The following is a 144,179-nucleotide window of genomic DNA, read 5'->3' as shown; positions in this document are numbered from 1 at the left end:
TTTTATTAAATATTTTTATTTATATAGTTATTTTATGATACATAAAGTGAATTAGTTAAATTTTTATTTATATACATGATACATAAAGTGAATTAGTTAAATTTATTTATATAGAGTAAAATGGTATAACATGATAAAATAACTATAAATAGCAACAATAAAAAAACATAAAATGTCATTGCTTCATTAATTACTTTGTGCATTTCACTTAACATTTCACTTTCATGTTATCATTTTAATGATTACCATAATGTGATGAGATACATTCAGTGTTCTCATTTTTGAAAAAGGGAGTCAATGGGGCGCCTGGGTGGCTCAGTCAGTTAAGCAGCCGACTTTGGCTCAGGTCATGATCTCACGGTCCATGAGTTCGAGCCCTGCATCAGGCTATGTGCTGACAGCTCAGAGCCTGGAGCCTGTTTCGGATTCTGTGTCTCCCTCTCTTTGCCCCTCCCCCATTCATGCTCTGTCTCTCTCTTCTCAAAAATAAAAATAAAATAAAATAAAACGTTAAAAAATCCTTCAGCTTTAAAAAAAAAAAGGAGTCAAGCATATTGGTGTAAAATTCATTGTTCAGCTTCACACAGATATGAATTCAGTTATCTGATATTCAACAGGTTGCAGTTAGGAAAGGGTAGTTGTGAAAGTAGGGTGAACATCCCCTAGTACACACACAACACAGAAACCCATGTGACTTAACTAACCTTTCCCTTCCTAAAGAGAGAGATGTTACCAAAGGAAGCCCCTGTGTTGGGTTAAATAGGTAAAAATTTGTGGGGAATGGTGTATACTAGAATGTGAGTTCTGACACCAGAACTTCAGGACTTGGACACTTGGTTAAGCCAGAAAACTTGGGCATGTTGTCTACCCTCTGTGGGAACCATACAGATCTTCAATGATAAATAAGAAGGGTAAGATGCTAAAAAAGGCTAGATACTTAAAATAGTGTCTGTCATTAAAAAATTATCATTAATGTATAACTGTCATAATAACTATGTATAAGGCAGAGGCATCTGGGTGGTTCAGTTGGTTAAGCATCCAACACTTGATTTTGGCTCAGGTCATGATCTCATGGGTCATGAGATTGAGCCCCAGGTCTGTGCATCAACATAGGGCCCAGTTCTTATTCTCTCTCTCCCTCCCTCTCTGCCCCTCTCTCCCTGCTGTGCACTCTGTCTCTACCAAAATAAATAAATGACAAAAATTTAATAACTATGTACAAGACAAGTAAGTGTTTTTGTTAGGTTTACTTTCATATTTAATTTATTTCATGATCATTTAGTTGACTTATGAAACTATCGAAAATAAACATAATTACTTAGCTAAAACAAATCCATATTTTAATGTACTTCTCTTAGTAGGCTGTCTGTTTCATAAGTAGATTCATTCATGGACTCCACAAACACCTAAGAGACTCTTAATGTTGCAGCAAGTAAGGTTGGCCTTGTGGCCTTTCCTGGAACTTTTATCTAATGTAAGAGGCCATACACCGCTCTTTTAATAGACAGTGGGCTCTCAGGCACTGAACAATAGGAAGAAAATATGCTAAGAGGGAGGGTAAAATGAGGAAGGCTTAATAACGGTAGTATTTTTTTCCTTTAACAAATGCTTCATCTCACTTTTAATCAATCTGAAACAGACCATCTCCCTTCTCCCTGTGACACCAGTATTCTGCTGCTGTTCCTTGAGGAATGCTTGTCTGTCCAGTGCTTCCTTCTCACTGAACAAAAATTATTTCCTCATGTTCCCATCACCTCCCTCCCCAGTTGTCTCCTGTAGACACAGCAATTCATGTCACCTATCAAAGGGTGGCTATCTTCTCCTTCAGAAGCTACATGACATAGGACTTCAAGGTTGTAGATGACCTCCCTGATTTCCATTGTTCCTCCCAAACTACTTATTCCACTTGTCCTTGCAAACTCTCAGTTGTTTTCAAGAAAATCCTGGATTGGGGCATAACTTCCTGCCTTTCAGTAAGTTTGGAAGAAGTGACATTAAAGCAGAAACCTGAATGTTATGAGCAATGGTTAGGCACTAATGAGGAGGGACTTGTTGGAAGCATCTGGGGACCGAGTAACCTCAGTGTATTGGATGTGAAAGAACTCATCAACAATGCTCTTTCCTGGGTGCAGTGACATTGGTGACATTTAATAAAGAGAGAATAGGGACCTGGGGAAATATTAGGGACTAGTTCAGGAAAGGATGAATAGGTCACCTTCAGGGTGCAATGAGCAAACATAAACTCAGACAGTGAAGCTATAGATCAAATGGGATGCACTGAATTAGCTCTCCAGTTCTAAGCAAGAAAGAGAAACAAGGAATAATGGTCTAAAGAGAACAATGAAGTCTCCACAGAAGGATATTTTTACATGAAACCTTAGAGATTGGAAGACTTCAAAGATTTTAGAAATGGTGGGAAAGACTGTTTATGGGGAAGAAAGAATATGGATGTGGCAGAGATGCAAGAAAGACATTGTCATGTAAATATAAATACTTTAGTTTCTATGGAAATGGGGACCAGAGGTAGGGAGATTTTATGTTTTTGCTTGTTGGTTTGATTGGTTGATTGGTTGGTTATTTTTTTTTAATATAAATGGAATGGAATGTTCATGGATTGTTACCTAGCAGATTATCTGCATGGTCAACACGGTGTTCTAGAAAGAATAACATAAACTACACAAAAAGTATATTTGTAGGAGGATAAATTGGAGTTAAATTGATTAACTTTAATCAGTTGCACACCAGCGTGTGGTAGGATGGAGACTAACTGCTGTGTAGAGAATAATCCAAGCAGAACTAAATGTTTTAGTTGTGTGTGTGTGTGTGTGTGTGTGTGTGTTTTAGATTTTATACAAACAATAAGAATTACATTAAAATAGATTTTAGCAGACAGCTTAATGAAAATAGTTTCAGAGGCATTTTTTATAATACAATTTGACTAATTTGGTATACATATTATATAAATGTCTGCTTTTCAATTTGATGACTTGATAGGAGAAACTGGAATTATTTGCACATGTGCACATGCTTGTGAGTGTGTGAGAGAGAAAGAGAGGGAGAGAGATACAGAGATAGAGAGACAGAGAGACAGAGAGGAAGAGAGAGAGAATATTGAATTGTATATAAAGAACTTCGATGCCATGTAAAGAAAAAGATACTTTATTTTGGATAAGAGTTGCACAGATTTAGAAGTGTTTACCACATATGTAGCATGGGTTTTCTTCACTTTTTAACTTAGTGTTATGAAACTCACATTGGAGCGTATATTTTGGGATTCAAGAATAGATTTTATTCAACATTCTGGCATAGAAAATATCATTTTATCCATCATTCTAGCATTATGGGAATATATTACAAATGCCTGATTGACTGTGTAAGGTAAAATTCATAAAAGATGGCTTTAGAAATTTCAGGTGCCTCTTGGAACTGGAAACAAAGTAGTAGAAGTAAAATGATGAAGTAGTTAAGAAATTTATTATGAAGTGCTTTCAATATCTAAAGACAAAATATGGGAATTATTTTGGAGGCAACACAAAGTCTCTAAAAATGTAAATATAATCAGTGCATTGTTGAAAACTTTTGATATCAGAGGCCATAGTTAGTAATTCCTTTAACAAGCGTTCACTGAGAACCTACAATAGGCCAGGGACTGCTAAGTAATGGGGACTCTGTAGTAAACAGACATTACCTATACTTCTTAACACTAGGATGCCATTTCAATTTTTGAATGAGGATGAGTATAACAAAGGAAAACATTAAGGTTAAAGGAAAATCACAAGAGCAAAATTATTCCTTGCAGTAGGAAAAAGTCAACAACTTCAGATAACGATATATTAAATTTGAATTGTCAGTAATATTCATAGATTTAGAGATTTATTTATGATCAGACAATTCATAGGAAGAATTGCTGACCTCAATTCTGAATCTATATCTATACAAAATTTTACTGAGCTGCAGATCAAACCAGTCAAAACAGCAAGAACTATTTAAACGTGTATGTCTGTAAACCTCATTTAAATGATAATCTGTTAAAATGCTTAAGGTTATAGCTGAACGGTGTTAATATTCTGGGGCATTTCAAGTAGTTTTGATAGGTTTATTTCATATTGAAGAATCTCAATATTCACTAAATTAAAAAACAGAAAAATACAAATTTTTTACATATTATCAAGGACATATTTCTACATTCCCTTTTCAAAAGTGAAAAGCAAAGCTCATTTTATTCAAAGTTGCAACTAATTATTAAATATGGCAAATATTTTTATATTTGCATTTATTTTTAATGATCTTACCACTAACTGATGATTAGAAGCATGGATTAGTGTTTTTTTATGAATTGTACCCACTATATATGTAAGTCTTTGTTTATGTAAGTACGTATGTGTGTATTTATTTATATTGAGGGATAGATCATCCATACTGAGTTTCTATGCATAAAAAAAAATGAACAGTAAATAGACCCTATCCATATATAAATAATATCATTAAGTTCCTGCAATTACCTATATAAAAATTAATAAAATATAATTCAATTTTTATAAGTTGATAAAACTGGCCAAAGTAAAATATATTTTTTAATTGACTGAATAAAGTTTTTATTTTTTTACATTTAAATAGAGGTAACATTTCAAATTATAAATATATATTAAGTTAGCTTTTAAGAGCACTTTTTACATATTTTGGAAAGATTTAGAAACAGCTTTTCCCAAATAAAAAAAAATGAGAGAGAAAATTGAGTTCGATGGATCATTCATTTATTTATGTACTTAGCAAATATTATTGAGCAACTTACTATGGACCAGGCATTGCTCTAGCCATTCAGTTTCTACAAGGGATATAACAAGATTTCCAATTGGGAAAGTTAAATTCTGGTGGGTTATAATGACAATAAACTAATTACAGTTCATAAATTTATCATTTAAATACTAAAACATGAAAAGCCATTTGCAAGAAAAATTAAAAGAATGCACAACAAGAAAGATTAAGGAAGTTACAGTGTAAGTGAGGATATTGAGACTTTAAGTATATTATTAAAGAGTAGGCTTCTTGGGAAAAAGTGACATTTGAGAAAAGACTGAACTTCATTAAAAATAGGGAATTAAGATTCTGAGACTAAATGGACTTAAGAGCTCACTCAATATACCCAATATCATCACTTGATTTAAATAGATTTCCATATTAAAAACAAGACCACTTCAAAATCTGGTTGAGAATCCATTGATTTCAATTGCAAAATATGCATTACTAACTCTCATTTTACTATGCTTCTAATGAAAATGTGTCTGAAATTTACTACATTTTAGCTCTATTTTTTTCTATTTTAAGAAAAAAAGGGGGGGAATTCATGATGGGACATGAAACTCTTTTTTTCCAGTGATTTTATTCTTTGGGGACTTTTCATCGAGTCTAGTTTTCTTCTCTTTTATATTCATCATTTTTATTATGACTGTAAGAGAAAATACAATCATGATCCTCCCTATCCTCGGAGACTCAAGACTCCATACTCCCATCTATTTCCACTCAGCCATCGGTTTTTTTATGGACATCTTACATATTTCCAACATTGTTCCCAAAATGGTCACTGAATTCCTGTCAGGTAGCAGAACTATTTAATTTGTAGGTTGTGGCTTCTGGATATTTCTATCTCTCAGCCTCCTTTGTGGTAACTGCCTTCTCCTGCCAGCAATGTATTATGATTGCTGTGTAGCCATCTGCCATCCACTGCACTATCCCATTCTTATGAATGACTATGTCTGCATTGTCATGGCTGGAGGGTCCAGGATTGTTGGGACTGTCAACTCCATAGTCCACACAGCTTATGCATTCTTCTTTCCCTTCTGTAGTTCACAAACCATTTTCTGTGAAGTCACAGACATGTTGAAGTTGTCTGGTGTGGGCACAACACCCTTTGAATTAGAAGTTTATATGTAAGTGGCATAACTTGTCTGCCTCTTTCTCCCTCATCTTTGCCTCTTACATCCAAATTTTCCTTACTGTCTTTCAAATGAAATCAGAAGCACAAAAAAAAAAGTCACTTTCTACCTGTTCCTTCCACATGATTGTGATCACAATGTACTATGGGCCATTTATTTTCACATATATGAGACATAAATCATAACACATTATAGACCAGAATAAGTTTTTGGCTATATTCTATACCATTCTCACACTCACACTCAACCCTATCATCTACAGCTTTAGGAACAACGATGCTCTGGAGGCAATGAAAACTGTGTTCCAAACTAACTGTCCACATAAAAATTATATGAAATATGCTTGAAGTGTGTGCTTTTTTTTTCTAGTTTGCATACCCAATACTTAAAGGATAGCCATTATTAATATTTCTGGAAAGAGATTTAAAGTTTATATCTCTTCAAGCATGAAAAGAAGTGGATATATCCAAAATCTTGGTGATAATAAATAAAATTTTCAGAGGTATTTGTTTCATAACTCATACATGTAAATATGTATTCCCTCCCCCTAAAATATAAAAAATATATTTTAGTACAATCATACTATATGGGATGTGTATCTGTATCTCCATATAATTTATGGTTTTTTTTATAAACCAGTAAAATAACAATTCAAATGTTATTCTGTCATCAAAAATTTATAAAAGTTCATAGGTCAAATGGGTGCAGGTGGTGAAAAGGCATAAACTTCTAGTTATAAGATATAGGAGATGGGTGGGTTTTTTATGGTTTCTATTTAGTGTCATGTGAATAATGTGACGCTCCTCCCTCTTCCAGAAAATAATAAAACAAAACAACCAATTTATTTTATATAGTACCTATATAGTTTACTATGCAAATTTTGGTATTTAACACATTTTGGGTTAATTTGTGAATTTGGTGTAAGTGTAGAATCTATTTTTTTTTAATTGGCTCTACGATTGCTCTGGTTATGCATGTAGATAACACATTGTTACTACTAATTTTTGTAACACTCCTTTCTTTTATACCAAATTTATTTATGTTATTTCCATGGCTTACCTTTCTGATTCTCTGTTCCACTTGTTTATTTCTTACATGAGGACTATACTTTTTCATTCAGAGCAGTTTTATAGTGTATTTTGGTAACTAACAGTAAGTACATAAAGATGGTTTTCCTCTTATACTACTTGTAATAATTTTCAGACAATATGAGGACAAAGTATGATGCTCTTCAACAACATGGATATGAAACCTGCAAAATCTAGAGTACAAATGACTCAGTTTCTTCAAAAAATAGTAACGATAACTTTAAAAATGAGTAAGATAAGATAGCCTAAAAGAGACTTAAAAACGTATTTAATAGAACTCTTATGAATTCTGATTTTTACATATATGTGTATAATAATCATTGAAATTTTAATATTGAATATTGTAAGATTAAAGAATAGTAATTGTTTTAGACTTTATCATTGTGTAATAATTAGTTGTAAAGCATCCCATATTGTCAAAGATGTGTTCTGAAGGATTTATAGATGCAAAGATGTGATGTGAGACTTATTTTAAAATGTGTAGTGGGTAATAAATCGTGGGAGTATACCGAGCAATATTTTCCTTAGTAGATAATTGTTGAGAATGTGTTGTTGATACATGAAGATTCATTGTGATATCTCTGCACTTCATGTTCCAATTAACACCCCAAAAGGAATCCTAAAAATTGGGATGTGAATCAGAATTCTACAATTTTCATAGAATAAACGGTGACGAATTAAAATTGTATATTCTATCCTATACTCTATATTCTACCTTGCCATCTGAAACATAATACATTTACTTTTTTACTCCTACATAAAGTTCAGGGGAATTTTTTCCTTAAATATTGCAAATTTCTTGTTGAATACATATTTAAGAAATACATTCATTTTGTTACAATTGTAATTTTATAAAAATTAGGGGCATTCATTTTTAGATATTAATACAAAATTAATACAGTGTATATTAATTATACTTTCTGAGCATTCATATGGTTTTCTGGTGAATTGAAACATATTCCAGGTTATATGGTCCAATATTATATGCAAACATTGATTTTTGCTTGTTTTCTAAAAGTTAATGTCATTTTTGGTTTCAGGAATATTAACCATAATATACATGGCAACTTTCCAGTAAGATGTTGAACAAAATACATGTTACCTGGTGTTTAATATCCTGGTCATATTCATGAGATGTGTTGATAGTGTTTTATTTTTCATTCATCATATCTATGGAATTTATTATACTACACACATTTTTTCCTGCACTACAAAAATGTTTTGTATGTGCATGTTTTGTATTTAGGGTTTTTCAAGAATTTATGTTCTATTGTTTACTAAAATGTAGTCCTATTTGGTGTGGTGTCATAGCTTTTCTCTAACTTAGAACCATATGTAGAACAGGTTCTATATATGCTAACTTCTCGAACAGCTCCCCCTGCAGACCCTTGGGCTCACCAACACTATCTCTTGCTTTGGTACCGTGATGAACTCCTAACTGCTCTTCCAATTTTTATTTTTTTCTTCTAAAATGCCTCCATGACACATCCAGAGGTATCCTCTAGAAACATTAATCAGGTGATATATTTCTCTGCTCAAATTTCTCCAACAAGTTGTAAATCACTACAACTCATTTCAACTTCCATGATCTGCTATTGGATACATCTCTGATATATCCATAGTATATCTCTCCTTCACTGGATTTCAACTTCATCACATTCAGGTCTCTTTCAAATATCATTAATAAAAGTGGTCTTCCTTACCAAACTCTTTAATATAGCAGTGCCATTACCATTCTATCTTTTGCCTTGTTCTTTTTAAGTTCATAAATGTTAGCAATACTTTGCATTTTAACCTTTATTTATAAATACACTTACTGTATAATCCCCTATTAAGTGCAAGTTTCTTAATGTAATAAACCTATCTTGTTTACTTCTATAATTTTAGACCTAGAACAGGAGCTAACAACAATAGGAACTCAAAACTTTTTAATGAATAATTATTGCATTAGTCCAAATGTTGGAACATTTTTGGAATTCTGTAGTTATAAATGTTTTCTTAAAACAGAGCATTTATTGGGGCACCTGGATGACTCTGTTGGTTAAGTTTCCAACTTTGGCTCAGGTCATGATTTCATGGTTCATGATTCTGAGCCCCACATTAGGCTCTGTTGTTACACCTTGGAGCCTGGAGCCTGCTTTGGATTCTGTGTCTCCTTCTCTGTTTGCTCCTCCCCCACTCATACTCTGTCTTTCAAAAAATAAATAAACATTTAAAATTATTTAAAAATGCACAGCATTTATTTATCTACTGATAGTTTAATTTTCTAATATTTTACTTATGATATTGAATGATATTCATTGGTAACATTTGTTAAATTGTATACATTTATAGTCTTTTTTATTTTTTATTTTATTTTATTTTTAAAGTAGTTATAGAGTCACAGCAAAATTGACAGGGAGATACAGAAATTTTTCACATACCTCCTCCTAATACATTCCTGGTCTCTCTCATTATCGACATTTTCCATCAGTGTGATACATTTGTTACATTTGATAAGCCTACATTGACACATCACAACCACTCACAGTCCATAGTTTACCTTAGGGTTCAGTCTTCATGTTATATATACTGTGTAATTAAAAAACTGTATAATAACCTGTATCCAACATTAAGGTATCATACAGAATAGCTTCACTGTCTTAAAAAATACTGTTTTCTACCTATTTTTCCCTTTCTCCTCCCTCAACCCTATCTCTATATTCTGCTCTTTGTACAAGAATGTTGTATAGTTGGATTATACAGTATGTGGTCTTTTAGATTTGGTTCTTTCATTTACTAATATGCATTTAAGGTTCCTCTATGTCTTTTTATGTCTCAATAGTTGCTTGTTATGTTTGTTTTTTGTTTGTTTTTGTAGAACAATATTCCATTGTCTGGATTCGCCATGATTTATTTATTCATTCACCTACTGGAGGACATGCTGGTTGCTTCCAAGTTTTGCCAATTATAAATAAAGCTGTTATAATATCCACATGCAGTTTTTATGTGGACGTGAGTTTTCAATTCCTTTGGGTAAATGCCAAGTTGTGTGATTGATGGATTGTATGGTGAGAGTATGTTGAATTTTGTGAGAAACTGCTAATCTATCTTTCAAAAAAAGTGGCTTTAACTTTTTTGGAATATTATCCAGAATAAATGGTATATATGGCCATAAAACAAGACTCAAAAGATTTAAAAAAATCAAAGTCATACCATGCACGTTTTCAGACCACGATGCTATGAAAATATAAATCAACCACAATCAAAAATAAGGAGAGAACACAGGTTGAATAATATGATACTAAACGATGAATGGGTCAACTATGAAATCCAAGAAGAAATAAAAATACGTGAAAATAAATGAAAATAAAATGGTCCAAAATTTTGGGATGCAGCAAAATTGGTTCTGAGATGTCAGTTTATATCAATACAGGCCTACCTCAAGAGACAAGAGAAAGCTCAAATAAATAACTTAAACTTAAAACTGAACAATCTAGAAAAAGAAGAAACAAAACTAAAACTCAACAGGAGGGGAGGATACAATAAAGATTAGAGAAAAATAAATGATATATTAAAGAATAGCACAGATCAAAGAAACCAGAATTTGGTTTTTGAAAAAAACGACACAATTGATAAACTTTAGTCATATTCAACAAAATAAAAACAACAAAAATGAGTAAATAAGAGATAACCCAAATAACAAAAACACAAATGAGAAAGGAGAAATAACAACCAACATCATAGAAATAAAAACCATCGTAAGACAATATTGTGGAAATTTTTATGCCACGAATGTGTATAACCCAGAAGGAATTGGTAAATCCCTAGAGACATACTATCAAACTATCGAAACAAACTATCAAAACAAAAGCAGGAAAAATTAGAAAAGTAGACTACACAATGAAATTGGAACATTAATGAAAATAAACTCTCAACAATTGAAAGTACAGAACCAGAAGAACTCACAGGTGAATTCTACCAAACATTTAGAGAATAGTCAATACCAAACTTTCTCAAAGTATTACACAAAAGAGAAGAAGAGATAAAACTTCCAAATTAGTTCTGTGAGGACAGTATTACTCTGATACAAAACCTAGATAAATACTCCAAAGAAAAATAGAACTACAGGCCCAAATCACTGATGAAAATAGTAGCAAAAATCTTCAGCAAAATACTAGTAAACAGAATCCAACAATTCGTTTAAAAAATTATTTACTGTGATCAAGTGCAATTTATTTATGGAATGCAGGGATGATACAATATTTGCAAAACAATGAATATGATACATCACATCAATAATGAAAATATTAAAAATTATATATTTTCAACACATGCAGAAAAAAGCATTCATGAAATAAAAAATTCAGAAAAGAAAAAGAACAAAAAGCATTCATGAAAAAAATCAACAAAAGAGGTATAAAGAGAACATACCTCGTTAATAAATGCCATGTATGAAAATCCCATGGAAAACATCATACTTAATGGATACACAGTGAAAACTTTTCAGCTAAGCTTAAAAACAAGCCAAGGATGTCTACATTCACCACTTTCATTCAACATAATACTGGAAGCCCTAGCCACAGCAAATAGACAAGGAAAAGAAATAATGGCATTCAAATTGGTAACGAAAATGTAAATTTCACTAATTGCAGATGGCATAATATTCTATACAGAAAACCCTAAAGACCCCACCAAAAAACTATTAGAACTATGTACCATTTCTTCTTTATTGATTTCATCAGAAAATGGAAACTTGGACTGTTTTCACAACTTGGCTATCATAGATAATATTTCTATAAACATTGGGGCACATATATCTCTTGGATTTAGTTTTTTTGTAAAATTTGGGTAAATACCCAGTAGTGCAATTGCTGGATAACAGGCTAGTTCTATTTTTAAGTTTTGAAGGATCACAGTATTGTTTTCTGGAGTGGTTACACCAATTACATTCCGAAAAAGTGTGCAAAAGAGTTCCCCTGTCTCCACATCCTTGCCAACACTTGTTCTTTCTCATGTTGCTGATTTTAGCCAATCCATTATGACAGATGTGAGGAGATATCTCACTGTAGTTTTAATTAGCATTCCCTAAAGATTATTGATATTAAGCATCTTTTCATGTGTCTGTTGTCTTTCTGTGTGTCTTCTTTCGAAAGATGTCTGTTCACGTCTTATGCCCATTTTTATTTATCTTTTATTTTTTAATAGAAAGTAGGGGGAAGGGAAAGAGATAGAAGGAGAGAGAGCAGACCCACGCTCAGCACAGGGCCTGACATGGGGCTTTACCTCACAATCATCCCCTCAATTGAAATCCAGAGTTGGATGCTTAACTGACTGAGCCACCCAGGTGATCTTTCTTCCCATTTTTAAATTGAATTATTAAATATTCTTGGTATTGAGTCTGTAAGTTCTTTATAGATTTTAAATACTAACACTTTATCGGATATGGCATTTGCAAATACCTTCTCCCATTCCATAAGTTGACTTCTCATATTTTTTTTCCAATATATGAAGTTTATTGTCAAATTGGTTTCCATACAACACCCGGTGCTCATCCCAAAAGGTGTCCTCCTCAATACCCATCACCCACCCTCTCCTCCCTCCCACCCCCCATCAACCCTCAGTTTCTTCTCAGTTTTTAAGAGTCTCTTATGCTTTGGCTCCCTTCCAAACCTCTTTTGGCTCTCTTCTAACCTCTTTTTTTTTTCCTTCCCCTCCCCCATGGGTTTCTGTTAAGTTTCTCTGGATCCACTAAGAGTGAAACCATATGGTATCTGTCTTTCTCTGTATGGCTTATTTCACTTAGAATCACACTCTCCAGTTCCACCCATGTTGCTACAAAGGGCCATATTTCATTCTTTCTCATTGCCACGTAGTACTCCATTGTGTTTATAACCCACAATTTCTTTATCCATTCATCAGTTGATGGACATTTAGGCTCTTTCCATAATTTGGCTATTGTTGAGAGTGCTGCTATAAACATTGGGGTACAAGTGCCCCTATACTTCAGTACTCCTGTATCCCTTGAGTAAATTCCTAGCAGTGCTATTCCTGAGTCATAGGGTAGGTCTATTTTTAATTTTCTGAGGAACCTCCACACTGCTTTCCAGAGTGGCTGCACCAATTTGCATTCCCACCAACAGTGCAAGAGGGTTCCCGTTTCTCCACATCCTCGCCAGCATCTATCGTCTCCTGATTTGTTCATTTTGGCCACTCTGACTGGCATAAGGTTATATCTGAGTGTGGTTTTGATTTGTATTTCCCTGATGAGGAGCGACGTTGAGTATCTTTTCATGTGCCTGTTGGCCATCCGGAAGTCTTCTTTAGAGAAGTGTCTATTCATGTTTTCTGCCCATTTCTTCACTGGGTTATTTGTTTTTCTGGTGTGGAGTTTGATGAGCTCTTTATAGATTTTGGATACTAGCCCTTTGTCCGATATGTCATTTGCAAATATCTTTTCCCATTCCGTTGGTTGCCTTTTAGTTTTGTTGGTTGTTTCCTTTGCTGTGCAGAAGCTTTTTATCTTCATAAGGTCCCAGTAATTCATTTTTGCTTTTAACTCCCTTGCCTTTGGGGATGTGTCAAGTAAGACATTGCTACAGCTGAGGTCAGAGAGGTCTTTTCCTGCTTTCTCCTCTAAGGTTTTGATGGTTTCCTGTCTCACATCCAGGTCCTTTATCCATTTTGAGTTTATTTTTGTGAATGGTGTGAGAACGTGGTCTAGTTTCTCCCAGGACCATTTGTTAAAGAGACTATCTTTTTTCCATTGGATATTCTTTCCTGCTTTGTAAAAGATTAGTTGGCCATACGTTTGTGGGTCTAGTTCTGGGGTTTCTATTCTATCCCATTGGTCTATGTGTCTGTTTTGTGCCAATACCATGCTGTTTTGTGCCAATACCATACTACAAAGCCAATACAGCTTTGTAGTAGAGGCTAAAGTCTGGGATTGTGATGCCTCCTGCTTTGGTCTTCTTCTTCAAAATTACTTTGGCTATTAGGGGCCTTTTGTGGTTCTATATGAATTTTAGGATTGCTTGTTCTAGTTTTGAGAAGAATGCTGGTGCAATTTTGATTGGGATTGCATTGAATGTGTAGATAGCTTTGGGTAGTATTGACATTTTAGCAATATTTATTCTTCCAACCCATGAGCAGGGAATGTTTTTCCATTTCTTTATATCTTCTTCAATTTCCTTCATAAGCTTTCTATAGTTTTCAGCATACAGATCTTTTACATCTTTGGTTAGATTTATTCCTAGGTATTTTATGCTTCTTAGTGCAATTGTGAATGGGATCAGTTCCTTTATTTCTTTTTCTGTTGCTTCATTGTTAGTGTATAAGAATGCAACTGATTTCTGTACATTGATTTTTTATCCTGCAACTTTGCTAAATTCATGTATCAGTTCTAGCAGACTTCTGGTGGAGTCTATCGGATTTTCCATGTATATTATCATGTCATCTGCAAAAAGTGAAGGCTTAACTTCATCTTTGCCAATTTTTGATGCCTTTGATTTCCTTTTGTTGTCTGATTGCTGATGCTAGCACTTCCAACACTATGTTAAATAACAGCGGTGAGAGTGGACATCCCTGTCATGTTCCTGATCTCAGGGACAAAGCTCTCAGTTTTTCCCCGTTGAGGATGATGTTAGCTGTGGGCTTTTCATAAATGGCTTTTATGATCTTTAAGTATGTTCCTTCTATCCCAACTTTCTCAAGGGTTTTTATTAAGAAACGTTGCTGAATTTTGTCAAAGGCCTTTACTGCATCGATTGACAGGATCATATGGTTCTTATCTTTTCCTTTATTAATGTGATGTAACACATTGATTGATTTGCAAATGTTGAACCAGGCTTGCTTCCCAGGAATGAATCCCACTTGACGTGGTGAATGATTCTTTTTATAAGCTGTTGAATTTGATTTGCTAGTATCTTATGGAGAATTTTTGCATCCATATTCATCAGGGATATTGGCCTGTAGTTCTCTTTTTTTTACTGGGACTCTGTCTGGTTTAGGAATCAAAGTAATACTGGCTTCATAGAATGAGTCTGGAAGTTTTCCTTCCCTTTCTATTTCTTGGAATAGCTTGAGAAGGATAGATCTTATCTCTGCTTTAAACGTCTGGTAGAACTCCCCTGGGAAGCCATCTGGTCCTGGACTCTGATTTGTTGGGAGATTTTTGATGACTAATTCAATTTCTTCGCTGGTTATGGGTCTGTTCAAGCTTTCTATTTCCTCCTGATTGCGTTTTGGAAGCATGTCGGTGTTTAGGAATTTGTCCATTTCTTCCAGGTTGTCCAGTTTGTTGGCATATAATTTTTCATAGTATTCCCTGATAATTGCTTGTATCTCTGAGGGATTGGTTGTAATAATCCCATTTTCATTCATGATTTTATCTATTTGGGTCATCTCCCTTTTCTTTTTGAGAAGCCTGGCTAGGGGGTTATCAATTTTGTTTATTAAAAACAAAACAAAACAAAACAAACAAAAAAAAAACTCTTGGTTTCGTTGATCTGCTCTACAGTTTTTTAGATTCTATATTGTTTGTTTCTGCTCTGATCTTTATTATTTCTCTTCTTCTGCTGGATTTAGGCTGTCTTTGCTGTTCTGCTTCTATTTCCTTTAGGTGTGCTGTTAGATTTTGTATTTGGGACTTTTCTTGTTTCTTGAGATAGACCTGGATTGCAATGTATTTTCCTCTCAGGACTGCCTTTGCTGCATCCCAAAGCGTTTGGATTGTTGCCATTTCATTTTCATTTGTTTCTGTATATTTTGAAATTTCTTCTGTAATTGCCTGGTTGACCCATTCATTCATTTGTAGGGTGTTCTTTAACCTCCATGCTTTTGGAGGTTTTCCAGACTTTTTCCTGTGATTGATTTCAAGCTTCATAGCATTGTGGTCTGAAAGTATGCATGGTATGATTTCAATTCTTGTATACTTGTGAAGGGCTGTTTTGTGACCCAGTATGTGATCTATCTTGGAGAATGTTCCATATGCACTCGGGAAGAAAGTATATTCTGTTGCTTTGGGATGCAGTGTTCTCAATATCTGTCAAGTCCATCTGATCGAATGTATCATTCGGGGCCCTTGTTTCTTTATTGACCGTGTGTCTAGATCTATCCATTTCTGTAAGTGGAGTGTTAAAGTCCCCTGCAATTACCACATTCTTATCAATAAGGTTGCTTATGTTTGTGAGTAATTGTTTTATATATTTGGGGTCCTGTATTCGGCACATAGACATTTATAATTGTTAGCTCTTCCTGATGGATAGACCCTGTGATTATTACATAATGTCCTTCTTCATCTCTTGTTACAGCCTTTAATTTAAAGTCTAGTTTGTCTGATATAAGTATGGCTACTCCAGCTTTCTTTTGGCTTCCAGTGGCATGATAAACAGGTCTCCATCCCCTCACTCTCAATCTGAAGGTGTCCTCAGGTCTCAAATGAGTCTCTTGTAGACAGCAACCGATGGGTCTTGTTTTTTTATCCATTCTGATACCCTATGTCTTTTGGTTGGCGCATTTAGTCCATTTACATTCAGTGTTATTATAGAAAGATATGGGTTTAGAGTCATTGTGATGTCTGTAGGTTTCATGCTTGTAGCGATGTCTCTGGTACTTTGTCTCACAGGATCCCCCTTAGGATCTCTTGTAGGGCTGGTTTAGTGGTGAAGAATTCCTTCAGTTTTTGTTTGTTTAGGGAGACCTTGATCTCTCCTTCTATTCTAAATGACAGACTTGCTGGATAAAGAATTTTCGGCTGCATATTTTTCCTGTTCATCACATTCAAGATCTCCTGCCATTCCTTTCTGGCCTGCCAAGTTTCAGTAGAGAGATGGGTCACGAGTCTTATAGGTCTCCCTTTATATGTTAGGGCACGTTTATCTCTAGCTGCTTTCAGAATTTTCTCTTTATCCTAGTATTTTGCCAGTTTCACTATGATATGCCGTGCAGAAGATCGATTCAAGTTACGTCTGAAGGGAGTTCTCTGTGCCTCTTGGATTTCAATGCCTTTTTCCTTCCCCAGATCCGGGAAGTTCTCAGCTATTATTTCTTCAAGTACACCTTCAGCACCTTCCCTCTCTCTTTCTCCTCTGGAATACCAATTATGCATATATTATTTCTCTTTAGTGCATCACTTAGTTCTCTAATTTTCTCCTCATACTCCTGGATTTTTTTATCTCTCTTTTTCTCAGCTTCCTCTTTTTCCATAGTTTTATCTTCTAATTCACCTATTCTCTCCTCTGTCGCTTCAATCTGAGCTATGGTCGCCTCCATTTTATTTTGCACCTTGTATCGCATTTTTAAGCTCCCCTGACTATTTCTTAGTCCTTGATCTCTGTAGCAAGAGATTCTCTGCTGTCCTTTATACTGTTTTCAAGCCCAGTGATTAATTTTATGACTATTATTCTAAATTCACTTTGTGTTATATTGTTTAAATCATTTTTGATCAGTTCGTTAGCTGTCGTTATTTCCTGGACATTTTTCTGAGGTGAATTCTTCCGTTTTGTCATTTTGGATAGTCCCTGGAGTGGTGCAAGACTGAGGGGCACTTCCCCTGTGCTGTCTTGAATAACTTGTGTTGGTGGGCGGGGCCACAGTCTAACCTGATGTCTGCCCCCAGCCCACCGCTGGGACCACAGTCAGACTGGTGTGTGCCTTCTCTTCCCCTCTCCTAGGGGCGGGATTCACTGTGGGGTGGCGTGGCCCATCTGGGCTACTTGCACACTGCCAGTCTTGTGGTGCTGGGGATCTGGTGTATTAGCTGGGGTGGCTCGCAAGGTGCACAGGAGCGGGAGGGGCAGGCTCAGTTCTCTTTTCCTTCTGAGTTCCCCTTAGGGAGGGGCCCTGGGCCACTGGGATGGAGTCAGACCCACCAGAGGGATGGATCCGCAGAAGCATAGCTTTGGGTGTTTTGGAGATGCAAGCAAGTTTCCTGGAAGGAGCTGGTTCCCTTTGGGATTTTGGCTGGGGGATGGGCGAGGAAGATGGCACTGGCGAGCGCCTTTGTTCCCTGCCAAGCTGAGCTCTGTCATCCGGGGCTCAACAACTCTCCCTCCCGTTGTCCTGCAGCCCTCCCGTTCTCCAAGCAGAGCTGTTAGCTTATAACCTTCCAGATGTCAAGTCCTGCTTGCTGTCGGAACATACTCCGTCCGGCCCCTCTGGTTTTTCAAGCCAGACTTGGGGGCTCTGCTTGGCTGGCAGGCCGCCCCTCAGCCCCGGCTCCCTCCTGCCAGTCCGTGTAGTGCGCACCGCCTCTCTGCCCTTCCTACCCTCTTCCGTGAGCCTCTTGTCTGTGCTTGGCTCTGGAGACTCTGTTCTGCTAGTCTTCTGGTGGTTTTCTGGGTTATATAGGCAGGTGTAGGTGGAATCTAAGTGATCAGCAGGACGCGCGGTGAGCCCAGCGTCCTCCTATGGCACCATCTTCCGGTGTCACTTATTCTGATTTCTCATGTTTTTGATTGATTCCTTTGCTGTGCAGAAGCTTTTTAAATTTGAATGTAGTCGTAATAGTTTATTTTTTATTTTGTTTCCCTTGCTTTCGGAGACATCTAATAGGAAGTTGCTAGGGCTGATTTTAAAGAAGTTAATACCTGTATTCCCTTTTAGGAGATTTATGTTTTCAGGTCTCACAATTAGGTATTTAATCCATTTTTAATTTATTTTTGTGTATGGTGTATGAATGTGGTCCAGTTTCATTCTTCTGCATGTCACTGTCCAGTTTTTCCAACGCAATTTGTTGAAGACACAGTATTTTTTTTCCATAGGATATTCTTCCATGCTTTCTATAGTTTATTGACCATATATTTCCGGGCCCATCTCTCAGTTTTTTATCCTGTTCCATTGATCTATCTATTTTTGTGCCAGTACTATACTGTTTTGATCACCTCAGATCTGTAATGTAACTTGAAGTCAGCAATTGAGATGTGTCCAAATTTGCTTTTCTTTTCCAAGGTTGCTTTGGCTATTCTGGGTCATTTGTGGCTTTATACAAGTTTTAAGATTGTTTGTTCTGGATTTCTGAAATATGTTATTGGTATTTTCATAGAGATTGCATTAATGTGTAGACTACCTTGGGTAGTGTAGACATTTTAACAATATTTGTTATTGCATTCCATTAGTATGAGATGTCTTTTAATTTCCTTGCATCAACTTCAATTTCTTTCATCAGTGTTTTATGGTTTACAGAGTATGGTCCTTTCACCTCCTTGATTAGGTTTATTCCTAGGTGTCTTACTGTTTTTGTTGCAATTCAAAACGGGACTGATTCCTTGATTTATCTTTCTGCTGTTTCATTATCGGTGTATGGAAATTCAACTAAAGTACTTACATTGATTATGTAACCTGTGACTGCTGAATTCATGAATCGGTTCAACAGTTTTTTTGGTGGAGTCTTTCGAGTGCCAATTTGGATGACTTTTATTTCTTTTTGTTGTCTGATTGCAATTGCTAGGACTTCCAGTACTATGTTGAGTAAAATCGGTGAGACTGGACATCCTTGTCTTGTTCCTGACCATAGAGGAAAAGCCCTCAGTATTTCCCCATTGAGGATGATATTAGCTATGGGTTTTTCATATATGGCCTTTATTATATTGAGGTATGTTTCTCCTAACCCTAATTTGTTGAGTGTTGTTTCATGAATGAGTGGTGTACTTTATCATATGCTTTTTTCTGCATCTATTGCAATGATCATTGGATTCTTTTCCTTACTTTTAATAATGTTTTCTATCTCATTGATTGATTTGTGAATATTGACCCACTATTACAAGCCAAGAATAAATCCCTCCAAATAATGGTTAATGATTTTTTAATGTATTTCTGGAATTTGTTTCTTAGCATTTTATTGATAACATTTGTATTTATGTTCATTGGGGATATTGGTCTGTAGTTCTCTTTTTAGTGGTATACTTACATGACTTGGTATCAGGGTAATGCTGACCTCATAGAATTAATTTGGAAGTTTGACTTCCTTTTGTAATTTTTGGAATAATTTGAAAATAATGAGTATTAACTCTTCTTTAAAGGTTTGGTAGGATTTGCCCGAGAAGCCACCTGATCCTGGATTATGTTTGGGAGTTTTTTCATTACTTATTCAGTTGCATTCCTTATCATTGGTCTGTTCACATTTTCTATTTCTTCTTGTTCTATGTTTGGTAGTTTGTATATTTCTAGGAATTTTCTTCCAGGTTGTCCAATTTGTTGGCATATCATTTTTTCATAATATCCTCTTATAGTTGTTTGAATTTCTGTATGTTGGTTGTTATTTGTCCTCTTTCATTTGTGATTCTATTTATTTGGGTCTGTTTTTTTAAATGTTTATTTATTTATTGATTTGTTTGTTTATTTTTCTTTTTTAATATGAAATTTATTGTCAAATTGGTTTCCATACAACACCCAGTGCTCATACCAACAGGTGCCCTCCTCAATGCCCATCACCCCTTTTCCCCTCCCCCCCACCCCCCATCAACCCTCAGTTTATTCTCGGTTTTTAAGAGTCTCTTATGGTTTGGCTCCCTCCCTCTCTATTTTTTTTTCTTCCTCTCCCCCCATGGTCTTCTGTTAAGTTTCTCAGGATCCACATAAGAGTGTAAACATATGGTATCTGTCTTTCTCTGTATGACTTGTTTTCACTTAGCATAACACTCTCCAGTTCCATCCATGTTGCTACAAAAGGCCATATTTCATTCTTTCTCATTGCCATATAGTATTCCATTGTGCATATAAACCACAATTTCATTATTCATTCATCAGTTGATGGACATTTAGGTTCTTTCCATAGTTTGGCTATTGTTGAAAGTGCTGCTATAAACATTGGGGTACAAGTGCCCCTATGCATCAGCACTCCTGTATCCCTTGGGTAAATTCCTCATCAGAGAAATACAAATCAAAACCACACTGAGATATCACCTCACACCAGTCAGAGTGGCTAAAATGAACAAATCAGGAGATTATAGATGCTGGAGAGGATGTGGAGAAACGGGAACCCTCTTGCACTGCTGATGGATATTTATTTATTTTGAGAGAGAGAAAGAGAGCAGGGGAGGGGCAGAGAGAGAGAAAAGAGAGAATCCCAAGCAGACTCTGCGTTCAGTGTGCAGTGCCTGATGCAGGGCTCTAGGTCAACCATGCAATCATGATCTGAGCTGAAACTAAGAGTCAGACAACCTGTTTTGAGTATTTGCTCTTTTCTTTTTGATAAGTATGGCTAGAGGTGTATCTATTTTATTAATTTTTTTTTTCAAAGAGCCATCTCCTGGTCTCATTATCCTATTCTATTGTTTTTGTTGTTTATATATCATTTATTTCTCCTCTAACCTTCATTGTCTCCTTCCTTCTGCTATCTTTAGGTTTCATTTGTTGGTTTTGTATTGCTTCTTTAGATGTAAGTTTTGGTTGTTTGAGATTTTTCTTGCTTCTTGTTGTAGGACAGTATTGCTATATTAATTCCCTAAAGGGATCACTTTTGGTGCATCCCAAAGGTTTTTGACCATTGTGATTTCATTTTCATTTTTATATATATATATATATATATATATATATATATACACACACACACACACATATATATACAACATATATACAAGATATATATACAAAAATATATATACATACAATATACATATATATATGTATTTACTATATATACATACAAATATATACAAATGCATATATGCATGTGTGTATATATCTATATCTATATCTATTTATATCTATATCCATATCTATCTATATCTATATACATAATTTCTTCTTTGATTTCCTGGCTAGCCATTTTATTGTTTATTAACATGTTGTTTAAGCCCTATGTATTAGTGGTCTTTACATATTTTATTTTTCTTATGGTTTATTTCAAATTTCACAGCTTTGTGGTAAGAAAATTTTATGGCATGACTTCAATTGTTTTACATTTGTTGAATCCTGATTTGTGACCTAATATGTGATCTATTCTGGAGAATCTTGTATTCATATTTGAAAATAATGTGCAATCTGCTGTTTTAGGTTGGAATATTTGGAATATATCTGCTAAATCCATCTGGTCCAGTGTGTCTTTAAAGCCAATGTTTCACTGTTGACTTTCTGTTTAGATGATCTTTCCTTTGATGTAAGTTGGGTATGAAAGCCACCTACTATTATTGCATTATTATTAATTAGATCCTTTATATTAGTTATTTTATATATTTTTCGGTCCCATGTTTGGGGAATAAATATTTACAATTATTCAATTTTATTCTTTTATTGTCCACGTTAGTATTATATAGTGTCCTTCTTTATCTCTGTTATAGTCTTTGTTGTAAAGTATAGTTTTTCCAATATAAGTTTGTTTCTCTTGCTTGCTTGTTTCAGGGAGTATGGCCGGAGTCACAAAAGATGATTCCACAAAGTACAGTTAAGTGAAAGTCTTCATACTAAAGTCGGAATGAGGCCCTGACTCCAGAATGAAGCTTCTTTTTATTAGGATAATTGCTAAAGACTACATGCATAAAGTCAGCTAAGCAAGTGTGTTAATCAATCTAATGGTTTAGCTTTTCAAGGTTGAATTTTGAGTTAATTGGTTTCTATAACACTAAGAAGAGTCAGGTGTGAAGGAGGATCCAGCCCTGGACAATGTTAATGGCTCTAGGCATTTCTTACTAGCCACAGCCGTGTTCAGCTATGTAAACATGTCCTAAGGCCTTGCACCTTCTCCAGCCCTTCCCTTTTGAAGTCTTTTCTCTTGATGCTTCTCTCCTGCCTCTCCCACACTTGCTTTGACATCCATTTGCAGGATAAATATTTCTCCATTCCCTCTTTCAACCTGCAGATTTCTTTAGGTCTAATATGAGTCTCTTGCAGGCAGCATATAGGTGGGTCCTATTTTTCTTCCATTCTGACAACCTTTGTTTTTTGGTTGGTGCATTTTGTCTATTTATATTCAAAGTAAGTATTGAGAGATATATATTCATTGCCATTTTATTTCTTGTTCTATTGTTTCTGGTGATTTTTCTCTGATCCTTTTTTGACTTTGTCACTTTTGTTCTCTTCTTTGCATCCAAAGATTTTCCTTTAATATTTTGGTCAGGGCTGGTTTGGTGGTCATGATCTCCTTTATTATTGTTTGTATGGGAAACTTTTTATGTATTCTTCTATTCTTAATGATAATGTTGCTGGATAGAGTATTCTCGATTGCATTTTTTTTCCTATTCAGCACTTTGAATATATCATGCCACTCCCTTCTGGCCTGCCAAGTCTCTGTTGGAAAATCTCAAGCTAGACTTACAGGTTTTCCCATGTAATTTAAGGATTTCTTTGTTTTTGCTCTAAGATTTTGTTCTTTATCATTATCTTGTGCAAATTTAATTACAATATGTCTTTATTTGGGCATGCTTTTGTTGATTTTCATGGGATTCTTCTTTCCCTTCTGCAACTGGATGTCTATTTCCTTACCCAAATTAGGGAAGTTTTCAACTATTATGTCTTCTAATAAATATTCTCCCCCTTTCTCTCTTCTTTTTCTGTTATGTCTGTAATATGAATGTTATTATGTTTCTTTTCTCATATTGCATAATTCTCCTTTCTCTCTTTTCTTCAGGTTCATTTATTTCCATTACTTTGTCTTCAGGTCATTAATGTGTTCCTCTGCTTTTTCCAGTTTTCTGTTCATTGCACCAAGGGTGTTTCTAATCTCATTTATCATAGACTTCATCTCTGATTGATTCTTTTTAAATTATTTCATCTTTATGTTAAGGGTCTCCCTGATATCTCCCATTCTTTTCTCAACCCCTAGTTAATATCTTTATGATTGTTGCTTTAAATTTTCCATAAGTCATGGTACTTTATGTATTTTTCACTTAGGTCTCAGGCTATGGTTTTACCTTGTTCTTTCATTGAGGATGAATTCCTCCACTTATGCAGTTTTTTAAGTCTCTGCCATCTTCTTTGTGTTAAAAAGCCAGTTATGTACCCTGCTCCTGAAAAAAAAATGGACTTATTAAGAAGGGGTCATGTGGTGCCCAGGGCCTGGCACTTCAAGGAGTGTCTCCAGTGTTTGCTGTGTGCACTCTGCTTTTGTATTTTGGCTGTTCTGTCCTTCAGGCCACTTGTCTGTAGAGGCTATCCTTTCCTGTTGAGGGCAGTGTTTGGTCGCTGGCCTGAATGTTATGACTCTTAACTAGGTGCCCGTTGTCTGCTTGTGAAATAAGATCTCTTACTCCCTCCACCCAAACTTATACCCTGCAGAACTTTCTGACTGGAAGACATGATGTGGGCAAGGGTTTCTGCTGCTCCCCTAGGGGAGAAGCCTGCTGCACTGAGACTGAGGCAAATGTGACTGAGAAGGGCACCTCCACCAGTGAGCAGGAGGATGGGGCCTGGTTAGTCAGCCAGTGCCAGAATTGTGCTGCTTTTGGTGGGTGGCTCTGTGTTTATGCTGAGGGACAGAGGAGGGAAATGGCACTGACCAGTTTCTTTGTTCCCAAAGAGGTGACCGCATTAAAGTTGCCTTTCAGGAAGCTCATAGAAGAGTGAATAATCTCCCCACTGTGTGCTCCAAGCATTCTTCAGATCAGTGTTTCTATGCTATCTGCCCCTGTGTTGTTTGCTTGCCTTCTGTCTAGGATCAGGGTGTTGCCCTCTGGGACCTATCCCAGGCAAGCTCAGTGACCTTTAAAATTGCAGGCTTTAAGCCCCTCTGGTTGTAAGAATTCATAAAATTCAGCCACTCATTTTCCATTTCATTGCATTTAGGGAAATCTTTTCCTTGTGCATTCCCCTGCGTGCTCCTTTTTGGCCCTCTCTGTGACCATGGTTTCATCCCCTCTACAGCACTTATGATCTATTTCTTCCTGAAACCCTTTCTTCACACTTCCTACCTTCTTTGATGTTTCCTCTTCTTCCCATTAGTTGTGAAGTTTCTTCTGTCAGTTTTCAGGTAGATTTCTGGGGGTATTTAAGATGATTTGACAGTTTTCTTGTTGTAGTTGTGGGATGGGGCAGCAGGGAGTCCTCCTACTCTTCTACTCTCTCCCCACAAAAGTGCAACTACTAATAGGTTTAATCATGTTAGATTTCTATGAATGAATAAATAGAAATGTTATAAATATCCATTTTAGAGTTTGTAGTAATTACAGAAACAGACAGACATTTGATACGTAGTAGTGCAATTGCTGGATTGTAGGGTAGTTCTATTTCTAACTTTTTGAGAAACCTCCACTATATTTTCCACAGTAGCTGCATCAGTTTGAATTCCCACCAATAATGCAGGAATGTTCCCCTTTCTCCACATCCTGACCAACAACTGTTGTTTCTCATGTTGTTTATTTTAGCCATTCTGACAAGTGTGAGGTTGTATCTCATTATAGTTTGGGTTTGTATTTCCTTGATGATAAGTGATGCTGGGCATCTTTTCATGTGTCTGTTGGCTCTGGTTAGTAAAAAAAATATATAGAAGGCTTATCAGAGTCAACATTCAAACAACAAATGATCCAATTAAAAATGGGCAGAGGATATGAATAGACATTTTTCCAAAGGGACACACACTTCTTAATTTAAAAACTAACAATAAGAGCTACGGTAATTAAATGTAAATTACAAAAAGACCAGTTGGATAGAATAAATATCGTGTATAAGTTCTCACATGGGAAATCAAATTATTTTCAAGAAAGTTGTCTGAAACATTCAATGAGGAAATAACAGTATTTCAAAAAGGGGTACTCAGAAAACTTGGTATCTATACACAAAGCAATAAAATGAAACTATTCCCACCTAATATACAAAAAGAACTTGAAGTTTATTAAAGCCTAAACATAAGCACTGAAACTATAACATTTTTGGACAAAATAAGAGAAAATGTTAATTACATTGTTTAACAATGATTTCTTAGATGTGACACCAAAGTACATGCAACCAAAGAAACAAAAAACAGAAAATTTGGATCTCTTAAATATTAAAAAGAAAAAAATACTGTACATCAAAGAAAACTTATTTTTTTAAGTTTTTATTTATATTACAGCTAGTTAACATACAGTGTAATATATTATTTCATGTGTAAAATATGGCGATTCAACTCTTCCATAGAACACTCATTGCTCATCACAAATGAAGTCCTTAATTCACATCACCTATTTAACCTTCCTCCCACCCCACCCACCTCCCCTCTGGTAATCATCTTTTAATAAAGTGAAAATAAAGCTCATTAAATTGAAGGAAATATATCATATAAAAATAAATATCTAGAATACATAAATAACTCATAAACCTCAACAACAAACGTTACTAAAATATGGGTAAAGTATTTAATCACGCATGTCTCCAACAAATATATACAAATGCCTGATAAGCAATTGACAAAACAGTCAACATTACTAGGTGTTAGAGAAATGAAAATAAAAACCACAATGAAATATTCCTTTTACCCATTGTGTAAGCTATTGTTAAACAATAAATAATAATAACAACAAATGTTGGCAAGAATATGGAGAAATTGGAAACTTAGCACATTTTTGATGGGAATGTAGAATGGTCACATGCTTTGAAAACCAGTATGGCAATTCTCTGAAAGTTCACCATTAACTTATATGATTTAGTAATTATGCTTCTAAATATATAACAAACTGAGGGTTGATGGGGGGTGGATGGGAGGGGAAGGTAGGTGATGGGTATTGAAGAGGTCATCTTTTGGGATTAGCACTGGGTGTTGTATGGAAACCAATTTGACAATAAATTCCATATATTAAAAAATAAATAAAATAAAAAAATATAATTCATGTGTAAAAAAATAAAAAATAAAAAGTAATTGAAAGCAGGAATTCTAGCAGATATGTGTACACTTGTGTTTAGCAGCATAATTCACAATAGGGAGAAAGGTAAATGCTTACTGGAAGAGGAATGCATTAAAAACGTGATATATACACATAATGGATTATTTACACTTAAAAATGAATGAAATTCTAATACATCCTACAATATAGATGAATCTTGAGAACATTTGTCTAAGTGAAATAAGCCAAACAGAAAAGGAAACTATTATATGTTTCCACTTTTATGAATTAGCTAAAATAGGCAAAATTGAGACAGAAAGAATTGTTAGCGGGATATAGGATGGGGGACTGGGGAAGTATTGTTTATACGATGAGAAGCTTCAGTTTGGGCTGGTGAAAATATTGTAGACATGGATAGTGATGATGATTGAATAAAAATGTGAATGCATGTATGTCACTCAATTGTACAAAGATGGTTTGAATTGTACAGTCAAAGATGGTTAAAATTGTCAAATATGTTATATATATATAACAAATTCTAATACTATATATATATATAACAAATTCCAATACTATATATATATATATATAACAAATTCCAATACTAAATATATATATATATGTATATATATATATATACGTATATATATACGTATATATATGTATATATATATATACATATATATACGTATATATATATATACATATATATATACGTATATATATATATATTTAGTGTATATATATATATATATATATACATATATATATAATTAAAAAGTTTGGGAAAAACACTTAAATTAGACTAGTGGTACCCCTTCCCAAGAGAAATGTATCACTGATGCATATACTGGAGGCTATAGAAAACCTAAGAACATTTAAGGTGTTATCTGCAATAAAAAATGCATTATTGAATATTATCTAAATAATAGTCTACCAAGGAGAATGGTATTAAAATTTAAAACATGTTTTATAATTTAATGGCAATTTCTAACTTAATGAGAATAATTCATAATAAATATCTACACTAAATTAAAGTTTATAGGCAAATTTTAAACATTTTAAGAATTTAAAGAATTTTACAAATTTCTGCCTGTGTTTATATAAAATTTATCATATTCCATTATAATGTACCTAATTTTAAGGCATTTTTTTACAAATTGCCAAATAATATGTTTTCACATTATATTTTTTAAGGTTTATTTATTTATTTATTTATAGAGAGAAAAAGACTGAACACACACGCAGGGAGTACCCAGAGAGAAAGGGAGAGGGAGAGCTCCACACTGACAGCAGGAGCTTGATGAGGGGCTTGAACCAAAAACTGTGAGATCATGACCTGAACTAAAATTTAGAGTCTGACATTCCGTGGACTGAGCCACCCAGGTGCCCCTGTTTATACATTATTCTTATGCAATTGATGAATACCAATATATAAATTTTGTGACTTCATAAAACTTTAGAGATATAACAATGTTGGAAAAATATAAATAAATATATTTGTTTCTCGACTGAATAGACCCTTGACACATCTTTGAAAAGATCTAAATAAATTATAAGAACTTTCCAATCTTGGCCTGAGGCCATATTGAGTTATTAGTGACTTAAACTACATTATTCAAATCTCCATGGACATTCCCAAGTGAACACACACATACACACAAAATAAGTCTTGTCTTTAATTTCTAGGTAAATAAGAGCTGGAATCATGGTTGCTGCTGAGTCTTACTAAAATTATCTAAGATGTCAAGTGCAGGGATAAGAGCTGAATATATACATTTGTTTGAAAAGTATTCATGGAAGTCTTTTCAGAAAAGAGATATTCATATGATGACTGTAGAACCACTCTCGCCTATTCGATCCAGTGATATTTTAAAATTGGGAGATAACAGGGGCACCTGGGTGGCTCATCCAATTAAGTGTCCACTTCAGCTCAGATCATGATCTCACCATTCCTGAGTTTGAGCCCCATGTTGGGATCCGTGTTGACAGCTCAGAGCCTGGAGCCTGTTTCAGATTGTGTCTCCCTCTCTGTCTCTGCCCTTCCCCCCCGCCCCCGCTCTCTCTCTCTCTCTCTCAAAAATAAACATTACAAAAAAATTTAAATTGGAAGATAACAAAAGGTACATGTCCTAATTGTATTTTTATTTTAATTTATTACATAAGCAACAAGACTCCTCTACAAGTACCTAAAGCAATTTGATTATAATTAATTAAGAATTGCTGTTTTTAAACTATTAAAATAAACAATTGTAACATTAAGTTATCTTATAAGCAGGAGATTTCAAAAAGCAAACTTCATTTAGTTGAAATAGGTTTGAAAGGTCATGTGTGTGTGTGTGTGCACAATTAAAATATTAATCAATTTCTGAAACGTGTGTATTTAAAAATGTACCTGTCTTTATTTTTTTAAAAATATTTATTTTATTATTTTTGAGAAAGAGAGAGATACAGAGCCTGAGTGGGGGAGGGGCAGAGAGAGAGAGAGATAGACACAGAATCTGAAATAGGCTCCAGGCTCTGAGCTGTCAACACAGAGCCGGATGTGGCGTTATTCTGGAACAGTGAGATTATGACATGAGCCAAAGCCAAATGCTTAACCAACTGAGCCACCCAGGCGCCCCTAACCTCTGCTTAAACCTAAAACATAAGTCATTATAGAATCCTGGAAAGAATTGGCATTTCTCCTAAAAATCTATTGTAAACTAGCAGTAAAACAGAGTAAAATTCATAATATAGTCAATGGTTGATATTATCTATGAATTTATTTTCTGGATATTTGCTGAATAACACCATGGTCTATACTAAATGATGACATGTTCATGAAAATATGGAAACTTTAAAAATAATAATTCTGTGTCACAAAATGTATGCTAAATATTTATATGATGCAAAATACACTTCAAATGTGAAAAGAATGTATTTGTCCCATAATTAAACCAATACATTTTCTGAAACAGTTATATTTGATATATAAATCATACTTTTCAAGGAAGGGAAGATGCATTGCACCCAGAGCCTGTAATGAATCTTTTGGAGATGGAAAAAAATTGTAGCTAAGTGAATACTTTAGTATGATATGTGAAAAATGAATTCTATTCATCAGAAGTAGAGCTATTTTCATGCCAGAATATTATGTGCTCATTTAAATGTTGATTCCATTGCATTAATCCTTCTGGCACTTTGTATTAAAATCATTATAATTTTAAGGTGATCAATTTAAGAAATTAGTAACTTATTCTATGTAAGAGTTAGTTGAGTCCAAAATTAGAATATTTTAAGTAAAGTTGGAGTGGCAGAAATTTTACAACACAAAATGATTCTGGAATTAGTTCATAAATATGCTGCCTGAATGGAAAGGAATGAAGGTATTCATAAAATATAAGATAAGTCATATTGTCATAGATTTTAGATGGCTCGCATAAAATTTGATGAAAAAAACTAACATGTAAGAGTCCAAATCCTAAATAACAATAGTAGAAAGTAGAATTCCCTTGTTCTTACTTGGATTTTTGTGTGTTTTGTTTGTTTGTTTACATTTTTATTTGTGTATGGTTGACATACAGTGTTGTATTAGTTTCAGGTGTACAACATAGAGATTGGACAAGTTTATACATACTCTACACTCACCATAAGTGTAGCTACTACATGTTAAATCACAACACTATCACAATATCATTGACTATATTTTCGTGCTGTGTCTTTTTTCCTGTGATTTATTCATTTCATAACTGAAAGCACATATCTCCTTCTGTTCTCTCTAATGAATTTTTGCTAATGAGTATAGTGGCTATGGGGTTGCCAGGGCAAATTTATTATTACTTATACACTGTCTTAATTTAAATGAATATGTTATTTCTAATTAAATGATACCTTGTCTCAATTTTATTCAAAACATAAAATTGAAATTATAATAAAGGCAAAAAAGATTAAAAGCAAAATCTGTCTGTTTCTGGGACAATTGTAGATTATCCAAATTTAAAGGACATCTAGAAATAATTGAAGTATTCACAGAAATAGAGGATGTATTAGTTATAAATTTCTTTTTCCAAACACAGATTGTGACTAATTTTACTTTCTCTATTTAACTTTTGTAGTTTATCTTTTAACTTCCTGTATGTATAATTGAACTTCAAGTGAAATAATAATATCTCCATTAGAAATTAAGGATACTTTGGGAAAATCAGATGGAACTGGTACACAGAAATAATTTGGAAACTATATTGATGATAAATCTAGGCATATCTGGTGTATTTATGAAAATAATTTGATGGTAATTTTCTTGATGTTGCTGGATCATTATCATAAAGATGGTAAATATCACACCTATTTTTCTGTGAAGTCTGAAATTGTGATGCTTTCAAGTTTGCTTTTCTTTTTCAAGTTCTTTTTGGCTATTCTGGGTCTTCTGGGTTCCATTAAAAATTTTAGGATTGTTTGTTCTAGCTCTGTGAAAACTTCTGTTAATATTTTGATAGGAAATTCATTAAATGTGTATATTGCTTTGGGTAGTATAGACATTTTAACAATATTTTTTCTTCCAATCCATGAGCACGGAATATCTTTCTATTTCTCTTTGTCCTCTTCAAATTTTTTCATCAGTGTTTTAAAGTTTTCACAGTACAGTTTTTTTACTACGCTGGTTAAGTTTATTCTTAGGTATCTTACTGCTTTGGGTGCAATTGTAAATAAGATTAATTTCTTACTTTCTCTTCATGCTGCTTCGCTTTTTGTGTACAGAATGCAACAGATTTCTGTTCTTTGATTTTGTATCTTGAAACTTTACTGAATTCTTTTTCAGTTTTAGCAATTTTTGGGTGAAGTCTTTTGTGTTTAATATATATTCCACACTTTCTCTATTCATTCATTTGTTTATGAAAACTTAGTTTGTTTACCTATCTTAGCTATTAGAAATAATGGTGCAATAATTATAGGACTGCAGATGTTGCTTCAAGATATAGATTTTTACTTCCCAGAAGGAGGATTGTGGGATCATATGGTATATCTATTTTTAATTATTTGAAGAACACCTAATTTACAGTCCCATGAACTGTACACAAATATCCCTTTTTCTCTCCATCCTGGTCAATACTTCTTATAATTTTGATAATAGCCATTTTAACAGGTGTGATATCATATCTCATTCTGGTTTTGGTTTGCTTACCTTAAATAACATTCATAGAGTTAAATTTAGTAATCCAAACTTTTCTATTTCTAAGTTGCAATACTAGAACTAGATCTAGTTTGGACTCCAAACTATCTGTCACATTCTTGTGCAATAAAACAGAACAAACCCATCTTCATTCTGAATCCAAACTCAAAGTACTTCCAGTAGTAATTATTTTCTTTTCATCTCTCAAAATATGTCTACCTATTTTCATATTTATCTAGCTATTAATCGTAATTCATTACATGAAATTTCATAAAAGCATGTAATATAAAGGTATAAAAATATCTGCATTACAAATACTGTGTATTCTATACCTCTTTAACATAATTATGCATCTGAAACTGTATACCCTTTTAAAAAAATAAGTCACATGTTTCTTGGAGTGCCTGGGTGGCTCAGTTGGTTAAGCATCCGACTTTTGGTTTCAGCTCAGGTCATGAGCTCATGGTTTCATGAGTTTGAGCCCTATGTAGGGCTCTGCGCTGACCGTTGGGAGACTGCTTGGGATTCTCTTTCTCTCTCCCTCTCTCTATACCCCTCCCCCACTCATGCAGTCTTTGTCTCTCTCTAAATAAATAAATAAATTTTAAAAAATAAATCACATTTTTCTTAAATATGTAATAACTCATTCTAAGTACCTACAATACACAAAGTATATACTCTGTCTGTTTTTAGTAGAATCTATAGTGGAAACACCTGAAGGGATGTGTAATCTTATGTGAGATTTCATGAAAGGATATTGTGTAGAACTATGCTTGCTAAGACCCCAGAGGACACTCTTTTGGGGTTATGATTTGAAAACATTGAAAGCCATCTCACAATGCTGTAAATTCTAGATGACTTAAGGCAATACAAAATAATTATTATATAGGGATGTCTAAATACAAGCATGATGAAACATTTCAAGGAACCAAGGTAGACTTTAGGAAACCAATGGGCTTCAAAATTCTCTGGGAAATCTGACCTGGTAGCTCTTTCATAGAATTCCTCCCTTACTGGTAGATAAAAACATTCCCTTTTGGTAAAGTGAAGCACTTTAGACTATTTCAAGAATCTTGAGAGTGTCTGACCCTAAATTGATGTGAAATCTTCTGGAGAGTTTTTACAATAACATATATATAATGAATATATAAATATAATATATATAAATATAATAATAAATATAAATATAATAATATATAAAGAATATATATATAATGGATATTGAATTCATGTGATGGCAATTTGCCCATCACCTTGAAACTTGACAGCAGTTGGAAAATTTTCTTCATCATGATATAAGAATAAACTGAATATATCTTGAATATACATATTTACAACTTGATTTACAGAGGAGATAATACGAATGTTTTTTGTAAACAAAATTACTGGGGGACACTTTGGTATTGGGGCAAGGCGTGAATTGCAGTTAATTTGGAGAATCTGGAAATTATATCTGCATTCTCTACAACTTCATTAGAGTTGTATATGTGCAGGGAACAAGTGACAGTGTGGTAATCATCGAAGAAGAGGAAACATAGGAAGAAGATCTTAAAACGAGAAAAATTAAACACTAGACCAATTCATTTGGGCATAAAGGAACTTGCTTATTCATGATGGGTTTGGGGTTTCTTTTCTGTTATGCTTCTAGTTCCTTTAGATATGCTGCTAGATTTGTATTTGGGATTTTTCTTGTTTCTTGAAATGGGCCTGGATTGCAATGTATTTTGCAAAAGACTGCCTTTGCTGCATCCCAAAGACTTTGGATTGTTGTGGTTTTATTTTCATTCATTTCTGTATATTTTTAAATTTCTTCTTTAATTGTCTGGTTGACACATTCATTCTTTAGTAGGATGTTCTTTAACCTCCATTCATTTGGAGGCTTTCCAGACTTTTTCCTGTGGTTTATTTCAAGTTTCATAGCATTGGATCTGAAAGTGTGCATGGTATGGTTTCAATTGTTTTGTATTTATTGATGGCTGTTTTGTGACCCAATATGTGATTTATCTTGGACAATGTTCCATGTGCACTCGAGAAGAATGCATATTCTGCCTCTTTAGGATGAAAGTTCTAAATATATCTGTCAAGTCCATCTGGTCCAATGTGTCATTCAGAGTCATTGTTTCTTTATTGGTTTTCTGTCTAGATGATCTGTCCATTACTGTAAGTGGAGTATTAAAATCCCTTCAATTACCACATTCTTACCATTAACGTTGCTTATATTTGTGATTAATCATTTTGCATATTTGGGTGTTTCTGAATTTGGTACATATACATTTATAACAGTTAGTTCTTCTTGATGGCTAGACCCCATGATTATTATATAATGTCCTTCTTCATTCTTCTTACAGTTTAAGTTTAAAATCTAGTTTGTATGGGGTGCCTGGGTGGCTCAGTCAGTTGAGTGTCCGACTTCAGCTATGGTCATGATCTCGCGGTCCATGAGTTTGAGTCCCACATCAGGCTTCATGCTCACAGCTTGGAGCCCAGAGCCTGATTTGGATTCTGTGTCTCCCTCTCTCTCTGCTCCTCCCCTGCTTGCACTCTGTCTCTGTCTCTTTCTCAAAAATAAATAAACATTAAAATCTAGTTTGTCTGATATAAGTATGACTACTTTAGCTTCTTTTGACTCCCAGTAGCATGACAGATGATTCTGCATCACCTCACTTTCAAGCTGAAGTTGTCCTCAGGCCTAAAATGGGTCTCTTGTAGACAATAAATAGATGGGTTTTGTTTTCTTTTATCCATTGTGATACCCTATGTCTTTTGATTGGAATATTTAGTCCATTTACATCCAGTTTTATTATTGAAAGATATGAATTTAGAGTCATTGTGTTATCTGTAGATTTCATGCTTGAAGTGATGTCTCTGGTACTTTGTGGTCCTTGAAACATTTCACTCACAGGTTCCCCATTAGGATCACTTGTAGGGCTGGTTTAGTAGTGTTGAGTTCATTCAATTTTTGTTTGGGAAAACTTTTAAGTCTCATTCTATTCTCAATGACAGACTTGCTGAATAAAGAATTCTTGGCTGAATATTTTTCCTATTCATCACACTGAAAATTTCCTGTGTTTCCTTTCTGGTCTGCAAAGTTACAGTGGTTAGGTCTGCTAATATCCTTGTGTGTCTACCCTTGTAGATTAAGGCCCTTTTATCCCTAGCTGCTTTCAGAATTCTCTATCTTTGTATTTTGCCAGTTTCACTATGATATATTGTGCAGAAGATCAATTCAAGTCATGTCGGAGGGAGTTTTCTGTGCCTCATGCATTTCAACGTCTGCTTCCTTCCCCAGATTGGAGGAGTTGTCAGCTATAAGATGTTGAAGCACAACCTCGGCCCCTCTCTCTCTTCTCCTTCTGGAACTCCTATAATACAGTTATTGTTCCATTTCAATGGATCACTTAGTTCTCTAATTCTGCCCTTGTGATTCAGATTTTTTTATCTCTCTTTTTCTCAGATTTCTCTTTTTCCATAATTTTATCTTCTATTTCACCTATTCTCCCCTTTGCTTCTTCAATTCTCGCTGTCACCACCTCTAGTCTATTTTGCAGCTCATTTACAACATTTTTTAATTCATCATGGCTATTTTTTAGTTCCTTGATTTCTTCAGCAATAGATTTTCTTTTCTATATTTTTTTTTCAAGTGCAGCAGTTAATCTTATGACTATTATTCGAAATTATTCTTCAGTTATAGTGTTTATATCTGTTTTGAGCAATTCTTTAGCTGTCACTTCTTCCTGTAATTTCTTTTGAGGAGAATTCTCCTGTTTCATTATTTTGACTAGTTTTCTGTCCTTTATGTGTTTTAAAAACTTGTTATGTGCCCTGCACCTGTGAACACTCCTATATTAAAGAGGGCTTATACACTTCCCAAAGCCTATCACTTCAGGAGGTGTTTTTGGAGAGTGTTACTTGCTCTCTGTTGTTGTGACTTTGGTTATTTTATCTCCCTACTCATAGTGATGTTTTGAACCCTCCACTAGATGTGCTTTGATTTGTTCATTGAAGCAGCCCTGGAAAGGAAAACAAGCAAACAAAAAACCAAGCAGAGAGCAAAAACACACAAACACACAAACAAAACCCAAAAACAAAAAAAAAAAAACCCAGAAACACCAGCTACAAATAAACAACAGGGTGGAGGTGGTGCTGATGGAAGACACCTTATCCCATAAAAAGACAGAAATGACAGGGGCAGGGAAAAATAAAAAATAAAAATTGACCATCCAGGGAAACTATATGGCTTAATCCAGAGAGAGAGAAAGGAAAATAAAGAAGGAGGTGTGGAACATTTATCAAGAGAATGGAGTAAATATGTCTGCTTAAACAAACCAACAACCCAGTAGAGGAGGGAAAAGATAAGAAGGAGAAAAGGAAGGAAGATATATTTATAAGAATTGTTGGAAAATTAAACCAGGCAATGAAACGGTGCTGGTCTGGAGGAGGCGCTGTCTGTTTCATCAGTGTCAACCCTCCTCCAGTAGGTAAGCAGTTACCAGGCGGAGGGGGGTGGTTTAGTGTAGGCTGATCCCGCCTCTACTGTGGGCCTGCTCTCCAATACCTGAAGCCCCACCTTGGTGGTGATGGGGAGAAAAATGGCAACACCTCAATCTTTCCTCCAAGAACCAGGTGTCCCAAACCACTGTATTCAAGCAGTCCTCACTGTGGTGTGGCAGTAAACCAGGCCGTTTGTCCTGCTCAGCCTACTCCAGTGCTCTGGTGCTTGGCCTGGATTCAAACTCCACTCTGTGCACCCAGGTATTGGAGGAGTGCCTCTCCATGCCACCTGATATATGGTCCTTGGCTGGTGGACTCAGGCAGGCTTTGTCCCGTCCCAAACCACTCTGGGGAGGGGATAACTTTCTCCTACTTCAGAATGTGTCCCCGACCTATCCACCAAACCCAGGGCTGGCTCCCCTCCTCCCCAGGTGCGTGATATGGGTAGCTGGCCCCAGTCCAGAGAAAGCCCCTCAGTTAGAGATTGGATCTTTCTCTGTCCTGGTCAGTGGTTTTTCTTTTTTCCAGATACAGTCCTATGTTTTCCCAGTCTCTCTTTCTCTTCCCTTTTTCTCTCCACAGAAGTGATCCTTCACCTCCTTTCATTTTATCTCTTCCAGTTCACAATCACTCACCTATGGCCCCCGTCATGTTGTGCCAGTGGGTCCCTGGAAGTGGCTGTCTCTTTGTGTCCTGGACTCTCAGAGTTAAAAATCCTTTAGCTTCAACACTGCTTTGTTTTAGAGATGAGGGAAATTCAAATCCCCCTACTTCTCTGCCATGTTGGCCCCCTCCCTGTTTATCAATTTAAATCCAATATTAACATGTAAATACCTGTGCCTTTTCATCTAGAAACTAAATTACTAGCAGGGGAATCAGGGAAAGTCGCTTACCCTGAATCTTGGTATATCATCTATAATACGCTGAAGTTACCTCAAGCTCAAGAGCCATTGATCAGGATTAAATAAAATTAAATTCTGGTACAAATCTTGACAGAAGTCAGATTAAAGCCAGTGAATATAGCCAACAAAAGTTGATAGCTCTGTATTCTCCTTCATGTATAGACCTTATTCACAGACAAGACTTGTTTCTCCAACTCAATAAAAACTTGATTGTTCACCTGTGTATATTTGTAGCATAAAAAAAAAATCAAGGTGGTGAAAATCTGTAAATGGTCTGTAAATAGATCGCTGACTTATTTAATTGGACTAAATCAAAATGAAAGGGGAAATATCTAACTAATTTTGTAAATGAAAACATATTATTACTTTAGACCTTGAAACCGGTATTTGGACATCTGAGTGGCTCAATTGGTTAAGCAGCCACACCTTGATTTCTGCTCAGGTCATGATCTCATGGTTTGTGAATTTGAGCCCCAGATTGGACTCTGTGCCTACAGCATGGAGCCTGCTTCAGGTCCTCTGTCTCTCTCTTTCTGTCCCTCCTCCTTTCACTTTCACTCTCTCTTTCTCAAAAATAATTAAATGTTAAAAAAAGAACATATATTCAATGGCTGAGGTTGCTCAGATGCAATATTTCCTTAAGTTATATCACTTATAGTTTATTAATCTTAAACCATAATTTGTAAATTGGGCCACTGTGAATGAGACTCTGCTCCCTTTCTACGTCATCACTCATTCTTTCTGTCCTCTTATGCTCTCATCACAGTTACATACCACTTTATGTTTGGTAACATGAGTTGATGGTATTGTTTCATCTTCTATAAATTAATGGTTTTATATAGAAATATAACATTATTGAAAACTTTATACAATTTTATTGGTTATTGCTAAATACATGTCTTCTACTTAATCACTGTAATTCTCTAAAGAAATTTAAGGTTATAACTTTTTGGATGATATTAAGAATTATCAAGAAATTGTCCACAAGAAGATGGAATTTTCCAAGAAATCCTTTAATGCATCATTTATCCTTTATTCTTCTGTGTTCTTTGCATTGTATTTAAGTATTATACCTCATATATAACAATTCTGTGAATTTTGTTTATGATATTCACTCCTCAGTTATTATGTCATATGCATTTTTAGGAAAATCCATATGCATAAGTTGAATTCTATTAATTCTTAATTATCTTATATTTTATTTTAATTTCAAACTATTATATTTTGTTTCTGTTTTTGTTTTCTTTCTGGTCAATTTTCTCCAACTTATCTTTTGAAAATTTTAATAAATCTATTGTATTAATTATTATATTTTTAATTTCAAGAAGTCCTTTATTGTTATCTGACACTTTTTTTATATGTAATACATAATATTTCTACTGGAGATTTAACAACTTCTAATAGTATTCTGAGTTCCTTGCTAATAGTATTCCATCTTGAAGAGAATGTCTCCATGCATTCCAACTAAGAAGACTCTCAGGACGACATTTCTCCTTCTCTTTTAAAATGAAAAGTCCTGAACTCTTATGGCAATTTATAAGGGTTAGAAAAACATCTAAGTCCTATTAATTTAATGTGTAAATATTTTCTATTATAATTTTATGCAGATTTTGAAAATATTTACAAGAAAATGTTTATCACCTGAATCTTGCATTTTGGGGACATGGAATGTGATTTCTTTTTCTTTTTACCATTTTTACTATATTATTACTGAAGTGTACTTGACACACTATGTTACATTAGTTTCAAGTGTACAACATAGTGATTTGGAAAATCTATGTTATGTTAACTCACAACACGTGTAACTACCATTTGTCAACATGCAATTCTATTACAATACCACTGACTCTATTCTCTATGCTATACCTTTCATCACTGTGACTTATTTACTCCATAATTGAAAGCCACTTCCTCCCACTCCCCTTCACTCCTTTTTACCCATCCTCCACTCACCTTCTTTCTAGCAACAACCAGGATTTTTTCCGTATTTGTGGGTCTCTTTCTGTTTTTTTTTCTTTGTTTTGTTTCTAGATTTCACATATAAGTGAAACTATATGGTATTTTTTTCTTTTACTGTCTGATTTATTTCGCTTAGCATAATATCCTCTAAGTCTATTAATATTGTTTCAAATGACAAAATATCATCCTTTTTATGGCTAAGTAATGTCTCATTGTATCTATATACCATATCTTCTTTATCCATTTATTTATTGATGGACACTTACATTGCTTCAAATCTTGGTATTATAAATAATGCTGTAACAAACATAGGACAAGGGGTGTACATAGTTTTTTGAATTAACAGTTTTGTTTACATTGGGTGAATACACAGTAGTGGAATTACTGTATCACATGTTATCTTTATTCTTAACGTTTTGAGAAACTTCCATACTTTTCCACAGTAGCTGTACCAGCTTACCTACCCACGAGAAGTGAACAAAATCCCTATTTCTTCTAATTCTCACCAACACTGGTTATCTCCTGTCTTCTCGATTATTGCCATTCTGACAGGTTTAAGGTAGTATCTCATTACGATTTTTATTTGCATGTCATTGATGATTAGTGATGTTGAGAAGCTTTTCATGTGTTAGCCATCTGTATATTTCTTTGGAAAAAAATGGCTATTCAGGTTCTCAGCTTAATTGTAATTAGATTCTTTCTTTTAGTGTTGAGTTTTATAGCTTCTTACAAATTTTATATACTAACCTCTTACTGTATATATTATTTGTAAATATCTTCTCCCATTCTGTAGGCTGACTTTTAGTTTCATTGATGGTTTATTTGATGTGCAAAAGCTTTTTATTTCAGTGTAGTCCCAATATTTTATTTTTGTTTCTGTTTCCCTTGCCTGAAAAGACATCCTAGAAAAATGTTGTGAAGGTTGATGTTAGAGATCTTAAAGAAATTTAAGATCTTAGAGATGATCTTAGAAATTTAAGATGTTAGAGATTACTGCCTATATTTTCTTATAATAATATTATGAATTCAGGTCTAAAGTTTGTGCATTTGAGCCATTTTTAGTTAAGTTTTGGGGCACCTGGGTGGCTCAGTCAGTTGTGCATCTGACTTCAGCTCAGGTCATGACCTCACAGTCATGATCTCACAGTGGGTTTGGGCCCTGCATCGGGCTCTGTGCTGACAGCTCAGAGCCTGAAGTCTGCTTTGGATTCTGTGTCTCCCTCTCTCTATGCCCCTCCCCTGTTCATGCTCTGTCTTTCTCTGTCTCAAAAATAAATAAAAACATTAAAATATTTAAAAAATTTGTGTACAATATAAGAAAATGGTCAAGTTACATTATTTTTCATGTAGCTGTCCAGTATTTCTACAACCATTTATTGAAGAAACTGTCATATTTTTATTACTTTTATTTTTTAACATTTATTTATTTATGAGTGATAGAGACAGCATGAGCAGAGGGAGGGAAGAGAGAGAGGAAGACACAGAATCCAAAGCAGTCTCTGAGTGGTCAGCACAGAGCCTGATGCAGGGTTCAAACTCACAAACCAGGAGATCATGACCTGAGCCAAAGTCGGGCACTCAACCTACTGAGCCACCAAGGGGCCCCTTGAAGATATTTTCTTTACCCCATTGTATATTCTTGCTTACTTTTTCATATATTAATTGAACATATTTTCATGGGTTTATTTCTGGACTGTCCTTTTCTGCTCAATTAATCTATATGTCCATTTTTGTGTCAGGAATTTACTGTTTTGATTATTATAACTTTGTGGTATATCATGAAATCTGAGATTATAATACCTCACACTTATTCTTCTTTCTCAAGATTTCTTTGTATATTCAAACCACTCTTTGTATGAGTGGTTCCATACAAATTTTGAAATTATTTCTTATGGTACTGTGAAATGTTATCGGTGCTTTCATAAGAATTACATTGAATCTATAGATTGCATTGAATAGCATGGGCATTTTAACAATACACAATTTTCTAATCCGTTAGGATGGAATATTATTCCACTTGTTTGTGTTATCTTTAATTTCTTTCATCAATATTTTATAGTTTTGAGAATATACTTCTTTCACCTCCTTGGTTCAGTTTTTTCCTAGATATTATATTCTTGGTGCAGTTGTACATTAAACAGTTTTCTTAAATTCTCTTTTTGCTACTTCTTTATTAGTGTCTAGAACCTAACTTATTTCTGTTCATTAACCATATATCTTCCAAATTTACTGATATATATATATATATATATATACACACACATATATATATGTGTGTACACATATACACACATATATATACACACACATATATATACACATATACCTTTAAAAGGTTTAAAAGAGACTATTGTTCATAGTGTATTCCCAATCCTACTTATGTACCTGTTGATAAATGTATGTTGTTTCCACTTACCTTCCTTTGCTCACATTTTTCCTTTTCTTTTTTGTCTTAAGCTCATGCTTGATTGATTGGTCATGTGTTATTTTTTTTCCTTTTTTCCTCTTCTCCCCCCATGCTGTTTAACGTATTTTTTTTTTATGTTTTTAAGGTTTATTTATTTTTGAGACGAGAGAGAGACAGAGTGCAATTGGGGTAGGGGCAGAGACAGAGGGAGACACAGAATCCAAAGCATGCTGCAGGCTCCGAGCTGTCAACACAGAGCTCGATGTGGGGCTGAAACCCACAAACCGTGAGATCATGCTCATGAGGCTGAAGGTGGATGCTGAACTGACTGTGCCACATACGTGTTCCCCGCACCAGGCTCGTTTTTAATGGTTTACCCCTACCCTAATTTGTCCTTGCAGAAACTATTTCTTTAGTGTCTGTCCTTTTAGTACATCATTTCTGTCAACTCCATTGTCAACATATTGGTTATGGAATTCTACTGTGTGTGGTTTCCATCCATGACTCATCGCCCCACAAGGTTTATTATTCTTTTTTTCTCTTTCTTGGAAGGAGCTGAGCTAAATGTTTTTGTAATGTTTGTATTTCTCTTGGAAAGGGAGGGAGAGAGAAAGAATGAGCAAGTGCTAGTTGTTGTGATCTGAAAATATGCAAGGTATGATCTCAGTCCTTTTATATCTGTGGAGGGCTGTTTCGTGACCCAGGATGTCACTTATATTGGAGAATGTTCTATGTGCACTTAAGAAGTATGTGCATTCTACTGCAGTTGGATGAAAAGATCTCAAGATATCGGTGTTGATACTCATGTATATAAATGTATATATTAGGCCAATATATATCTATGTATATCTGAATACATCTGGTCCAATGACACATTGGATCTGTGTGTCCTTACTGATTTTCTGCCTTGACGATCCACCTATTGCCATGAGTGGAGTCTTAAATTCGTCTACAATCATGGTATTTTAGTGTATACATTTAATCATGTTTGTGATTAATCGATTCATATGTGTGGGCATTTCACTTTGGGGGCATAAACATTTGCAATTGTTAGCTCCTCTTGATGGATAGACCCCTTAATTATGATCCAATGCCCTTCTGAATCTGTTACTACAGCCTTTGGTTTAAAATCTAGTCTTTCTGGTGGAAGTGTGGCAACTCCAGCTTTCTTTTGACTTCTAGTAGCATGGTAGGTGGTTCCCCATACCTTCCCTTTGAATCTGGAAGTGTCCTGGGGTCTAAAATCAGTGTCTTGTTGATGACATATAGATGGATCTTGTTCTTTGGTTTTGTTTTTGTGTTTTATCCATTGTGATTCCCTGTGTCTTTTGATTGGGGCATTGAGTCCATTCACATTCAGAGTGATTAAAGATATGGATTTAGTGTCATTGTGTTATCTGAAGGTTTCATGCTTTTGGTGAGGCCTCTGGTCCTTTGTAGTGTCTGCTGCTTTCCACTCATAGAGTCGCCCCATAGGATCTCCTGCAGGGCTGCTTTACTGGTCATGAGCTCCATTAGGTTTTGTTTGTCTTGGAAAGCCTTTCTCTCTCTTTCTATTCTAAATGGTAGCCTTGCTGGGGAAAGGATTCTTTGCTGCATATGTTCCCATTCAGCACATTGACCATTTCCTACCCTTCCCTTCTGCCCTGCCAAGTTTCTTTGGACAGGTCTGCTGCTACCCTTATGTGTCTTCCCTTGTTGATTAAGACCCGTTTGTCCCTAGATGCTTTCAGAATTCTCTCTTTATCTTTGTATTTTTCCGGTTTTGCTATGACATGTCACTGTGTTGACCTGGTTTTGGTGACTTGGAAGGGAATTCTGTGTGCTGCCAGGACTTGGATGCCTGTTGCCTTCCCCAGATGAGAGCATCTCTCAGCTATAAGTTGTTCAAATAAACCTTCTGCCCCTTTCCCTCACTCTTCTTCTTCTGGGACTCCTAGGATGTGGCTAATATTTCATCTCACCGAATCACTTAGGTCTCTAATACCTGCCTCGTGGTCTAGTAATTTCTTTCTTTCCTTTCTCTGCTTCATCTTTGTCCACAATTGTATCTTCCGTTTCACTGATTCTGTCTGCTGCTTCTCCCATCCTTGCTGTCACTGCATCTAGTTTATTTTGTATCTCGTTTACACCATTTCATTTTCAGCATTCATCTTGACGATTCCTTAGGTCCTTGATCTCCGAAGCAGTAGATTGTCTTCTGTCTTCTATGCTTGATTTCATGCGCAACTATGCGTCTTATGAGTGTTATTCCAAAAACGTGCTCAGATATATTTTTCTGTCTCTTTTGAGCACTTCTCTGGCTGTCCTTTCTTCCCGGAATTCTTTTTGAGGAGAATTCTTCCATTCGTCGCTTTGGCTAGATTCCTGCCCTTTATGTGTGTGTGTGTGTGTGTGTGTGTGTGTGTGTGTTTATAATATTTTCTTTTTTTTTAATTTTTTTAAAGTTTATTTATTTTTGAGACAGAGAGAGACAGAGCATGAACAGGGGAGGGGCAGAGAGAGAGGGAGACACAGAATCTGAAACAGGCTCCAGGCTCTGAGCGGTCAGCACAGAGCCCGACGCAGGGCTTGAACTCACGGACCGTGAGATCATGACCTGAGCTGAAGTCGGCCACTTAACCAACTGAGCCACCCAGGCACCCCTACCCTTTATGTGTTTTAATAGCTTGTTCTGTGTGCCACACCTGTGAGTACTACTATATTAAAAAGAGCTCCAACACTGTCCAGGGCCTGGCAGTTGAACAAATGGTTTTGGAATGTGTTGTGTGCACTCCTTTGGTGCATCTTTGGCTGCTTTTCTGGCTACTTGGAGTGGTCCTTTGGGTCTTCCACCAGGTGTGCTTTGATTTGTTTGTTGAAGTAATCTTGGAAAAAAGGAGAAGAGGGTGGTGAAGAATCCTTAGCCCAAACAAAGAGAGAAATGACTGGAGTTCAAAAAAAGACCAGGCAGTGACTCAAAGGAGCTATAGGGATTAATCCAGAAACAGAGGGAAGAAAATGAAGAAGGACATCTGGAAAAGTATAGAGAAAATGCCCGATCCAACAAACAAACAAACAACCATACCAGAAGAACAAAGTGAAAATATAAATATATATAAATAGCTTTGATTCACAGTCCAACCGAGACTACTAGGCTGATTCCAAAGGGAGAAGAGGAAAGAGGAGAGTAGAAAGAGAAAAAAGGGAAAAGAGAAGAAAGAGAAAGCAAAGGAAAGAAAAGATGGGCGCCTGGGTGGCTCAGTTGGTGAAGCGTCCAACTCTTGAATTTGGCTCAGGTCATGTTTCGCTGTAAGTGGGTTTGTAACCCCCATCAGGCTCTGCAGTGAGAGTGTGGATCTTGCTCGGATTCTTTCTCTCTCCCTCTCTCTGCACCTCTCCTGCTTGATCACTCACTTTCTCAAAACGAAGAAATAAACATTAAAAAAGAGAAGAAACGATAAAAATAATAATAATTCAAATGAAAACAAACAAAGATAGAAAAGCAGAGGAGAGTTGTCTACTGGTGCGTGGGACAGGTGGTTGTGCTGGTCTAGGGGAGGGGCTGTCTGGTCCCATCAGTGTCAGTCTCACTCCCATAGAGAAGCAGTTACGAGGCACAGAGAGCCAGGGTTCGGTGTAATGGGCCTGCCTCCACTGAGGCTCACTGTCCATTCCCTGAAGCCCCACGATGTTGGTCATGGGGAGAGAAATGGCAACACCCCAATCTCTCCTGCCCACACGAGGTGTCTCAAAACTCACTGTTTACACCGTCCTCACAGAATATCCTGGGTGGCCGGCTTGCCTTGCTGCACAGTCTCCCGTGCTCCCAGAGCACTGAGCTGGGATTCAAAACCCTATAGGTTCCCACTTTTCTCAGACATGGTTTTGGAGTAGCACCACTCTGCCCAGTTGACAAAGGGCCTCTGGCTCGTGCCTGCAGGATCTTTTTCCCTTGGGCCGGGCAATATCTCCCCTTTCCAACATACTCTAGGTGTTCTCTCCCAGTGTTGACCTGAGAGCCTAGGGGCGGCTCCCTCCCCACCAGGCATGGGAGGTGGCAGCTCTTTTCTAGAGAAAGTCTGGAAACCTTGAAAATTCTGTTTTTTAGCTTCTAAGGCTGTTTTGCAAAGTAGAATTGGCTCTCTGGTCCTCTCCTTGGTGTGTGGTCTGGACAGGTTTTCTCATATCCAAATGCACTTCCCACAGCCTCTCTCTCTATCTTCCTTTCATTTCTCCACCAAAGGGATTCCCCCACTCCATGTCTGTGGGGACCATTTTACTTCTCCCAATCTGCATACACACCTCTGTCCCCCCAAGCTGTGTCTTTGCACCTGTGGAGATTTTTCTGTCCCTCTACAGCCTGTATTCCTGGTATTCCAAGTGTTGTGACCTCAATACTTCTGTGTTTGAGGGTCAAGGGAAATTCTGATCCCTCTCCTCTGCCATCTTTACTCCTCCCGCCTCCTTTTACTTTCCTTTTCACAATTTCACACTTCTCTGTAGGTTTGCATTATTATATCAGTTTAATATGTTTTATAGATATTTATGATGGTCTTTTCTTACATGAAGTGTATTGATCTGAATTTTCTGTCTTTTTCTTTTTTAAAGTTTATTCATGTATTAATTGGAGAGAGAGACAAAGAGAGCACAAGTGGAGAGGGGCACAGAGACAGAGGGAGAGAGAGAAATTCCCAAGCAGACCCTGCACTGTCAGCGCAGAACCAGATGAGGGGTTTGAACCCATGAACTGCGAGATCATGACCTGTTCCAAAATCAAGAGTCAGGTGCTAACTGAAAGAGGCATTTAGGCGGCTCTAACATTTTCTTTGGTAGTCCCCTGGGTACTTTCAATTTAATATGCCTTAGTTTAAAGACATTGTTTCTGACCCTTTCCCTTTCCTCTTCCCTGACTCTTTGTAATCTGCTCTGTCATTCGTGTTCCCTAGCCTAATAAATAGCAGCCCTGGAACAGGAAACGTCCTGGACTCCGAACTTCCCTGAAATCACCGCATCCAGTCACTCACCACATTCGATATTTTGTACCTGCTTACCATTTTTCATATGTTATTCCTGTAATTCACTCGCTCACCTATAATTTTGCAGTACTCTTCTGCTTTTGCTTCCTTTACGTTCATCCTACATTGCTGCCAGAGTGACCTTTCTAAAATATACTTGTGATGATGTCACTCCTCTGCTTATTCATGCTTATTCAATGGATCCCCATTAACTGAAGGTGTAAATTCAGGTTCTAGCATAACACTGCTCTATTTTTTTTTTTTTTGTTTCGTCCTGATGTTCCAGTAAATCTCTCTATCTATCCCATTCCCAATAACTCTGTTCCAGTTTTGCCATATTGCATAGGTCTTGTCACTTACAATATTATTTCATACTTGATCCTTTAGCCATTATATAATGCCCTTCACACCCTCCCTGTGCACTTTGTCTGTCTTTTAAGATACAGCCCTATCTTCCCAACGTTTGCTCAGCTTCCCAAATGTAAGTGTTTTCTCCTTTGTGCGTTCACTGTACGTTATTCACTTCCCTTGCAGAACTAGTGGATGCTATTTTTTATGCCCTTACCTGTTTTCATGCATGTCTACTGATACTAGCATATAGAACAGACTCAGTCTTTTACTTATATTTCCAGCTCTTTCCCGAATCGTGGCTGTGACTTGACAGATACAGTATGTGCTTGTCTTTCTGAGTGGGTGAGTGCGTGACCAAATGAATTAATGTGATATTTTTCTGAAGTTGGTTTTTTGTTTTGTGCTGTTTTTCTAGGAAGGAACAGCAAAGTCAGCAATGGAAGCAAAGGAAGATGGTGTTGGTATTATTGAAAATGTGCCACCCGAGCAAACAGTTAATGACAGTTTGACTTCTGCTGGTGGAGTGCATTAAAATTACAGAAGTGGTAAGCTAGTGAATCTCTGTGAGTTGTTTTCCTATGACTAAATGATAGTATTAAAAAAATCTGGAAGTATGTAGATTCAAATATATTATCTTTTTATCATGAAGATATTTTTCTGTTGCTATCTCTCTTTAGAAGTATCCCAAGTACTACCTCTTTTTACTTATGGAAAATCTTGAACCCCCTGAACATCTTTTCTGCTATTTCTTTTATTTTATTGAAATATTCATGAATGGAGATAGACTTGTGTGTGTGTTTAAAATTCATAGTAACATGTTTTCATTAATTTATCTGTGACCCTGTTCTGTAGATATCATGTCAGCATTAGAATTAGAAGAGGAAGATGTAGAATCACCTTCTCTTCCTGAGGTACTGTCTTCTTCTTATTTTTAAGTATAAGCATGGAGTGATGCTAAAACATCCAAGAGATGCTTCGACTTTGACCTTTGAATGATTAAAATAACATCGCAGTCATACTTGTAGTAATATAAGTAAAGTAATGATGACCTATTCTAAGGTGACAACTCGGGAAGGAGGTAAAAAAAGTCCTGATCTCTTAGGCCCAGGCAGCTGATGCATAATGCTACAAGCACTGTATTTATAATCAAAGACATGCTAGCATCTTGGTTCCATCACTTCCTAGCTGTGGGATCTTGGAAAAACTTGTTTGAAGGTCAAAGACATCGTTCCTAAAAATGGCACCAATACCCACCTCTTGGTTATGCGTAATGAACAAATGTGGCAACGTTTTGTAATCTGTAAAGGGTGCTATAGAAATAGAAGACAATATGATCACAGTGGCTTTTAGTGACTTACTAAATATTGACCATAGTTTTTTTTGGTGAATGTTTGTTTATTGTTCAGAGGGGGGTGGGGGCACAGAGGATCCGAAGCAGGCTCTGCACTGAGAGCAAGGAGCCCAATGCAGGGCTTGAACTCATGAACTGTGAGAACATGAGCTGAGCCAAAGTTGGGTGCCTAATCAACTAAATTACCCAGGCCCCCCAAGAATATTTGTTTTAAATGTGAAGATGTCTGAAGGCCAATAAAATGGTCGTAGTGTCCAGAAAAGAATGGGAAAGTAGGAATGGGTTTTTGATTTTCTAATTTGGCGCTATGTTAACTTCCGGTAATCTCTTAGTGGAGACATCATATAGGTATACAGTTGACCCTTGAACCAGGTGGGTTTGGACTGTGGGAGTCCACTTACACACAGATATTTTTCAATAAATAGAGTACCATCATGTAAATGTATTTTCTGTTAATTATGGTTTCTTTTTCTTTTAATTCTTTCTTTTGAGAGAGGGAGTGAGGACAGAGCAGGTGGGTAGGTGAGGGCAGGGTGAGAGAGAGAATCTTATGCTGATTCACACTGCCAGCATATTTCTTTCTCTTTGATATTGATTGATTTGGCTGCTAATAATTTAAAGTTTTCCAATTGTCTAGTTATTAATCTTTAAAAAGTACTCAAATGCACTGTAGTGCTCGTTATAAGAGATCGTAAGCTAAATAGTTTTTAAGGTTTGTAACATTAAAAATCATCTAACTTATTTTTTGGTCGATTTAACATGTAATGAATTGTTTAGTTCCAAAAACTGACAAGCTTAAGTTTATGAGTTCATATTTTCCTCTGTCTTAGGCTAAGGCAAGTTAGTTTTCACTTCTTACAAGAAGTTACAATCCAGTGACTTGGGAACAGCTAAACATAGATGAAGAAAGTTAACAGTAAATTTGTAATTATTTTCTCATTTTTGTTTGTCCATACTTGATTACTTAAGGATAAGGTGTTTTTACAAACATGTATCCTGCCCGAAAAGACATGTGAAAATCAAAACAAGGAAATTAACCATCCGTTTTTGCAACTGCAGAGAATGACTCAAGGACCAGTAATGAATAAGGAATGTGATAGGGAGTATGATATATGTCTATATGTAATACATCCTTCTATGCAAAACTTTGGAGGAAATGTGTATCAAATAAGGCATATTAGACTGGAAAAATAGCTTAAAACTCATCACCAGTGAGTGAAAGCTGAAGTTTGGTGAAATTTGTTAACAATACAGCATTCCTACTCATCTTGAAGAAGAACCACCATGGGGTCACTCTCAGGAGGAACCAACCGAAAGGAAATACCTTCGAATTGGACAAATACTGTACTTGATTGTGAGGAAGAAGATGCATTTGGAGTGTCTGTCTCGGTAGTATTTCAGGCATTTCCTGAACAAAAAGAGCCTAGTCTTGAAAATGTCATTCTCTCTCATTCTTACTCTGGGTCCCCAGAATATGCTTGCCAGTCATCTTCTAAGCTTTCTTTAAATGAAAGCAAATCATCCGGGACATATAAATCAAAACCACACTGAGATATCATCTCACACCAGTGAGAATGGCTAAATGACCAAATCAGGAGACTATGGATGCTGGGGAGGATGTGGAGAAACAGGAACCCTCTTGCACTGTTGGTGGGAATGCAAACTGATGCAGCCACTCTGGAAAACAGTGTGGAGGTTCCTCAAAAAATGAAAAATAGACCTACCCTATGACCCAGCAGTAGCACTGCTAGGAATTTACCCAAGGGATACTGGAGTGCTGATGCGTAGGGGCACTTGTACCCCAATGTTTATAGCAGCACTTTCAACAATCACCAAATTTATGGAAAGAGTCTAAATGTCTATCACCCGACGAATGGATAAAGAAATTGTGTTTTCTCTCCCTGGTATCTCACCGCTGCATCGGTGCAGTGGCTTTACGATTTCAAGTTTTATGTGAAGATGGCGGCGTAGGAGGACGCGGGGCTCACAGCGCGTCCTGCCGATCACTTAGATTCCACCTACACCTGCCTAAAGAACCCAGAAAACCGCCAGAGGATTAGCAGAAGGGAGTCTCCGGAGTCAAGCGCAGACCAGAGGCCCAAGGAAGAGGGTAGGAAGGGCGGCGAGGCGGTGCGCGCTCCACGGACTGGCGGGAGGGAGCCGGGGCGGAGGGGCGGCTCGCCGGCCAAGCAGAGCCCCCGAGTCGGGCTGGCAAAAGCGGAGGGGCCGGACAGACTGTGTTCTGACAGCAAGCGCGACTTAGCGTCTGGGAGGTCATAAGTTAACAGCTCTGCGCGGAAAGCGGGAAGGCTGGAGGACAAAGGGAGGGAGAGCTGCTGAGCCCCCGGACGGCAGAGCTCAGCTTGGCGGGGAACAAAGGCGCTCGCCAGCGCCATCTCCCCCGCCCATCCCCCAGCCAAAATCCCAAAGGGAACCAGTTCCTGCCAGGGAACTTGCTCGCTCCGCGCCAACACCCAACTCTGTGCTTCTGCGGAGCCAAACCTCCGGCAGCGGATCTGACTCCCTCCCGCTGCCACAGGGCCCCTCCTGAAGTGGATCACCTAAGGAGAAGCGAGCTAAGCCTGCCCCTCCAGCCCCCGTGCACCTTGCCTACCCACCCCAGCTAATACGCCAGATCCCCAGCAACACAAGCCTGGCAGTGTGCAAGTAGCCCAGACGGGACACGCCACCCCACAGTGAATCCCGCCCCTAGGAGAGGGGAAGAGAAGGCACACACCAGTCTGACTGTGGCCCCAGCAGTGGGCTGGGGGCAGACATCGGGTCGGACTGCGGCCCCGCCCACTAACTCCAGTTATACACCACAGCACAGGGGAAGTGCACTGCAGGTCCTCACCACGCCAGGGACTCTCCAAAATGACCAAACGGAAGAATTCCCCTCAGAAGAATCTCCAGGAAATAACAACAGCTAATGAACTGATCAAAAAGGATTTAAATAATATAACAGAAAGTGAATTTAGAATAATAGTCATAAAATTAATCGCTGGGCTTGAAAACAGTATACAGGACAGCAGAGAATCTCTTGCCACAAAGATCGAGGGACTAAGGAACAGTCACGAGGAGTTGAAAAACGCTTTAAACGAATGCAAAACAAAATGGAATCCACGATGGCTCGGCTTGAAGAGGCAGAGGAGAGAATAGGTGAACTAGAAGATAAAGTTATGGAGAAAGAGGAAGCTGAAAGAAAGAGAGATAAAAAAATCCAGGAGTATGAGGGGAAAATTAGAGAACTAAGTGATACACTAAAAAAAAATAATATACGCATAATTGGTATCCCAGAGGAGGAAGAGAGAGGGAAGGGTGCTGAAGGGGTACTTGAAGAAATTATAGCTGAGAACTTCCCTGAACTGGGGAAGGAAAAAGGCATTGAAATCCAAGAGGCACAGAGAACTCCCTTCAGACGTAACTTGAATCGATCTTCTGCACGACATATCATAGTGAAACTGGCAAAATACAAGGATAAAGAGAAAATTCTGAAAGCAGCAAGGGATAAACGTGCCCTCACATATAAAGGGAGACCTATAAGACTCGTGACTGATCTCTCCTTTGAAACTTGGCAGGCCAGAAAGGCTTGGCACGATATCTACAGTGTGCTAAACAGAAAAAATATGCAGCCGAGAATCCTTTATCCAGCAAGTCTGTCATTTAGAATAGAAGGAGAGATAAAGGTCTTCCCAAACAAACAAAAACTGAAGGAATTTGTCACCACGAAACCAGCCCTACAAGAGATCCTAAGGGGGATCCTGTGAGACAAAGTACCAGAGACATCACTACAAGCATAAAACATACAGACATCACAATGACTCTAAACCCATATCTTTCTATAATAACACTGAATGTAAATGGATTAAATGCGCCAACTAAAAGACATAGGGTATCAGAATGGATAAAAAAACAAGACCCATCTATTTGCTGTCTACAAGAGACTCATTTTAGATCTGAGGACACCTTTAGATTGAGAGTGAGGGGATGGAGAACTATTTATCATGCTCCTGGAAGCCAAAAGAAAGCTGGAGTAGCCATACTTATATCGGACAAACTAGACTTTAAATTAAAGGCTGTAACAAGAGATGAAGAAGGGCATTATATAATAATCACAGGGTCTATCCACCAGGAAGAGCTAACTATTATAAATGTCTATGCGCCAAATACCCGAGCCCCCAGATATATAAAACAATTACTCATAAACATAAGCAACCTTATTGATAAGAATGTGGTCATTGCAGGGGACTTTAACACCCCACTTACAGAAATGGATAGATCATCTAGACACACAGTCAATAAAGAAACAAGGGCCCTGAATGATACATTGGATCAGATGGACTTGACAGATATATTTAGAACTCTGCATCCCAAAGCAACAGAATATACTTTCTTCTCGAGTGCACATGGAACATTCTCCAAGATAGATCATATACTGGGTCACAAAACAGCCCTTCATAAGTTTACAAGAATTGAAATTATACCATGCATACTTTCAGACCACAATGCTATGAAGCTTGAAATCAACCACAGGAAAAAGTCTGGAAAACCTCCAAAAGCATGGAGGTTAAAGAACACCCTACTAACGAATGAGTGGGTCAACCAGGCAATTAGAGAAGAAATTAAAACATATATGGAAACAAACGAAAATGAAAATACAACAATCCAAACGCTCTGGGATGCAGCGAAGGCAGTCCTGAGAGGAAAATACATTCCAATCCAGGCCTATCTCAAGAAACAAGAAAAATCCCAAATACAAAATCTAACAGCACACCTAAAGGAAATAGAAGCAGAACAGCAAAGGCAGCCTAAACCCAGCAGAAGAAGAGAAATAATAAAGATCAGAGCAGAAATAAACAATATAGAATCTAAAAAAACTGTAGAGCAGATCAACGAAACCAAGAGTTGGTTTTTTGAAAAAATAAACAAAATTGACAAACCTCTAGCCAGGCTTCTCAAAAAGAAAAGGGAGATGACCCAAATAGATAAAATCATGAATGAAAATGGAATGATTACAACCAATCCCTCAGAGATACAAACAATTATCAGGGAATACTATGAAAAATTATATGCCAGCAAATTGGACAACCTGGAAGAAATGGACAAATTTCTAAACACCCACACTCTTCCAAAACTCAATCAGGAGGAAATAGAAAGCTTGAACAGACCCATAACCAGCGAAGAAATTGAATCGGTTATCAAAAATCTCCCAACAAATAAGAGTCCAGGACCAGAAGGCTTCCCAGGGGAGTTCTACCAGACATTTAAAGCAGAGATAATACCTATCCTTCTCAAGCTATTCCAAGAAATAGAAGGGAAGGAAAACTTCCAGACTCATTCTATGAAGCCAGTATTCCTTTGATTCCTAAACCAGACAGAGACCCAGTAAAAAAAGAGAACTACAGGCCAATATCCCTGATGAATATGGATGCAAAAATTCTTAATAAGATACTAGCAAATCGAATTCAACAGCATATAAAAAGAATTATTCACCATGATCAAGTGGGATTCATTCCTGGGATGCAGGGCTGGTTCAACATTCGCAAATCGATCAACGTGATACATCACATTAACAAAAAAAAAGAGAAGAACCATATGATCCTGTCAATCGATGCAGAAAAGGCCTTTGACAAAATCCAGCACCCTTTCTTAATAAAAACCCTTGAGAAAGTCGGGATAGAAGGAACATACTTAAAGATCATAAAGGCCATATATGAAAAGCCCACAGCTAACATCATCCTCAACGGGGAAAAACTGAGAGCTTTTTCCCTGAGATCAGGAACACGACAGGGATGCCCACTGTCACTGCTGCTGTTTAATATAGTGCTGGAAGTTCTAGCATCAGCAATCAGACAACAAAAGGAAATCAAAGGCATCAAAATTGGCAAAGATGAAGTCAAGCTTTCGCTTTTTGCAGATGACATGATATTATACATGGAAAATCCGATAGACTCCACCAAAAGTCTGCAAGAACTGATACATGAATTCAGCAAAGTTGCAGGATACAAAATCAACGTGCAGAAATCAGTTGCATTCTTATACACTAACAATGAAGCAACAGAAAGACAAATGAAGAAACTGATCCCATTCACAATTGCACCAAGAAGCATAAAATACCTAGGAATAAATCTAACCAAAGATGTAAAAGATCTGTATGCTGAAAACTATAGAAAGCTTATGAAGGTAATTGAAGAAGATATAAAGAAATGGAAAGATATTCCCTGCTCATGGATTGGAAGAATAAATATTGTCAAAATGTCAATACTACCCAAAGCTATCTACACATTCAATGCAATCCCAATCAAAATTGCACCAGCATTCTTCTCGAAACTAGAACAAGCAATCCTAAAATTCATATGGAACCACAAAAGGCCCCGAATAGCCAAAGTCATTTTGAAGAAGAAGACCAAAGCAGGAGGCATCACAATCCCAGACTTTAGCCTCTACTACAAAGCTGTCATCATCAAGACAGCATGGTATTGGCATAAAAACAGACACATAGACCAATGGAATAGAATAGAAACCCCAGAACTAGACCCACAAACGTATGGCCAACTCATCTTTGACAAAGCAGGAAAGAACATCCAATGGAAAAAAGACAGTCTCTTTAACAAATGGTGCTGGGAGAACTGGACAGCAACATGCAGAAGGTTGAAACTAGACCACTTTCTCACACCATTCACAAAAATAAACTCAAAATGGATAAAGGACCTGAATGTGAGACAGGAAACCATCAAAACCTTAGAGGAGAAAGCAGGAAAAGACCTCTCTGACCTCAGCCGTAGCAATCTCTTACTCGGCACATCCCCAAAGGCAAGGGAATTAAAAGCAAAAGTGAATTACTGGGACCTTATGAAGATAAAAAGCTTCTGCACAGCAAAGGAAACAACCAACAAAACTAAAAGGCAACCAACGGAATGGGAAAAGATATTTGCAAATGACACATCGGACAAAGGGCTAGTATCCAAAATCTATAAAGAGCTCATCAAACTCCACACCAGAAAAACAAATAACCCAGTGATGAAATGGGCAGAAAACATGAATAGACACTTCTCTAAAGAAGACATCCGGATGGCCAACAGGCACATGAAAAGATGTTCAACGTCGCTCCTTATCAGGGAAATACAAATCAAAACCACACTCAGATACCACCTCACGCCAGTCAGAGTGGCCAAAATGAAGAAATCAGGAGACTATAGATGCTGGAGAGGATGTGGAGAAACAGGAACCCTCTTGCACTGTTGGTGGGAATGCAAATTGGTGCAGCCGCTCTGGAAAACAGTATGGAGGTTCCTCAGAAAATTAAAAATAGACCTACCCTATGACCCAGCAATAGCACTGCTAGGAATTTATCCAAGGGATACAGGAGTACTGATGCATAGGGGCACCTGTACCCCAATGTTTATAGCGGCACTCTCAACAATAGCCAAATTATGGAAAGAGCCTAAATGTCCATCAACTGATGAATGGATAAAGAAATTGTGGTTTATATACACAATGGAATACTACGTGGCAATGAGAAAAAATGAAATATGGCCTTTTGTAGCAACATGGATGGAACTGGAGAGTGTGATGCTAAGTGAAATAAGCCATACAGAGAAAGACAGATACCATATGGTTTCACTCTTATGTGGATCCTGAGAAACATAACAGAAACCCATGGGGGAGGGGAAGGAAAAAAAAAAAAAAGAGGTTAGAGTGGGAGAGAGCCAAAGCATTAGAGACTGTTAAAAACTGAGAACAAACTGAGGGTTGATGGGGGGTGGGAGGGAGGGCAGGGTGGGAGGGAGGGCAGGGTGGGTGATGGGTATTGAGGAGGGCACCTTTTGGGATGAGCACTGGGTGTTGTATGGAAACCAATTTGACAGTAAATTTCATATATTAAAAAATAAAAATAAATAAATAAATAAATAAATAAATAAATAAATAAACATTTAAAAAATCCTTAAAAAAAAATAAAAAAATAAAACTTTTTTCCTCTTATTGATTTTTCTTAAGGTATTTTAAATAAAAATCATTTCCTTGTTTCATAAAAAAAAAAAAAAAAAGAAATTGTGTTTTATATGCACAATGGAATACTACTTGGCCATGAGAAAGAATGAAATATGGCCTTTTGTAGCAACGTGGATGGAACTGGAGAGTGTGATGTTAAGTGAAATAAGTCATACAGGGAAAGACAGGTACCATATGTTTTCACTCTTTTGTGGATCCTGAGAAACTTAACAAAAGACCATGGGGGAGGGGAAGTGAAAAAAAAAAAAACACCTTAGAGAGGGAGAGAGCCAAAACATAAGAGACTCTTACAAACTGAGAATAAATTGAGGATTGATGGGGGATGGGAGGGAGGGGAGGCTGAGTGATGGGCATTGAGGAGGGCACCTGTTGGGATGAACACTGGGTGTTGTATGGAAACCAATTTGACAATAAATTTCATATTAAAGAAAGAAAGAAAGTAAATCAGACTATGAAAATGAGAACAAACCAGACATTGAGCATCTTTTTAACAACAATGAGGATTTTTAAAATGATATAGAAAATAAAAAAGCAAGGAACCCACTAGTTACATTTAAAGTGAAAGAAGGCCAAGAGTTTGACATGCAAATGGCAAAAAATATGGACCAAAATACCACCGATTGTAAATTAGACCTCAGTCTAGTGATTCAGAGAGCCTTTTTCATTTGTGGCTTGCCTGCTGCGATGTGATGAAGCACATGGTTCAAACAATAAGGCATGATATTTCTGATGTCACAAACACGAGAAAAGACAACCAGTACAAGACTTTTTTTCCAGAAGCCATTATATGCAGAGAATGGCAGTACTCCTAACTATAAAAGTACTGATTCTGAATTAGAAATTGTGAGTTCTTCTTCAGCATCTAGTTTTACAGCATCTGAAGTACATCTAAGTGAAGAATTACATCAAGATATGCAAAGGTTTAAGAATGAGATAGGCATGTCACAAGTAGAGTTCCTGTCTTTGGAAAGAGAGAAAGTTCAACCTCCAAAAGAGAAGGAGGTCTGCCTTGCTGTTACACTTGTTTTTTCTCTTTAGCAATTATCTGATCCATTCTGATTTTCCACTCAAGATAACAAGAGTGTGCATACAACGGAATTGTCTAAATAAGTAATTGTGTCTGGAAATAGATTATTTCTGCTATCTAACTAATAGGAGTTCAGGAAAACATTCTTATGATTTGTTTTCCTGAAAGTTTCTGTGTCAGGCTTCCAAGTAGTATATGAACTGGGAAACTAACTTAGCTATATAAGTACCATGTGACCTCACGAACCAGAATAACCATAAAGAAACTGCTTAAAAAACATAATAATCTCAAGGTTTTTTTTTAATATATTGGCTTAAATATAAATTGCATTTCCATAAACAATAAAATGAGAAAGAAGCAGTAACTAAGAGAAGGAATATAAACACATATTCCCAGCTAAAGCAATCTATTTATTGCTTGAGTATCTGTCTGTAGACTCTGGGTCTAGGGTTCTTGCTTGTCTAGCAAGACAGCAGCGGGATACAGGATTACAATGGGAGAGACAGCTAATGTCCCGGAGAATACACAAGCCTGGATTAAGGGTCCTTGCTCTGTTTTTATTAGGATCAGAAGGCTTCCGAACATGGTGATGGATGTGCACAAAGAGACAATCTGTGAACATGAACTCATGGGCATGAGGGAAAGGGGGTTTCAAGATATAGGGTGTTAGGTGTTAGGGTCAATATAAAACAAAATCCTGGTGCCTGGCAGATGGTTGTTAACAGCTGACCTGAAGCAGCTTCTCTGTTTATCTTAGCTAGTCTAGGGGAGAAGACAGATGCTACCTCAGGATCCACAAGGCACCTCTCTTTTGCTAATTAGCTCCTCTCTGGGCATCTTCACCCTGCAGCCTACAGCCTATAGCCCTATTTACCTGTTTACCTCATTTGGTCCTTCCTTCCTGTGAAAGCAGCTTTCTGCTATAGTACTAAATTGGGGAGTGTGTCCTCCTGAATATCTAATCTTGTTTACCTCTCACACCTTGGTCTTGGAGCTTTTGCCCCACCCTCTCTATACCTAGATACCTAATATTGTTTACCCAAACTTGGGTGTGAGCATCCTATGGCTTTGTAATTTTCTATGCCTGGTTAACCCATCAGTGCAGGCTCAGGGAATTCCTAAGCTTATTGCCCACAAATATAGGCAGTCTTGTCTGCTTTACTCATAATCTTGGAACTTAGAATTTAAACATGACCCCTTTGAGGTATGCTTAATAACAGCTATTTGTGTTATCACCCCTTTTTTTCACATTTTTTAATCTTATTCTCAGATGTTTCTGTTGAGTCAAACCTTCACTTTATGTTCAATAGAGTATGATACCTTTTGGCCTGTATGATTTTTACCATGTAGGTAGCATAAACCTTCAGCAAACCTTCAGTATTTAACTCCAAGGGAGAAAACTGAGTTTTGAGATGTGTGGACTTTAGAAATACACGAAATCTAGAGGTACCCTCCTTTAAAAAAATAAGTAGCTAATCTCCTCGTCCCCTATCAAGGTATTAATTTACTGTGCCAAAGTCACACTTTTCATGCATCTGACTAATTTAATGAATTTGTGGTCATTTCTCTGATTCAGCATTCAAGAATTGTATCGTCTCTTTTGGTGCCACAAAATGCTAGCTAATGCCACTTTAGGAACTTGGGACAAATCATTTAACCTTTTTGAGTTTTACTCACATTATCAGTAGCAAATGGGATTAAAGGTGATCATTACTTTTATACCCTCTCCCTATAAAATTTTATGGTTATTGAATGTGAGATTCGGAGAGCATTACTAATTACCCAGAATTCCACCCTAACGTCCATTTCACTTTGTTCCTTTTGGGTTGTGGCAGACTTTGGTTCATAAATTTTAGGGGACACTGTGACTTATTTTGAGAACCTTAGGATCCAAAAGAAAAGAATTTTAGAAGGCAGTCAGGGAAAGTATAGCTCCGTGCAGAAAGAGGAAAGCTTCCTGGTTTTGTTACTGGAGCACCTCCATGTCACATGTTTTAAATCTGGCAGTTGTGTTAAACCCAGGTGGTAAGGATAGAAAAGGACAAATTTTGTCTCTTGTCTTTTTATTTCTTTGTATCTCTTGGTCAGATGGGGTGGGGGTGGGTGGGGAATTCTCAGTAGCAAAGTGTGGATATGAATAATAGTACAAAATTAAGAAAGCCCTTTTAGAAATTTTGGTAACTTCTGCTTTTTTTTAAATTCCAACAGAAATGAAGCCGAGTTTATAAAAATTACAATTACTTGTAATGATAAAGTAGACACAAAATATTTTCCTCCATTGAATTTATGACAAACTAAGTGTCAACTGATAAAGTTAATGAAAAAAATTTCTTTTTATTGACTAAAGTAACAATTACCTTTAGTATCAAGTTCCATTAAAGGTTGAAGAAAAAAGAAGCACAGAGGAAGTGACATGGAAGTATCAGAAAACATACATGATGCTGCAGCTGCTGGATTAATTCCACAAAGACAGAATGGAAAAACTGATAACCATCAATTGCCTATTACAGAAAATAAAGATTCTGATAGGTAAGCCTATAGCAATATTTAAATAGTAGGTAATTGTTATTTTCCTATGCAACAAACTTTTCTAGTTTGAGTTCATGTTTCAGTTTGAGTTCTAGTTCATGATGAACAAATTTTGTATTTTTCGTGGAGATATTTCATCCTACGTGCTAATGAGAAAAATGTAAATACCAATGAGATACCGTTTTTTGCAGTCATAGTGATAAATATTTTATTTAAAAAAATAACCAAAGTTAGGAAATGTGAGGAAAATGACATTCTTAGACCCTGTGGCTGGATGGAATTGGTAACTCCTTTCTGAAAGGTGATTTAACAGTGTATTTCAAAATTTCAAATATGTCGGGTGGCTCAGTAGGTTAAGCGTCCAACTTCGGCTCAGGTCATGATCTTGCTCTTCATGAGCTTGAGCCTTGCGTCAGGCCCTGTGCTAACAGCTCAGAGCCTGGAGCCTGCTTCAGATTCTGTGTCTCCCTCTTTCTCTGCCCCTCCCCTGCTTGTGCTCTGTCTCTGTCACTGTCAAAAATAAATAATATAATGTGAGAAAAATATTTCGGGTAGGTTATCCCTTTATTCCAATGGTTTCATTGCCAGGACTGAGTCCTTCTGAAATACGTGACTTCTATAAGTAAGCGCGTGCACCTGCACGTGCAAACACACACACACACACACACACACACACACACACACACACACTATAAGGGCATTTATTATATATTATTACATATTCAAAATAGGACAGATATATTAAGGTTACTTATATAAATATGTTACATGTATGTGAATGATATTTATCATAGCATTCTCATAACAAACATTTGGAGATAGTCTAAATGTTTATTGACTTATTTTGAGAGACAGACAGAGAATGTGCACACTCGGGAGCCCAAGCATCGAGGGGGAGCAGAGACAGAGAGGGAGAGAGAGAGAATCCCAAGCAGACTCCACGTTAACAGTGCAGAGGCCAACACAGGGCTCAATCTCATGACCACAAGATCATGACCTGAGCCAACATCAACAGTCAGATGCTCACCAGACTGAGCCACCTAGGTGCCCCAGAGATAGGCTAAATATCCATTCATTAATATGGAACTAAAGTTTCACTTCTATAAAGTAATGGGGCATGTGACCATTTTAAAAAATGAACCTAGGTCTATGTGTACTGATGGTTTAACAAAGTATATTTAAAGCATTTGGTTTGGTTTGATGTCATGTCTTATGCACATTTTGTTAGAATACTTTTAATATCTACTGAATTGCAAACGGAAGTTCCCTGCTACACTGGCAGTCTACCAACAAAATTGCTAGTTATTAGATTTTTGGCTTTGTTTCCCAGTGCATGAGTGCTCCAATGTTGGACCCTCAACTTAATCTGAATATTGTCAAGAGGATTCATGTGGCAACATGTCTCATATTCTATATAAACATTTCATGACCCCTGTGCTATAAACCAAGATGCTGATAATGCAATGAATCGTTTTTATAAAGGTACCTTGCTTGCATGCCATTATCCTGCCTTTGTAGAGAATATATTTCAACATGCACCACACTAAATTTTTCAACAGTGCCTTCATGTTATACCATTTGTGACAATTCAGTTTACAAAGTAGGACTATTTTCTGCATTCCCAACCCCTTTTACTTCTGTGTATAAAATTTTAATATGACTAATTACTTTGGATAGTATAAAATTTCCTAGAGTTGGGTGACTTTTTAAAAATATTTGTTTATTTTGAGAGAGAGAGATAGAGCGAGCATGAACACATGAGTGGGGGAGGAGCAAAGAGAGAGAGAGAGAATCCCAAGGAGGCTCCATGCTGTCAGTGCAGAACTCGATGCTAGAGAACATAGAGATCATGACTTGAGCCTAAATCAAGGGTTGGATGTTTCGTGGACTGGGCCACCCAGGTGCCCTTAGAGTTCAATAATTTTTATCAAGCACGAAATACTGCCCTTGAAACTTAGTTTTTCTGTGGTCTTTCTAAGCATGAGAAAAATGGTAATCAGCTTATATAATATCATATATCTAGAAAAATTTTAAGGAGTCTTCTCAGTGTATAATTTTGTGAGTTATTTAGTACCTTAGTCTGGTATTTCAAAAAAGCAAAAAAAAAAAAAAAAAAACTACTGTTACATATATGCAATTTTTAAGACTTCCAAATATTACAAAAATACTACCTAATCATTATGTAACAATTGAAAACTACAGCAATAATAGAAAATTAGATCAACCATGACCATTCCACTTAGCTATGAAATCCTTCAAGAGCCTTCTTCACTCTTTGATCCTGATTTCCCTACCTCCCATCCACTCTTGAATTCATTGTAGCAATTTTCCCTCTCCTTCAGAATGGTTTTTTCAAGGTTACCACCGATTTTCACTTTAATAAATCTAAACATAATTTCATACATCTCATTTTACTTAACCTTTCAGCAATATTTGACCCAATGGAAAACTCTCTCCTCCAAAATTCTGTCTCCATGTTGCTTGTAGGATATCACTCACTCACCTGATTTTCCCGCTGCCTTTCTAGTCTGTACACCTCAGCCTGATTTGCTTGTTTCTTCTCGTCCCCCACCTTTTAACCCATTGATGTCTTCCAGGAATTTGCGTTTGATTTTCCTTCTCTTGACTTTTACTATCTTGTATATTCTAATGATCCTCAAGTTTATATCTCCAGCCCGGATCTCTCTCCATAATTCCAGGCCCGCATATCAAACTGCCTACTTGATATCTCTTTCTGGATAGCTATTGCAAACTTAACATGTCCCAAATTGAACTCCTGGTATTCTTTCTTAATATTTGCCTTTCATGTCTTTCCTAATTGAGTTAATAACAGTTCTATGAGTTGCTCTGCTAAAAAACTTGGTGTCATCTTTGACTCCTGTCTTTTTTTCGTTTCCTTTCACTTTTTCCTTCTATTTTCTTTTTCTTTTTCATACACATCACATCTCATCTGTCAGCAAGTCTTGTCATGTCTTCCTTCAAATATATCGAGAATCCAAACACATCTTCCATGACCAATAGACTGTCATCTGTTGTTTATATTGGTGTAATAGGTAACTAAATGGTCTTCTTGTTTGTTTGTTTCTTCCTTTTGTTTTTCCTGTTTCCGTTAATTCTAAACACATTGGATCTAGTAAGACATAAGTCGGATTGTGTCCTTCCTCTGCTCCAAGCCTAATTGCCTCCCATTTCACTCAGAGTACATGCCAAAACTCTTCCTAATGCCGACAAGGCCTGTATATGATCAGGTGTCTCCTTCTCTCTCTCTGATTTGAGCTCTTTTCTACCCCTTTCATTCTGTCCAGCCATACTGATTTCTCACTACTCTTTAAGTACTTTGGACATACTTCCGTACTTGCTGTTGACTCTGGAATGCTTTCCCTCAGGTACCTCATGGCTTGATTTTTCCTTTGTTGTTTGTTTTTCCTTTCAGGTTTTTGCTTAAAAGTCACTTTCTCAGCAAGGCCTTTCTTGGCCATCCTGACTAGTACTTCAACTACCCTTTTCCCTATAACACATCAAAATGTGATTTCTCTGCTTTAGCTTTTCTCCTCTAATACTGTATACTTTGCCTGTGTAGCTTATTGTTATTGTATGTTTACTTCACTCATGAGTAGGATTGTTATCTGTTCATTGCCATGTCCTCAATGCCTAGAAAGTGTTCTAGTCTATATAATACTTATTCAATAATGTTTATTGAGTGAACGGAGTTTAACTTGTGTGTAATTTTTTTAACCTAATACTAGTCCCCACTTTGACAAAGTTTGGCGTGGGTTCATTCTGACAACTAAACCTGCTAGTTATATACAGTTTTTGGATTTTGGGGGGCCCAATATTGTGTTTACTTGCTACTTATTCTTTTAGTTGTATTTATGTTAGTTTTCATTATGGTGAAATGTATCAAAGGAATAGCAAACTTCCTTTATATTTATTAAGGAAACTAAAATATGGTGGCAAATTTTTATAGGACTTTAAAAATTCTTGCCAAAGGATTATGAGCCCTCAATATCTGAAATAAAAAGATGAAGTTGGAATTGATCACTTCCAAATAAGAGCGGGCTATGCTGGTTAGGTATAGTCTTTTCTAACAGAGCAGTCTGCTATTCTTATACAGGGTTTGGGGAAGAGTGGAGTTTAAGGATTGGGGGACTTTCAGAAAATTAAATGGTTTGTCATCATCTGAAGCACCATGCTTATTTGGGTGAGACTGTTGTGGATTGGTTGGCACGCTGAAGCATGTGTATTGGAGTGATTTTTGTCCTTTATTCGCTGTCTTTCAGAAGGAAGGAGCTGAAATGGATTGGTTGGTGAGTAGGGCTGGTGCACATTGATTAACACATTTAAAACTGATTCTGGTGGCTTCTTGTTACCATAGCTACGTGTTAGGGTTTCTTTTTGTTTTGTTTTGTTTTTTCTAAGTTTGAGGTGGCTTTCACCAGATGTTTTCTACTTAAAAGTTGCTTCTATTGACTGGGTTCAAAATGAAAGCTATTTCAAATTCTATAATTACAGATTCATTTTTGAAGTTTGAGTCAAGAGGAATTGTTTGATAATTGCTTTCAGAAAGATTCTTCTTTTCTTGGATGTTATTTCCATGAGAAAAGTTATCTGTATAACAGTTTTTTTTTTAAAAAAAAAAACACAATTGTTAGTTTTGTTTTTGTTTTTGGTGCTCTTCGGGTCTCATGTTTAAGTCCTAAATAATCTGTGGGAAATTTCATTATTTTTTGGAAATGTACGTAGCTGTATGGTAATAATATTCTGTTGCAGGCATTTAGTCCATGAAAACAGAATTATAATTTTCTTTTTGGTGAATCCCCCATTTTTTTTCTATCAGGATTAGATATTAGGCTAAAAGTATACAAAAGTTAACAAATCATTTTTTTTATTTTTATTTTTTATTTACTTATTTTTTAAAAATTTTTTTTAATGTTTATTTATTTTTGAGACAGAGAGAGACAGAGCATGAACAGGGGAGGGGCAGAGAGAGAGGGAGACACAGAATCTGAAACAGGCTCCAGGCTCTGAGCTGTTAGCACAGAGCCCGATGCGGGGCTCGAACTCACGGACCGTGAGATCATGACCTGAGCCGAAGTCGGACACTTAACCGACCAAGCCACCCAGGCACCCCCAAATCATTTTTTTAAATTTTTTAATGTTTATTCATTTGGAGAGAGACAAAGTGAGAGTTGGGGAGGGGCAGAGAGAGGGGGAGACAAAGATTCCAAAGCAGGCTCCAGACTCTGGGCTGTCAGCACACAGCCCGATGTGGGTCTCGAAGCCACAAACCCTTAGATCACAAACTGAGCCAAAGTCATACACTTAATGAACTGAGCCATCCAGGTGCCGCAAACCATTTTTTTTTTTAGACAAAAGCATAACTAATCAGATGATTTTTATTTTTGAGCGATAGATAATGACATATGAGTACTTTTGAATTTTTGAAGTTTTTCCAGATTTATGAGATATAAGTAACACACATCTGTGGAACTGTAAGGTGTACCTGTATTAATTTGATACACTTTTATATTGTCAAATGATTACCACAATAGTGTTAATACTTCCATCATCTCACATAAATATCATTTCTTGTTTGTGATGATCTAGTCTTGTAGCAACTTTCAAATGATAGGATACAGTATTGTTCACTGTAATCACCATCCTGCACATTAAATCCCCAGAATTTATTAATCTTGTAACAGGTAGTTTGTACCCTTTGACCAATATCTACCCATTTCTCAAAGCCTCCTAACCCCGGCAACCACCAGTCTGTTCTGTTTTTCGCGCAATTTTTTCTTAATTCCACATATAAGTCAGATCATACAGTGTTTGACTTCCTGTGTCTGACTTATTTTCACTAAGCATAAAGCCCTCAAGTTTCACTCATGCTGCCACAAATGGCAGGATTTCCTTCTTGTTTGTGGCTGAAAATATTCCATTGTAAATGTATACCATATTTTTTAATCCATGGATCCACCGATGGATGCTTAGGTTGTTTCTTGACTATTGTAAATAATGCTGCAATAAACATAGGGCTGCAGATATTTCTCCAAGGTAAGGATGTCATGTCTTTAAGATATGTACCCAGAAATGGGATTATTGGCTCATATGAAGGTTCTATTTTTAGTTTGTTGAGGAGCCACCATACTGTTTTACATAGTGGCTATCCCAATTTACAGTCCTACAGGAGTACAAGGAATTCCTTTCCTGTACATCCTTGCCAACGATATCTCTTGTCTTTTTGACAATAGCCATTTTAATAGGTCAAAGTGATATCTATATACTGCAGTTTTGATTTGCATTTTCCTGATGAATAGTGATATCGAGCACTTTCTTGTGTACCCTTGGCCATTTGAATATGTTTTGAGGAGAGACGTCTTTTAAGGTGCCTTGCCCAGTTTTTAATTATATTTATTTTTAGCTGTTGAATTGTACGAATTCCTTACACATTTTAGATATTGACGTTTTTCATATTTGTAGCTTGCGAATGTTTTCATCCTTTCCATAGGTTGCCTTTCTGTCATGTTGCTTGTTTCTTTTGCTGTGCAGAAACATTGTTGATTGTATTGGTTGGTTTTGCTTTTATTGCTTGTACTTTGGATGTCCTATCCTAAATCATTGGTAAGATCTATGTCAAGGAGCTTTTATCCTATGTTTTCTTCTAGGAGTTTTATGATTTAAGATTTTATATAGAAGTCTTTATTTGCGTTTGGGTTGACTTTTGTGAGTGGTGTAAGGTAGAGGCACAGTTTTATTCTTTTGCATGTTAATATCCAGTTTTCTCACCATCATGTATTGAAGAGATTACCTTTTCTCTTTTGAGTATTCTTGGGTCTCTTAACAAAGAGACTTTATGCACGGGTTTTTAGTTGACTTTATGCATGGGTTTATTTCTGGGTTCTTGATTCTGTTTCATTCATCTTTGTGTTTTGTTTTTTTTTTTGTGTGTGTGTGCAACTTCATACGGTTTTTATTACCATAACTTTGTAATAGTTTGACACCAGCAAGTGTGATGCTTCCAGATTTGTTCTTCTTTCTTAGGATTGTTTTGGCTATTTGGGGTCTTTCTTGTTCCTTGCACATTTGAGGAATGCTTTTCCTATTTCTGTGAAAAACATCATTGGAATTTTGACAAGGATTGCACTGATTCTGTAGGTGGTTTCAGGTAATGTGGATATTTAATGATACTAATTTTTCGAATCCATAAACAACAGGGTATCTTCCCATTTGTTTGTGTCTCTGCTGTTTCTTTTACCAATGTCTTGTAGTTTTTACTGTACCTATCTTTCAGAAAGTCCTTGATTAAATTTATTCCAAAGTATTTTGTTCTTTTTGATGCTTTGGGGAAGGGGATTTTTTCCTTATATTTCTTTTTCAGCTATTTCATTGTTATTGCTTAGAAATGCAACTGATCTCTTGATGCTGATTTTGTAATTTTTTTTTACTAAATATAATCTATTGTCAAATTGGTTTCCATACAACACCCAGTGCTCATCCCAACAGGTGACTTCTCAATGCCCATCACCCACTTTCCCCTCTCCCCCACCTCCTATCAACCCTTAGTTTATGCTCAGTGTTTACGAGTCTCTTATTGTTTGCCTCCCTCCCTCTCTGTAACTTTTTTCCCCTGACCCCCCCACGCATAGTCTCCTGTCAAGTTTCTCAGGATCCACATATAAGTGAAATCATATGGTATCTGTCTTTCTCTGCCTGACTTATTTCACTCTGCATAATACCCTCCAGTTCCATCCACGTTGTTGCAAATGGCCAGATTTCACTCTTTCTCATTGCCAAGTATTATTCCACTGTATATATAAACCACATCTTCTTTCTCCATTCGTTGGGTGATGGACATTTAGGCTCTTTCCATAATTTGGCGATTGTTGAAAGTGCTACTGTATACATTGGGGTACATGTGCCCCTATGCATCAGCACTCCTGTATCCCTTGGGTAAATTCCCAGCAGTGCTATTGCTGGGTCATAGGGTTGTTCTATTTTTAATTAGTTGAGGAAGCTCCACGCTGTTTTCCAGAGTGGCTGCATCAGTTTGCATTCCCACCAACAGTGCAAGAGGGTTCCTGTTTCTCCACATCCTCGCCAGCATCTGTAGTCTCCTGATTTTTTCATTTTAGCCACTCTGACCAGCGTGAGGTGGTATCTCAGTGTGGTTTTGATTTGTATTTCCCTGATGAGGAGTGACGTTGAGCATCTTTCCATGTGTCTGTTGTCCATCTGGATGTCTTCTTTGGAAAAGTGTCTATTCATGTCTTCTGCCCATTTCTTCCCTGGATTATTTGTTTTGTGGGTGTGGAGTTTGGTGAGCTCTTTACAGGTTCTGGATATTAGCCCTTCCTTTATCCGATATGTCACTTGCAAATATCTTCTCCCATTCTGTCCTTTGCCTTTTGGTTTTGTTGATTGATTCCTTTGCAGTGCAGAAGCTTTTTATCTTGAAGAGGTCCCAATAGTTCATTTTTGCTTTCCATTCCCTTGCCTTTGGAGATGTGTCAAGTAAGAAATTGCTGCAGCGGAGGTCAAAGAGGTTTTTTTCCTGCTTTCTCCTCTAGGGTTTTGATGGTTTCCGGTCTCACATTCAGGTCCTTCATCCATTTTGAGTTTATTTGTGTGTATGGTGTAAGAAAAGTCATCTAGTTTCATTCTTCTGCATGTTGCTGTCCAGTTCTCCCAGAAGAAAGAGACTGTCTTTTTTTCCCATGGGATACTCTTTCCTGCTTTGTCAATGATTAGTTGGCCATACATTTGTGGGTTCACCTCTGGGGTTTCTATTCTATTCCATTGGTCTGTGTGTCTGTTTTTGTGCCAATACCATACTGTCTTGATGATCACAGCTTTGTAGTAGAGGCTAAAGAGACAGAGTGTTAACAGGGGAGGGGTAGAGAGAGAGAGAGACAGAGAGAGAGAGAGTGAGAATCCAAAGCAGGCTCCAGGCTCTGAACTGTCAGCACAGAGCCCAATAGGGCGCTTGAACCACAAACCACGAGATCATGAACTTAGCCGAAGTCAGAAGGTTAACTGACTGAGCCACCCAGGCACCCCTGCATCTTTATGTTGATTTTGTATCCTTCATCCTTGGAACAGCTTTTTGGTGGTATCTTCAGGATTTTCTATATAAGAATATATCATCTGCAAACAAAGACAGTTTTATTTCTTCTTTTCTGATTTGGATGCCTTTTATTTCCTTTTCTTGCCTGACTGCTTTGGCTAGGACTTCCTCTATCCTGTTGAATAGGAGTGGTCAAGTGGGAAACTTTGCCTTGTTCTTGAACTTAGAGTAAAAGCTTTCAGTTTTTTAGCACTGCATATGATGTTGGCTATGGGCTTATCATATTGGGCTTCATTATGTCCAGGTGTGGTAATTCAGTACCCACTTTGTTGAGAGTTTTTATCCTGAAAAGTTGTTGAATTTTGTCAAATGCTTTTTCCTCACATGCTGGGATGATGATATGATTTTTTTTATCCTGTTAATGCGGTGTATCAAATGTATTTATTCGATTTGATTTCTGAAGGATAATTTTGCTGAGTAAAGTATTCTTGATTGGTAGTCTTTTTTCTCTTAGCACTTTGAATATGTAATCCCACTGCCTCCTGGCATGTAAGGTTTCTGCTGAGAAATCGCTAATAGCCTTATGAGGGTTCACTTGTAGTCACATAGTCTTTCCTCACTCTTTTTCATTCTTTTGACTTTGTTCTCTGCTGACTGGATAATCTGAGAGTTCCTGTCTTTCAATTCACATTTTTTTTTTGCTTGATCCATTTCCTGTCAGTGATCACTCTTGCTTTTTTCATGTCCTTCATTATACTCTTCAGCTCCAGGATTTTTGTTTAGTTAGCTTTTACTATTTCCAGCTCTTTGTTAAGCTTCTCATTTTATTCATAGAGTGTTTTTCTGATTTTATTGAATTGGCCTTTGTGTTTTTCTTGTAACTCACTTCACTGAGTTTCCTTAAAACTGCTATTTTTGAATTCTCTTTTGAATAAATTACAGATCTCCCTGTGTTTCCGATTGATTACTGGAAGATTATTGAGATCCTTTGGTGGTATCATATTTCCTTGATATTTTATATTCTTTGCAGTTTTGCATTGCTGTCTTTGCATTTGAAGTAGCAGTCACCTCCTCCAGTCTTTAATGACTACCTCTTCAGTGTGTCCAAACCTGATTTTTTTGCTCCAGTGGGATGCTGGAAATTCTCTGCAGGACACCTGGTTTTCCAAAAAGGCTCTCTCATCCACAGGTGATTCTTAAAGAGTGTTTTCTAGGGAGGAACTCCCAGATGTGGCTGAGAGGGAGGGGCTGGAGGCACTTTATGGGCTATTGCTAGGTCCACAGATTAGACTGTAGTATGTCTGCCTGTTACCTGATGCACGGGTAGGCAAGACTTTTCCTCGGTCCCTTGGAATATAGTGCTAGATTCCCACAGCTCCTGCAAAGGCAGTTTTGCCCGTGGGTGGATAAGATGCCAGTTTGTTGTAGGTGGGGAGACGCAACAACGTACATCTTGTTCAGCTATGATACTGATATCGCTCTGACATATGGGTATTTTAAAAGTAGTTTTTCCGCTAAGATATTTCCCTGATTTCTTCTTTCATGTTATATGGACCTCATGCTACTTTAAAACTTTGTTGAAATTAAGCATTCTTATATTTAAAAGCAAAGCCAAAAATAGAGCACACATCTAGTTATTACTCCCATGTCTAAGAGTCACTGCCTTTAGGCAATGAACTCTAACTTTTTAGTGTAACCTTCAAGGTTCCTGACTGATCTCTTACTACTTGCTTCCATGTATTTTATGTTTTTTTTCCCAAGTTCCTAAAAGCTTATACTTTTTCCTTTCAAGGCACCTAGATGCCATCTGTGTAATCTTTGTGCTCACATTCTAACCTCTAAGAAAATGGTTTTCTCCCATTTCTTTCCCTGGTGACCTCTGCTGTTTATTTTCTCTCTTCAATAAAGCCTTTCTCGTCCTCACTTACAGCTTTTCACATGTCAATTCTTACAAATCACATTGTATTCTAATTGTATATTTACCTGTGTTTGAAGCAACAGATGAGTATTTCCTTTTGTACGGTTGGTACTTCAGCACTGTTCTCTGAATTAATCAAATTAAGTCAGGTTGGTAAAATTCAGAACTTGATGAAAATTGTCTTTTTATTCTTTATCAGTAAAATTATTAGAAAACATTGGCTTTTTTATGGCTTTTTAATGGCTTTGTTTTTTTTTTTTAAGGAGGGAACCTGGTTTACATATGAAGAAGTTAAAGAAAGGTGAAAATGAAAAAGGGACATCAAAAGGATCTGTGATCACACCAGTGTTGCAGAAGACAGATTCCCTAACTGGTGGTCCACTACAAAAGAAGGATGGCAGCCATTTCAGTGAAAAGGATCAGCATGAAAGCAGGTAAAATCTATAAATTCTTTATGTGCCTGTGAAGGAATTTTAGCAGTGATTACCTTTTGTGGAAATAAAATGCTGTAGTGTAGGTAGGTCCAAGCTAAAGCAAGAAATACTCAACATATCAAACACACTGCTTGAAAAGTTGTGATGAGGGTAAGTGATTTTGTCAAGGAACAGTTTCAGTAGTCACCATGGAAGCATGGAAGATGAGTAAGTGTAAACAACTCCTTAGAGCATTTTAATTGGGAAAGGTAATAGAGAAATGGATGATAACTGAAAAAGAATGTGAATTGCAAAGGCATTTTCTTTCTCTTTTTATTTTAAGATGGGAGCTTTTAGAGTATGTATTCTGTTGGAAATGATCAATAGAGATAGACATGGTTAGTTAATTTAATTTTGTTTGCGTTTCCAAACATTAGGAAGTTTGTTGATTGTATTACATTATATTTTAAAGATTATAGTAATTGTCTTTAGTACTCTTATTCATGTGATTTTGTGCAAGAAGTTGGTTTATTCTGAATTGGTTCCACAATGGGGTATTCTCATACAATTGAATATGCAGATTTAAAAATATATATGTATGTATGCAAGTGTATACACTTATATATATACTTATATATATATGTATATATATATACACTTATATACATACATATAAGAAATTATATAGCCATATATATAAATAAATATATATATTTAAATTATATATATATTAAAATTATATATATAAATATATATTTAAATATATATATTTAAATTATATATATGTAAATAAATATATATATTTATTTATATATATATGGCTATATAATTTCTTATATGTATGTATATGTATATTTATTATATGTATATTATATGTATAATATACATATTATATGTATATGTATATGTATATGCATAATATACAAATTATATGTATAATTTCTTATATATGTATATATAAGTATATGTGTATAAGTTCTATATCTATATATTTGTATACACACACACACACACACACACACCCTTATCATAAATGTATGCAAACACTGAGGCCATTCTGAATAAAACTAAACCTTCCTTGATGCCTTTAGATATCCAGTGCCTTTGATAATATCACAAATAGCTATGATTTTGTTAGGGACTTTAAAGTATCTGGTTCTATTAAGTTAATATTATTTAGGTTCTGGGGAAAGGGGAAGATTTTGTTTATTTACAATTGGAAAAGAAACTAGTAATCCATAACAGATTATTCCTTTTGGACTAGAGAGCTCTAAATTACCAAAACCATGCTTCCTGTACCAACAGTGCCATTGACACAGATTGTATGCTCAATAAGTATGTGTTGAATGTGGGAATAAACAGTGGAATGAATGAATGAATGAATGCCTGCCTGTTGAGGAACTTCTCTAGAAGAAGCAAATCTTTAGTTTATTGAAAGTAGATTTCCCATCTTGCCAAGTATAAAGTCTCTTAAAAAATGTGTAAGATTCAGAAATTGTTATGTATCACTATAGCTAGAAATCGAATCATAATATAGATTCATTTGCTGTCATATTAGTTAGAAACACTGGAGTATTACTTTAACCACATAGTATAAAACACATGCTTTGAAGGCACATTCCTGGGTTTGAATTCAGGGTCTGTTCTTGGCCAGCGACGAGGGCTTCTTGGGCAAGTCACTTCGACTTTCTGTGCCTCATTTTCTTCCCGTGTAAAATACCTAATATAATAACCTACTTCATAGGATTGTTGTGGGGCTTCAAATACCTTGAAGACATGTAAAGTGCTCATAGTAATGCCTAGAGAGTAGCTGCATAGTGAGTCTTCAACACGTTAATATCATGATTGTTAAAAAGGGGTTCTTTCATATAGGGAGTTAACTTGCACTTTCCAAGTAGGTTTTAGTGCCAGTAAAAGCTTATTTTTAGTAAAATGACAACAACACAAACAATGGTATCATTCCTATCAAATAATGCAAGTAGCATTAGGATTTTCCTTTCTTTTTGTTAGTTTTTACCTGACGTTAGTACTTTGTTGTGCTTGCTTCAGCAGCACATATACTAGAACTGGATACACCTAATCCTTTGTTAATATTAGCAGTAGTATGTTTTCGATGTGGTTTAATGTTACTCTGTTGTTTAATCCCCTTTGTAGAAAATTAGTTTCAAATGCAGAGATTTTATATCAGAAACAATAGGTTTAGATATGCTTTGTATTTTAAGTATTTAATATTTGCCTGAAAAGAATTGTTGGGTTTTTTCAGGCCTGCAAAGAAAATTTCTAAGAAAAAGAACAAGGTAAGCAAAAGAGACAATGTAATTTTATTTTATTTATTATTTATTTTATTTTTATTTTATTATATCTTTTGATACATATTTGTTAGGAATATTGTTCAGTGGCAAAAAATTACTTTATGAAAGATGTAGTGAAAAAATAGAAAATCTTCCTTTGTTGTAGAGACATTTGCTGTGAAAAAGTTACTTAGAAATACTAGCTATGGATAACAGTGCCTTTTTGATAAAAATCCGTTCTTTTAAAAAGTCTCTGTGGTTTCGCTTTTAAATGTTCATTCACTTATTTTTAAAATGTATTTTGAGAGAGAGCACGCACAAGTGGGGGAGGGGCCGAGGGAGAGGGGGAGAGAGAATCCCAAGCAGGCTCCATGCTGTCATTGTGGAGGTCAACGTGGGACTCAAACTCAGGAACCCTGAGGTCATGACCTGAGCCAAAATGGAGTCGGATGCTCAACCGACTGAGCCACTCAGGTGCCCCTGTTTTTGCTTTTATAAAAAGATGGCTATTTATCACTTCTCTACACCTAGTATATTTTATAAATATTTGGGGGACATTTTGAAATGGTATATTCATTGGTAGGTCAAAAAGCAAATTACCTCTATGGATGACCTTGTCGACTTCATTCAGTCATCTGAAACAGCTTCAGAGCGTTGTGAGTTGCCTTACTCTAAGAATTTCATGTTGCTGATTGAACAACTTGGCATGGATTGTAAAGGTAGGAAGCCTTTTTACATATATTGCTGTAGTAATATGTGCACACCTTGCCTACTACTGCACCATAGAGCACTGCTGTATTATAGAGCTGCTCATCTCAGAAGTATGTTTTATATTAAAATAAAAGGAGCACTATTGTATCCTCTCAGCCAAAGAGTCATCATTTCTACTGTACCTTTCTTAGTGGGAATGGCACATCTAATGTGTTTGTTAACTCTGCTTCTCTTCTGTGCCTTCACCCAGGTCAGGTCATTATTTTTCTCCTAGATGACTGAAATAACGTCAGGACTGTTTTCCCTGCCGTTCTACCTCCCAGGACCTTGGTCTACACTGCAACCATAATTAGTATATGTTTTAAAAAATGTGTCTTTCATAATGGTACCCCCTTGCTTAAAGCATAGCTATTACTTCTCATTGCTATTAGGTTAAAGGCCACAGTCCTCTGGCTTCATCTTGTATGGTGTTACATCCTTCTTTCCGTCTGTGTCTTATCCAATGTTTTAGACGTTCTTCCTGTGAAAGAGCTTTTTGTTTCCAACAGCTTTAGTTAGGTAAACTGCACATATATGAAGTGTGTCATTTGATAGTTTTGACATATGTTTACACGTATGAAACGATAACCATAATCCAGACAGTTAACATATTCATCACCCTTAAAAATCTCATGTCCCTTTATATTCCCTTATTATGAAGCTGCCAAATTGTTTTCTAAAGGAGTTGTATGGTTTTCCATTCCCACCAGCAGTCTGTGACAGCACCAATTCCTACATACATATTCATGAACACTTAGTATTGTCAGCTTTTTAAATCCTAGCCATTCGGATGGATATTTAGTATATATCTCATTATGGTTTCAATATACATTTCCCTAATAACGGATGATGGTGAGCATATTTTCATGTGCTTGTTTGCCATCTGTGTATCTTCTTTGAATTGTCCAAGTCTTTGGTTGTTTTAAAAATTTGTTTGTTTTCTTAGTTGTTGAGTTTTCAGAATTCTTTGTATAATCTAAACACAGTTCCTTCTTATTTTGTTTTCTTTTTTTGTGGTTGTTGTTGTTGTTGTTGTTGTTTCCACTGAGGCATTTTATTTGCACATATGTATTACATCCATAGAAAAAGAATCCCAGGATTTCCCCTTCTGTGTGTTTTCATCTTGCTTCTTCATGGTCCATGACTGTAGCTGAGGTGGTCAGTATAATGAAACCAAACTGAGCAGATTATTCTGCCATTTTTCTAGATCTTTGCATTGTCCATCAATTCTGGGGCCAGTCACTCCATGCTTGCTTAACCTGCTTGTGAGTTTCACAACAATTTTCCCAACTCTGTGATCATCAATGATTTTCAATTCACCAGTGTAACCATGCTTCATCATCACAGTTAGAAAATGGACAATATCTTTGGAGCATGGCCTAGTAAGAACCTGGAGTTTGCTTCTCTTTTCAGTATTGTTATGCTTTCGGGAGCATCTGCCACGACATTCACATGCATCATGATGGTGGCACAGAAAGATGGTAGAAAGAGCTAGATACAGTTCCTTTCTCACCTCTCTTTTTTTTGCAAGGTTTTTCTTCTCCCACTCTGTGACTTTTCCTTGTCTCAACAGTGTTTTTGAAGAGCAGTTTTTCTTTTTGGTGAAGTCCAGTTTACACATTCATTTGTTCTTGTATGATTGTTGCTTTTGGTTTTCATATCTAAGAAATATTTGCATAGCACAAGGTCACAAAGCTTTTATCTCATGCTTTCTTTTAGAAGTTTTATAGTTTTGGGTCTTACATTTAGATCTATGACCCATTTTATATTCTTTTTTATTTGCGATACAGAGTATGGATACAAGTTCATTATTTTGCATATGGATATCTAGTTGTTCCAGCACCATTTATTGAAAAGGCTGTGTTTTCTCCACTTTATGCCATTGTTCCTTTGTCATAATCAGTTGGCCACATATGTGAGGGTTTAAGTATGGGCTCTATTCTGTCTCATTGATCTCTTTGTCCATCTTTGTACCAATATTATGCTGCTTTAATCACTGCCAGTTTATAAGGATTTTTGAAATCAGGTAGTGTTTGTCGTCCTGCTCTGTTCTTTTCAGTGTTCTTCTGCTACTCTGGATCCTTTGCATTTCCATGTGAATTTTAGAATCAGTTTGTTTCTGTTTTTTATTTTCAGTGCAGTTGTAAATAATATCTTAAATTTAAGTTTTTTTAATGTTTACTCTTGAGAGAGAGACAGAGCATGAGTTGGGGAGGGGCGGAGAGAGAGGTAGACACAATCTGAAGTTGGCTCCAGGCTCCAAGCTATCAGTACAGAGCCCGACATGGGGCTTGAACTCACCAACGGTGAGATCATGACCTGAGCCTGAGCCCTGTGCTTAACCAACTGAGCCACGCAGATGCCCCGAAATTTTAATTTTTGATTCTTTATAGCTAATATATAGAAATACAGTTGATTTTTTGTGTAATGATTCTGTATCCTCCAACCTTGATAAATTTATATGTATAGATATATTCAATATTAGAGAGAGTACATGAGCAGCGGAGAGGGGCAGAGAGAGAGAGAGAGAGAGAGAGAGAGAGAAAGAGAGAGAGAGAGAGAGAGAGAGAGAGAGAGAGAGAGAGAATCTTAAGTAGTCTTCATGCTCAGTGCGAGCCTGACATAGGGCTCCATCCCATGACTCTGGGATCATAGCCTGAGCTGAAATCAAGAGACAGACACTCAACCGACTGAGTCATCCATGTGCTATGATAAATTCATTTATTAATTCTAGTAGCATTTTTCTTAATGCTGTCAGATTTTCTACATAAGCAAAGGTCATAAAAATTCATTTTTAACTACTATTTTACTAGCAATGCTAAATACTGTAGACTTGTAGCCAATACATTCTCTGTCACAACTAATCAGCTTTTCCATTGTACTATAAGAGCAGCCAATAGATACTGCATAAATTAATGGACATGGCTGTATTTTGATAAAATTTAATTTACCAAAACAAGTAACGTGGCCCATAGGCTGGAGTTTGCCAACTTCTATTTTGTGACCATGTGATTGCTAAGAGACAGTTTCACTTCATTTTCTATCTGGATGTCCTTTGTCGCTTTATCTTCTTTGATTGCATTGGCTAGAACTGCTAGTATAGTGCTGAACAGAAGAAGTCATTCAGTGAATGTCGTTCCTGTCTTCTTCCTGGTCTTACAAGAAATGCATTCAGTTTTTCACCATTATATATAACGTTAGCTGCAGAGTTATCATGACTTGTTTTGTTTTGTTTTGTTTTAAATCATATTGAAGTTCCCTTGTATTCCAGGATTGCCGAAAGTTTTTATCTGGAATGGATGTTGAATTTTGACAAGGAACTTATTTTATCTACGGAGATAGATACGGTTTTTGAATCTTAAACCAACTCTGCATTTCTGGGATAAACCCCATTTGGTAACAACAAATTATCCCTTAGTGTATTGTTAGATTCCCCCCCCCCCCACACACACACGGCTGTAGTTTAATTAATTAATTAATTAAATATAATTTATTGTCAAGTTAGCTAACGTACAGTGTATACATCGTGCTCTTGGCTTTGGGAGTATATTCCCATGATTCATTACTTACATACCACACCCAGTGCTCATCCCAACAAGTGCCCTCCTCAATGCCCATCACCTACTCTCCCCTTTCCCCCACCCCTCCATGAACCTTCAGTTTGTTCTCTGTATTTAAGAGTTTCTTATGGTTTGCCTCCCTCTCTGTTTGAAACTATTTTCCCCCTTCTATTCTCCCATGTTCTTCTGTTAAGTTTCTCGAAATCCACATATGAGTAAAAACATATGATATCTGTTTTTCTCTGACTGACTTATTTCACTTCACATAGTACCCTCCAGTTCCACCCATGTTGTTGCAAATGGCACGATTTCATTCTTTCTCATTGCCAAGTAATATCCATTGTATATATAAACCACATCTTCTTTACCCATTCATCAGTTGATGGACATTTAGGTTCTTTCCATAATTTGGTGATTGTTGATAGTATAAACGTTGGGGCACATGTGCCCCTATGAATCAGCACTCCTGTATCCCTCGGATATATGCCTAGTAGTGCAATTGCAGGGTTGTAACGTAATTCTATTTTTAATTTTTTGAGGAACCTCCACACTGTTTTCTGGAGCAGCGGCACCAACGATGCATTCCCACCGACAGTGCAAGAGAATTCCCATTTCTGCACATCCTCACCAATGTCTGTTGTTTCCTGAGTTGTTAATTTTATCTACCCTGACCGGTGTGAGGTGGTATCTCAATGTGGTTTTGATTTGTATTTCCCTGATGATGAGCGACGTTGAACATCCTTTCATGTGCCTGTTGGCCATCTGGATGTCTTCTTTGGAAAAGTGTCTATTCATGTCTTCTGCCCATTTCTTCCCTGGATTATTTGTTTTTCGGGTGTTGAGTTTGGCCAATTCTTTCTAGAGTATGGGTACTAATCCTTTACCTGATATGTCACGTGCAGATATCTTCTCCCATTCCGTTGGTGCCTTTTAATTTTGTGGATGGTTTCCTTTGAAGTGCAGAAGCTTTCTACCTTGATGAGGTCCCAAGAGTCCAGTTTTGCTTTTATGTCCCTTGCCTTCAGAGATGTGTTGAGAAGAAGTTGCTGTAGCCAAGGTCAAAGAGGTTGTGGCCTGTGTTCTCCTCTAGGGTTTTGATGGTTTCCTCTCTCACATTGAGGTCTTTCATCCATTTTGAGTTTATGCACGGTGTAAGAAACTGGTCCTGTTTCATTCTTCCGCATGTTGCTGTCCAGCACTCCCAGAACCATTTGCTAAAGAACCTATCTTTTTTCCGTTGGATACTCTTTTCTGCTTTGCCAAGGATTAGTTGGCCATACATTTGTGGGTCCATTTCTCGATTCTCTATTCTATGCCATTCGCCTTTGCGTCTCTTTTTGTGCCGATAGTATACTCCCTTGATGATCGCAGCTTTGTAGTAGAGGCTAACGTCTGGGATTGTGATGCCTCCAGCTTTGGTTTTCTTTTTCAACATTACTTTGGCTATCTGGGATCTTTTGTGGTTCCATACAAATTGTAGGATTGTTTGTTCTAGCTCTGAGAAGAATGCCGGTGCAACGTTGATTGGGATTGCACTGAATGTGTAGATTGCTTTGGGTCGTTATCGACATATTTACAATATTTCTTCTTCCAGTCCATGAGCATAGAATGTTTTTCCATTTCTTTGTGTCTTCTTTAATTTCTTTGATATGTTTTCTATAGTTTTCAGGATACAAATCTCTTATAGCTTTGGTTAGGTTGATTCCTAGGTATCTTATGGTTCTTGGTGTAATTGTAAATGAGCTCAGTTTCTTGATTTCTCTTTCTGTGGCTTCATTATTGGTATATAGAAGTGCAATCGATTTCTGTGTGTTGATTTTGTATCCTGTGACTTTGCTGAATTCATGTATCAGTTGGAGCAGCTTTTTGGTGGAGTCTTTTAGGTTTTCCATGTAGAGTATCATGCCATCTGCGAAAAGTGAAAGTTTAACTTCTTCTTTGCCAATTTGGATGTGTTTTATTTCATTTTGTTGTATGATTGCTGAGGCTAGGCCTTCCAACACTATGTTCAACAACACTGGTGAGAGTGGACCTCCCTTTTGTGTTCCTTATCTTCGGCGGGCAGGGTAGGGGGGAAGTTCTCTGTTTCTCCCCATTGAGGATATTCGCAGCAGGCTTCTCATATATGGCTTTTATGATGTTAAGGTATGTTCCTTGTATCCCAACTTTCTTGAGGGTTTCTTATTAACAAAGGATGCTGTATTCGGTCAAATGTTTTTCTGTATTTATTGACAGGATCATATGAATGATCGTATCCTTTCTTCTATTAAGGTGATGTATCATTTTGATTGATTTGCGAATATTGAACCAGCCCTGTAGCCCAGGAATGAATCCCACTTGATCATGGTGAAGAATTCTTTCATATACTGCCGAATTGGATTTGCTAGTATCTTGTTAAGAATTTTGGCATCCATGTTCATCAGGAATATTGGCCTGTCACTCTCCTTTTTAGTGGGGTCTCTATCTGTGTTGGGAATCAAGGTAATGCTAGCTTCATAGAAAGAGTCCGGAAGCTTTTCTTCCATTTCTTTGTTCAACAGCTGGAAAAGAATCGGTATTAACTCTGCTTTAAATGTCTTGTAGAATTCCCCTGGGAAGACTTCTGGTCCAGGACTCCTATTTGTTGGGAGATTTTTGACAACTGATTGAATTTCTTTGCTGGTTATGGGTCTGTTCAAATTTTCTATTTCTTCCCATTTGAGTTTGGGTACTGTGTGGTTGTCTAGGTATGTGTCCATTTCTTCCAGGTTGTCCAGTTTGTTGGCATATACATTTTCGTAGTATTCTCTAATAGTTGTATTTCTGTGGTGTTGATTGTGGCCTCTCCTTTTTCATTCGTGATTTTATCTATTTGGATTCTCTTTTCTTTTTGAGAAAGCTGGCTAGGGGGTTATCAAGTTTATTTATTCTTTAAAAAAAAATAGCTCTTAGATTCATTGATCTGTTCTACTATTTTTTGTTTGTTTGTTTTTACGGGTTTTTCTTTTGGATTCTATAGTGTTTATTTCTGCTCTAATCTTTATTATTTCTTCTAATGGCTGTAGGGTTTCTTTGCTGTTCTTCTTCTAGTTTCTTTAGGTGTGAGGTTCGATTTTGTATTTCGGATTGTTCTTATTTCTTGAGAAAGGCCTGGATGGCGATGTGTTTTCCTTTTAGGGCTGCCTTTGCTGCATCCCAAAGGGGTTGGACTGTCATGTTTTCATTTTCATTTGCCCGTATATATATTTTTTAATTTTGCCTTTCATCGTCTGGTTGACCCATTCTTTCTCCAGTAGGATGTTCTTCAACCTCCATGCATTTAGAGGCTTCCCAAACTTTTTCTTTTGTTTGATTTCAAGTTTCATAGTGTTGTGATCTGAAAATACGCATGGTATGATCTCAGTTCTTTTATATTTATGGAGGGCTGTTTTGTGACCCACTGTGTGATCTGTTTTGGAGAAGGTTCCACGTGCACTCGAGAAGAATGTGTATTCTGCTGCTGTTGGATGAAAAGTTCTGAATAGATCTGTCAAATACATCTGGTCCAGCGTATCATTCAGGGCCTTTGTTTCTTTACCGATTTTGTGCCTAGGTGATCTGTCCATTGTTGTTAGGGAGTATTTAAGTCACCTACAATTTCCATATGATTATCAATAAGATTGCTTCGGTTTGTGATTAATCAATGTATATATTTGGGGGCTCTCAAGTTGGGGGCACCAACATTTACAATTGTTAGCTCTTCTTGATGGATAGATCCCTTACTTATGATATACTGCCCTTCACCATCTCTTGTTAGAGTCTTTGGTTTAAAATCTCATTTGTCTGACCTAAGTATGGCTACCCCAGCTTTCTTTTGACTTCCAGTAGCATAATACATGGTACTCTATCCCCTAACCTTCAATCTAATGGTGTCCTCCTGTCTCAAATAAGTCTCTTGTAGACAGCATATAGATGGATTTTCTTTGTTTTTTAACCCATTCAGATACCCTGTGTGTTTTGATAAGGGCATTTAGTCCCTTCACATTCAGAGTGATTATTTAAAGATATGGATTTCATGTCATTGTGTTGTCTGGAGCTTTCATGCTTGTGGTGATGTTTCTGGTCCTTTGTAGCCTTGACAACATTCCACTCACAGAGTCTCCTTAGGATCTCCTGCAGGGCTGGTTTAGTGGTCATGAGCTCTTGTAGTTTTTGGTTTTCTGGGAAAGCCTATCTCTCCTTCTATTCTGAATGACATCCTTGCTGGAGAAAGGATTCTTAGCTGCATCTTTTCCTATTCAGCACATGGACTTTTTCCTACCATCGCCTCCTGGCCTGCCAAGTTTCAGCGGGCAGGTCTGCCACTACCCATATGTGTCTACCCTTGTAGGTTAAGGCCCGTTTGTCCCTTGCTGCTTTCAGAATTCTCTTTTCTCTTTGTAACTTGCCACTTTCACTATGATATGCTGTGGAGAAGACCTATTCTTGTTGAATCTGAAGGGAGTTTTCTGTGCCTGCTGGATTTGGATGTCTGCTCTCTTCTCCAGATTAGGGAGGTTCTCACCTATAATTTGTTCAAGTAAACCATCTGCCCTTTTCTCTCTCTCTCTCTCTTATGCTGGAACTCTTATGATCCAGATATTATTACATTTCATCGAATCACTTAGTTTTCTAATACTCCCCTCATGGTCTAATATTTTATTAGCACTCTTTTTCTTGGCTTCGTCATTTTCCATAATTTCATCTTCTATGTCACTTATTCTCCCCTCTGTTTCCTCCATCTTTGCTGTTACTGCACCTAGTTTATTTTGCATCTTATTTACAGTATTTCTTAATTGCTGTGACTATTTCTTACTTCCTTGATCCCTGCAGCAATAGATTCTCTGCTGTCTTCTATGCTTTTTTGTAAGCTCAGCTGTTAACCTTACAACTATTGTTCTAACTTCTTGAACCGATATATTGTTTATATCTGTTTTGAGCAATTCTCTAGCTCTAATTTATTCCTGGAGTTTCTTTTGAGGAGAATTCTTCCATTTCATCAGTGTTCGGTACTTTATGTGTTTTTCTATTTGTCGTGTGTCCTGCACCTGTGAGCACTACTATTTTAAAAAGGGGTCATATACTATCCAGGGCCTGGCCCTTCAACAGGTATCTTTGGAGTGTGTTTCATGCTCTCTGTTTTTGTGACTCTGGTTGCTTTATTTCCCTACTCATATTGGTGGGTTGGCCATTCCAGCAGGTGTGCTTAGATTTGTTCATAATGTAACCTTGGAAAAGAATTTAAACACTGGGCGGGGGGGGGGGGGTGATGGAAGATGCCTTATCTCAAACAAAGGGAGAAATGACAGGGGCAAAGGAAAAGAGAAGAAGACAAAAAAATTGACCAGGCAGAGAATCAGAGAAACTATACAACTTAATCCAGGCAGGGAAGAGAGAGAGAGAGAGAGAGAGAGAGAGAGAGAGAGAGAGAGAAAGGAAAATAAGAAGGAGATACAGAAGAGGTGCAGAAAGAATAGATTAAAAATCTCCATGACCTGGCAAGTTGTCCCCATGGGCCCTTGGAGATGTTTATGTCACTCCGTAGCCCGGATTCCTAGATTTCCACATCATCTTGCCTCACTGCTGTGTTTGAGGGATGTGGTCATTTCAGGTACCCCTACTTCTCTGCCATGTTGACACACCCCCCTCTTTAATGTAGTGTTGATTTGTGGATGTTTTCTTCAGAAATTGGACTCCCATGCTTATGACAGAATTTTCTTTCTTATAGTATCTTTGTCTAGTTTTGGTTTCAGGTAATGCTAGCCTTATAGAATGAGGTGAGAAATATTTCTCCTCTCCATTTTGGGGGGAGACTTTGTGTAGAATAGATAACATTTCTTCCTAAAGTGTTGGATGAATTTACTAGTGTAGCCACTTGGCCCTGGAATTGTTTTCTGTGGAAAGATCTTTATCTAAGACTTTATTTCTTTTATACATATAGAGTTAGTTAGTTTATCTGTTCTTTTTTTCCTTTACTTTATTGTATTTTATTTTATTTTATTTCATTTCACTTCATTTCATTTCACTTCACTTCATTTCATTTCATTTCATTATTTCATTTCAGTAATCTTTACACCCAACATGGGGCTTGAACTCACAATCCAGAGATCAAGAGTCACATGCTCTACCAACTGAGCCAGCCAGGCACCCTTTACTCTTGATTGAGCTTTGATAATTTCTGTCTTTCACGGGAGTTACCCACTGCATCTGAGTTGTCAAATTAATTATATAAAGTTCATAATATTCCTTTGTTATTTTTTTAGTATCTGTGAATCTCCAGTAATGTTAGTTACATTACTAATTTCGGATATATTGTTAATACTTCCCTTGTTTCTCTTCATTTTGGGATCAGTCTTGGTAGAAATTGATCCCTTTTTTCACCTCCTGAAAGCATTTGGTTTCATTAATTATTCTCTATCGTTTTTCTGCTTTCTTTCATGTGATTTTTGTCTTTGAGTTTTATTAGTTCCTTTCTTCTGTTTGGTTTGGGTTTAATTTGTTTTCATTTTCTAGTTTCAAAAGGTGGAACCCAATGTCATAGATTTCAGACCTTTCTTCTTCCTCATCCTCTTTTTCCTCTTCTTCTTCTTTTTCCTCTCCTTCTTCCTTCTCCTCCCTCCTCCTCCTCCTCTCCTCCTCCTCCTCCTCCTTCTTCTTCTTCTCCTTCTTCTTCTTCTTCTTCTCCCTTTCCCACTCTGTCTCCCTCTCCCTCTCCTCCTTCTCTCCACTTCCCCTTCCTCTTTCCTCCTCCTCCTCTTCTCTTCTTCTCCTTCTCCTTCCACTTCTTCATCTTCTTCTTCTTCTCCCTTTCCCTCTCCATCTCTCTGTCCTCCTTCCCTCCTCTTCCTCCTTCCTCCTCCTCCTCTGTCTTCTTCTGTCTCCTCTTTCCTCCTCCTCCTCCTCTTCTTCTGCTCCCCCTCCTTCCCTCCTCCTCCTCCTCCTTCTTCTTCTTCTTCTTCTCCTTTTCCCTCTCCATCTCCCTCTCCTTCTCCCCCTTCCCTCCTCTTCCTCCTCCTTCCTCCTCTTCCTCTTCTTCTTCTTCTTCTTCTTCTAGATACTGTAGAAATCTATTGGCAATATTTTACCAAAATTTTTCTCAATTGTGAAAAATTCAAATCGGTTCTTCAACCTTTAGAAAGAAAAAAGAAGAAAATCTCTTTACTATAATACACCATGAAAATAGGCTATCTGCTTGCCACATTGTGTGTGTGTGTGTGTGTGTGTGTGTGTGTGCATGTGTGTGTGTGGTTGTTTTAATTAAACTATGGCCATAATCCATTTCACACAATTTTTAACACAGGTAACTAAATACCAAATTATTTCCTTTCAGTCCAGCCACAAACTTTAAGGAATAGACCCTAGACATGTATGTACGTGACAGAGCAGGCTCCTGGTTGAGCCAGGCAGCTTTAGTATCATTTCCAGGGGTCAGCAATCTATGGCCCATGGACTGAATGTGGCTTGGCTTGTTTGTGTATGGCCCTGAGGTAAGAAAAGTTTTAGATTTTTTAAAGGGTTGTAAACAAAGCAAAAACAAAGTACTATGTGACAAAAGTACATGGTCTACAAAGGTTAAAATATTTACAGTTTGGCCTTTTACAGAAAAAGCTTGCAGACCCTCATTTATACCAATGTTGTACAGAATTCAGACGGTGCAATTACAATTCTGAGATAATGTTCCTTTATTCTGACCCAGAATGTAGCAACATCCTACAAAGATGATCCTCTGATGTCATGGGTTAGAATTCCTTTTCTCTTTTTTCTTCATCTTCACATCATTAAACTTCATCCTTATCTCTCTCTCCATGAGTGTGGAGATTTTTCAATTTTTCATTTAGTAAGGCAGCAATTGCTTTGGCATCTCTGGCATCTATTTGCTCTCCCCAAATGTTTCTCTTTGCTTTTTCATAGGGATAACATTTAACAGTCGGATAGGCTCTGATGCCAGCTTTCTGGCATGTTTGAGCCTAAGCCTGACAGTCTATTTTTCCAGCTTTCACTTTTCCTTTCATCATCTTAGCCAAGAGCTTAAACTCTGGAGCAAAATTTTGGCAAGGTCCACACCAAGGAGCATAGAATTCAATCACCCGGTGATTTTTCCCTTGTATAACTTTTTCATCGAAAGCTGAGTCATTAGATTTGTGGATGCTTGAGGTAGAAATGCCGTACCCCAAATCTCTCTTCTAGCCATTGTAACTGTGATACTGAAAAGCTTTATTTGGTTTTGGGGGAGGGGAATCTTATCTCAGGGTATCTCTGAACATTTTCTTGGGCACAAAAAGAATGATACTGTTGGCAGTCTATACTGCCCACAGTAACTCTCCAGTTAGTGTCCGGGCCGTTCTTTTCCATTCTGGCATTAGGACTTGACATCGATGACACCATGGGAATAGAAGTCAACCATCCAGACTTCATCATGGTTTCTTTGTTTAGCTAGTTCATTGAAAGTGGTGGGTGTCAGGGAGATAACTGAAGGTTCCTAAGATCCTCTATGAATTCCAAGATCTGTTGTTCAGCAGAGTGATGTCCTTCTTATTCATGAACCTCGGATTGGTTGAATACCACTGTTGTTGGATCCGCCTGAATGTTACACGTGTTACAGGGTCCCTCGTGAACTGTACCATCTAGTGTACCAAACTAAAGCTGACCACGCAGATGCTTTGATGCTTTTTGTAACTCTGGCAATAAAGCTTGACATGGTGGACACCATGGCACAAACAAATCAACAAGCCACGGTTCCTATAATCGGCAGGAACATTTTGAGGTCCAAGTATGGCAACATGAGAATTACCACTTTCTTTAGCAAAGGCTAGTATATCATATAGAATCTTCTTTCCATGATGAATTTCATATTCTTTGGTTCCTTGTCCTTTAAATACTGCTAGACATGGCTGAAATACAGAGAGATTACTACAGATGTCTGGCGCAGAAGGACAGTCAGCCTTGTCAACTTGAATATGTTCACTTTTGAGTGGAGTTTTTAGTTCCCTCAACTCAGGATCATTTGGATTTTCATGTTTTCTGAAACTAAACGATAAAAGCCACCGATGATGCGCCAATCGATCCGTTAGTGTATTTGCCAAAAGTAGCTCAAAATCTGGAAGACTATGCATGATTTCCAAATATATTTCTCGAGCATCCAATGAATTAAGGAACAAAACGCTGCTTTTCTCTCTGTTATTTAATGTGGCACCAGAGGAAAATAGGCAGTAGTACTTGTCATAATATCCAGACTTTTACAAAGTTTGTCCTGGGTGGCACAGTCCGTCCATCCTACATTAACAAGACCATCCAACATGCCCCTGAGCCTGAGTCGTGTCTATGAAGTTAAACAATCTCCTCCTCTGCAACAAAAAGTGATCAGCTGGCCAATACCAGCAGCAAAAGCAGTTTCTATGGAGTGAACACAATTTCCTGTCCATAATTCCATCACTGTGTTCCTAACGCGCTGCATGGCGAAAGTCACCAAACTTTCCTTTGGTCTGTCCCCGTGATATTTCACTGTGGCCGTTCCAGACCTAAAAAGGAAGAGGCTGGGAGATCCGTTGACTCCTTTCATTCAGCAAAACATTCTATCATCACCACAGTTAACAGCACCAATTTGAAGTAATCCATCTACTTCTTTAGCACAGTCTCTCCATGTGGGAGCTAATTCATGGCAGTGTGAACATCCTGGGGAGTAAAAGTTCACAAACCACAGTTCTCCAGAATGAACAGCAGCATCCAATTCTCTTCTAGTCAATGTCATGCTTTCAAGATCATCATCATAAATACCAAAATCATAACGATCATAATCCCAGCTTTCATACGGGCCACCTTCTGGATCATCTGCAAGTCCCTTTTCTCCGTATTTGTCATACTTTTCCCACAGATCTTCATCTTTGAGTACTTCATATGCTCTATTTATTTTTGAAAATCACTCTGTACGTTAGGATTATTCATTTGGTTGGTAGGTTGGTTGGTTGGTTGGTTATTTATTTATTTATTTATTTAGTGTTTATTTACTATTGGGAGAGACAGAGACGGAATGCAAGTGGGTTGGGGCAGAGAGAGTGGGAGACACAGAATCCAAAGCAGGCCCCTGGCTCCGAGCCATCAGCACAGAGCCCGACGTGGGGCTCTAACACACGACCTGTGAGATCATGACCCGAGCGAGCGGAAGTTGGACACTCAACTGACTGAGCCACCCAGGCGCCCCGGGTTATTCGTTTTTGTTTTTTGTTTTTTATCAGGATGTAACTTCAATGCCAACTTCGTGAAAGCTTGCCTTATCTCTCTACTGTTTGCAGTCCTGGATACTCCAAGTAAACTGTAAAAATCCTGATCTGTGCCCACTAAAATGGCCATATACACTATTAGGAAACAGAATGACCCTTTTCAGGTCCCGGACGTAGTCATTTTCGTTGAAGCAGACTCCCATTCTTTCTCTGATACATGTTCTGATGAAAGTGAACATTCAGATATACAGCTGGTTCCAACTGAGAGAATATGCAGGTTTGAGAACTTGTGTTCACGTTACCCCAAGAGCGAATCAAGCATCGTGAAATTTTCCCAAAATGTCAATCTGTGTAGGCTCAGTAATCTCCACTTCCTCAGATCACAAAAGATATCAAAATACTTTCAGGAATCTAACCTTCTTAACATTCTGTTTCTCCTTTCTTCCTTTAATCCTAAATGTCTAAATCTTCTCCTTACCTGCGAATGGTCTCTGGCTCATTTCTAACTCCTTGTCATGCAACCAAAACATACGTTTGTAAAGTATAGAGGTGGAGGTAACAAATATTCAGACTAAAATAAGCAACCAGAGGAAAATTGAGAACATATTGTCCAATACCACCATGGGACAAGTGGTTCTCCTAGGGGTCGTTCTCAGCATGGGTGTGGTGGACTTGATCTGCGCCACGCTTCAGGGCCAGGTAGAAACTGCCGGTAAACGCAATAGGAAGGATTTCTGGCTGCCATCAGCCCAGAATAGGATGTGGGGAGAGGGGAAGGATGGGGACATCCCATGAAAGAGACTGCTGGCATATGAAGTCTCCGGCAAGACTAGGGTGAAAAGAACCTGAGTAACTGAGGCTTAAGTGAGAGAAAGGGTCGCAAGAAGGTGGGAAGCGAAGTCGGAAGAAGGGTGATAATGTAGGTAGTGAGAAAAAGATGGGGAGCTAGAACACAAAACCCATGGCAGGGGCGGAGAGGAAGGGAGGGGAGACAGGTGCACAGGCATTGGGCTCTCCCTTCCAGAAGGGCCATGCCTCTGCCACCGCCGCAGCCTCCCGCTCCAGCAGAGCCTGGGGCCCGGCCCATGCCCACCTCAGTCTAGGGGGGGTCGCCTCCTACAGCTACTCCCCCGCCTTCAAATCCCGGCAGGTAGCGGACCCCGCCCCCACCCACCCAAGTCCTGCTGTGGGCGTGTGAACAAAGCACCTGCTCTCCGGCCACTGCCAGGGTGGGGCGGGGCAGGGCAGGGTGCCTTGGGAAGCTGGGGGAGGAGCCACAAAGGCAGCAAGGAGCACCGCACTTCCCTCTTCTTTTTTAATGTATACATTCAGTGCTATAAGTCTTCATGTGAGTGCTACTAAAGCAGGACTCTACAAATTCTACTATGTTTTCATTTTCATTCAGTTCAGAATCCTCTCTAATTTTTTTTTCTTTTTTCATTACTTCTTTGACCCAGGGGATATTTCGATGTGTTCTGTAGTACACAAATAGTTGAGTATTTTCCAGAGATATTTTTGTGCTTGATTTCTGATTTGATTGCTTAGTGGTCAGGGAACACACTATTATGACTTCAGGCCTCTTGACTTCTTCCTTTTATTAAGATTTATTTTTTACCCAGAACATAGTCTTTTTTGGTAAGTGTTCCATAGATCCTTGAGAAGAATAGTGGCGGCCAAGTCTACTATGCCCTGGCTGATGTTGAGCCTATTGAAATATCAGACTATAATTGTGAATTTGCCTATTTCTCTTTTCAGTTCTATCAATTTTTGCTTCATGTACTTTGAAGCTATTAACAGATACATGAACATTTAAGATTGCTCTTAATTGACCCTTTTATGGGGCGCCTGGGTGGCTCAGTCGGTTAAGCGGCCGACTTCGGCTCAGAGGGTCACGATCTCGCGGTCCGTGAGTTCGAGCCCCGCGTCGGGCTCTGGGCTGATGGCTCAGAACCTGGAGCCTGCTTCCGATTCTGTGTCTCCCTCTCTCTCTGCCCCTCCCCCGTTCATGCTTTGTCTCTCTCTGTCTCAAAAATAAATAAAACGTTAAAAAAAATTAATTGACCCTTTTATGATTATACAATGACCTGTTGTTTATTGCTGGTAATAATTTTTTTTGCTTGAAACTGTTTTGTCTGCTATTCATATAGCCACTCTAGCTCAGCCTTCTTTGGTCAAGTGTTAGTGTGGTATATCATATTTCTGTCTTTCGAACAAATTTCTGTCTTGACATTTAAAGTGCATTTTGTATAGGTGGCATATAGTTGAGTCTTCCTTTTTTATCCATTCTGACAGTCTGCGTTTTAGTTGAGGCTTTTAGACCGTTTTCATTTACTGTGATGTTTTTTTTCAATATATGAAATTTATTGTCAAATTGGTTTCCATACAACACCCAGTGCTCATCCCAAAAGGTGCCCTCCTCAATACCCATCACCCACCCTCCCCTCCCTCCCACCCCCCATCAACCCTCAGTTTGTTCTCAGTTTTTAAGAGTCTCTTATGCTTTGGCTCTCTCCCACTCTAACCTCTTTTTCTATTTTCCTTCCCCTCCCCCATGGGTTTCTGTTAAGTTTCTCAGGATCCACATAAGACTGAAAACATATGGTGTCTGTCTTTCTCTGTATGGCTTATTTCACTTACCATCACACTCTCCAGATCCATCCACGTTGCTACAAAGGGCCATTTACTGTGATTTTTGAGATAGTTGATTTGAATATGTCATCATGCTGTTTGATTTGCATTTGTCCTATCTGCTCCTTGTTCCCGTTCTCTTCTTTTTCCGCTTTCTTTTAATCGAGTAATTTTTATGATTCAGTTTTATCCATTTATTTATTTATTCATGTATTCATTTATTCATTTATTTATCTAGGCTTCCTAGCTAGAACTTTTCAGTTTTGCTGCTTTAGTGGTTGGTTTAGGGTTTATAGTCTATGGCTTCAGCATCACAGTCTCCCTTCCAGTAATGTTATACCACATCGTATAGAGTTTAGGCAAATCACAAGAGTTGACTTCCATTTCTTCTTTCCTAGACATATCCTTCCTGGGTCAGTGGGATTATAGTTTTCATGAGGTTTAGGAAGATTTGGGCCATTTTTTTTTCCTGTCCCTGTCCCCTGCCTCTTTGGGCAATTGTATATTTCCCAGTTGAAGTTTTCTCCCAGGTTTCCTATGTTAAACTTCAGTCTTTTGTTTTGTGAGGTCTAATATGTGTTTATTCCTACCCATCGTATTGTTCATGGCTAACATAATTTACATCTCTGTAAGTGCTATTTGGTTTTTAAAACAATAGCTTCCATGCCTCTAGTTATCTTTTCATGCTTTGTTTGGAGATATAGTTAAGTTACTTACAAACAGTTGGATCCTTTAGTCTTGCTCTTATGAATTATTGGATGAATCCAGAGTGGTGATCAGCCTATGGCAAATTATGAGTTTTTCTATCTTAGCTAATGTGAATAGATACTGTCCCTCGTGCTGTGGGAGCACCAGTCAGTGTTTCCTCTATTCTTTTCAGATTTTTTTCCCCTTGATGACTTCCTTCCATGTATGCACTGGTTGTTACTCTGCTGAATAGCCAAAGGGGACCCTGTGCAGATGCCCAGGGTTCTTTCTGTGTCCTGCTTTCTCCTCTCTTGGATGCTGACCTGTCGTCTCTATCTGCCTTGACTTCACCAGACTCTCAGTTTTGCCACCTTGACTCAAGGAGTCTGGTGAAATCTACTTAAATCATATATGTCTCTTGTGTCGTAGCCTGAAAACTCTCTCAAGGCAGTGAGCTTGGGCATACGTGTTAGGCTAACGTGTTTTGTTTTCAGGGATCATTGTCCTTCATTGTCTGAAGTTCTGTGTCTTGAAAATCATGTTAAAATTGTATTTTGTCTGTTTTGTTTTTGCTTGCTTCAGGTAGGAAGATCAATCAGTACGTGTTACCCCATCTTGGCCAGAAGCAGATTACAGTGGAACTTCGGCACATGCTCTAGACTGTCGAGTGTGCTTGTCTTCCTCCTTTGCTTAATTGTCTCCTGCTCATCCTTCATTCCTCAGTATATTTATCTCTTCCTCAGGGACATCTATCTTCCTTGGGCCCAATCTAGATCAAGTTATGATCACAGAACTCTGTCTTCTAATAGGAACTATCTGAATTTAGAATTACCATTTGAGTTGTCTTTCTCCTTCACTAGACTTTAAGCTAATCGAGAGCCAGGGGTCTTCTCTATTGTGTCTGTAGAGCTGAGTCTAACATCTTCCATTGAAGGTATATATTTATTCAATGTGTGAATGAGTGAATTGAAGATGCACAGGCCTGTATATGCAAAAAGTACTCATCTATTTTATTTCTGTTTCTTCTCTGATGCAGATTATGCTGGCTTCTTGAAAATCCGAGATGTATGTGTTTCTTATGAGAAATTAAGGAAACTTAACAAAAATCACTGTAAACTTCTTATGGGAAAAATGACAGAAATGGACAAAGTGGTTAGTGCACTACAAAACGAGCTACGAGAAGCCAAAGACATGATATCACGGTTAGAACATCAAAAAGTGGAATGGGAACGTGAATTCTGCAGTTTGAGGTACAGCATCTTGGCTTTAAGGAAATATTTCAACTGTTTCCTTTTATACTACAGATGTGTAGGGGCAGTTTTGTAATTGCTGACTTACCTTATGGGATTTTCCTGGAAAGAATACTTGTTTAGTGTTGTGAGGTGTGTGATTCTTGGCAATAACACAGCAAGTTCTTAACAGTGAATACTTCTAATACTTAATGTATATTCCAAATCACAATTTTAATGGCCCTATAAAAGTCCACCATAGTCCAAGAAACATCATTATTTAAGAGATTGAATTATGCTTGTTTTTCATCTTTCAGTATTTTAATTAATGCTGTCAGGAATGTCTTTTATATAAATCTGTTTCTACATGTCTGCTTACTTACTTGGAATCAATTCTTCAATATAATGTAATCTGGTTAAAGTATAAAAATTTTTAAAAAGGTCTTTGATCCATATTTTTAAGTTGTTCTCAGGAAAGTTTATATTATTTTCTGTACCTACTAACAGAGTATAAAATGGTCATTTTTCTCAAGACAGTAAAATTCGCCAAAATTGAATCTGTTTGCTTCTTAACATGCAGGGGTTAAAAAGTAAAGTGGGGGTGCCTGGGTGGCTCAGCTGGTTAAGCATCTGGCTTCGACTCAGGTGATGATCTCGTGAGTTTGAGCCTTGCTTTGGGTGGGCTCGAGCCCTGCTTTGGGTGAGCACGAGCCCCGCTTCGGATGAGCTCCTCTTCTCTCACTCTGTCTCTCCCTCTCTGTCTGCCCCTCGTGGGATTCTGTCTCTCTTTGTCTCTCTCTGCCCTCGCTCACTTGAGTCATCTCTCTCTCAATAAAAAATTTAAACAAAGTAAAATGGGGGCGCCTGGGTGGCTCAGTCAGTCAAGCGTCCGACTTTGGGTCAGGTCATGATCTCAGGGTTCGTAAGTTCGAGCCCCACATCGAGCTGTGTGTTGTCAGTGCAGAGACCACTTCGGATTTTCTGCCTCCCTGTCTCTCTGCCCCTCCTTTGTTTGCATGGGCTCTCCCTTTCTCTCTCAAAAATGAATAAACATTAAAAAAAAGTAATACGGAAAGTGATTACTGATAAGTTTTTTCAACATCTCTGTCATAGGTAGATAAAATTAATTCAAAAGTGTATGCTGAAAGGTCATATTACTCTTTATTGTTTACTTAATTAATACGGATCCTGTGTTGTTCTAAAAAGGGATGTTGAAGTGATTCCTAAAGTAGGTAATCACCCTCAACAAGGTAAGTTGCAAGTGTTGTGGAAGAAGAAACAAAAAGTATAGGCAACAGATATTAGACTCATCAGCATAGTCTTGGATGACAGTAATCTGCACGTGTATGTTGTGTAAACAACATCCACAGATGCTCTCTTTCACTGCACATCATTTTTGGAGGTACCTGTAAGGTTTCGTCAAGTGGAAATTTTATTTCCAGTGAATTGATAAACTTGCTTATAAATAGTAACTTCTCTTTTTAATGAGAAACTGAATTATCTGTCCTATGGAGGAATAATTATACTGTGGGAAAGGGGGTAATTTTCAACTCTAACTTTCCTGAATAATTTCAAACTTCCTTTCCTACAACATCTACCAGAGTTATTACTGACTAAAACTAACGAAGTTGCATAATGCTTTCTCCTGGCTTCTTTTCAACTGTATATATGGTTTGGAAGAGATTGAACTGACAAATTAAAAACATGAGCCCTACAAGGAAAACAATCGGAGAACATAGAAATTTTTCATTTGGATAATAAGCCAACTTATGTGGAACCAGATCATAAAATGAACTTTTTATGTCTAACAAAACAAATTTTAAAAGAAGCACATGTAGGGGCGCCTGGGTGGCTCAGTAGGTTGAGCATCCGACTTCAGCACAGGTCACGATCTTGGGGTCCGTGAGTTCGACCCCGCGTCAGGCTCTGGGCTGATGGCTCAGAGCCTGGAGCCTGCTTCCGATTCTGTGTCTCCTCTCTCTGTGCCTCCCCCATTCATGCTCTCTCTCTCTCTCTCTCTGTCTCAAAAATATAATAAATGTTAAAAAAAGAAATTAAAAAAAAATAAAAGAAGCACATGTAATTGCAGATGTACCTTAAAACAAGAAAAAGAAGAAGAAAGAAGAAATGCTGATATGTTATATGAAAATATTAGGGAAAAGTTAAGAAGAAACGAAGGTGAATATAAGAAAGTAGTTGAAACAAAACAAGTTGAACTCGCTCTTAGAATGCTAAACATGGAATTGAAGGCCACAAAAAATAAGGTAAATCAGTTTTTGATAAAAACTGTATTTCCATCAATATTACATAGTGTAATACATATATATTTTATAGTATCCCTTTGACTCAATATATATTATTTAGGTTTAAAATAAATTAAAACATGGGATCATGTTCTTTTGAGCTTTTTTTTAAAGTTCTCCTCTTCAGTTTTTGACCTTTTTTTTTTTAACAGTATGAGACCAGAATCATAATGAAATATGTCTCCAGTTTGTAGAAGAGCACAGTGACATTCAGTGGCAACTTTCTCCAGAACAGAAGGCCAGAGTCTTACAAGATGGAAGTCTAAACAATCACCTTTACAAGCAAAAGGAGCTAGAAATGCCTCATAAGAAAACTAATTCTAAGGTATCTTCTTTAGTTATTTTGTATATATTTGTATACATTCTATTTTTTAGTTACTATTACTTTTTTCTCCGTGTGTGTGTGTATAAATTATATATGTGTGTATATATATATATGTATATATGAAACTGAACTCTGTTCATCATGGAAACTATAGAGGATTTTAAAAGCACATATATTTATGGAGGGGCATGGGGGACGGTGGCATTTCTGCTTCACTGGATAAAATAATATTCTTGATTAAATGCATTTGTCTGCAACAACTAGTGACATTCATAATGTCCTCATCCAAAGGAGAGGCTTTTATTACTTTCGTTAGGCATTGATGAGCTTTCCCTAATCTCAAAACTATTTCTACTAGCAACATGTGTTTTGGTTTTGAACAGTTACTTCACTGCCTTGATATATTAATAGGTTAGTTGAACACTTCCACTAATGGACAGGAGGACGAGTGTAGCCAGTTCACTGATCATATTTTCGGTATCAAGTCTCCTGCTTTTGAGAAAAGTAACAGTTTTGCTTCAAGTAGCATCCTATTTCATTACAAGGAACTTTTGATAACAATGGTATGCTGTGGTATATACTTAATGATAATTTATTGATAGGTATTTTATTCCTAATAAAATGGTTGAGTGTATTTCCCCTCTTTTATATTTATTACTGTTTTCAACATGAAGAGGAAATACAAGTCATTGCAGCAGTAAATGATCTCATGATTTTCTAAGACAGGTATAAATTTCACCTTATTTCCTATGAGTATTTTGAAATACAAGACTTATTTTGTACTTGTGTATTTACACTAGAGAAGTGGCAGTGGTTGGTGCAAGAGCACTAGTTGTGGAGTGAGAAGACCTGGGGAGAGTCCTGCAGCTCACCGTTTTAATCTCTCCATTCTAGAATTGTGATAACCAAATGAGTTCATTGATGTATGTAGAAGTGTTTCTATTATAGTACACTGCCTAGATTTTTCAGTTATCAATAGATCTAATTCTTATAACTGACTATAGAAATGGTAGCAAAGTAGATATCTATGAAATATTCTCAGGAAAGAAGAATTTTAGGAAATTTAATCTGTCCGAGTATATGCAGAGCTAAGGATTGTACTGTGGGGTCGCTGTGTTCGATACCTACTGTAAACTCAATTTTTAAGTATAGTCAGATTTATTGATCTTTTATTTTAGGCCTTCTGGTTTGTTGTAAATCAGAGAAAGGCTTTTCCAATTCTGAGATTCTGAACACTTTTCTCACAAATTCTTTTTTACTTTCATGTCTTCATTATCTTCAGTTAAAGTTCTGAACTTTTGGGAACTTATGCTTGTCTAAAATTTGAGATTTGGAGCCAACTTTATTTTTTTCCAGTTGGATATTCACTTACTGTAATCTTCCTTCCTTCCTTCCTCCCTTTCTTCCTTCCTTCCTTCCTTCCTTCCTTCCTTCCTTCTTTTCTTTCTTTCTTTCTTTTCATGTTTCTTTATTCATTAGAGAGAGAGAGAGAGAGAGAGATAATGCAAGAAGGGGAGGGGCAGGGAGAGGGAGAGCGAGAATCCTGAGCAGGATCCTGACTGTCAGCACAGAGCCTGATGCGGGGCTTGAACCCACAGAATGTGAGATCATTCCCTGAGCCAAAATCAAGAGTCAGACACTTAACCAACTGAACCACCCTGGCACCCCCTGCAACCTTTTCATTGTTTAAACATAGATTATACTTTCATTTCAAAGAAAATCATGATAATGCCATTTTATTGAGTGCTATCTGAAAATGTGCTTGGTTTTACTTAGCTTTCTGATAATCATGAGAAAACACAAGATCGGTTGCATAAAAACCACATGTTGCAGGATGAAATTGTCGTGCTAAGACTGGAAAGAGACACCATAAACAATCAGAAGTAGCCAGGGAGATAACACCTTTTGTGTCTTTAACTGAATTCAGTGAACAGGAATGTGTATGTGTTACAAAAAGATGGTGAATTGATGTATGTGTTGATATTTCTCAAAGTACGTATGTGAGAGTTGTCTATTATTAACATAATTTAATAATAAGATGATTTAGAAAATCAGTAACAGAAATGTCTTATTAGGTAGTTGTGAGACAACTTCAACAGGAACTGGCTGATACTCTGAAGAAACAGTCTATGTCAGAGGCTTCCCCAGAGGTTACGTAATATCTTTGTCTGGAAGATGAAACACAGGATCTTAAGAAGAAATTAGGTCAAATCAGAAGTCAGGTATGCAGTAAATGTAACCTGTCACCACCTAACCTATAGCTGGTTAAATAATATAAAGTGTTTTAGGATACCAATTTCCATGGACTGCTTTCTTTGGTATTTTCATTATATTAATTTATTATGATTTTAGTATCTTTACAATGCATTTATTTCGTAAGCTTCTGCCTCTCCTTCTCCTATTTGTGTTATACATTGTTTTCTTATAATACTTACTCTTAGGAAAGTTGAGGCTTTTGTATCCTTCCTCACAGAAATTGAGAGACTTTTTTCATTCTTTCTTTAATTTAAAATTTTTGTGACAGTTTATTTATTTATTTTGAGAGAGAAAGAGTGAGAGAGAGTGTGTGTGTGCATATTAACAGGGGAGGGGCAGAGAGAGGAGAGAGAGAGAATCCCAAGCAGGCTCCATGCTGTTAGTGTAGAGCCAATGTGAGGCTCAGTCTCATGAACCGTGAGATCATGACCTGAGCTGAAAGCAAGAATTAGACACTTAACTGACGTAGCCACCCGGGTGCCCAAGAGACTTTTGTCCCCTACTAAACAATGCTTTTAATGATATCCCTATTACCATGATGAGGCAAGCTGGATCAAATCAGAAGATAATGTTTAATGGAATGTTTCAGATAATTGTCTTAGTTCTCATCTTCCCTTTTGGGAAGAATGCGTACTGATTTCACTTAACAAACCACTTGAACTTCGGCATTTCCTTCATTTTCTTTGCCTTTTAGACATATTGTCAAAGCACGGAAATATTCAGCTCATGTATAGTATGGACGCCCAAAAGCGAGAATTAAGAACATTCTCTGTGTCCTGCCATTGGTTTTTTTTTTTAAAGCTATTTTGAGGTACAATACACATACCATAAAAGTCACCCACTTGCCACGCACAGTTCACTGTCTCTGTGTACACTCGTGCAACCATCACTGCCATCAAGTAGAATGTTTTCCTCACCCTGAAAGGAAACCCTTACCCGTTGCTCCCAGCCTCAGGCAACCACCAGTCTACTACTTGGTCTCTCAATGGAGTTGCCTCTTGTGAATATTTCATATAAATGGAGTCACACAACGTGTGGTCCCTTGGGACTAGCTAGCTTCACTTAATGTTTTCTGGATTCATCTGTGTTGGTTACAGCTTATATCAGTGCTTCATTTCTTTTTATTGTCAAACAGTACTCCATTGTGGGTTAAGGCCCTTGTTCATTCATCAGTTGATGGACCTTTGGGTTGTGTCCACTTCTTGCCTATTAATACTGCTGCTTATGAACATTTATGTAGTTCTTGTGTGGACATCCGTTTTTAATGTCTCTGCCATCAGATTTTATCCTCTGAGTTAATTGGGTTGCTTTCACCATCTCTCAGCCATTACTCATGCTGTCCTTACTGTCTTTTTAGTTTCTGTTCCTCTTGAGTAAACCTATGTTATTCAGACTTGGCTCACAGTCTCCTTTCCAATGAACTTTCTCTGACTGTTCTAACTCCCATTAGCTTTAACTCTCTTGACACTTGTCATCTAGCCTGTGAAGAACATTTCAGTCATTTATTTGACATTGTTATTCTTTTTTTTCATGACAGGTAATTTCGTCTTCCTAAGTATAAATTTAAGGGATAGTAATAATTGATACGTGTGGTTCTTTTCCTTGTATAAATTGAAAATATTTTAACTTAACAGTTTTTCTGAAAAAATTAAGTGCTTTATACCGTATCAATAAATTCTTCTTGGAAACATTGGTATAACAAAGCTTTTATTCTAAATGTATGCTAAGAAATGAAATACTAAATTGAGGGGTACCTGGCTGGCTCCAGTCCGATCAGAGTCTGCCTTTGGCTCAGGTCACGATCACCATGTTCTTGAGATGGAGCCCTGCATCAGGCTTTCTGCTGTCAGCAGAGCCTGCTTTGGATCTGTTGTGTCCCTCACATTCTGCGCCACTCAGACTCGTGCTCTGTATCAAAAGTTAACGTTTAAAAAATGTGTGTAATCTCTATACACACACACACACACACACACACACACATATAAGTAAAACAATTAATGAAAGCACTTAATCAAATAGAGGAGAAATGTTCAATCAAATGTCTAGTTTATTTTTCCCTCTCACTATGAAAAAGCATGCTAAATTTGTCTTTCTTCCTTACACAGCCAGAACTGGGATTTAAAAAAAGAAATTTTTTTAAGGTTTATTTACTTTTGAGACAGAGAGACACAGAGCATGAATGGGGGAGGGTCAGAGAGAGGGAGACACACAATCTGGAACAGGCTCCAGGCTCTGAGCTGTCAGCACAGAGCCCGACGCGGGGCTCAAACTCACGGACCGCGAGATCATGACCTGAGCCAAAGTCGGCCGCTTAACCAACTGAGCAACCCAGGCGCCCCCAAACTGGGATTTACAGATTGATAGCACTTTACCAACTGCAAATATATGGGGGCAGCTTTTCTGATATGCTTTTACCACAAAGCCTTAATCTCTTCATCAGAGTACATGCTAAAGCAGCCTAACGTAAACGGTATGGACATGAAATGATTGAGGAACTTTAGTTTCGCAAGACTCAATTATTTCCGTGTCAGTGGTTTTCCCTTGCCTCTGATGGTCATGTAAAGGATCTACTACTCAGTGAAGGAGGTGCTATTTGTACCATAGTCTGTGAGCATTGTCCACTGCGTGGTATAGAGAGGAAGTATGTTAAAATGATTATAAGTGGGAAAAAGTACTGTTGGCTAGTGGCATTGGCAAAGTTTTTGAAGTACTGAGGAGATTCTAGGCCTCATGCTCCCCATTTGCTACCACTTGCGGTGGAATGAAGAATAACTTCAGTATAATTTGTATAGGGGAAAACTTGTTTTGGCAGGTCACCTGCCTAAACTATCACATTGTATTGGAATGTTAACTACCGCAACAGTAATCATGCTACATGCAGACACTTAGAGCTGACTATGTTCCACCTACCCTTCTAAGTTGTTCATTCCTTATTTCCTAATTTAATCTTCCCAACATCCCAGTGGGGTAGATACTATTATTATTTATTTTGAGATCACTTTTTTAAGGTCCTTTTGTTGAGAGAGACAGAGAGACAGAGAGACAGAGAGATTGTGGGGACGGGCATGTAGGGAGAGAGAGAAAAAGGGAGAGAGAGAGAGAGAGAGAGAGAGAGAGAGAGAGAATCCCAAGCAGGCTCCTCGCTGTCCATGCAGAGCTCGATGTGGGGCTCAATTACATGTCTCTGAGATCATGTCCTGAGCTGAAATCAAGAGCCAGACACTGAACCGACTGAGCCACTCAGGTGTCCCAGTAGGTGCTATTATTACCTTTATTTTACAGATGCAGAGATTGAGACATGGAAGTTTTAGGTAGTGTGCTCAAGGTCATACAGCTCATAATGAGCAGAAGTGGGAATTCAGACCAGGCATTCTGGCCCCTACTAGGATATTGCTTCTCAAATTCTTCCATGAAATATCTTGTTGTCACTGAAAACAGCATGTTCAGTTTTATAATCATGAGAATAGCAACGTCATTCACCTATGTGAATATGTAAAATCATAGTTGATGTGGTGCTAGGAATATGAAACTAGAAATGTTTACCATAAGGTAAATTCCTATATTTCCTCCCATTTGACCAATAGATACATTTGAACATTTATCTCATCATATATAATATAGAAACATTAACAATGTTATGTTTTTGTAGGAGAGTAGGCTGGTAAACTATTCTGTAAGAGTATTGAAACATTTCGTCTTTGTAGGCCATAGTCTCTGTTGCAGAAGCTGAACTCTTTTGTTATGACCTCAAAGTAGCCATCAATCAGCATGTAGAGGAGAGAGAGGCTGGCTCCAAAAAGATTTTACTTACATCAGCGCTTGGGCGGTTTAGCTGCTTGAGGTCCTGACTCTTAATATCCACTCAGGTCATGATCCCAAATCCCACATCATGAGACCGGTCATGAGGCCAAGCCCCACATCAGGCTTTCCCCTGAGCTTGCAGCCTGCTTACCATTTTCTCTGTCTCTCCCTCTGTCTGTCTTCCCCACTTCTGCATACTCTCACTCTCTCTGTCTCTCAAGTCAAAAAAAAAACAAAGAAGCAGGTGATGGTGTTCTACTAGATTTTCAGTGGTTAAAATTATTTTTTTCTTTATTTTAGTTGCAGGAAGAACAGGAACGACATGCAGAGGCCATAAGATATGCTGAGGAGATGAAAGATCATATGCAAAAGTATAATTTAAACCTCACAGAAAATGACTTGTTTATTTATAAAGCAGATAAACAGTGTAGTATGGGAAATGTATTAGTTATGCCAGTATATCACTGTTAAGCTGGATACAAATTCCACCTTTGAGCTATTTTGAAATGCAAAATTGTGGCATATTATCTCTCAATTTTGCACCTTATCCACAAAACACAATGAGAGAAAGGGCACAACTCCCAAATCTTCCTCTTGATACAATTTAAAGAATTTCTGTAATACCGTGATTTGTTCAGAAGTTATATGATGTTGTTTTAGATTTATGTGTGAGAATAATTATCTTAAGATCTGCATTTTAGGCTATAGGTTAAAAATGCCACACAAGAAGCAACCATCAAACATCAAGCGGCCCAAATTCAAGATCTTGAGAGCAACGTGATAAAGACAAGTTTGGTAAGTCGGTCTCTTAATGTCTGTCCTACTGAAAAGGAATCCGTATTTCACTAGGAGTAGTACATAAGAATGTTTTGGAACCTATGGAAAATCTCACTGCTCCAAAGGTTTGGTTGATATTGTTCCTACTTGCTACTAGTGTTGTAATTCTTCAATATAGATGAAGTTGATTGAACTCATAAAGTAATGATGTTTATAGTGAGATTTTCATAAAAACATTGTGAGAGTCTTAAAAAGCAACATTTTATCTACACCCCAGTTAGCGTTTGGTTTAGTACACCTTTGGCTACTATTAATAATGCTGTTGTGAACGTTGGCATGCAGATGTGTGAGTCCCTGCTACTATTTTTCAGCGTGTTTCCAACTTCCGCACACTTTGAGTGATCATGTCATTTGAATTCTGACTTTCTCTTGTAGCCTCAACCCTTCAGTGAGAGTTTGAGAACGGGTTATTTTAATGATGATTTGTTGTAATTTGTAATTACAAGTTCGCAATTTATTGTCTTCATCAAGAATGACTAGCAGGTCTTTATGCAAACGTCCTTCTCAAAGGAATGGACTTTTCTCCTTGTTGGATTTTGTAAAGGAAAAGAAATGCCAGTGAAAAAGTAGAAATGTCTGCTCTGTCAGGGCCTTACCTAGTAACATAGTGCTCCTACCATTGCAAGTTCAGAAACCCATTTTCTTTTTCCACTCACTTGAGTTAATCAGCCTTTCAGAGATTTCACAATTCAGCCTCAGAAATGACTAATGTGCCATTCAGGATTCTAATTTATTGATATGTAGTGAAACCACAACTGTTTTCCAAGCAGAACACTTAATGTCCTCGCACTCTCACCCTCCTTTGGAGGATGCTCATTGTAAATCCTAAGTGGGAGCAATGAGGTAGATACACTGGCCAACTCGTTTCTGTCAGTCACAAAAGCTATATAATATACATGCAAGTTTCATTAGACAGCTATACCCATCAGGGGAATTAGAACATTCTGTTGACTGGTCCTTGTTGTGGCTGAAGAGACATTGAAAATCATTTTCTTTTCTAGACGTCTTACAAATGAGTCACATTGTAATAGGGAACTTTTCATGCGAGTAATATGACACTCTGTTGATCAGTCTTCTATGAATGAGAGTGCTAGGCATTGTCCTGCTACTGTGCCCTAAAGAAATCATTAAGGTCTCAAAAACTAAAATTTGTAAGAATACGCGAAACTGATGAAGCTTATTAAAGAATAACGAGGGATTTTCTGTACATCTCTATAGAAAGGAATTAGGGTCATGGTATGAAATTAGCTGCCACTTTAAGGTCTTCCCTGCAAATCAAAAACTTAAGATTGCATTTGGCCAACTCAGTCTATAGCTCTGACTTCTCTAGAAGGTCCTCATCTCCTGAATCCCCAACCAGAGGCTTCCTGGGTTGAGAAAGTTTTTGGTGAGGCTGGGGGCGTTACTCTTTTTGTTGTATATTTAGTTTTAATTTTTTTTTAAATTTGCATCCAAAATAGCATTTAGTGAAGCAATGATTTCAGGAGTAGATTCCTTAATGCCCCTTACCCATTTAGCACATCCCCCCTCCCACAACCCCTCCAGCAACCCTCAGTTTGTTCTCCATATTTATGAGTCTCCTGTGTTTGTCCTCCTCCCTGTTTTTATATTATTTTTCTTTCCCTTCCCTTTTGTTCATCTGTTTTGTCTCCTAAAGTCCTCATACGAGGGAAGTCATATGATTTTTGTCTTTCTCCGACTAATTTCACTTAGCATAATATGCTCCAGTTCCATCCACGTAGTTGCAAATGGCAAGATTTCATTCTTTTTGATTGCCGAGTAATACTCCATGGAATATATACATACCACATCTTATTTTTTTAATTTTTTTAACGTTTTACTCATTTTTGAGACAGGGGAGACAGACCGTGAACAGGGGAGGGTCAGAGAGAGGGAGACACAGAATCTGAAACAGGTCCAGGCTCTGAGCTGTCAGCACAGAGCCCGACGCGAGGCTCGAACTCACAGACCGTGAGATCATGACGTGAGCCGAAGTCGGCCGCTTAACCGACTGAGCCACCCAGGCTCCCCATACCACATCATCTTTTCCATTCATCCATTGGTGGACAGTTGGGCGCTTTGCATGCTGTGGCTACTGTTGAGAGTGCTCCTATAAACATGGCAGTGCATGTGTCCCTTCGAAACAGCACACCTGTATCCCTTGCATAAATGCCTAGTAGTGCAATTGCTAGGTCGTAGGGTAGTTCTATTTTTAGTTTTTTGAGGAAACTCCATACTGTTTTCCAGAGTGGCTGCACCAGCTTGCATTGCCACCATCAATGGAAAAGAGATCCTCTTCTCTGCATCCTCACCAACATCTGTTGTTGCCTGAGTTGTTAATGTAAGCCTTTCTGACAGGCGCAAGGTGGTATCTCAGTGTGGTTTTGATTTGTATGGCCATCTGGATGTCTTCTTTGGAGCAGTGTCTATTCATGTCTTTTGCCCATTACTTCACTGGATTACTTGTGTTCTGGGTGTTGAGTTTGAGAAGTTCTTTGTAGATTTTGGATACTAACCCTTTATCTGATATGTCATTTGCAAATACTTTCTCCCATTCTGTCGGTTGCCTTTTAGTTTTGCTGACAGTTTCCTTCGCTGTACAGAAGCTTTTTTATTTTGATGAGGTCCCCTAGTACATTTTTGTCTTTGTTTCCCTTGCCTCCGGAGACATTTTGAATAAGAAGCTGCTGCAGGCAAGATCAAAGAGGGTTTTTCCTGCTTTCTTCTGATGGCTTCCTGTCTTCCATTGAGGTCTTTCACCCATTTTGAGGTTATTTTTTGTGTAACGAACAACTTTTTATGTGAACATGTTTTGATTTCTCTTGGGTATATACCTATAAATACAGTTGCTGGTTCATATGGTAACTCTGTTAAATAAACCTTTTTTGTTTGTTTTTGTTTTGTTTTTTTCAACCTTGTGAGGAAGGGCAGGCACCTGGGTGGCTCAGCCGGTTGAGTGGCCGGCTCTTGATTTCAGCTCAGGTCATGATCTCAGGGTTGTGGAATCGAGCCCTACATTAGGCTCTGCTCTGAGCATGGAGCCTGCTTGGGATTCTCTGCCCACTCTCCTCTGTCCCTCTACCCCACTTGTGCACTCTCTCTCAAATAAGTTTAGAACAATTGTTTTTCTAGTTTAACCTTTTGAGGAACTGCCAGACTGTTTCCAAAGTGGCAGCAACATTACATTTTCATCCGCAGTTTTTGAGAGTTCCCATCTTCCTGATTCTTGCCAATGTTTGTCATTATCTGTTGCTTTCATGATAGCAATTCTAGTGGGTATGAAATGGCATCCTGTGGTTTTTGGTTTGCATTTTCTTAGAACTAATGATGTTGAACGTGTCTCTTTTATTTTTGAGAGAGACAGTGTCAGCAGGGGAGGGGCAGAGAGAGAGGGAGACACAGAATCTGAAAGTCTCCAGGCTCTCTCAGCTGTCAGCACAGAGCCCAATGCGGGGCTCGAACCCACAAACCGTGAGATTGGGACCTGAGTCCAAGTCAGAAGCTTAACTGACTGAGCCACCCAGGCACCCCAAACACCCCCCTTTTAACGTGATTATTATCCAATTCTGTATCGTCTTTAAAGAACTAATCCATTCTTTTGCCCGTTTTTATATTGGTTTGTCTTTTCGTTATTGGAAGAGTTATTTAAACATCCTACATACAAATCCTTTAACAGATATGGGATTTTCAGGTATTTTCTCCTATTTAGTCACTTGCCTATTCAATTTCTTGATGGTGATATTTGAAGCATAGTACTTTTTAATTTTGATGAAGTAATCTTAATCTGCTTTTGTCTTTTGGTGTCATGTCTAAGAAATCATTGCCAAATCCAGTCACAAACATATACACATAAGCTTTTTTCTAAGAGTTTTATCATTTTAGCTCTTAGATTTTAAGTTAGTTTTGTATATATGCTATGGGGTAGAGGTCTGATTTTATTACTTTGAATGTGGATATCCATTTGTCCCAGTGCCATTTGTTGCAAAGACTATTCTTATTCCATTTTATTGTCTGGCACCCTTGTGGAAAATCAGTTCACTATAATGTGAGATTTATTTTTAGATTCTCAATGTTAATACGTTGATCTATATATCTGTCCTTATGCCAGTACCATATCAAATTTTATGAAAACTTCTTCCTAGTTATCTTGCAAATTACCAATCACTTATGTAATAATAAAAAGTCAATGTAGTAGAACTTAACTTTGCTCCTATAGAGATTTTTGCTTCTTTAAGGACGCTTTCGCCAGCCTATGCCTTGCTGACCCCATGACTCGATGTGAAGTCAGGCTCAAAAAGATAAAATGCTCTTTCTTTAGTATGTTCAGATTTTTATTTATTTATTTATTTATTTATTTATTTATTTATTCATTCATTAATTTATTTATATTTATATATATTTTTTAGAGCGTGCACAAGCAGGACGACGTGGTGTGTGGGGAGAGAAAGAGAGAGAGAGAGAGAGGAGAGAGAATTTTTAGCAGGCTTCACACTTAGTGTGGAGGCTGACAGGGGTCTTGATCCGATGACCCTGGGATCATGACCTGAGAGGTTGAGGCTCAACTGACTGAGCCACCCAGGTTCCCCGCCTGTGCAAACTTTTAGTGTCTCAGTCAGTGCTGCCCACTTTCATTTCCATCAAATCTTGGCCATAGGATCTCTTGACTCAGTCTACCGTTTACTTCATTATATTTTATTATCTCATAATGCATAGACTCATCCATAGTTGTCACCTTCTAGGAAGGAAAAGATTAACTCTGGGCTATTCCTCATTCCTGTTAAGAAATCTTGCTAATCCATCATCTTGCAATTCACAATGAGATCATCTTCTGACCTGGTTCTTGTGTGTAACACTGGTGTTAATCCTGTTCTTGGCACAGATCCTACATTCTTGGAAAACACAGTAGCCTGTTTCCCTTCTTTCACTTAAATAGAAAGATATGCATAGCTATAAGTTATAGCTCAGCGTATAATTAATGGAATAAACATTACATCATTCAAATACTAAAGCTGTACAAAGTGAAGTAGTATTAAGTTGATTTATCAGAGACAAATAGTAGATTGGTAATTTGAATGACAAAAAAATTTTGAAGCCAACTTGTATGATATGGAGAAGCATTGTGGGACAACACAAAGATGAAGTGGTCTTACCTCCCCACACAAACAAGGTTGGAGTAAGGTAAAGGAGAATGTGCAGTTAATTTAAGTAGTGTTAAAGGACAGTACATTTGTTTTGCTACTGAAAAGATGAGAAATGATTCCATGACATTCTCTTTATTTCCTCACTGAGGAAAGGAGAATGAAGATTGATCATTCAATGGATTAAAAAATACTCAAAGCTGCCTATTTCCTTTAATTGAAGTCAGATCAAAGGCCCAATTTTGGCTATCAAATTGACTCTTTCTAGTTTTTCAACTATTGTGCTTCAAATCGTATGTCTCTGTGCTTCTACCTTAACTTGAGGGGACATTCTAAAGAGGCATTCCTTCCTACTTGTAAGAGTAGTTGGAATTGAAGGGAATTTTAGAAAAAGATCTTAGAGACAGGAAGATGGCAGAGGAGTAGGAGGACTCTAGGCCTGCCTCATCCCACGAATACAACTAGATAAGAATCAGCTCACCCTAAATACCCCAGAAATCGACCTGAAGACTGACAGAACAAACTCCACAACAAAAGGGAGAGAAGAGGCCACATCAAAGAAGGTCCTTGATGCAGAAATGTCATCTAGAAGAGAAACAGATCCTGGCTGCTGCAGAGGGGAGGGAGTCGAGGTTGTGGGTAAGGGTGAGAGAGAGGAATGTACAGGGGAACGCACAAAGAGAACATTTCCCCATAGCCACTGGCTTGGAAAATGAGGGGCTGCATTTCGTGAGTTCTTGTAACCAGTAGTGCGTAAAGTCTGGAGTTTCAAAGGGCATTTGGTTTAGCTTGGTTAGAGCCCTGAGGTACTGCACTGCTCTTGGAAAGAGGGCAGGCAACCAACGTGGGAGCATATAGCATGGGTACAGTGGTCTGAAGAGCACCTGGGGCACACAGTGGGGAGATTATTTGCTCTTCTCAGAGCACGTCCCTCAGAGGCAAAGTTCAGAGAGCCCTGTCTGTAGGAACAAAGCTGCTGGCTGGCACCAACACCTTCTCCTGCCCCTCACCACAAACATAAAGCCACCTGCAGGAAGCACTGCATTGCTAACACTGGCTACCTAACTTGCTTACACCAAACACCACCCCCTTGCACACTGGTGGAACTACCTTTCTCAATCACTCTTGCTTGAGTCCCAGCACATCAGACCCCTCCCCCAGAAGACCAGGACAAAAGCCTGCCCACACCACATCTCCCAACCAGAGAGTTTCCCTTGGCCTCAGTTCCAGTAGAGGTGGTGACAGGTCTCATTTCCTAAGCAGACCAGAGCACACCTAGTTAAAACTCGCTACGTTCAGGCCAGGGACCAAACACTCACCAGCCCAGGCGAGGAGAGCCTGGGCAGATGACTGGCCTGAAGAATAGCATAGCCAGAACACAACAGCAGAACACATGCAGCACACACTGGTGACACTCCCTGAAGTGCTAGACCCTGGGCATTACATGACGTCTTTTTCCTAAGTCCATTACTTTCGGGAGCAGGTGACATAACTGGCTTCTCTAACACACAGAAGCTGGCAGATACTTAGACAAAATGAAAAGACAGAGGCATTTATCCCAAATGAAAGGACAGGATAAGGCCATGGCCAGAGACCTAAATGGGACAGATGTAAATAACACGCCTAATGGAGAATTTAAAACCATGATCATAAGGATATTCACTGGACTTGAGAAAAGAATGGAAGACATCTGAGAGACCCTTACCACAGACATAAAAGAGTTGAAGAAGCAGAGATGAAGAGTGAAGTAAAAATGAACAGCAAGCTGGAAGAAGCAGAGGAACAAATTAATGACCTAGAAGACAAAGTAATGGAAAGCAGTGAAGTTGAAGAAGACAAAGAAGAATTATCCAATGCAAGAATAGACTTAAGGCACTCGTTGACTCCGTCAAATGTAAAAACATTCATATGATAGGAGTCCCAGAAGAAGAAGACAGAGAGAAGGGGACAGATAATTGATTTGAAGACACAATAACTGAAAAATTCCCTAATGTGGAGAAGGAAACAGACATCCAGATCCAGGAGGCACAAAGAACTTCCATCAAAGTCAATACCCAAGACATGTTGTAATTAAATTTGCAAAATATACTGCTAACATCTTTTTTTTTTTTTAGTGTTTTGTTTTTTGGTTTTGTTTTTTTTTTAATTTCCGTGACAGAACGCAGACACAAGCAGGGGAGGGACAGAGAGAGAGAGAGAGAATCCCAAGCACTCTCTGTGCTGTCAGTGCAGAGCCCACTGGAGGGCTTAAATCCACGAACTGTGAGGTCACGACTTGAGCTAAGATCAAGTCATGCTTCACCAACTGAGCCACGCAGGCGCCCCACTGCTACAAATCTTAAAAGCATCAAAACAAGTCATTCACTTCCAAGGGAAAACCCACAAGGCTAGCAGGAGATTTTTCAACAGAAACTTTGCAAGGCAGAAGGAAATGACATGATATATTCAAAGTGCTGAATGAGAAAAATCTGCAGCCAAATATACTCTATCCAGTAAGATATCATTCATAATAGAAGGAGAGATAAAGAATTTCTCAGACAAACAAAAATGGAAGGAGTTTGTGACCACTAAATCAGCCTGTAAGAAATATTATCAGGGACTCTGAGTGGAAAGGAGAGATCAAAAGTGACAGTATAAAGGCAGGAAATGTAAAAGCAGTAAAAAATGTATATTTCTGTAAAAAAAATCGTCAAGGAATGTCCCAAAAAAGGATATACAATATAATAGCTTATCAAAACATGGGGGGGGGGGAGAAAAAAAATGAGCTCTAACTTAAGTGACCATCAACTTAATATAGACTGCTACACGCAGAAGAGGTGATATACAAATTAATGCTTATCATATACCAAAACCCACTAATAACCATGCAAAGAATAAAGAGAAAGAATTCCAAATATGTCATTAAAGCAAATTAGAAAGACATCAAAGGGAGAAAAACAATAAAGGATTTGAGAAAATCTCCAGAAACAACCACAAAACAAGTAGTAAAATGACAATAAATACATACCTGTCAATAATTACTTTGTATATAAATGGAATAAACACTCCAAGCAAAAGACCTAGGGTGACAGGATGGATTAAAAAACAAGACCCATCTGTATGCTGCCTATAAAAACCTGATTTTAGACATAAAGACACCTGCAGATTGAAAGTGAGGGGATGCTTGCACTGTTGGTGGTAATGCAAACTGGTGCAGCCACTCTGGAAAACAGTGCATAGGTTCCTCAAAACAATTGAAAATCGAACTACCCTGCGACCCCTCAATAGCACTACTGGGAATTTATGCAAAGGATACAGGAGTGCTGATTCATAGGGGCACATGTACTCCAATGTCTATAGCAGTGCTTTCAACAATAGCCAAATTGTGGAAAGAGCCTAAATGCCCATCAACGGATGAATAGATAAAGAGATGTGGTTTTTATATATACACTGGAATACTACCTGGCAAGGAGAAAGAGTGAAATTGTGCTATCTCTTGCAATGTGGATGGAACTGGAAGGTATTATGCTACATGAAATAAGTCACAGAAAAACAGATATCATATGTTTTTGCTCCTATGTGGAACGTGAGAAACTTAACGGAAGACCGTGGGGGAAGGGAAGGGGAAAAATAGTTACAAACAGAGAAGGAGAGGGGCAAACCATAGGAGACTCTTGAATGCAGAGAACAAATAGAGGGTTGATGGGGGGCGGTGGGTGAGAAGGGAAAGTGGGTGGTGTGCATTGAGGAGGGCACTTGTTGGGTTGAGCCCTGGGTGTTGTCTACAAGTGATGAACCACGGGAATCTACCCCCAAAACCAAGAGCACACTGTACACACTGTATGTTAGCCAAGTTGACAATAAATTCTATTAAAAAAAAATGAAAGCGAGGGGATGGAATAAAATTTATCACGCTAAAAGAAAAAATAGTGATACTTTTGTTAGACAAAAGAGTCCTTAAAACAAAGACTGTGGGGCACCTGGGTGCCTCAGTCATTTGAGCGACCGACTAGGTCTTGGCTCAGGTCATGATCTTATGGCTGGTGGCTTTGAGCCCATGTTGGGCTCCAGGCTGACAGCATGGAGGCTGTTTGAAATTTTCTCTCCCCCTTTCTATATCCCTCCCCAACTCTGTCTCTCTCAAAATAAATAAACAACCAAAAACAAAAACAAAATCATAATAAAGGGTACAATCCAATAGGAAGATCTAACAATTGTAAATATTTATGCACCCACCATGAGAGCACTCAAGTACATAAAACAATAACCAACATAAAGGAACTAATTGATAATAAGACAGTAATAGGGTACTTTAACACCCCATTTACATCAATACCTTAACAAAAAAATCACCAAAAAATACATCTTAACAGAAAATCACCAAAGAAACAGTGGCTTTGAGCCATACAGAGAAAGACAAATATCATATGTGTTCACTCTTATGTGGATCCTGAGAAACTTAACAGGAATCCATGGGGGAGGGGAAGGAAAAAAAAAGAGGTTAGAGTGGGAGAGAGCCAAAGCATAAGACACTCTTAAAAACTGAGAACAAACTGAGGGCTGATGGGGGGTAGGAGGGAGTGGAGGGTGGGTGATGAGTGTTGAGGAGGGCACCTGCTGGGATGAGCACTGGGTGTTGTATGGAAACCAATTTGACAATAAGTTTCATATATTTTTTAAAAAAAGAAAAAGAAACAATGGCTTTGAATGACACAGTGGACCAGATTGGACTTAAGAGACTTTTTCAGAATGTTCCATCTTAAAACAGAATACACGTTGTTTTCAAGTGTACATGGAATATTGTCAAGAATGGATCACAAACAAAAAACAGGCCTTAATTATTAAAAACAATACATGCAGGTTAAATAACGTGCTACTACACTGGAATGGGTTAAGCAAGAGATACAAGAAGAAACTTAAAAACGTGCATGCAAATGGAAATGAAAAAACAATGGTCTGAAACCTTTGAGATGCTGCAAAAGTGGTCCTAAGAGGGAAGTACATAGCAATATAAGCCTACTTCAAGAAGCAAGAAAAATTTCAAACAACCTAACCTTACACCTAAAGGAGCTAGAAACAGAACAAAAATGAAGCCTGAAGCCAGCAGAAGAAAGCAAGTAATAATCATCAGAACAGGGGGCCCTTGGGGCTTAACTGGTTAAGTGTCTGACTCTCGATTTTGGCTCAGGTCATGATCTCACAGTTGTGAGATCGAGCCCCGTGTTAGGCCCTTTGCTGGCAGCATGGAACCTGTCTGGGATTCTCTCTCTCCCTCTCTCTCTCTCTCTCTCTCTCTCTCTCTGCCCATCCCCCACTCATGTGTGGTCTCTCTCAAAATAAAATTTAAAAAAAGAGATTGAAGCAGAAATGAATGATAAACAAAAAACCGATAATACTAGAACAGATCAATGAAACCTAGAGCTGGTACTTTTATTAATTTTAAAAATTAATAAAACTGATAAGGTGTTAGCCAGAGTAATCAACAAGAAAATAGAAAAGACCAAAATAATAAAACCACAAATGTGAGAGGAGAAATACGAACCAACACCACAGAAATACAAACATTTATGAGAGAATATTGTGAAAAAATGTATGCCAACAAGTTGGACAACTTAGAAGAAATGAATAAATTCCTAGAAATATATAACTTACCAAAATAAAACAAGAAGAAATAGAAAATTTGAAAAAAGTCAATAACCAGCAAGGAAACTGAATCAGGAATCAAAAAACTCTCAACAAACACAAGTCTAGGACCGGATGAATTCAGACGTAAATTTTAACATGTAAAGAAGAGCTAATACAAAAAAAAAAAAAAAAAAAAAAAAAAAAAGGAAAGAAAAGAAAAGAAAAAACAAAGTTTAACCTGTTCTTTTCAAATTGTTCTAGAAAAACATAAAAGGAAGGGAAACTTCCAAATTCATTCTATGCCAGCTTTACCCTGATACCAAAACCAGATAAAGATGCCACAAAGAGAATTACAGGCCAGCATCTCTGATGAACATGCAAAAATCTTCAACAAAATAAGCAAAATGAATCCAACAATACATTAAAAAATCATTCACGGGGGGCAGGGGCAGCTGGGTGGCTTAGTGAGGTAAGCATCCAACTTCAGCTCAGGTTACGATCTCATGGTGCATCGGTTTGAGCCCAGTGTCAGGCTCTGTTGACAGCTTGGACCCTGGAGCCTATTTCAGATTCTGTGTTTCCCTCTCTCTCTGTCCCTCCCCTGCTTGTGCTCTTTCTCAAAAATAAATAAACATTAAAAAAAATCATTCACTATAACCGAATGGAATTTATCCCTGGTTTTCAGGGGTGGTTCAATATTTGGAAATCAATGAATGTGATACCTCATATTAATTTTCAAAAAAGAATAAAATCATATCATTGCAATAGATGCAGAAAAATAATTTGACAAACTATAACATCCATTCATGATACAACCTCAACAAAGTAGGCTTAGAGGAACCACACCTCAACATAATAAAGGCCATATATGGAAAATGAGCAACTAATATGATCCTAACTGGGGAAAAACTGAGAGAAAAACTTCTTAGATCTTGCTTCTAGTTATCTGCTTCTTCTCATTAGCACCATTGGTTGTTAATAAATTAATCTTAACATTCATTACATCCTACTTTAATGGAGACCAATTTCTCCTATACAGGTTTATGTGTCTTATCTCTTTTTTTTTTTTTCATCCACTTTTCAATTTATCATTTTTGTTTTTTTTCTTAACTAACTCCCCAAAGGTTAGATTTCTTTTGTTCACATATCTGTTAGGAAAAGTGTGGCCAGGACAGCTAGTCTCTGCCCCGCTCAGCTTCAGGTGGGGCAACTGAAAGGTTTGGGCCTGGATCCACTGGAAGATTTGTTCACTAACGTCTGGTGGTTGATGCTGACTGTTGCCTGGGACTTCAGTTCAGGAGGCAGCAGAAACACTTAAACTGACACACCTAGACCCTCTTTGTGGCCTAGGCTTCCTCACTAGATGGGGAGCTAGATTCCAAGTAAGCAGCCTGAGATACAGAGCAAGGAAGAAGCTGTATCGCCTTTTGTCACCTAGGCTTGGAATACACACAGGATCATAGTCACATATTCTGTTCATTAGGAGCAAGTCACTAAGTTGTTCCATGGCCTTTTTTTAAATGGAATTAATATTTAAAACCTATGGACACCTTTAAAAAGCAGTATAATTTACCCACTGGCCACAAATGTTTGTATTCCTCCCACCTGAAAAATACATTCACTCCCCTCCCCCTCCAATACCTCCTGCAAGTCTCAGTTATCATGGCCTCAGGTTCAGGGCTTGAGTCCAAGATCTTACCATCTTAATCAGGTGCAGTGGGGATAAGCTGCCTGGGTTATGGTATCTAAAGTATAGCCCGTCGAGTGCAAGGGTTCTCAATATGAGGACTTGAGAACGAAAGAGTTATTTACCACTCACAAATGCAACATTCTAGTCAACTGCTGAAGACTCTCCCATTCAGAAAAAGAAGATGGGAAGCACCCTAGTCCATAAGAGTTTTGAAATATAGCCTGATGCATGCTGTCAGTTCTTAAGTTAGGACTTAATCCTAACCACGGGAATACTTTCTCCATGTCTCTTCCCTTTCTTTACTCTTTGAGCTCTTGGTTCCTTCCTTTTCATAAGGAATGACCTGTATTTGCAGCTGTTTTTTCATCCTGCTTCCTCCCTGTGAGACTTCTAAGACCCAAAGGCCTCTTTTCATTTTGCACTATTTGGCCCCTTTTAGTCCAAGGTAGCAAATAGTATGTTTGCTACTATAAATCTCTTACCTTTTTTAGTTTTCTGTAAATATTACTGGATTTCATGCCGCATTTTAGCAAAGCGACCCTCCCAAGTCCTTTTGAGATAAGCTTTTCGCTTCAGGTTTCCTGTGAAGCTCTTATAGGAAAATGCCTTTAAAATTCGTCTACTCTTGGCGCTCCTGGCTGGCTCAGTTGGTAGAGCATGTGACACTTGACCTCTGGGTGCTGAGTTTAAGCCCCATGTCGGGTGTGGAACCCACTTTAAAAAAAATCTTACACTCTTAAGATCCTTAAAGAAATTGGAGGCATACCTTAAATCTTTCTGTTTTCCTGGTAGCACCCTGGAGTTTCTCTTAACCCAAAAGCCATTTCTTTATTTTAGCATTATTTGACAGTTCAACATGTAGAGAGGCTGTAAATGAGAAACAGATACTTGAACCCAGTAAGTCCTGGTTCCTTTCAGTTGCATAGTCTTTCTTTAGTTTCTCTTTCCTATCCGTTTTACTTTCAGGTGTTTTCTAGCATGACTTCCCTTTCCTCCAGTGTCATTTTCTTCACTTGCTTAGAAACCCTTGCTGTCAGCCTCTTCACAGGCCATCAGGTTTCCACTAAGAGTCTTGTGGAGGCCCTTTTTGGGTCTCATTCTTACCCTTTTCTACATCTTTCCAGGTTCGACCTACCTCCTGGTTCAAAGGAAGTTTAGTTTTAGGGTTTTTTGAATAGCAGCACACCATTTTTAGTGTCAGTATCTGTGTTAGTAATTTACTGCTGCATAATAAGCCACCTCAAAACCTAGTAGTTCAAAACAGCGTTTCTCTTGTTCACCAATCTTTAGTTTAGGCAAAGCAGAGTAGGGCAACTCATTTCTTCTTCATTTGGCATCAGCTGGCATAACTGGAAGCTGGAGACTAGAATCATCTAAAGGCTTGTTCATGCACGTGTTTGGCTGTTGAGGCTGGCCTTTGGCTAGGACGTTGGCTAATCTCAGCTGGAGTATCTACATGAAGACTCACTAGGTAGTCTGGGATTCCTCACAACGTGGTGGCTGCGTTCTAAGGGTGAGCTTCCCTAGAGAAAGAAGGTCAGATGGAAGCTGTATCACATTTTCTAAGCTGGCCTTAAAAATCACAGCAGTTCTGCACATTCTGTTCACTAGAAACCAGTTACTGAAGCCAGCATATATTTAAGGGGAGGGATTTTCACAGAAGTATCAACAAATTTATAAAACCACCACATCCACTCACCTTGTCTTACCAATCATATAGAATGGATGGAAGTCGTTCCCAACTCAGCATCACTGAAACTCCAGCCAGTTTTGTTGTTGTGGTTGTTTTTGTTTAGTATGATCTCTTATTTTCTAGAAAGTAACAAAGGATTACAAGATAACAGTATTGAATTAAAAAAAATTGCCTCAAAAACATATTTGGATCATCCAATTAAAGTTTTATACTGGGAGATGTGATTTCTTAACACATCCCGGAGAATCATTTCTCCTGGGAATGCAGTTCAAATTAGCATAAAACATTTGCAGTTCAGACACAGGCCGTGGCATTAGAAGCATTACTTATAGATTCATGAATTAGAGTCTTATTTCCAGAGTCTTACCTTGGGACGTATTTTTTGACTTGGGCATACATAAGTCAATATGATATTGCTAAAACTTCTTTAAAAATTATGGAGTGTTAAGATGGGGGAAGGGCTAAGAGACTTTCTCCTAAGAGGGGACTTATTTTATGAAAGAAAGATATGAAAAAATCATAGAAAAATAAAAGTATAGAATCAAGTGCAAATGTTGTGTAGTAAAGAGAATGATAGCAAAGATCTATTTCAGTAACACCTGATGGCTTTAACTTGGCTCTTGATTTTCTGAGTTGTTTAAGGTTCCACATTCTAAGACAGGTAACATTTTGTTGCAAATGAGTTTATTTAAAAATTTGAGTGCCTGGCTGGCTCAGGTACTCTTGATCTTGAGATTGTGAGTTCAAGCCTCACACTGGGCATAGAGATTACTTAAAATCTGAAGAACAAATTTTGATAGTAGTTCTGAGTTAGAGTCTTTTCACTCCACTTCCAAACTATAGTGTTTTATTCATGCAGGCTGATGTCTTTACAACAGAACTGGAAACTACATCTTCAAAATGTCTACACCTGGATGCAAAAAAACAAGTTCTCCAACAAGAGTTATTATCAATGAAAGCTTTCGAAGGAGAACGTGAAAAGCTAGAGAGCAATAACAAGAAGTTACAGCAAGAAGTAGTAAAATTTAAACAATTTATGGAAATGAATATGGTAGAACACGGTCAAGTGGAACAGTATAAACGGGAGATTGAAGAAAGAGCACGACTGGACATAGTAGAAAAATTACACGAAGTCAACCTGTTCTTACAGGTTAATTGATTGATCTGTAATGTGCTGTATTTCATTTCACTGAAAATTAAATTTTGGATAGATGTATTGTATGGGTTTCCTCTACTTGCTTTATGGTAATTTGTAGATTTCTGGAGGCATTTGTTCCTCCCTTTAAAGATTTCAGTTTTCATCACTATTCCTACTAAATCGAGAGGATAAGAAAAAATGATGATTTAAACAACTAGTCTCACTATTAAGAGGAAAAGAAAAATTATAATTTAAAAATTGCACTGTACTTGGATTATTCTTAAGTTTATTGTTGACTTTTAAAATTTTCTCATTGATTCTATTATTTGAATTATCAGATTGCATGAATACTAATACAAGAATGATTGAACTTTAATTTTATAAATCATATTTAATTCAGTTGACATTGGTGATAAATATTTTACACTTGAGCTTTTTTGCATTTAAAATTGCTCTCTGAATCATTGACTCTGAACTAAAGGAAACAGGTATAATTAATTATTCAGATTATAGCTATTTTGAAACTATCCTGTTAATTTTTTTTCATTAGGCACAAGCAGCAGCTCGAGAAAACTTGGACCAGTTAAGAGAAAATGCTCATGCTTCAACGAGAAGTCAAATGGAACTTAGAATTAGAGATCTGGAATCTCAGGTCTCTACAATGAAGACTTCTCAAGAAGATTCTACTAAAACAGAGTTGGAAACCTACAGGCAACTCTACTTAGAAGAATAAAACGTTAGAAAGTCCTTGATAAATAAGCTGAACACGTAAGTCAAAACAGAATCATAGACAAGAAATTTAGCTTATTAATTTGCCTCTAAAGCATAATTTCTGTGGAGTCAAGATCATGAGATGAGTAGGAAGTGAAAGCAAACTAGATCGTGTCATTTTGGAAAAATGAGGTTTCTAAGTGAACTTACCTTTGAAATGTTAGTCCAGGACAGTTTGCATCCCTCCTCTTTTTTTTTGGTTTTACAGGACCTCTTCCCCCACCGCCCCCCCTGCACCCCCCGCCCTGTATATTTTCCATTGATCGGATCTGCTAGTCTTTAAGTGCATTGTTCGGAGCTTTCTCATTTAGAAGCATATTATTATAAAATTGCTTGTCAGAATTACCCTAAATAGAAATTTCGATGAGTTTCTTTTTGGAAGATTACATCTTTAACCTAAAAGGTCAAGTACTACTACTACTCATCCTGGCAGCTTGGTACATTTATTCTCTTCATTGTGATCTTTGGTATGATTACTAGAGTGGGCCTTGAGACAAACCACCCTTTATGCTTTTTCTACTTGACATAAAGGCAAACAGGCGAAATACAGAAAGACTCACACAGGGATGAAGGGTAGTATAATTCCCAAAGTGGCTAAAAAGAGCACCATGGTGGGAGGGAGGCATGTGGAAGACTGAAGACAGAAAGGGCAGATTCTGTCTCCAGTGCCTTGGTAACTATTATAAGCTAATTGCCTCTGTAGCTGTTTTAGTTCTTTCTGATTACACCTCTGCCATCTACTACCTCCCCTAGAGATTGTTGGTCTCAATGATTCCTCAGTGTCAAATGCTCAGTTTCTTTGAGATAATAAGTGAAATGTACAAGAGTGGTGAAAGCAAACGCTTGAAAATGTCTTTGAGGGATGGTTTAGTTTTATATCTGTAAACAGGTTTACTAAATATAAGTATATATATATAATGGCATCCTGAAGCATCCTGTCAGTACAGCCATTCCAGAAGACAGCAAATATTATTTGTTACGCCATGTACATCACTGATAGCCACTTCTCTCCCTTCCCTAATTTGAATTGTTAGTTAGGAATCCCCCTGGAAACATAAGTATTTCTTTAGAACAATTTTAAAAGTATAATTTTAGATAGTAGGTGTGCTCCGTCACATGTTCAGTGTTAAAACACTGTTCAATGGCAAATGCTATTTACTATTATGGAAACTTAAAAAAAATGTAAGTCATTTAGGAATGATTTAGGGAAAAAGAAAATGTATTTGTGTTTTTTAATCTTCACAGGGCTAAGGAGAGACTGTCAGAGAGCAATACAAAACTTCTTGAGGAGAGACAGCAGGACCAAACTTTACTCAGGACCCTTACTATGAGCCCAGGCCTGGAACCACCTTATTGTGGACATTTTGAAAATAATTTAGTGCTCAATGGAAACCTTACTCCAAGAGGAAACTTAGTGATTCCTACCTTAAACCCACGGCCATCATATGACTACTGGGAGACTTCCTTGTGGAAGGTTAGTTATATTATCTGTTTTACTTTGGGTTTCAGATATCTGATATAATTGTTGCTTTTAATTTCGTGAAATTATGAGTTGTTTAAGTAACCAATACATACGAAGTAAAAGTCATAATTATACATGCTAAGAAAGAACTGAGGTTAATTTTATATATATTAGTCCCTTGATCTCTCATTTCTTAGAGATACTTATTTTTATTTTATTTTAGCGAGAGTATGAGTGAGTGCATGCAGGGGAGGGGCAAAAGGAGAGGGAGAAAGAGAATCCCAAGCAGGTTGCATGCTCGGCCCAGAGCCGAATGTGGGGCTCAGTCTCAAAACCATGAGATCATGACCTGAGTCAAAATCAAGATTTGGACACTAAAAACAACTGAGCCACCCAGGTGTGCCACAAGAGACACCTAGCATTAACTGTATTCAGTAAATATAACTAAACTTACCCATGTTAAATTTCTTGAAAAGCTTTCATTCAGATTTGATTTTAGAAAGTAAATGTTGTTGCCTGCTAACCACAGGTACACTTAGATGCTTGGACTTATTTTCAGTTGGCAGTGGTTCATAAACATCTGAAAGTTTTGCTATAATCCAGTTTTTCCACCCTTGTATGTCAGTGAATGATCGTCCTCCAAACACTTAACGACAGATGAATGTTTACTATTTAAAAGAATCCATGGGGTTGCCTGGGTGGCTCAGTCAGTTCAGTGTCTAACTCTTGATCTCAGCTCAGGTTTTGATCTCAGGGTCATGAATTCAAGTCCTGCATTGGGCTCTACGGTAAGCATGGAGGCTACTCTAAAAAAAAAAAAAAAAAAAAAAAAAGAATCCATGGTAAGTCCTTTTTATGAATTAAATCAACTTGTAAAATTAAAAGGTTAATTTCTCTTTTAAGTTAAAAGTTTTGCTGTTTTCTTACATGAGAATACATCTTTAATTGCTTTCTTATTTATGGCACTCTTTTTTCTTTTTCCTTTTTTTTTTGACTTATACCACCTTTGTTTCTATTTTTATAAAATATCTTGATGAGTGATTGTAGAGCATTTTATAAATAGCTAAATCAAGCAAATATTTGAATTTTGAAAATGAAACTTTTATTTCTTCAAATGAGTTCTTTGCCCCTTTCTCTTTTCTTTTTCTGGAACCCCTTGAATGCAAGTATTATTACCCTGGATGTTGTCCCACAGGTCCCTTAACCTAGCCTCATTTTTAAAATTCTTTTTTCTTTTTGTTTTTCGGCTTGGATGATTTCTACTACCCTGTCTTGCAAATTGTTGATCTGTTCTTCTGCATCTTCTTATCTGCTGTTGATTCCCTCTAGTGTATTTGTCATTTCTGTTATTGTATCCTTCAGCTCTGATTGGTTCTTTTTTATATTTTCTATCTCTTTCTGATGTTATCACTGGATCCATTCATTCTTCTCCCAAGTTCACTGAGCATCTTTATGACCATTACCTTGAACTCTTTATGAGGTACATTACTTATCTCTGTTTCACTTATTTTTCTTAGGTTTTGTCATGTTCTTTCATTTGGAATGTACTCCTCTGTGTCCTCAGTTTGTCTGACTTTCTATGTTTGTTCTTAAAATGGTTCCTTTCAACTTTTTCTCTCTTTCAAGTGGGCGTTGCTTTTGAACAATGTACGTTAGTTATGAAGTCAAGGAAGAAGAGAATGTTTCTGTAAGTGTTGTCTAGTCATTTTTCTTGGTGGAGCTGTGAAAGGTGACACTGGGTAGGCGGCAAGTAACCCTGCTCTTCTCTTTCTAAATTCAGAACACAGGAGACAGGGAGATGGAGAGAAACTTAGTAGCTTTATTACTAATACACACTAACAAATTGGAGGATATGATTTAGGTTATGTTAGCCACTTTGGGCTTCCTCCCAAATTGGGCACTTCTCCACACAGTTGTAAATTGAGGAAACAAATGCTTGACCCCCACCCCGGGGGCCGGGTGCTTACCACAGAGCTGAGAGCAGACCCAAATTCATGTTACTGTGGGCAGGCACATCTTTTCAAAGAGGAGATTCAGAAACACATAAGCACTGCTTAGCTCCTTCTCCCAAATTCACCCGTTAGGTAAGTCTCCCTTCCCGTCGGGAGGGAGACAGAGATAAGTCCACATGTGAGAAGTGAAGGTTCACCTATAATTTCCGACTGGATTTAAATTATTAATAAAGTGAATTGTGTCTTTTGTACATACCAACGAATGATGAGAGGTTAGGCAGAAGCATGCTAGAAGGGAAAGAGAAATCTGTGTTGGGTTTTAAATTTTGCTATAAATAACCACACCATGGGTTCACTCATTTGTTGATTGATTTTGATAAAACAAATTTTCTTTGGAAGGAATAAATAATGCTTTCAGGAAGAATTTCCTCAGTTTCAGCTTGCTTGCTTCACCTAAAGATTTTCTCTTTCAAGTTCTCTGTCCTGTGGTTTACAAAAGTTGTGCTTGGGGTGCCTGGGTGGCTCAGTCGGTTAAGCGGCTGACTTCGGCTCAGGTCATGATCTCGCGGTCCGTGAGCTCGAGCCCCGCATTGGGTTCTGTGCTGACAGCTGAGATCCTGGAGCGTGTTTCAGATTCTGTGTCTCCCTCTCTCTGACCCTCCCCCGTTCATGCTCTGTCTCTCTCTGTCTCAAAAATAAATAGACGTTAAAAAAATGTTTTTTTAAAAAATAAAAAGGTGTGCTTAAAAATTGACTGCTACTCAAAGGACTTAACATAATTTCTGTTCCTTTATTTTCATACATGACTTTAAAATTTGTAATTTAGTTAGAGAGTTAGTATTGTGTGCCTCATACCTAAGCATTACTGAGCCACATGACAAAGTTTTATGTATTCATTTTCTCTGAGTTATACTTAAAATACATGTATTTTTCCTGACTATGAGGAAGTAACTGGCATAGAACTCTAGGCTTGGTAAGACCACAAGTGTATTCCTGGTCTGCATCTAGTTGGATTCATGACCTCAGGCAAAGTACACCCTCTCTGAGCCCTTTTTGTCTATTATGCAAAATTCGGGACTTTGACTAAATTAGTGACTTTTATACCTTCAAAATAATTTTTTTCAAAGAATAGAATGTATCTTTTTTTTGCATTAAACTGTATTGTGTAAAACAGAGAGAAGTAGAGCTGTCTAACTAAAGGAGAGATGGAGACTACGGCTGTGACTTCCTTGTCCCTCAATCCTGCAGTGTCCCCAACCGAACCTTAGATTTCTATGGGCCATATTTGAATGCTAACAGTTAATGGGAAAATCCTTCTAATTAAAAATCCTTTAAAAATGTTCTTTGAATTAAAATTTGCTGATATATAGTTTTTCTGTGTATAATTTTCTCACCCTCTTATATTTCTGATCAATGGAAAGGTATACACAAAAATACACATGTGTTCTTATTCATGGACTTGAAAGCTATTTTCACCATCGAAACACAGTTTTTACCTAGAAATAAACATAAAGGTCACAGAGGTAAATATTTAGGAAAAGAGCTTTTGGGGAAAAGATGCAACATTACCTTGGTAGCTCCTTAAGTCATGTCATATAAAAAATGTGGTTTATATTTTATATCGTATTTATTAATGGTAATATGAAATTGTTTGAATACAGCCTTCCCCCATCATCTGGTATTGAGTTATTAATTTTACAAGTCTGGTATAGTCATGTTGTCCCATTCATTTTGTAAGGCCTGAATATAATGCTATTGTCAAAAAAGTGTTATGGTTCCTCAAAAACTTAAAAATAGATATTCATTAATTCCACTGCTGCCTATTTACCCAAAGAAAATGAAAACACTAATTTGAAAAGTTGTATGCATCCCTATGTTTATGGAAACATTGTTTGCAATAACCAAAATAGGGAAGCAACCTAAGTGTCCATGGAGAGATGAATGGATAAAGACAATGTGTAATATGTATACAATGAAATATAGCTCAGCTATCAAAAAGAATGAGATCTTGCCATTTGTGACAACATTGATAGACCTAGAGGGTATTATGCTAGGTGAAATAAATCAGAGAAACACAAATAAATGCCATCTGATTTCACTTACATGTGGAATATAAAAAAACAAAACAAGTGAACAAACAGAATCATAACTACAGAAGACAAATTGGTGGTTGCTAGAGGGGAGGTGGGTAGAGAGGTATGGGCAAAATAGGTGAAGGGGAGTAAGAGGTATAAATTCCAGTTATAAAGTAAATAAGGGGCGCCTGGGTGGCTCAGTCGGTTAAGCGTCCGACTTCAGCTCAGGTCGCGATCTCACGGTCCGTGAGTTCGAGCCCCGCGTCGGGCTCTGGGCTGATGGCTCAGAGCCTGGAGCCTGCTTCTGATTCTGTGTCTCCCTCTCTCTCTGCCCCTCCCCCGTTCATGCTCTGTCTCTCTCTGTCTCAAAAATAAATAAACGTTAAAAAAATTTAAAGTAAATAAGTCACAGGAATGAAGAATACAGCATATGGAATATCGTCAATAATATTGTATTAATGTTGTATGGTGACAGACGGTAACTACACGTTCTCTATGTGTACACAATTGTCCAATCGAATTTGTATACTGAAAAACTAGTGTAACATTGTATGTCAACTATACTTCAATTAAAAAAAGGTATTAGGGAAAACAGTCTCTGAAAATATTGGGAAACATGTCAGCCAAAACATTTGTCCTCACACCCAAATTTGTAAAGACATTGGAATCCTTATCACCACAGTGTTGATTATGTCCTGTACACTATTTTGGAGCCCGTTTGGGGCATTCAGGGAGAGGCTACCTTGTCTAAGAAAGATATAAATGAGAACATTCTAGACAGGAACAGTTGTAATATACAGTTGACCCTTGACCAACATGGTTTTGACCTGTGAGGGTCTACTTTACTTACACATGGATTATTTTTGGACACTGTACAGTACTGTAAGTGTATTTCCTCTTCCTTCCATTTTTCTCAATGTCATTGTTTGCCCTAGCTTATTCTACTGTACAAAACAAGTATGAATCGAATGTTTATGTTACCGGTAAGGCTTCCGGTCAACAGTAGGCTATTAGTAATAAGTTTTGGGGGGATGAAAAATTATATACAGGTTTTTGACTGTACCCCACCCCTGTGTTATTCAAGGGTCACCTGTAGTTGGAAATATTTGTACACATTTCATAAGTGGATAACCATAACTTTAATAAGTCAAGTGTTTCAAAACTTGGTCCTAATTTAGAGAAAGGAAACAAAGTTACAATTGAAAATTGTATATTGTTTTCCTTATCTCTAATGGAGAAAGTTATAAATCAGAAGCTAAGTTTGAAAACTGTTGTAACCCACTATTTTTCCTTTCTTCAAAGAGATTTTCTGAAATCTTTGTGTGCATATGAAAAGAAATAAGTGTTTTAGTCATAACACAGATAGCAAAATATTTTTACTCAATCAATTTTTTGCCAGTAGAATTTCCACATGACAGTAAGACAGTCCCACTTTCTTCATTTTATATGTATTTAAGAGTCGGTCCTGAAAAATTAATAGCAAGAAGCATTCCTTCAAATTTTGTTTTTCTACAAGTGAAAAAATGGAAAGCCCATTTTAAGGAACAATTCATTAAGGTAAAAAACTGATTAAACTTTCACAAATGGCAGTTTTTCCTAATCATTTCCAAGTAATAATTCAGTATACAATATGATTCTTGTTTAAACTTTTTTGTACCAGTAAGATCAAACATCACGTTTCAGAGATTATACACATTCAATAAATCAATATTAATTGTGCTTTTTATCAGATTCACTTAAATAGCATTATATATAATATACACATATTATATATATTAATATAATACACATAATATATTATATATATAATATACACATATTATATATACGTATACACACACACGTATATATGTATACATATACACATGTTTGTGTGTGTGTGTGTGCGTGTATATATGTATCTGTTCTCCGTTATCTAAAACTAAAATAAAATAGGTAGGAATTTATTTTATTCATGTGATAGTTTTTCTGTTTAAGCTAACCCTATCTTTGGTTTAATCTCTACAAGTATTATTTCAAGACCACATGTCGTAAGCTATATATAATTCCTACCATGTCTTTTGTTTACCTTACACATTCTAAATAATATTTGCCTTATTTCAGACGCAGCGGGAGTTAGAGAAAAGAATAAACAGAGCACTAGAAGAAGGTATGTTGCCAAAATGTATGAAGTTAGATATCATTGATTTCTGAAATAAACTATAAATAGTAAATGGCATCCCTTTCCATTGTTTGGATAATAGATACTACATTCACATTTTTTTGTACATATAGAATAAAAAATGTAAAAGCATGAGCATAATGAAGAACACACTTGTTCCTCATTTAGTCCTCATGTGTCATAGCTCTTTTAAAATCTCCCACAAGTCTAGGGGCACCCAGGTGGCTCAGTCGGTTGGGCGACTGATTTCAGCTCAGGTGGGTTCAGGCCCCACAGAGGGCTCTGTGCTGAAAGCTCGGAGCCTGGAGCCTGCTTCAGATTCTGTGTCTCCCTCTCTCTGTGCCCCTGCCCGCTTGTGGTTTGTCTCTCTCTCAAAAATAAATAAACGTTAAAGAAGTTTTTTCAATCTCCCTAAGTCTATATATCTGTTATTATTTCTGGCGACAATCTTCCTTCGCTGGTGCCATCCCTATGGAACTGTCAACCTGCACAAGTCTCAGAAAAGGTGTGCTTTATCAAATTGTTGTTTCTGCTAGTGATAGAAGACCCAAAAAGCCAAAGTCATCTTAGTAATGCTTGGTTAAGTAATTAGAGGTCATATAACTGCCATTGACAGGTAAAGGTTTTCAATCTTCACTCATTGATTTTGTCATTGCTTTTGCCCTTGGGTAAAACTTCAAATTCCTTAGCATGGAATGAAAACACCCAAATCAGTTTGCTTCTTGCCAGATGATTCAGCCTTGTCTCTCACTATTTGCCCTACTCTGCTGCTTTGCTCTAGCACCTTGTCAAACTAAACTACTCATAATTGCACAAGTGTTCTTCCTCACTTCTAGCTCTTTGTATGTGCTCCTTCCCTCTACCTAGCATACTTTTTCCTTGTCCTTCAGGTATCAGCTGACATATCACCTTCACCAAAGAGCAGACAATATTGACACAAAGCTGGGATGTCCCTTCCGTATGTTCCAGTAGTGCTGTGTTTTATACCTGTCACTTACATCTGTATACTTGGCTCTGTTTGGAAATGCCTGTTTGATTTTTCCGTTTATAGTTTATGATTGTTCAGGGTGGACTGTGTCCTCATCTTGTAATTTCACCTTGTAATGAAAAAACCAGAAACTCTGATATTTATCCACAATAGCAATTAATTCAGTGTGCAACCCTGAGCAAAACATATTTAATACTAATCTTGGGTTTCATATTGCAGTTGTACGTAGGTATTTTTCATTTTTCTTAACACCTTTTCATAAAGGCCCCAACTTTCTTTTTCTTTTCTTTTCTTTTCATCTTTTTTTTTTTAATCACTTGTAGTGAAAAGTATTTTGGAGAAAGAAGATAATTCTTTCTTTTCCTTTTCAGCTGCTACTGAATTTGAATGAGGATCCTGTAGAACGCCTTTAGTATCTACTGATGATTCAATTCTAAATCAGGATCCAGTATGGAAAGCGTCACGAGAATATGTACAGATTTTGAACAAAAATTATATGATTTGAAAAATAAATAGAAAAAATTTACTGGATGCTTACAAAACATTTTCATTGTTTCCCAATTGAACACAACATGGCAAAGTCTTGATTAAAGGAAAATGTTTTTGCATCATATGTGTGTAATGAAAATCTTTATAATATTTTAAACTATGTTTCTTGGCATCTCATTAACTTTTAAGCACATTTTGTACGTGGAAATCAGCACTAGAGGGTTTTACATACATCAGACTGCTCCACTACCAGCGGTTTGAACAGCACCCAAACAACCAAGTTGTCATTAACACTTCAGTAGTGTTCATGGATGGCTTTTTGTATTTTCCAATTTTTATGACTATATGTGGGCCCAAAGATTTAGACATTATTTTGATGTATTCCTGCTATGGCTATTGCCAATGTTTGTACATATTACATTTTTTTTATAGTGCCATAAAACCTATCTACAATTTTAATTGTAAACACTGATTCGTAGCTCTTTCCACATGGAGAAATAAGATTTGCCTAAGGCTTTTCACTTTTTCTATTTATTTATTTATTTATTTATTTATTTATTTATTTATTTTGATTTGCTTTTTAGAAACAAAGTTAGAGAAAAGAAAAATTAGAGAGAAAAAAAAAAGAACCCCCCCCCCCCCGCCCCAGAGTCATTTGCAAGTAAATTGCTAATGGGATGCCTGATTCCTGTAGCATTTAAATCCTACAAGTCAGTACATTCCACATAACTACCATACAACATTCACAATCAGAACATTAACTCTAATACACTGGATGCTTGAACAATGGGGTTAAGGGCTCTGACCATGACCTCCACAGTCAAAAAGCCATGAACAACTTTTGACCCCCAAAGACTTAACCACTACTACTACCAATAATCTTTTGTGTATGTATCATACTCTATTCTTAAAATAAAGTAAGCTACAGAGAAAAATACCATGAAGAAAATTATAAAAGAAAATACATTTCCAGTACTGAAAAAAAAAAAATCTGTGTGTAGTCAGTGCACCCATTAAAACTGTTTTGTTCAAGGGTTCAGTATAATTCTATCATTTATTCCTCATAATTCTTTTTAAGTTTGGTCACTTATCTGTAGTATACGTTATACCAAGGAAGGTCCTGCTCAGAGCCATGTATTGAATTCAGTTGTATGTCTTAGTCTCTTTCACTCTAGAACAGTTCCTTTGTCTTTCCTTGACTTTCATGACTTTTAACCTTTTGATGACTAAATTCCAGTAATGTGGAATGTCTTTCAACGTGGATTTTTCTTAGGTTTCCTTATGGTAAAATTCAGATCATACATTTTTAGCAAGAGTATCACTACAACCTACTCTTTGCATCCTATCATGTGACCTACAATTTTGATTTGTCCCCATACTGGTGATGTTAATGTTGGCCACTGGAGGTACTATCTGCCAGGTTTCCACTTTCCAATTATTTAGTATTTTATGGGGAAGTACTTCGAGACATGTAAATATCTCCTTTCTCAGACACCCTGTGCCAGGCCACCTCTTCTGCAGATGACTTGCCCCCCTGCAGGTTCCAAAAACCCCCGCTGGGCTATTCTTCCCCTGTGCAGATGCCTCCCTACCCTGTTCAGTCTGTGATACTTCATTATTCTATACCATTCACCTTTCAGTAATGCTCTCACTTGAGCTCCAACACTGTGCAGGGTGACTGTCCTACACGTAATGCCTTCCCCATTCTAAGCTCCAACACCTCACTCTGGACCCCAACTCCATGCCTCTGTCTCTAGGACTGGGAACTAAAATGTTGGGGATGAGAAAGAAGAAAGGAAGGAAGGGCTCCACAGGTCTTTTATAATCAACTTGGCAAGCTCTCCAAAGCCGTTTCTCACTGGAATTGCATCGAATTGGCCAACAGTTTGTAAGGAAAGACATTTCTTATACTGATTTTTCCAAACAACTAGTCTTTTAATTGTCTAAGCTTATTCCCCACAATATATTGTTTCTTACTCGAGTGTTTTATCTGCAGATTCCTTTGCATTTGGTACATGCAGCGACATATAATCTATAAATAGTGGCATTTTTGTTTCCAATTCCTAGAGCTTTCATTTTTTTTTCTTTCCTACTACAAGAATGACGTTGAGTAAATGTGAGGATAGTGAGTGTTCATGTCTTCTTGAAATTGCAACATGTAACAGTAGTTTTCTATAATTATGTAGATAGTGGGGTTTTTAAAAGTGTATGTCTTTTATCAGTCTCTTAGTTTGCTCTTGCCGTTTACATCAGATCACCATCAACACAGTGCCTTAAAGCCACACGCATTTATCTCACATTTTTATGGGCCAGAAGCTAAGCAATGGCTTAGCTGGGTCCTTTGTTCAGGTTCTCACAAGGCTGTAGCCAAGGTGTCCGCTAGAATGCGCTTCCCCATTTGGGTGCTTCAACGGGGAAGAATCTCCTTCCAAGCCCATTGAGTTTGTTTTTAAGAGAATTTCCTTGTGACTGTATGACTGGACTCATTTTCATAGCTCTTTGCTAGTTGTCGGCTAGTTGGAGGCTTAGGTCCTAAGCGTTCCCAGACACTTGTCTTAGTCCTTTTGGGCTGCTCTTACAAAATACCATAGTCTTAAGAAAAAAAAAAGTTTTATTTTTCACAGTTCTGGAGGCTGGGAAGTCCAAAATGAAGGCACTGGCAGATTCAGTGTACAGCGACGGCCTGCTTCCTGGTTCATGGATGCTGGTCTTCCTGCTTGGTGCAGGGCCAAGGGAGCTCTCACAGCCCTCCTTTATAAGGGCACTAATCCCATTCATGAGGGCTCCACCTTCGTGACTTCATCATTTCCCAAATCCCCCACTTCTAAATACTATCACGTTGAACGTTAAGATTTAACACATGAATTTGGGTGAGTGGGGAGGACACAAATATTCAGCCTAGAGCAAGGCTGTTCCTTGTTCTTGGCCACGTAGACTTCCTCAATACGACCGCTTAGTTTAGGAGGCCAGCAAGGAGAATGTCACTTCAGAGAAGGCTCAGTCCTCCTTGAAGGGTGTTCACGTGATTAGATCAGGATTGCCTAGCATAATCCTCTTTTGATTGACTCTGAATTAACTGAATTATGTCTGCAACATTCCTTTACATTTGCCATATTCTAATAGCTAGAGTCAAGTCACAGATCTTAAGAGAAAAGAATTATAAAGAAAAGGTGACAACACTCAAGGGCAGATATTGTGGGGTCACTAAGGGTCTTTCTGCTACAAGTATATTAAGGAAGTTCCCTTATAATACTAGTTTTCTAAGTTCTGTCATGAATGAATATTGAATGTTAAAAGATGTTTATTTCACATCTATTGAGATAATTTTTTTTAACTGTTTATTTTTGAGAGAGACCAAGCAAGCCAGCAGGGGAGGGACAGAGAGAGAGGGAGACAGGATCTGAAGCAAGCTCTGCGCTGACAGTGGCGAGCCCAATGCGAACCCCACGTGGGGCTTAAACTCACATACTGTGAGATCATGACCTGAGCCTAACTTGGATGCTTAACTGACTGAGCTATCCAGGTACCCTGAGATAAGTTTTAAAAATATTTGTGAATGGGGGGAGGGGCCAAGATGGCGGAACAGCATGGAAGTTTTGTGTGTCTCCCAACCATGAAATACAGCCAGGCCAACACGAAACCATCCTACACACCTAGAACACTGATTGGAGGACTAACACAACAATCTGCACAACCTGAACCACAGAATTCAGCAGGAATTTACCCCAAAAGAAACAGCATGAAGAAACGACAGCCAGGGATTTAACCAACACAGATACAAGCAAGATGTCTGAACCAGAATTTAAAATCACGATAATAAGAATATTAGCTGCGGTCGAAAATAGATTAGAATCCCTTTCTGCAGAGATAAAAGAAGTAAAATAATAGCCAGAATTAAATTAAAAATAATGTAACTGAGCTGCAATCACGGATGGATGCAGGGGCGGCAAGGATGGACAAGGCAGAACAGAGAATCCGTGATATACAGGACAAACTTATAGAGAATAACGAAGCAGAAAAAAAAAAAAGAGGGAGATTAAGGCAAAAGAGCACGATTTAAGCATTAGAGAAACCAGTGACTCATTAAAAAGGAACAACATCAGAATCATAGGGGTCCCAGAAGTGGAAGAGAGAGAAATAGGGATATTAGGGTTATGTGAGCAAATCATAGCGGAAAACATTTACGAAACCTGGGGAAAGACACAGACATCAAAATCCAGGAAGCACAGAGGACCCCCATTAGATTCAACAAAAACCGACCATCAACAAGGCATATCATAGTCAAATTCACAAAATATTCAGGCAAGGAGAGAATCATGAAAGCAGCAAGGGAAAAAAAAAAAAGTTCCCTGACCTAAAAGGGAAGACAGATCAGGTTTGCAGCAGACCTATCCACAGAAACTTGGCAGGCCATAAAGCAGTGGCGGGATATATGCAGGGTGCTGAATCAGAAAAATATGCAGGGGCGCCTGGGTGGCTCAGTCGGTTAGGCGTCCAATTTCAGCTCTGGTCATGATCTCGCGGTCTGTGAGTTCGAGCCCCGCTTCGGGCTCTGTGCTGACAGCTCAGAGCCTGGAGCCTGCTTCAGATTCTGTGTCTCCCTATCTCTCTGCCCCTCCTCTGCTCATGTCTCTCTCTCTCTCTCTCTCTCTCTCTCTCTCTCTGTCAAAAATAAATAAACATTAAACAAATAAAATTAAAAAAAAATAAATGCAGCCAAGAATTCTTTATCCAGCAAGGCTGTCACTCAAAATAGGAGAGAGAAAAAGTTTCCCAGACAAACAAAAATTAAAGGAATTTGTGACCACTAAACCAGCCCTGCAAGAAATTTTAAGCGGGACTTTCTGAGGGAAGAAAAGTTGAAAAAATATATATATACATATATATATATATATATATATATATATATATATATATATATAATCAAAAGCAACAAAGATTAGAAAGGAGCAGAGAACACCACCAGAAACTCCAAGTGTACAAGCGTCATACAATGCAATAAATTCATGTACAATGGCAATAAATTCATGTCTTTCAATACTCATTCTAAATGTCAGTGGCCTCAGTGCTCTAATCAAAAGGCATAGGGTAACAGAATGGATAAGAAAACAAGGTCCATCTATATGCTGTTTACAGGAGACTTAGTTTAGACCTAAAGACACCTTCAGATTGAAAATAAGGGGATGGAGAACCATCTATCATGCTAATGGGCAATCAAAGAAAGGTAGAGGAGCCATACTTATATCAGACAATCTAGACTTTAAAATAAAGACTGTATCAAGGGATGCAGAAGGGCATTATGTCATAATCAAGGTGTCTATCCACCAAGAAGACCTAACAATTGTAAACATTTATGCGCCAAATGTGACAGCACCCAAATATGTAAATCCATTAATCACAAACATAAAGAAACTCATCGATAGTAATACCATAATAGTAGGAGACTTCAACACCCCACTCACAGCAAGGGACAGATCATCTAATAAAAAAAAAAATCAACAAGGGAACAATGGCTTTGAATGACACACTGGACCAGATGGACTTAACAGATATATTCAGAACATTTCATCCTAATCCAGCAGAATATACTTTCTTCTCCAGTGCACATGGAACGTTCTCCAGAATAGACCATATACTGGGACATAAATCAGCCCTAAGTAAGTACAAAAAGATTGAGATCATACCGTGCATATTTTCAGACCACAACACTATGAAACTCGAAATCAACCACAAGAAAATATTGGGAAAGGTAACACATACTTGGAGACTGAAGAACATCCTACTAAAGAATGAATGGGCCAACCAAGCAGTTAAAGAGGAAATGGAAAAGTATATGGAAGTCAATGAAAGGGATAACACCACAACCCAAAACCACTGGGACACAACAAAGGTGGTTATAAGAGGAAAATATATAGCAATCCAGGCCTTCCTAAAGAAGGAAGAAAGATCTCAGATACACAACCTAACCTTACGCCTTAAGGAGCTGGAAAAAGAAACAGCAAATAAAACCCCAAACCAGCAGAGGACAGGAAATAATAAAGATTACAGCAGAAATTAATGCTATCAAAACAAACAACAAACAAACAAAAACAAAACAAAAAAAAAAACAAAAGAAAAATACCAGTAGAACAGATCAATCAAGCCAGAATCTGGTGCCTTGAAAGAATTAACAAAATTGATAAACCACTAGCCAGTCTGGTCAAAAAAGAAAAAAGGAAAGGACCAAAATAAATAAAATCAAGAATGAAAGAGGAGAGATCACAACCAACACAGCAGAAATAAAAACAATAACAAGAGAATAGTATGAGCAATTATATGCCAATGAAATGGGTAATCTGGAAGAAATGGACAAATTCGTAGAAACATATACACTACCAACACTGAAACAGGAAGAAATAGAAAATTTGAACAGACCCATAACCAGTAAGGACATCGAATTAGTAATCAAAAATCTGCCAAAAAACAAGAGTCCAGGGCCAGATGGCTTTCCAGGGGAATTCTACCAAACATATAAGGAAGAGTTAGCACCTATTCTCTTGAAACTGTTCCAAAAACATAAAAATGGAAGGAAAACTTGCAAACTCTTTCTATGAAGCCAGCATTACCTTGATTCCAAAACCAGTCAGAGACCCCACTGTAAAGGAGAACTATAGACAACTTTCCCTGAGGAACATGGATGCAAAAATTCTCAACAAGATATTAGCCAACCGGATCCAACAATACATGAAAAGTATTACTCACCACGACCAAGCGGGATTTATACCTGGGATGCGGGGCTGGTTCAATATCTGCAAAACAATTAACATGATTCATCACATCAATAAAAGAAAGGGCAAGAACCATATAACCCTCTCAATAGATGCAGAGAAAGCATTTGACAAAATACAGCATCCTTTCTTGATAAAAAACCTCAAGAAAGTAGGGAGAGAAGGAGCATACCTCGAGATCATAATGCTAATATCATCCTCAGTGGGGAAAAATGGGAGTTTCCCCTATAAGGTCAGGAACAAGACAGGGATGTCCACTCTCACTACTGTTACTCAACATAGTATTGGGAGTCTTAGCCTCTGCAATCAGACAACACAAGGAAATAAAAGGCATCCAAATCAGCCAGGAGGAGGTCAAACTTTCCCTCTTCGCAGATGACACGATGCTCTATATGGAAAACCCCAAAGATGCCACACAAAACTGCTAGAATGGATTCATGAATTCAGCAAAGTTGCAGGATATGAAATCAATGCGCAGAAATCGGTTTCATTCCTATACACCAACAATGAAGCAACAGAAAGAGAAATCAAGGAATCGATCCCATTTACAGTTGCACAAAAAGCCACAAAATACCTAGGAATAAATCTAACCAAAGAGGTGAAAAATGTATATACTGAAAACCACAGAAAGCTTATGAAAGAAATTGAAGAAGACACAAAAAAAATGGCAAAAAGATTCCATGCTCCTGGATAGGAAGAACAAATATTGTTAAAATGTCGATACTACCCAAAGCAATCTACATATTCAATGCAATCCCTATCAAAGTAACACCAGCATTCTTCACAGAGCTAGAACATATAATCCTAAAATGTGTATGGACCCAGAAAAGGCCCCAAAGAGCCAAAGCAATCTTGAAAAAGAAAACCAAAGCAGGAGGCATCACAATCCCAGACTTCAACCTATACTACAAAGCTGTAATCATCAAGACAATATGGTACTGGCACTAGAACAGACACTCAGATCAATGGAACAGAATAGAGAACCCAGACATGGACCCACAAACGTATGGCCGAACTAATCTTTCACAGAGCAGGAAAGAATATCCAATGGCATAAAGACAGTCTCTTGAGCAAGCGGTGCTGGGAAACTGGACAGCGACATGCAGAAGAATGAACCTGGACCACTTTCTTACACCATACACAAAAATAAACTCAAAATGGATGGAAGACCTCAATGCAAGACAGGAAGCCATCAAAATCCTCAAGGAGAAAGCAGGCAAAAACCTCTTTGATCTTGGCCGCAGCAACTTCTTATTCAACACGTCTCCGGAGGCAAGGGAAACAAAAGCAAAAATGAACTAGTGGGACCTCATCAGACAAAAAAGCTTCTGCACAGAGAAGGAAACAATCAGCAAAACGAAAAGGCAACTGACAGAATGGGAGAAGGTATTTGCAAATGATATATCAGATAAAGGGTTAGTATCCAAAATCTACAAAGAACTTCTCAAACTCAACCACCCAAACAACAAATAATCCAGTGAAGAAATGGGCAAAAGACATGAATAGACACTTCTCCAAAGAAGACATCCAGATGGCCAACTGACACATGAAAAAATGCTCCACATCACTCATCATCAGGGAAATAAAAATCAAAACCAAACTGAGCTACCCCCTTCTGCCTGTCAGAATGGCTCACATGAACAACTCAGGCCACAACAGATGTTGGCGAGGATGTGGAGAAGGAGGATCTCTTTTGCATTGTTGGTGGCAATGCAAGCTGGTGCAGCCACTCTGGAAAACAGTATGGAGTTTCCTCAAAAAAACGAAAAATAGAACTACCCTACGACCCAGCAATTGCACTACTATGCATTTATCCACGAGATACAGGTGTGCTGTTTTGAAGGGACACATGCACCCCATGTCTATAGCAGCACTATCAACAATAGCCAAAGTATGCAAAGGAGCCCAAATGTCCATCGATGGATGAATGTATAAAGAAGATGTGGTATCTAGATACAATGGAATATTACTCGGCAATCAAAAAGAATGAAATCTTGCCATTTGCAACTACATGGATGGAACTGGAGGGTATTATGCTAAGTGAAATTAGTCAGTCAGAGAAAGACAAAAATCATATGACTTCACTCGTATGAGGACTGTAAGAGACAAAACAGATGAACATAAGGGAAGGGAAAATAACATAATATAAAAACAGGGAGGGGGACAAACCAGAAGAGACTCACAAATATGGAGAACAAACTGAGGGTTGCTGGAGGGATAGTGGGAGGGGGGATGGGCTAAATGGGCAAGGGCACTAAGGAATCTACTCCTGAAATCTTGTTTCACTCTATGCTAACTAATTGGGATGTAAATTCTGAAAAATAAAAAATTAAATTAAAAAAGTAAAAATAAAAAAAAAATAAAGTATTTGTTAATGTGGGGAATTACATTATTTGCTCATGTTAAAACAACTTTGCATTTCTCAGATTAACTGAATATAGTTGTGATTTCATTCATTTTTTTTTCTTTTCATGATTTTATTTTTTTATGTTTATTTTTGAGAGAGAGAGAGACCGAGCGTGAGCAGGGGAGGGGCAGAGAGAGAGGGAAACACGGAATCTGAAGCAGGCTCCAGGCTCTGAGCTGTCAGCACAATATCATGACCTGAGCTGAAGTGGTCAACCAAGTGAGCCACCCAGGTGCCTCTATTTTAGTTTATTTGGGAGAAGAGAGAGAGAGAGAGAGAGAGCACACAAGAGTGGGGGGGGGGCAGAGGGAGAGAGAGAGAGAATCTTAAGCAAGCTCCAGGCTCGATGCGGAGTCAGACGCAGGGCTCAATCCCATAACCCTGGACTCCTGACCTGAGCAGAAATCAAGAGTCGTATGCTTAAACCACTGAGACACCCAGGCGTCCCTCGGGCCTACATTTTCATTTGGCACTGGGCCCCACAAATTCTGTCGCTGCAAAGTCCCCACGAGGGCAAGTCCCCCCTCCCCCCACCCCACCCAACCTCCTCCCACAAGACCCTCCCCTCGAACCCACCGCACACTAGTCTCCCTCAGAATGAAATCCAAACTCCTCTCTGGGCCCACAGACCCCGCCAATCTAGTCCTGGAATCTTTGCTGCCCTCGCCGCCCTCATCCACACGGCTCCAGTCACAGTCCCCACCTGTCTGTCTCAGGGTCCTCCCACTGGCTGCTCCTTGGCCTGGAATGTGTCTGCCTGCTCAGAGGGGCCCTCCTGGCCCTCCAGCTACAGCGGCTGTCCCCTGCCCAGGTCTTCTTCTCCCCAGCACTCACAGCGGAAGCTAGCCATCTCCTTGTTTACCTGTTCATGGTTTGTCTCCCCCACCCACACCCTGGCGCTCAGAATGTCAACAGGAGAGCAGGGTCATCTTAAGCCTGCAAGCCTCAGTCACCAGTCACCAGTCACAGTGGAGCCCCACCCCTTAGAACAAAGCCTGGCCTGGAGCAGACGCTCCCTAAACAACTGGTGCCTGAGGACACACCTTGCCTGAGAAGTGATGACAAGTACCATCTAGTGTGGGGAGGCAGGCCCGGCCAGTGCGAGCCCATACGTGGCAGGGTGTTCTCCCCTGATCCCAGGCCCAGAGAACCCACCCCCCCCACTCCCCGCACTCCCCATCTGGATCCTCACTGCCGCTGAGATCAGCACAGGGTGTAGGGCAGTGCCAGACCCTCCCACCAGGCTCCCCCATCCTCCAGGGGGACAATGTACAAAGGGCCACTTCAGCACGGAGCTTCAGCTCCATCTCCATCTCACAGGCCTGAGGTGGGGGAGGGGAGGGGAGGGTGTGCCCCAGCCCTCTTCTGTCCTCTTGGAGCCTGCTCTAGCACAGGGCAAGGAGGGTGACAGATTCAAGCTGTAGTGCAGAGAGGCTTTGTTACAAGAGCTGCGCCTTGAGGCCTGGGGGAGATGCCCTTGCACAGCGAGTGGATGAGACACATCAATGCACAGGGTCAGCGTGCCGGGGCAGAGAGTGGTCCCCGTTTACCCAGGTAGCAGGAGTGGAGTGGTGCTCCCCCATGTGTACAGGGCACAGTTGCGAGGTGCAGCCGTGCACTCAAGAGGCTAAAGTGCCTGTAGGGTGAAGGGAGAGAGACGAGCAGACCCGCGGGGTCTGGGCCAAGCTGGAGGGCAGAGGCCTGGGCTCAGAGTTGGCTCCCATCCTGCCTGGGACCCTCCGCTGCAAAACCAGGCACAAAGAACTCGCTCAAATAGTGGTTCCCAAAACCTGAGCTGATAACCCAAGATGTGACCATCCACCCAGCCTCCTAGGCCAGGAGCCCGGCAGTCATCCTGAATCTGGCTTCTCGCTGACCTCGAGCTCCCCATCGCCAGGCACATCTCTTCGATGCCCAGGTACTTGTCGTCCCACGCTGCCTGCGCCACCATCCACGCTCACCTGGACAACAGCAGCAGCCTTGCCAGGGAAGGGGCTCCTGGCTTGTGCCCCACGAGCCAAGCAAAAGCCACATCTGATGTTGTCCCTCTCAGCTTGGAACACCTGCTCCCAGGATAAAGTCCAAATCCTCTAGGAGGCTCAGAGTTTCTGTGTAATCTTTCACTCCCTGCCCAGGTAGGCTCAGCTGAACTGCACTTCCCCCAGACTGAGGAAGGACTGAGCTGCCTCACCCCTGGCCTGCCCCGCAGGGCTCCTCACCCTACACTGGATGGTGCTGACCAACTCTCCTGGGGCCCCAGCACAGAGCCTGATGCAAAGGAGGTGCTGACGACAGCCCCCCCCTCTGCCCCCAAATCCACACACCTGCACCTGCAGTCAGTGCTGCTGGGCTCTGGGCTCTCACAACTGGTCTCGGGTTGGAAAAAGTCTAGTCCTGCCTGGGCAAAGCACACCCCAATGAGGTGGCTCATGTACAGGAATTCGACGGGTCCCCCACAATGGGAGGGAAGTGGTGGAGAGCAGAGACACAGGGAAGGGCTCCAGCCTTCAAAGCCCTCTGAGCAGGATGGCTGATGGTCCGGAGGAGACCCGGCAAGGAAGGAGGGGAAACAGGAAGGGATCTCAGTTCACCCCTGGGTGCTCAGTTCACCCCTGGTTCACCCCATCAGTGCCTGGCACCATGCCCGGCTGCTGCTGGCTCAAAGGATGGGCTGGGACCCTGGCTCTGCCCCCCGCCCCCAACTCTGGAATCCTACTCTCTTGGAGGCAGAAAAGCGGGGGCTGGTAATGCTGCCTCACGGGGATCTGGGGAAGTGACCAGGCTGCTCCTGGCCCAGATCCTACAGCTCCGGCTCTCTGGGAGCCCGATCAAGGTATTCCACCTCCTTCAGGAGAGGTGGCCTGGAGCAGGTGCGCCTGGGGAGCCTCTGTGGAGCTGGAACAATGAGCCCTTTCTCTTTTCCCTTCCCAATCCACCTCTGCCCACCCCTGCTTTCGAGGGGCCGTGGTGCCCTCGGCTCAGGACCCAACTGTCTCCACCGGGGGACACTCAATAATCCCTCACCAAATGGCACAGGGCACCATGCAGGGCTGTAGGCACCAGGGCCTCCTCCTTCGTATGGAGCCGCCAGTCTGTTCTTGCTCCTCTGATTAGTCTTTTCCCCTCTGCTAGATCCCAAGAGCATTCCAGAAAAGGGCCACAAGTGCCCAAATGTCCCACTGAGTGTGAGAAAGAAGAGAAAGGAACAGCAGTGACCAGACCATCACCACAAGGGGACAGAGTCATTCAGGAGTCAAGTGGCCAGGGTCCAGGCCTTAGCAATGCCACTAAGCTTGCCGGGAGAGCCTGAGCACCAGGTGAAGTGCTCCATCTTGTCTCGCCATCACGTGACCATTTCACAGAGGGGGAAACTGAGGTTTGGAGAGGGGACAGGACTCGCCCCAGGTCAGGCAGCAGCGAGCTGTGGAGAGGTCCTGGCTCAGCAGAGACCACGTGCGTGCCACTGCAGCTCACCAATGCTCAAGAGCTCCCCGTTCCTGCCGGACCTCAGTTTCCCCCACTGACCACCGGGGGCACAGACTGGATCTTCCAGCTTCTGGCTGACTTGAGTGTTCCAGGTTCTAGAAGGCCCACATTCTAGGTCTGCTGCTCCATCTTCCTCCTCTGAGTTCCGTGATCCCGCTTCTCTGGTCTGGATCACGGGGTTCTACTTTCCAGGTGCTGTGTTCTGGTGTCTGGTCCCCAAGTTCACCTCTCAGAAAGGTCTGCAGCCCAGGCAGTTTCTCCAGCCCACATGCTTCATTTTCATTCCCTGTATTCTCTCCCAGCCCTCAGCAGTCGGGGCCCACAGGTCACCACCTGGAGCTCCAGTTCCGTCGGCCCTCAGGGCTGCTTTAGGGCATGAAAATAGCTGGGGAGGCCTGTCCCAGGCCCCAGGTCACTGGGCTGAAGGGGATACTGGAGATCATACTCACAGCTGGGCAGGAACACTCTTCCCCACTCTTCCCTGTGTCTCCAGGACCACGTTTCTGACCACCCCCAGCCCTGCTGGCTTCTGCCCCCACCAGTCCGCATGGCAACAGCCCCCAAGATGGCACTTCCCGAGGACAGAGACCTTGGGTCATTTTTCTTTGGTGTCAGAGCCTGGTACTTCCTTAGTGGGTGTCTGTTAAACACTTGCAGAATGAATTAACCAGGTGTGCCCGGAGTCCCGGCAGGATTACAACGCTGTCACAGCCTCAAAGACCTGAGTTCACATATGACAGAGATGCTCACGGCTGTGTGTGCGTGCAGGTGATGTGCACAAAACACGTGCTCAAAAACACAGACACATCACACCCTCAAGTCAGCAGATCTGTGCCCCTGGCACCTAGCCTGGGCCCTGGCACTTGTGCTGAATAACAGCTGATTCGAATGAATGGGTCTGCGTGCTCTGTACTAGGTATAAGGGGGAGATGGAGATCGAATCCTCACCCAGGATCAAGGCTCAGCTGTGATTCCAAAGACCATTTTCCACGAGGGTCGAACTTGACTACATTGTAGGAAGACCCCCTGGAAAGGCACTTCGGGGCCGGAGTCAGTAAGGAAGGCAGTCAACAGTGCTACACACACCACCTGGGCACCCGGATGGAGGTGAAGCAAATAGCCCTAGGACCACACCTCTGGCTGGGAGGGGCAGAGGGCAGCCTGGGGTGGGGTGGCATTTCCAGGGTGGAGGTGGGAAGGCGAGGGCCCTGAGGTCTAACCCACACGACAGAAAGGACCAGCAGAAGGTTTGAATGGAATTCTGGGTGTGCTACATCCCAAGTAGTCCCAGGTCTGGACTCTCTTACTGCTGACCCAAATTCCGAGAAAGAGAGACACACAGGCTAAGCTGTCTGCCCCAGGTGCGCCCTGTTTCTGGGGGATGGGCCCGGGGCCAGGGTCCCTCTGGAAGCCACTGATACTTGTGTGACCTCCTGCAGAGTCTCATGAATAGGGAGCTGGCTGCTCTCAGGGCACTCCAGGCACCTTCAGCCCAGGACCTGCTCCCCCTGGGGCCCCACCCCACTTCCCCCCATCCCGAGAGCTGCGCCCCCAGGTGCCCTGTTCAATCTCCTCACATGGCTTTTTTTTTCTTAGACCTCTCTCCTTTACACGGTAACTTCATTTTTCTGGTTATAAAGGTTTCACCTACAACCTAGGAAATGTGAAAATCACAGCGAAAGAAGGGTAATATCACCCACCATCCCTGGGCTAATATTTGGGCCTAAGTTCTCACAGGCTTTTTTTCCCGTACACCTTCTTGCTGGAATGAGCTATCGATGTGGATTTCCTGCCAGCTTTTGGACAGCAAGCATTTTCTCTAAGGAGCTTTGTCCTCCACATGGGAAGACCGAGTGCAGACCTGAGCCCTGGGGACTTTGCTCTCCTGGGCTTCTTCCCATCCCCCTCAGACCTGACCTGGATCCTGCAGACAAATGCTCCAGCTGGGGACCGGAGTGGGGGAGGGGTACGGCCACATAGCCCTGGGCTCTCCTCTTACAAGCCACAAAGGGGCTACCAACCACTCCCCAGGGTGCTCTGGGTCAGTCCCAAGCACCTTGGGCCTTCAACCGTCCCTCTGTGAAATGGGCATGTTTGGCTAGCTATCTGGCCTCAAGGTTCCCCAGCCTGGTCTCCTCTCTGGGCTGCAGGGACAGTCGCCTGAACTGGGCTGCACCTTACAGCTGCTTTCCCTGTCCGCTCCACTGGCATCTCAGACCAGGCCCTCAAGGTTCTCAGCATCTTGTGGAGCAGCCAGATGGAAATCCTGGCAGGGTGGTTCAGCCTGGCCCTTGGGGTGGGAGTCAGGCAGGGCTTCCTGGAGGTCTTAAAGGATGAGCCAGCACCTGCCAGGAGAGGAGGGGAAGGCCACTGCAGACAGAGGGATAGCATCTGCAAAGGCCCAGCGGCGGGGCGGGGCAAGGGTGGGGGAGGTGTGTGTGGGGGAAGCCAGCACCTGGATTCTAGTCTGGGCGGGATGCTGGTGCATTTTGCCCTCCCCACATGCCAGTGCCTGGAGGCATACCACAGAGTCTGTTACATCCCCCACTGGTGGCTGCAGGACCACTGCCCCTACTCAGGTATGGTCTCGAACTTCCATGACAGCAATAACACGCCAGGCCCCACAGCAGTCCTGGACACCCCTGAGAAGGGGTTTGCCTGTGGGCCCTTTGGGGCCAGGCTCTGTGGTTTAATGGCTCTGACAGAGGTCATCCCGCACAGACAGAATGCCCCTGCCCCATTCCCTGGACCTCTCCGCCATGGTGGAGGAGTCTCACACCCTCTGCTCTAGTCCTAATGGCAGATATGACCTTGGACCCGTCACCCACACCCTGTAGGCCTTGGCTCAAAGACTGGAGACTGATCTGGGCTATTCCAAGGTCCAGATGGGACCAGAGCTGGCTCTGCCTGAACTGACCACAGGGGTTCCCAAACACCTACTATGTGCCAGAGCCCCCAACACTGCCTCTTTGTTTCTCTCTCCCGCCAGCCCAGAGGCAGGATCTCTTCCCATCACCGTCCCTTAGAGACACAGAAGGCCCCTGGATGCAGGTTTTCTGACCCTGGGATGTAGGCATAGGTGAAAATGTAGAGCCACACCTCCAAGCCACAGCTAGAACCAACTGAGATAATGTGTTACTGCTTCATAAACTGTAGAGTGCAGACTCATTTATTTATTTATTTTTTTGCACAATGGGCAAGGCTCCGTTCTGCAGGACCCCTCCCAGCTGTGTGACCTTACTAAGTCACCTGTCTAGGGCTCAGTTTCCATTGAACGAAATAAGGATTACATCAGCACCCCCTCCCAGGGCTCCTGAGATACTGAAATGAAATAAAGCAAGAAAGCACCAGCCCCTCACTCCCATCCGAGCCATAAATGAGTTCGGACCATTAATATTCACGGTCCTCAGAGATGGCCCGGAAGACACCTTCTCCATCTTTTGCCTAAACCGGCCAATCTGCACTGCTTCCGGAAGTGGCCCTCACCTGTCACATGACCCAGCACCATTCATTAAGCAGTTAAGAAACAGTCATCAAATGCCTTTTGCATGTTAGGCAACGTGCCGGCCCCCAGAGAGTGCCTGTGCGCCCAGCCTAGAAGCCCCACCTGTCATGGGCAGCCCCCCCTTGTTCTGCCTTCCCAGGCCACCATCGCTCACCCACCATGATTCCCCCAGGCTGGGTGCCAGGCCCGGGTTAGCAAGAGTGGGGCCACGATCGACCGGTCCAGAGTATTACACAAGCTCTGTGGGGGTCTGTGGTCAGCTGGGACCTGTTTCCAGAAGGAAACAGCAGCAGCAGGTTCCTGGATAAAGGCAAATTGGGGCGTGGGGGGTGAGTATGGTGTGATGTGTGCAGTGCTGGGTTAGGGTAGCAGGGGGCAGAGGCTGAGAACACAAGTGGGGGCAGGGTCATAGGGATCTGGGTTAAGGGCAAGGGAGTCTCTTAAAGCAGCCTGAACTCCACTGGTCCGGGCAGCGGTTCTGGGAGTCTGCAGGCCTCTGTATCCCCAGGACAACATTTGAAAATCTGGGTTTCCAGCCCCCTCTCCCGTAGTGGGATTCTGACTCAGCGGGGTGTGGCAGGGCCTGGGAAGTCTGTATTTTCCCCAAGCCGCCCAGGTGAGGCTACACGGGGCTTCCAGAGACAGAGTCCCAGGACTATGGGGAAGAA

General features: G+C 38.5%; 1 long non-coding RNA gene and 3 pseudogenes across 2 annotated transcripts; 2 read left to right on the top strand and 2 right to left on the bottom strand.

Annotated features, from left to right (window-relative positions):
• The first annotated feature begins 5,344 nt into the window (after window positions 1-5,344).
• Window positions 5,345-47,521, top strand: LOC107180611 (annotated as a pseudogene).
• A 24,000-nt stretch (window positions 47,522-71,521) lies between these two features.
• LOC122241990 lies at window positions 71,522-127,399 on the top strand (annotated as a pseudogene).
• Window positions 85,681-88,322, bottom strand: LOC122237258 (annotated as a pseudogene).
• On the bottom strand, window positions 99,344-116,420 carry LOC122237261. 2 transcript variants are annotated; one of them, XR_006215593.1, is made up of 3 exons: window positions 116,317-116,420; window positions 115,384-116,140; window positions 99,344-99,455 (listed from the first exon to the last, which is right to left on the bottom strand). It is a non-coding gene; the product is annotated as an uncharacterized LOC122237261 (long non-coding RNA). The 2 variants fall into 2 exon arrangements; XR_006215594.1 differs by having other exon boundaries at window positions 115,384-115,484.
• Window positions 127,400-144,179: the final 16,780 nt, after the last annotated feature.

The sequence above is a fragment of the Panthera tigris genome, chromosome A1, assembly GCF_018350195.1.
Source record: "Panthera tigris isolate Pti1 chromosome A1, P.tigris_Pti1_mat1.1, whole genome shotgun sequence".
NCBI classification, from domain to species: Eukaryota; Metazoa; Chordata; class Mammalia; order Carnivora; family Felidae; genus Panthera; species Panthera tigris.
The sequence above is the reverse complement of the archived record's forward strand: the minus strand, read 5'-3'. Positions and strand labels throughout refer to the sequence as shown.